Source organism: Telopea speciosissima, chromosome 4 (assembly GCF_018873765.1).
Source record: "Telopea speciosissima isolate NSW1024214 ecotype Mountain lineage chromosome 4, Tspe_v1, whole genome shotgun sequence".
NCBI lineage: Eukaryota > Viridiplantae > Streptophyta > Magnoliopsida > Proteales > Proteaceae > Telopea > Telopea speciosissima.
In genome coordinates, this window is record NC_057919.1 from 59708395 (window position 1) to 59809327 (window position 100933).

Below are 100933 nucleotides of genomic sequence, written 5' to 3' on the forward strand. Positions count from 1 at the left end.
TCGTTCCTTCTAGAAGATGAAGGTTGTAGTGACATGAGATGATCCCTCTGATTCGCTTGGACATGATAGGCTGACTTCACAGAAAAAACCCCATTCATAGATCCTCCCCAAATCAGAATCTCTTCCCTCGGTGTTAAGCTTAAGGGAATTTTCAAAATCGCTGCAATGTCGAATGCTTGAAAAACCTGGTTAAGTATATCCACCTTCCAAGTACAGGAGCTTTATAGGGAATTGGTGGCTTAGAGATGAGGAAGGGAAGGGGGTAGTGGGTCCTTCTAGAGGAATTTTGGAGGGGTAGTTTGTTTATGTGGCCACCACAGCACCGTGCACTGACTGCGGAATGCTGCACATGACAACGATTCCCTGTACATCCGTCACCAACAACAACACACCACGCAAAAGGTAGGCGCAACACTATATCACTACGTATCTGTACTATCATGTCTCACGTCACCTGCCAGGCAAGGTGGGCACTTGGGCTTTTGGTTTGGTTTTGTTGGCCTCTGTTGTGCCGCCGAATGTGCATCATCCCTCCGTCGATACTGTAGAGGATTTTAATACGTTGTGGAGCCCTAAACCCTATGCCTTTCAATTAAAGTTTTGAGGGATTTTAAAAAAAAAAAAAAAAAAAAACTTAGGGATAAAGAAATTGGAATATTCTGGTTTGGGTCATTTGAATCGATGAATCCATTTACGGAATCTATGGTTACGACAGAGTATGATTGATTCTGTGTCTATTTCTAAAATACAATTGGGGAAGTGTTCTCTTGTTATTGGTGAAACCTGATCTTAGTACAGAAAGTGTTGTGATGATTCTTCACACGTTGGAATGACAAAAAAATGCATACTTCCGCGCCTTTGGTGTTGATCCCTATAGAGCTCATCGAGAATTTCGATTGATATATATTTCGATCTATTTCGGTTCAGATTCGATCTATTACAGAGGCAGTTTTGTACCTTCAAATCTCCTAGTCCAACCTAAGAACTTGGCCTTCTACCAAACTCCTGCTCCTCATGTGTTAGATTGTGGCAATCTCCTAACAGAAGTTAAGTGCCACATTCCTTGTTTGTTTTTTTATTCTGAGGAAAAGGTACAAGTCATGGGTCATGACCCAACATTTGAGGGTTGGAACAAAAGAATAAAGGGAAGCTCTCCTAATTAGGCAAGGGAAAGAGTGGCATAGATTTTTTTGCTGGGTTGTTTTATGGTTTAATAATGGTACTTTTTCATGTCCTAAAGTCTAACTCATATCTTGTACTTCAATGAAGAGGGAACTTTCCCACTACTTTCCTAGCTTACATTAGAGTGATAATAATTTGTTTGGCTTTTTATCATTTAGATTAGCCCACCACTAAACCACTAACCCAATACCTCAACCATTACTACTAGTCTCTCTCTCTCTCTCTCTCTCTCTCTCTCTCTCTCTCATGTCCCTTCCCATTCTTTTTGGACATTACAAATGACAAATTATATTATAAACTATTTCATTATTTAGTTTAATTATATATAATGATTAAAGTTTTCACGGAGCCCTGTGGGAGGGTGGAGGAAGCACCACTAAGAGGAGATCTTTTTCCCTATATATAATGATGAAATGATTAAGTAATACTATTCTTAGTTAAACTAAACATTAGTGAGAATATATAAAAGAAAAATCTTAACTGCAACGATGCCGCAAACCTTTGGAAACTCTCAATTTGTTAATATATCTATATTAAAAATAAAGAGACAAACAATAGCAATGGATCTCCCCTTAGAAGAAAAATAAAAGGAAAAGGAGAGAAAATGAATTTTTTTTTCTAACTATTACCAATAATGAAAGTGTAGTCAACTCAAAAATGTATTGAAAATAACAATTAGAATGATTTCACTTTTCAACCAATTATTTTAATGTAAATAAAAATAATAAGGCTCATGAGTTAGTAATATATTTAAAAAAATTAGTTTATTATATTTATAAATATTTTAAGTTAAGGCCAAATGTTCTTTGTGTCGAGGGCGCAGGCTACACCCTGACACATGGGGGTGAGCGAAATGATCACCTTGCCCCCCTAAGTGGCAAGCCCATGTGTTTAGGCGCAGGTTGCGCTGCGGCACAGAAAACATCAGCCCTTAAGTCAATTACACAATCATGATTTTTAAAATTCTTTTTCCTTGTGATAATAGCCTAAAGTAACAATCTATACTCAAAAACTTTCCCTCTCCTCTTTACCTTTACCAGAAATGATATTACACAGTTGTCATAAAGATTTGGACTTGTCAGGTAGCAAGATTCGTAGATGTTCTATATGAAAATGAAACATGAAATGAGTTCCTCTTTTTTCTTTAGATATCAAATTTGTTTTTGTCCATAATATAATAATCTGTGCCAACATGGTTTAAATCTTCCGCGGATAAAATTATTATAAAGAATGATTAATGTTCCACTAAGATCATATATAGTTTGAAGTGTACGTTGGTAAAAAATAGGCAAATTAGGCCAATGTCAGGATCACATTTACACAAAATAATAATGTTTTAAGTCTTCTTCTTCTTCTTCTTCCTTTTCTCTTTCCATATTTTGATAACAAAATATCAAGAAAAACTGAAACTTAATCACATTGAGATAAAAGGAAAATGAAACAATGAGAGATTGGTGCCTTATGGTGGACATGTGAGATCAAATCCATATAGCTTTCAGTTTTATTATTTGAGAAAGGTGAGCTCAACCTTCTTGGTTTGTCATGTGAGAAAGAAATGACAACGCCAAACTTTATGTTACCTCTTTTTTGTTTGGGTGCTAAGCTTTTAATGCAACTTGATTATTCTTTTTTCGGTTCTTATCTCAATCATAAAAAAATATTCTTTTTGAGTGGTAATAACTTGATTTAAGTTGTTACTAGGTATGTACAAATTGCAAACCACAACTGTGGCAAGGAAGAGCCATGACCCAATATGGGAAACCTTCATTTTTCTCATGAGTCACATAGCCAAAGTGGAAAAACAAAAAATATATATATATATATATATATATATATATTGTACATAGGTAACATAGGTAGTTAAGGCGTCAATCTATTTAAAGTTCATAATTAAGAATTACATTGTAAAAACTTAATCTTTTGTCTTATATGCATTACATAGAATGATGACATCTCATTGTAATCAATTTTTTAAGGTAAAATAAAAAACAAACTCGAAAGACCCATATTGAAAATTTCACTTTCAAGTCTTACAGGAAGAGTTTAGTGTTGACGATGACACATGTATAGGATGTCGACTCCAGATTCCATCCAGTTGTTGAAAAGCTAGTAGCTAAGTTGCTCTCAACTCGTGAGAGAGTTTCTTTCATGGCAAAAGTTTAGTAAAGGTCAGCTTTTGCTCCCACTAAAAAAAGCTTAGTAAGAGAAACTCTCACTCTTCAATACATGTGGCTAATCTCTAGAAGCTTGACTTGTCCTTTTATGCTTTAATGAAATAATTAAGTGGATGATGGACAATTTATATACTCAACTCAACTGTCCTGTTCACCCACGGTTTTTGGTTTCTTGTAGCAAATTGAAGAGAGTTACGTACACAAATTGTCATTTTATTGGTCCACCAAAGCTTCAATCGATTGCAAATAAAAGAAAAGGGAGAGAAGTAAAATTAGTTTAAAAAAAGATAAAAAAAATTGTAATCATGATTGTATAACTACCTTAATATTTTACTAAAATGATAATCATATTTTTCAAATGGAATCTTTATTTTTCTTCTTAAGAGCAAAGAACTTGACTGTAAAATGAAGTAAATTTAATAATCAGATTAAAATATTTTGAAATCATGATTTGATAGTTGAATCATTGGATACATCTTAGAAGAAAAATAAAAGGGAAAAAGAACGAAAAGGAAGTTTTTCTAACTATTACCAACTCAAAAAATGTATTGAAAATAACAATTAGAATGATTTCACTTTTCAACAAATTATTTAAATTTAAATAAAATAGTAAGCTCATGAGTTAGGAATATATTTGAAAAAAAATTAATTTATTATATTTATAAATATTTCAAGTTAATTACACAATCATGATTTCTTATTATTATTATTTTTTTGTTAAAATAATTTTACTACCCTTTATTAATTTTTTTTACACTTGTGAGAAGCGTTTAGAATAATAATCTATACTCAAAAACTTTCCCCCTCCTATTTACCCCCACCAGAAACGATGTTACATAGTTGTCACAATTTTATGCCTATCTGATGGTTAAAGTAGCAACCCTGTACATAACTTTGGCCATAAGATTTGGACTAATCAAAATTCTTGGATGTTCTATATGCATGTAACATGAAATGAGCTCCTTTGTTCTCTAGATATCAAATTTGTTTCCGTTCAATTTGTGACACAACATGGTTTAAATCTTCTAAGGACAAAATTTTTCTAAAGAATGATTAAGGTTTCACTAATAGCCATATATGATTTGAAGTGGTGGTACAAAAAAAATAAATTAGGCTCAAGTCAGGATCACATTTACACAAAATAATAAGGTGTTTTAAGCTTTCTTCCTTTTCTCTTTCAATCTTTAGATATAGAAAAATCTCAAGAAAAAATTGGAACCTACACCAAATTGAGTTAAAAGGAAAATGAAACAATGAGAGATTGGTGCCTTGTAGTGGATATATGAAATCGGATATACATAGCTTTCAGTTTTAGATGAAGTGAATCTTGTTTGTTTGTCATGTTAGAATGACAATGACAAAGCCAAATTTTATAGTACCTGTTTTTTTGGGTGCTATGCTTTTTATGCATCTTGATCATTCTTTTTTGGGGTTCTATCCAAAAAAAAATAAAATATTAATTCATTTAGATTGGTAATAATTTGATTTAAGTTGTGATTAGGTAAGTATAAACTGCAAACCATAAAGGTGGCAATGAAAAGCCATTACCTAACATGAAAAACGTTCTCAATAGTCATAGCTAAATTGTAAAATCAAAATACATATATACCGTAAGGGTTGATGTTCTTTGTGCCGCAGCGCAGCCTGTGCCCATACACATAGATCTGTCATTCAGGGGGGTAGGGTGTTCATTTTGCCCACCCCCATGTGTCTGGGAGCAGTCTGTGCCTCCGGCACAGAAAACATTCTCTCATATTGCAAATAGGTAACATAAGTAGCAAAGATGTCAACTTATTTGAAAATCGTAAAAATTATATTGCAATAATTTTTTTTTGTCTTATGTGTATCGCATAGGATGATGACATCTCATTGTAATCATTTTGTAAAGTAAAATAAAAAATAAACTCGAAAGGTTCATATTGAAAGATTTCACTTTCAAATCTTAATGGAGGGAGTTGAGCGTTGACAATAACACGTGAATAGGATGTCGGCCTAGATTCCATACAATTTGTTAGAAGTTAATTGCTAAGTTGCTTTTGACTCGTGAGAGTGTTTCTTTCATGACAAAAGCTTAGTAAATATCAATTTTCACCCCAAAAAAAAACAGAAAAAAACTAAGGAAAAGAAACCCTCACTCTCTAATTCATGTGGCCAATCACTAAGAAGCTTGACTTGTCCTTTTATGCTTTAATAAGATAAGTTGATTATTGGCAATTTGTATACTCAACCCAACTCAATTCAACTCTGCTGTTCACCCACGGCTTAAGGTTTGTTTTAACAACTCGAGAACAAGTACGTACACAAATTGTCGTTTTATTAGTCCCACCAAGGCTCCACGATTACAAATAAAAGAAAAGGAAGAGAATAACGGTGACCTTAGATTTGTGTGTGAATCCTTTGTTATGGTTGAACTTTCCCGTCAATTTAAGAGAAAACAAGTATAAAACAAGTATATAGTTTCATAAATAGGCACAACATGTATGGGGTCTTTCCTTCTGTTTTTTTAACTATCCACAGCTACTTTCTGAAGTTTGTCGATTTTCTGAATAGATTTTCACATATAATTTAAAATTGAACAAGAATAAATGATGATATGGAAAATATGTCTGACAAATTTGAATGCAAATCAAATATTGTCACTCAGTAGATATGACTCATAAAGTGCCGAAACCTAGTGTGCACCCTCCTCTTTTCTATGAACAAAGGTTGTTAATTCATGCATCCTTTTTAATGAGTTTGGCTCAGGTCTTCGTACGAGGATGGTCCTTGGGAACTAAGCACCACCCATGTGGTATCGTTTCAATATAAATTATCATTCTTATTCTCTCTTTTCTCCCATACATTTTCATTATATTCGCGTCATTCTTCTTAAGGTATGTATGATTGGCAGGGAAAAAAAACATAGAAGTGAAACTTAGTATTCATTTTTCTTTTCTATTCAATTTTTGTTAATAAAAAATAGGGGCACTGTTCTCTGTGTTGCAGCGCAGGCTGCGCCTAGACACATGGGGGTAGGCATAATGACCACCCTACCCCCTGAGTGGTAGATCCATGTGCCTGGGCGCAGCTTGCATTGCGGCACAAAGAACATTCTCCCTAAAAAATAACTTCCATTTTAGGAACCCCCCCCAACATAGAATCCCTTACCTAAGAATTTGTGTGTTAGAGATAGGTAAACTTTATCCTCCATTTTATGATCAAAGGTAGGACAAAACCTTCAAAGGTAGAAATACTAGGAATATGCTTTGAGTTACCTAATTAATTTGGTTTGAATGAAATTGGAAGTATATAGAATAGATTTTATGTTTTTTTGGGGTAAAATATAGAATAGAATAGTTACTAGGAATATGCTTTTAGTGTACACGTGCTCTCCTCTTTCTGAAAGTTTGGACGGTGTAGAATTAATTAGGCAATCAAAAAAAGTGTGGACCATCCATCTCTCTCGCTCTCAAGTCTCAAAGTGAAACAAGGAATTAAACATATGGTGTGGAGACTGTCCATCACAGTCATCAATAATTTAAGGTGGACAAAAAATCTTTTGGAATTCTTGGTGGGTTCCCATCAAAACCCAAGAGTTAGCCATTGCTCATTATTGGTCGAAAAGTTCGGTAAATATAAACAACAACAACAATAAAACAATCCAGTCATATCTTGATTAAATGAGGTCGGCTATATGGATTAGGGATGTAAACGAGTCGGATTCAGTTCGGATAGTGCTAAATTTGTATCTACATTCGATTAGTTTTTGGACAGATTTGGATACTGTTAAATGAATACGGACACAGATATGGAACGAATATTTTATCTATTTACATGTAAATATAGCTTTTCGGATAGCTATAGTCTATCCGTATGCGCATCCGTTTAGCTTTCCAATGGATTCGGATAGTGTTAAACGAAAACAGACACGAATATAGAAACGGATTTCGGCTATTCATTTACACCCTTAATATGGATCCTTTCAAAACAATATAGGAAAAAATTGAGACAGTCTTTTCTGCCTTGTTCTATGTAAGATGCACGAAAGTAGGGACAGCTCAGAAGTAGAGGATCCAGATCCGATCCTCACCAAGAAAGGAATAAAAGAGTGATGCAGAATAGAAAAAAAAAAAAAAAGAAATAAAAAATGAAAGTAATAGGAAAAAAGATACCCAATAAGATTTACACGTGTAAGTGTAAATCCCATGACTTATCATGTGAGGGATGGGAGAGAGAATCCCCATTCTCAAATCATGGGAATCTTTTTGTTTAGATTCCTTCGGAATACGAATCTTCCATCAATTGTTTTATTTGAAAGAAAGAGAGAGCATTGACTCATATATCAACATACTAAAAAAAATTGAATTTATCACATTCAATAACATGCTTTAAGGGCTTTAAGAAAAACAGACATGCCATTTTCTATATAAAATCTCTTCATGGTGAAAGTTTCCTATATAGAATCTTGAGGGCTTGGCGTATGATCTGTTTTGCGGGTCATAATCTGACCCGTTGAACTGCCCATACACACTATGAGTTCTATGAAGCTATGAATTCATATAGTGTTGATTCATATCAGCCCTTGATCATTTAGGGACCGTCAAATTTAGAGTAGCTTAAATTTGGTAATTCATCAAAACCTTTCCCTGCCTAAGGATTTTCTTTTGCACTTGCTCTATTGTGACCAAGGGGTCTCGGATTTGAGTTTTTGAAACAACTTCTTCGTGAAATAGGGTTAAGGTTGCATATATTATGACTCTCTCTAGACCTTGCACTGACGGGAACCTTATAGTTGACCGAGTTGACTATATCGACGGAAGCCAAACGATCCTGCCAACTTGGACGGCTGATGTGGATTTTGTCAATGTGGGCCATTTCCTTCTGTAGCACTAAAGATGAACAACTCACCTACTCTCTCCCCTTCACCCATAAAAGTAAGTGGGGTTGACCGTCAACACGCGCTCCAAGATTAAAAAAAAACAGACAAAACTTTTCTCCCTGCCTACTTTGACTGTGACTGTGACTGACATATGATACATCCATTCAAAACAAAACAAGAAAAGAATAAAGAAAATATTAATCAGAGAGAATATTCTTATATCAGATCCCTCCCTATATAAGGTGGAGAAAAGATGCATTGTTTCTATTTTAGCCATCACTTTTTACTTTATATGGATGCTTCGGAATAATGCTCTTTTAGGAATATTAAGCCCAATCCTCATGCTATTGTACGGTTAGTTTACAAGTGGTCGTCTGAATTAAATATTTGGGAGAGAGAGAAATGTTGCTTGGTCGCATAACCCTGTTATGCTAATGTGGACACCAACTAGAGCGCTTGTTCAGACATCCAACATTGGAGGGGGGAGGGAGGCAAAGGGAAGGGTCATTTTGCTACATCCTGTGTTTGGGCATAGGGGCACACAACCAAGCAATGTTCTTTTTCCCGTCCCCCAACTTGGTGTTCAAAATCATTCAGTTTGAATAATGAATGTGTAGGACCATCACAAGAATCGAAGATTCCTAGAATGTTTCGGAGATGCAACAAACAAGAGAGTATGGGTGGATAAATTTAACAATCTAAACGAAGTGAGTAGAAAGATGGTGACTTGTTTTTTTTTATGGAACAAAGGAGGGATGGCCTTGGGAACTGTTTAATTTACTCTTAGATATGTCTTTTTTCTCTTTTTTTTAAAGATAAAAGTCGTTTGATCCTATAAATATACTGAAACAAAGTAGGAATGTCATCTTTGTTGCTCATGTAAGAGCAACACGATCTCGCATAATTAGGCTCTCAGAATCAGTTGTGGACTATGTTTGTAATTTTTTTTCAACAATTTAACAAAAAAAGAAAATAATCACTTTTTTTTTTGGTAAAAGAAATTCTATTGATTGAAGCGTGAAAAAAAAAATAATCACAATGACCTTGAACGACTGGGATCTCAACCGGTCAATGGGTCCCATCCAATGACCTTGACAAGTCTAGATCACTTACCCATATGCTTCTTCATATATTAAAAGATGGTCTGTTTTACGCTGAGAGGCGGACTTTTAAGGCCAGTTCAAGGCCCATAAAGTTTGATTGGACCGGTGAGCAGCCCAATCCAACAACTTGGCCGTCGGTCTATTCTCCTTGGAGGCATTTGCCCAATGAGGGATCAAGAACGTCTCCAGGGAGCAGGGAACACTCAGGGTGCTGCCAGCCGTTGGACTGTATCGCACACATCCCTAGGCATGCACCGAGATGTGTGCAGCACAACTCAACCGCTGGTTGCCCCCTGTGTAGACACCTCCTTGGAGGCGAGCTAAATTGCCCAATGAGGCATCCGATGGCTAGACAGCTTGGCACACATCCCGATGCATGCCAAACTAACCGTCGGATGCTCATTGGGCACTCATTGGACTGGCGCGTTCAAAGAGAGGAGTCAGATCCAACAACCTAAAAGGTGGGTTGGCTTAACTCTGCCAAAACCTACTGCTTACGTCGCTGCAGCTATTTGCAGCTAACATTGGGAGATGGAGTTTTAAAGCTGAGGGAAAACAAGCAATTGTAGAAGACAATCCTTTGCCTGTTATGTTTGACCCTTTATAGGTAGCTCAAGTTCCTCTCCAAAGTTCAAACAGGGAATGGTTTTCTATTTTACTTGGATTCTTAGGAATGATGTTCTGTTTCGAACCAAAAAGGCCTAGTCCATATCAGACTCTGAAACTGATATATAAGTGGATGGGCGTGTGTAATGCATCTGTTGCAGTCCTTTAGGAGTTTCAGAGATTAACAGAAGAGATTATGAATCTTATAACATGTGATAGGTAGTTTTGAATCTTCCTCAGGCAGTGCTGGTGGGTTTCAATACTGATATGAAGCCTTTCATCTATGAGGAGCTGATCTAACTTGGTCCAAAGCTCTATATAAATTGCAGACTTAATTATTTCACATGGAAAGTCAGATAAAGGCTGAAATTTCGAGCATAGGTAAGCTTTCTTTTGCTTAAGAAGTCCTTCACGACAAGGGTGTACTTGGAAGAACAACCCCCCCGGGGTGGTGCGAACACAATGAATCACCTGAGTTGGAACGGTCAGTGTTAGGGGGATTAAGTCCCCTTAAACTCTTCATATATTAGGGACCTTGATTAAAAAATTAAACATGTTTTACAAAAATTGGAAGTAACCCAAGAATAGTCAACATTGAAATTATTAAAATATCCCTGATAAGTCTCCAAGCCAGAAAGGCAGTCAAACAATACAGATGTTGACCAATATTTTGGATTAGGTTTTCAAAATATGGTTTACCCAAAAGCGAGTTCTGGTGCAAGTGTTTCTATTTACCAAAGTTCAACTGAAGCAATGACAAGAGCTAAACACAAGCTTTCATAGTCTTTGCACATTAGAATTAGATGGGTCCAATTCCAATGAGGAAAGGATAAAGCATAAGCTGTAAGTGCACCTGGTGGGTGCCTGATTCTATGAGATGAGAAGCTGGCCTTGCCTTATTCAAAATCTTTCAAGCAAACATGGGTACTATATGATGTATAACAATGCTTCTAAGCTACATCTTAGTTACAATTGAATGAAAAGTCAGGGAATAAAAGATATCAGGTATCAGGAAACACCATGTGACCTCCTACCCTTCTGATTGCATACCCCTGAGCACCCGCAAGATGGCGAGGAACAAATTGAGGATATCCAGATAGAGTACTGCAGAAGCCCATATGTACTCGTCGTAAGTGAAGCGCTTTATCAAGTTGTCTGTGTCATAAACTAGATACCCTGAGAAAATCATGGCACCAATGGCACCATAAATTGCAACTGATGTTGGCCCAAGTGGGAAGAACATCTGCTTCATAAGAGACAAAGCAAAACAAAAAACAGAGGGTCCAAGTTAGATTTTTATCTTCACATGATAGTGCCAATGAGAATTCTAGTGAAATACGATTCCAAACATGCTTGTTGGACATCCAACAAGATAAAATATTTGCAAACATACAAACATGCATGTGGGTAAGGAAGCATGAAGAGACTAAGAGAGGACTAAAAAAGTCTAGTTGACCTGGATGAAGCCTGTAAGCATGAGGACAATGAGGGAGGAAAACAAGATTGGTCCAAGATAGCTGAAATCTTTGCCCTTCCTTGAAGCCCAGAATGTGTACCCGGTCAAGGAACAAACCACAGCTGAGGTTAAAATTAATGCTTCAAGTACAATTTTTCCTGCAAATTTTCGGCAATCATAAATAAGTAATGTAGATGAAGACCATTATGAATGCCAGAAACTAGTCAAATGCCACCGGGTTCCCAGTTCTGTTCTTTAAGTGCTTCGATCAGAAGCGATAGCTTACAAAGATCACCAACCAGGAGGAGTAAAGATAACTAACCTTCCGTATTTGCACAGACTACCCCTACAGTGATACTCAGGGATGCAGTGAACAGCCCCAGAAATACAAAGTTCAATGGATGCTTCTGGTGATACATGTACAATGGCCACATAACTGCACAGTAAAATTCAGGGTCTGTGAGTAAGATATAGCTGAAAATAAGACATAAACTGCGTCAAATAAGTCCTGCAACATCTGTCAGCTCAAATAGATGAACGAGTGTGATGCAGGACAATCTTGGACTTGGCCGACCCAACTGGTGTACTACATTGGACCGACCCAAACCCAGTTGAACCAGGTCCAGTTTGAGTATTTGGATCTAGTAGGATTTTTAGGAAGTTTATTTTATTTGGGAAATTATTATGTAATCTTTTATTTTAAGGTGGTTGTTAGACATATAGGGAAATTTCCAATTTGAGTTTTATTGAGTTTCTATTTTAGTTAGCCTGGTTTTAGTAAGTAATTAGGAGTTTTTATTTTTGGGTGCCTTATCTTTCTCTTTATATATTGATGTAATTCCCCATTGTTTGAGATACGCAAGAATGAATTAAAAGAAAAGTGAGTTTGTGTGTGTGTGCAATATCTCCCCCCCCCCCCCCCCTTCTTCTCCCCACCCTCTGATTTCTTCTCAGATTTCCCCTCTCCTATTCTGTCCCCCATTATCTGGTATCAAAGCCAAAGGATCCCATCTTCTTCCTTCACTTGTGATCTATTTCCCCCATTCTATTCTTGTCCCTCCCTTGTCTTTCCTATTCCCTCTTTCCTATTACAGTTCTGCAGTACAGTGAAAAAAAAATTTCCATCGATTCCCACTGCACCCGCCAGCCACTTTCTCCTACCCTCCATTTCCCCACCTTCTTCCCGCTGTGAAGCACCCATCCATTTGATTCCCACAAAAAAAAAAAATCCCACAACCCACCACCCCCATCTTGGTTCCTCCCGAACCAGAAAAAAAAAAAACAAAAAACAAAAAAAAAAGGAGAGAAAAGATCAGAGAAGGGAGGAAATTGAGAGAGAGGAAGAGATCCCTGGTTCCCGTCGGTGTCGTCGGACCCCTGCACTCTAGCTCGGTTCCGTCGTCGCCGTGGGAGTCATCGTTGATTTTGAACTCCACCACCGCTGGCTCGAAATCTTTGCGCCATTAGTTTCTCCGCTGGATTCCTGCTAAAATTCCGCTGCCAGAGGAAGACGACCCTCCTCGCCACGTCTTCAACTCCATGCGAAGGCTCTCTTCAGCCCTCTCAAACACGTCTTCCACCCTGCTGAGTGCTGAAACACGATAAGTCCTCTTTAAAGTCCTTTTTTTGTTTTTTCCCAATTTGCCCTCCCCTTTTCTTCATATTTGGGTTCATCCTTTCTTTTTGTTCTTTATTGTTCCAAGTTTGCCCCCCCATCTCTCCCGTGTCATTCAGAATTTTAGTTGAATCTCCATAATTACAAATCTGCCATCCATTTAGCAAATTTCAGTTTAATTACAATTCTGCCACTGTCCTTATAACCTTCATTGTATTTACAATTGTACTATCAATGTTCTACAAACCACCACCGAACCGAATTCGTTTAGTTACAATCCACCAGCTGCTCTATCCTATAACTGTAAAAGCGTTGCATCAAGTATTTTCTCCTCATGGATTTGTTGAAAAGATCAATATCTTTCATCAGTTTGCTATTGTTTGTCAAGCTTTTGTCCAATATCAGTCACTCCTGAGTGCCGTTTCAGCAAGGAATATTCTTCAAGGCCGTAATATTTATGATGATTGTTGTACACTGATCATCCAATTTTCATACCTAAGTGAGGTACAATTGAACTACAAACGGTCAACGGGTTTCACGAACACATCCATGCCTTCAGAATAAAAAGACAGGAGAACTATGATTGAAGCATCACCGACAGAATCACTTCTAGGAGATTCCAGTGCACTAACAGACGACTCTACTGAAGATGTCTCTGTTAAAGAGATTCAAGTCGACAAAGTTGAAGCGCCAAAAGACGAGCCGAATGGATTAACGCAAGTGGAAGAACAAATTGAAACTGGACATGATGATAGAGAAGAACAGAACGATCCGATCAAGATTGCAGCCGTGGAACCGATCAATGGTCCGATTACAGTGGCAAAACCCTGTGGTCATATTCCAATCAAAGTCATATCATTTGTTGACGACCATCGGGAGATCGTAACAGTTGATCGGGAAATGTGCGGGATCATCACCCCATCTAAGCTTTTGATCATGGAAGCTGATCAAGTGGTGCTGATCCTTTCCTTCTTTAAAACTCATTGTTGAGTTTTTCTTAACCACGGGAGAGTTGATGCAGGACAATCTTGGACCGGGCCGATCCAACTGGTGTACTACATTGGACCGACCCAAACCCAGTTGAACCAGGTCCAGTTTGAGTGTTTGGATCTAGTAGGATTTTTAGGAACTTTATTTTATTTGGGAAATTATTATGTAATTATTTTAAGGTGGTTGTTAGACTTTCCAATTTGAGTTTTATTGGGTTTCTAGTTTAGTTAGCCTAGTTTTAGTAAGTAATTAGGAGTTTTTATTTTTGGGTGCCTTTTATTTCTCTTTATATATGATGTAATTCCCCATTGTTAGAGATATGCAAGAATGAATTGAAAAAAAAGTGAGTTTGTGCGTGTGCACTCACACCCCCCCCCTTCTTCTTCTTCTCACGGCTTCTTCTTCCCCCCTCCCCCCCCCCCCTGATTTCTTCTCAGATTTCCCCTCTCCTATTCTGTCCCCCATTAGAGTGACTGCTAACCAAAATTTTACATGGGCCAGGCATGAATGGCCAGTTCATCTATTTTTCCTAAACTATCTGATTTATTGTCACTTTCTGAAATAAACAATATTACTTTAACTTAAAATGCAGAGAAAAAGAAAATTCAAGCATTTGCAATCAACATATGAAAGAAGAAATTTACTCTCTCTGGATTCTTATTTTATCTATTGGTGCTAACAAGAAGATGATAAATCAAATAGCAAAACAAAGCAGACATGGCGCTACTGTAACTACTTCACATCCTACGACCAATTCATACAAACCAGAAAGAGAGTTAGGCCAACTTGCAATTTGAACTTCCTCTTTATTGATCAAGAAACATCCTGTACTATTGATAAGGAGATCTATCCAACGAAGTCTTGCAGTTCATATGTGACTCAAATTTTAATAGTTCATGGCATAAGCATGGTAATTCTTAATTTGAACCAGACCATTGTATGTGCTTCCCGACCACAATTTGGAACGAAGAAATTCAACCCACATACACCCTCCCCTTAAGCATTTCATGGAAATCCCTCCAAGACATGTATGGGAAAATACTTAATGATTTACATGCAATATCTTCATATAAAATCATCTAAACTAGCTTTATTTTTCAGATCTTCCCTGAAATAATACTCAGGTAAAGCTTGTGCCTTAGAGAACAGGGAAAGAATCACCCAACAATTAGTGAGCCAAAGATCAGAAAAGAGCCCTTGACTTCAATAGAAATGAAAGACAAAAAGAATTACATTCTTTCCAAAATTTCTAGCTATGATGAATCTGTCAAGCAAAAATAAAGAATTAAAGGACGCAACAAACGGAAATCACAACCATCCAGAAAATTAAAAGGCCAAGAAAAAGAAAGTCAACTTCTTTATGCCGATCAGGAAGAACAAGCAACAGCAAACATTACAAAGTCATATTCCCTAAAAGCAGAGGCAAAAGCAAGTAAATACAAACCTTTAAGTACGAAAAATTAAGACCCAGAATAAATTAATTAAAGAAAAAAAAGAAAGGTTAACAACAAACATTCTTCAGATCCAAAAAAAACAACACAAAATCCAAACCCAAAAACACAATTAGCATAAAAAGTGTAGAAAAGGGGGGAAGAAGAGAATAAGGAGACATACGAATCATGGGCAAGAAGGCGAAGAACAACAATAGCCCGGGGCTTCCCTTAAGGAGTTCATTCATGGGAGTGTACAAGACGGTTGCAGAAGAGACGATCGTTGTGAGTACGATCTGGGCAGAAAGGATTCCGTATACCTTCCGTATGAATCCCCATCGAAGCTCGTTCTCTCCATAGCTCAACCCTGGGTAAAGCGTCCCCTCCTCTAAGTCTCCCTTGCTCACGCTCGTGAATCCGTACATCTCTCTCTCTCTCTCTCTCTCTCTCTCTCTCTCTCCTCTCTTCTCTCTGCAATTTTGGATTCTCCTCCCAAGAGTTGAAGAAACAAACTAGCGGAGAGGAGAAAAAGAAAAGAGATTGATATAATGATATGTGATTTCACACAAGAAGACAAAAAAGAAGTCAATAGATTGACGAAACTAACCTCTTGAGGCGGAGATATACGAAGGTGTCCATTTGAGTCATTTCACATACTCTGATGAATAATGATGAGATTCCAGGAAAAGCAAGAAGATTAATTGATCTCACACCGTTCAAAGTTCAATCATAGGGTTCTGTTTACATCACCCTCGTTGGATGGTCAAGATTAGGTGGGGTCGATTTGGGGTCCATGTGGTTTTGTGAAATCACCTTTGTTGATATTTCCAGCAATTCAACGCTGTTGTGTAGGTCACTAGGTTGGTGACAGTTCTCTTTCATTTGTTAGGAAAGTTATAATGGGTGGGGGCCACTTTCAGGTGAGACATAGCTGAGAGAGACAGCTGTTTAACATGATAATTACGTTGGATCGGGTCGCCGGACGACCTCGTCGTTAATCATGGGGTGGATATTTTAGTCATTTCAAACAAGAGAAAGATGTCCTTTTGACTCCTTAATCCAAAAAGACGAAAGAGTCCCACTCGCTGACAGGGAATGATTACTCATAATTAATGGATTGGGGCGTGTAACCGGGGTGTCAACTGGTCGGGTTCAGTCGGGTTTGATTGGGCTTACCCGGGTCTCACGGTACTTAAAGCCTACATCGTGATGAATTAAAATCTTCTGCAGTACCCGGAAGGACGGCAGTGCACATCCGACTGCACAGTAGAGACCATGTGTGCCACGTGAGCTCTGTTGTGCCGTTGGATGTGCACTGCTGGCCCACCGGGTACTGCAGAGGATCCTGGTCGCATCGTGATCTCCTGTTTAAGTATTCGGGTCAGGTCTGGTCGGGCTCGGTTGGCTAGGTCGGTCTTTGGGCTATAATCGAGTAATATAATCAGTCCTTAACCGGGTCTTAAACGGTGCAAAGTTGGGCTATGGGCCTGTTTAAATATAAACGGGCTTTAAACGGTGCAGCCCATTAAAACTAAATATTTTAATTTTATTATGAATGGATGTCTGAATTTTTACCATTGAACTGTCATTTGTTTTTACTTTTTGCCTCCTTGAGCTCAAAATATTTTGTGTTAGAATTGAATTTATACTGTTTGAAGCTATTTCTTTGCGTTGTATGCTTGTATCAAAAAGAAAAAAATGGCTCACAGAGTCATTCAGTTTCAGTGCAACCCTCAGATTTTCATCTTACTTCAAGGGCTTTCTTATGGTTAAAAAGGACTCTAGCGTCGTCTCTTCGGTGATTGGCGACATTGTTTTTGAAAATTTATAGCTGGAAACCTTTCTTCTCCCTATGTAGTTTTGTTATTGGAGATGTCTATGGAATTGCAGAATTGCTACCTATGACAAGTGTACAAAGATTGTTCCAATATTTGGGGGTTTGCTTCCAAATATTAAAAAAATATACGGCCCAGCCCAACAAAAGTTAATGTTATAAATAGATTTGGGCCAACAAATCAAATAAGGCCCAAGCCCATAGCAAAGTTTACAAGTTAAAGGGTCGGGCTAGGTCGAGTTGTAACCGGTCGGGCCTAAAATTGGTCAGTCCGGTCAGGCGCCCGACAGGCTAGGACCCTACATTGGACCGCCCGGTTAGTAAACATGTCGGGCTCAAGCCCGACACGTTTAGTAAAAGGGCCGGGCTTTAGTCAGGCGGGCTCGATCGATTCTGCCGGGCCGGGCCTGGAATTGACACCCCTACCATGCTGCTTAGACACAGGGCCGCATGCAATGACCACCTTATCCCCACCTAGGCAAGGCGCTCAGGCAGGGGTAAGGAGGTCATTGCATGTGACCCTGTGTCTATGCAGCATGGCCGTTGGGGCAGCCTGTGCCGTAGAGGATCTGGATCACAAAATTTTTGCAGTAATTTAACCTTTTGACTTTGCACATGCCTTTACTTGCTTTGAAAACAGTATGGGCTTTATTTTTTGTGGATATTTCTCACTCTACAATGTAAACTATTCTATGATTTCACATACTAGTAGGACTAGGCAACAAACGATTTCCCCTCTCACATATCTATTTCCCACAGCCAATAAGGGCCTGCATGATAACACTTCTAATTCTCTATTTCTCTACTTTTTTGTTTCTAGGAAGAAAAAAATAGTAGAAATCAGTTTGTTAACACTGGTTCATTTTTTTGTTCCTAGGAATAAATCGTGACCGAAAAGTAGCTGAGAAATAGAAAAAAATAAAAAAAGAAGCTCCAATTTGGAACTTCTCTATTCCATAAATAAAATAGAGAAATAACAGGGTGGGGGTGTTCGACCTATCTCCATGACTCTCATCTCTACCAGACACCTTTGTCGCCGCCACTGCCTCCACCACCACAACCATGATTACCACCTCCTCCACAGCCACCACCGCCACCGTCACCACCACCGCTACCATCACCACCACCACCTCTACCGCCACAACCTCCTCCACCATTGCCACCACACTACCACCACCGCCATCGCACCTTCACCATTTCCACCACCTTCACCACTACCACCACCGCCACAACTTCCTCCACCATTGCCACCGCACTGCCACCATTTCCACCACCGCCACCACCACTCCTCAACCACTGCCGCCACCACCACTGTTACCACCTCCACCACCACCATCGCCCCATCACCACCTCCACCACAGCTACCACCACTACCACCGCTACCTTCACCACCACCAACATTGCCGCCACCATCTCCTCCACCGCCACCTCCACCACCACCACCATCACCATCACCATCACCTCTATCACTGCCACCACCACCACTCCTCTACCATTGTCTCCACCACTATCGCCACCCCCACCACCGCCACCATCATCACCACCTCCTCCAGGACCACCGCTACCACCTCCACCACCTCCATCACACCACCACCACCTCCACCACCACCATCACCATCACCTCCACCACTGCCACCACCACCACTCCTATACCACTATCGCCACTGCCACCACCACCACCATCACCACCTCCTCCACCACCACCCCTACCGCCTCCACCACTGCCGTCACACCACTACCACCGCCACCTCCTCCACCACCACCATCACCATCACCTCCACCGCTGCCACCACCACCACTGCCATCACCACTACCTCCATCAAATTTTTGGATATGCAATGACATTTTTGAAAATTTATTGAAGTTCTAGAAACAAAATTTCCTACACATAACAAACGGGTTTCCGTTTCTTTTCTGGCTCAGAAATAGAAGTTACCAAACACGTTGTTTTGTCAAGAAATTTGGTCTAGTAATAGAAATAGAAAAAGATACTTCTGGAATAGAAACATGGCCCAGAAATAGAAGTGTTATCATGCATGCCCTAACACTACTCTCTCACGCTGCCACTAACACCCCCCCACTCACCTACACCCATCCCCTATGATTTTACCTCCCGCCTCTATATCCCCATTCCCTGACTCCCTCTCACAGCCATTCATAGCACAATCCAGATACTCTACGGCGTAGGCTGCCCCAACGGCCGTGTTGCGTAGACACAAGGTGTTGCATAATGACCACCTTACCCCTACCCGAGCACCTTGCTCCAGTGGGAGTAAGGCGGTCATTGCGCATCACTTTGTGTATGTGCAACACGACCGTTGGGGTAGCCTGCATCGTAGAAGATCTGGGTCCTTCACAGCCACGATTCCCCTCCTATAGTCCCATTTTTTACCCTATCACAGACAAAGCTCCCATCAACAACTCTCTTCTCCACTCCATTTTGGGCCCGTATAAACAATTCCCCCTAAACGATTATCCCTTCAACCCCACTCATCCCATCACTCATCCCATCACTCATCCTGACTATCCCAACCTCGACCACCCAATGTGTACTTTGCCGCAACCTCAGTGTTGGTAACCCACTGTGTACATGGCTCCTTTATATCTTGTTGCTTGTATCTCATTTTGAAGTAGTTTTATTTGCAATTCTTTCTTTTGTAAATTTCTGCAGAAGCATTAGGGTGGCACTTCTCTTGTATCCCTTTGTCATTTCGCATTTCCTCTTATACATATTCTATCAGGTCTCTTTTTCTTGTTATTATATGTGCTATATTGTGCCAAACTTTTCTTTCTTGCTATTTGTTTGGCGAAGTGTGTTTTAGGCTGAGAAGGTATTACTAATAGATATTTGTGGTCTCCATTGGTTTGTTGTGTTAGCTTTTGATGTTTCATCCTTCAACATATTTATTGTTTGGGAACCCATTGTCTTAAGCATAAGTGATATTGTCCAATTTTCAAGCTGATTCTCTATCTTGATTAGATATATATTTTTTTATATTTAATCCTTGGGAAATTGTATATATTTTTATATTAAATATATCTATTTTCTTATAGTGGTGCATCAGGTTAGCAGTTGACACTTTAATATAATCGACCAATCACCTTTTGCATGGATCATTTTGTTTTATGGTCTTTTTTTTTCTCTTGATCTTATGTATTTTCATCATCTTTCTTTTAGGGCGTCCCCTGTAAGCGATGCGCCGTGCCAACGCCTGAATGCAGTGATAAGTAGATAATGGCATGTGAGAGGAAATATTTTAGCCCAAAAGCATAGGATTAGATTAGCTTCTTGGAACATTGGATCCTTAATGGATAAGAGCTTGGAGTTGGTAGATGTTATGAGGAGTTGTAGGATAAATATTGCTTGTATCCAAGAGACAAGATGGAAGGATAACAAAGCTAAGATGTTAGATGATTTCAAACTTTGGCATTTCGAAAGATCATAGTAATAGAAGCAGAGTGAGCATAATTATGGACAATGACCTAAAGAATGATGTGGTAGAGGTTAAAAGAATAGGAGACAAGATTATATCCATCAAATTGGTTTTGGAGAAAGAGGTTGTTAACATTGTTTACACATACGCATCCCAAGTAAGATTGGAGGAAAGTAGGAAGTGTCAATTTTGGGAATACATGGATGATTTATTGCAGGGTTTTAGCCAGGATGAATTGATTATTATTGGAGGTGACTTAAACAGACATGTTGGGAGTGATCATAGAGGATATGAAGGTGTCCATGGCAGTTACGGGGTTGGAGAGAGGAACGAGGAGGGGACCTGAATCCTAGACTATGAGGTAGCTTATGATATTTCCATTGTAAACCTTTCTTTGAAACAAGAAAAGACCACTTAGTTATCTATAAAAGTGGGAATCATACTAGCAAAAAAACACTTCTTTTTAATATTGAAGGGTAGACAAATTGGTGTGCAGGGATTGTAAGGTTATCCTGGAGAGAGCCTAACCACCCAACATAGACTAATGATCCTGCATATGTGCCTTAGTGAGCAGAAGTGTACGAGGAGGGGACATATGTGTTGGAAATGTGTGTCCATCAAACCCGAATTATTAAATTATTTTATTTAATATTTGCATATTATTAATTGTTTGGGCTTATAAGAATGTTCCATAAGTGTTAACCTAAAACTGGTCTGAACTGGGAATGGGACTGGACATCCTGTTTATATGGTTTCCATATCGCATGTTAAGAGAAATGGTGATTTTGGTGCATGGTTATGGGTACACATCGAGAACGTGTATAGATAAGAATCTGGTACGTATATATTATATAATGCTACTGGTTGTGTAAGTGATACACGTACCTGCCACTCGATGGCCCTTTGACCTGAGAGATTCTATTTGTTGCAGTGTGGTATTATGGGTTTTAGTAAACCTATGGTTGATGTTTGTTAGGACTATAAACTGGTGCACTGGATTTGTGGTCCCGCATTGTAAACAAAGAGGATTCTCAACATGGAATCCACTGCCCATTATAGGAATATCTAGGAGAGAGAAAGTTGGTGATTGGTCGGACAAAAATCTGGATCCAGTGTTTATTCGAAATATTTTATAAATTTATTTTCAATATAAAATTAATAAATAATATATTGAATTTTGATTTCGAAGTTTACGGCTGTCCGATCGCAATCACATATTCTCTCGATCAACATATATGATGAATTGGGGATTAGTAGCATTAAAGTACATATCCTATAATTCATTATGTGATATTAGAAAAGTGTGGAAGGGCTTATGTATAATAAAAGAGTTTATTAGACACATGGCATTATATGGGAGAACAAAATATTTATGATTGAATATCTTTTTATATTATGGCAAGAGATATTATGAGAATATCTCATGAATCATAATTTAGAAAGATTGTATCTCTTTTGAGATTCTCTGTCTTCACTTTAGTAGCAAATTGGAGTTGTACAAATTAAAAGATTCACAAAACACCAAAATAGAAGATTGAATCAAGGCCAATATGGAAGGGGATTACTTGAGGTCTAAGGATTTTCAAAATTATAAAAGAGGGACAGGGAGGAGCCTCTCCACGATTTTGGTAATGCTCATTCCCCTCTCCACGTTTTTCACTCCCTCCTCTCTCTCTTGTGGTGTGTGAGTGAGTGAGAATTGAGTTTGAGAACTCAAGAGGCTTTGATGATTTTTGTGTTCTTCTAAAAGTTGCAAGGATTGAACAAGCATTCAAGTGTTGAACAAGTTTTCAATCTCTATATTTGCACAAGTTGGAAGACCTATTATCTATAGGAGGAGTTATGCTTGCGACTCTAAGGTAACCATGTATTTTGTTTTGAAATTGTTTCTTCCCTACTCTTGACCATGAACTACAAGCATTGACCCGATCCAAATTCCGCTGCTCATCGGGTTCAATTCTAACAATATATACCCTAAGATAAGGTGGTGGAGATTAAAAGGCGAGTCCCAAGGACATTTACAGATAATGTGGTCCAACAAGGAAAGAGGGACTTTGAGGGAGACACCAATGCAACGTGGAATGAGATGATGTCTTGTATTAAATCGGTTGCCAAAGAAATGCTAGGGGAAGCGAAGGGTAGTTGTTAGGCCCTTAGATAGATTTTGTGGTAGAACGGTGAGGTCCAAGTAACCATTAAGAGCAAGAAAGAGTGTTTTAAGACATGACAAAGAACTAAAGAAACAGAGGATAAAAAGAGGTATTATGATGCTAGAAATGAAGCTAGTAAGATTGTGGGGATGGTTAAGGTGAAGAAATATAAGGATCTTTATATATCAACTGATACATAAAAGAAAGAGAAATGGCTATAAGATAGCTAAGACCAGAGAAAGGAAGAGTAGAGATTTCGATCTAGTGAAATGTATCAAGGGTAATGACAGAAGACTGTTGGTAAGGGATGAGGACATTATGAAAGAATGGGATGAGTATATTTGTGACCTACTAAATGGAAATAGGTCAAGTAGAAATGACCCGGACAATTACATTATTCAACAAGACACCACACATCATAGATATGTAAGAAAGGTTAGTGTGACAGAAGTTAAGAAAGCCTTAAGAAAGATAAAAGCAGGAAAGACAATAGGCCTGGATGAGATTCCAATAGAAATGTGGAAAATCCTAGGAGGTTGTGGGGTATATTGGTTAACCAATTTGCCACAAGGAAGATGTCAGATGAATGGACGAGAAGCATTGTTGTCTTGATCTACAAAAACAAAGGTTGTATCCAATGTTGCAATAACTATAGAAACATAAAGCTAATAAGTCACACTATGAAACTTGGGAGAAGGTTATTATAGCCCGTTTGAAAAGAGAGACTCATATCTCAGTGAACCAATTTGGCTTTATGTCAGGTAGATCCACGGTAGAAATTATCTATTTATTGAGGAGGCTCATGGAAAGATAAAGAGATAGCAAGAAGGATCTCCATATGATCTTTATTGACCTGAAAAAATCATATGACCAAATCCCTAGAGATTTAATTAGACATGTTTTAGTGAAGAGAGGGGAGTCCATATTTAATTAGGCATGTTTTTTTTCAAATAAAAAAAAATCAATTGCATAGGACTGTGTTTTCCTATTGCGTTTCATATGTTGCAAGGGACTATGTTCCCCTTTGCATCTAAAAAAAAAATAAAAAATCATTTGCATAGAATTGTGTTTCCCTGTTGCATTTTATATTTTGTACAGAACTGGGTTTCCCTTTGCATTAAAAAAATCATTTGTGTATAACTGTGTTTTCCTATTGCATTTTATGTTTTGCAGAGGATTGTGTTTTCCTTTGTATCTCAAAAAATTTGCGTAGGATTGTGTCTCCTTTGCATTATCAACAATTTTGCAATCATGTGCATAGGACTGCATTTCCTGAGCCTCTGATCTCAATCTCCGTAGTACTAGCATACTACCTGATTCCAATGGTATACATGTTGGATTGCTTTTCCATTTTCATCATGGGCTTTTGTGCATGAGAATCAGACTACCGCAACAGATTTTGTACTTGAGGGCAAGAATGAGTTCGAATCCTTTTACCAGGCGTGTACCTGGTTATTTATAGCCTAGAATAATGGGTGAGGAGGTTGTGGAGAGTCTCAATTTGGTAAGAGTTCTAGTTATGGTAGGAGGTTTGGTGTGGCTTCCTTTTCGGCGAAGGTTTCCTCTTGGGGAGAGTCCTTCCTTAGTTAGGAATTAGGACACGACACTGGGCCATTGATTTGTCGGGCAAGCGATTACACTCGATGAGTTGGTGCTCAAGAATTCTCGATGTATGATTATCCAATTGTTAAGTTGGTTAAGTCGATTGATTAGGTTAGTCTGATCAGTTCTGATGTCGATCCTTCAAGGTTGGCCTGGGTGCTCTGAGGTCGACCTTATGAGATGGCCCATTGGCTTGTTCTCGGTATCGGGTATGGTCTTGGGGCTGACCATAGCAAAAACGGGAACGACAAAAAAACGGAGTCTTACGGTATGGATTTTAAACGGTAAAAAATTGCCAACGAATGGTTAAATAAAATGGTAAAAAAAAAACAAAGAAAGGTAAAAAACAAAAAAATGGACGATATAGGTTTTAAACGTTTATATTTAAAAAAAAAAATGACACTATTCTTATATAAATGGAGGTATTTTTATTTGAAATACATGCTTCTAAGTTGAAGGTGATATCATGAAAAATGTAGCCCTTCGAGTCATCTTTACGTTGGTGAAAGAATCAGGCCGATCAGAGTTCGGGAGAGAGAGAGAGATATGGTCACTTAAGTCCAAGGTCTTAAAAACCATCAAAAAAAATGGGAACGTGTTTAAAACGGGAATACATGCCATTTGCTGGTTTTTCCCATATGTTTGGGAAACATACGAGAAACGTATTTAAAATAGTAAAAAAGGGGAATACATTTAAAACTCGTTTTAAACGTGTTTGTGCTAACAGTGGGGCAGACCACACATGGTTCTAAGTATCGATATCGTATCGCCCATATCAGACGATACGTATCAATTTTGCTAGTCACCGATACCGATTCCATGCCGATACTGTATCGGTAGCACGGTACGGACAAGAGGTAAAATGATCGGAAAGCTCATTGTTCAAGGAAATTCAGGGGTAATTTTGTCTGATACAGCCGATCCAGGTCGATATCATATCGATTTTTTGATACCGTGCACTAAAACCATGGACCACACGGTTTAGCCTTGGTGAGTTTTGGAATCCGTCTTGGAGCTAATTTCAGGGTTCTGCCTCGGTGAATTCCAAGATCTATCGGCTCCGTCTTCATGAATTGCTTGCCGACCTTGGCTTGTCTAGCTTTTCCGCAGCAGACTGTGTTTGGTTGTCTACAGATAGATAGAAAAGAAAAGAAAATAATCAAGATTCTGTACGAATTTCTTGGCTTTGATATTTTATCGCCGTTTGATTGTCGTTGCGTGATGAGAAGATTCTGAGGGTTCATTTGGAATGGTCCGACTAAAAATAGAGCAACCGACTACAAATCCTATTTCTCTCTTAAACCTCTCTCCTTCTCTTATTTTCTATTTGGTTTCATTTTGGAATGTTGGGGATGTACAGGAGAGAAGTAGAGAGAATAAGGCGGGGGATTAGTTGCAGGTTTGATACGGGTAATTAAGATGACGAATAGTTATTAGGAGTGAGTTTGTGGTGTACATTTTATAGTCCATTGGATTGGCATAAGTTTTTTTCCTTTTTATAACATTTTCTTTTTGGTGAGTCATGGCGTATAGTGTGTTGGACAAGTGTGTGTCCATCAAACCCGGTTTGGTCTGGTTCAACGCGGTTCACCTTTGTATTGAACATTTATGCATTTTAGTTTAATATTGTCACATGCGATATAAACTTTTTGAGCATTATGTGTCCGTAAGTTATACTTAAAATGGTAGTCACGACTAGGGTTTGGGCTGGGCACCCTTATAATATGGTCGTCGCATTGGGTATGCCTAGAAATGTGATGTCAGGGTACGAATATGAGTGCTCACATGTTTGATGTGTGCATTGGCGAAGAATCTATTTTGTCGATTCCCTCATGTATTACTGCCAGATGTAGGAAGGGATAGACATGTGTCACCGACACTCACTGAGGGAACCCTGTCACGCAAAGTGTGATCGCATTCTTTGGTTCATCAATGACTGAGACTCAAGCGAGTCAAAGCCGGTGTTATGGGAATGCGTGAACACTTTGTGAGTGAAGGAGTTATCCAACACGGTCACCATGCCCGATTGGGGAACACCAAGATAGAGACTGCTCAGTGCATGGTCGGATCGAATCGGATCGAGATCGTTTGGAAATGGTTTTGCAAAATTTATTTTACATAAAATGATACATTATTTATAGTTATTTCAAATAAAGTGTTTTATCGAATTTTGCGGGACCCGATAGGATGCACAGACGCTCTTATATGGACATGTACTATGGATTGGGGTTTGGCAGTACATGTGTACATGCCCTAGATTCCATAATGATGGTGTTGATTAGTGGGGGGGGGTTGTTTATGATAAATTGTTATCATATAAGGAGTTATTTGGAATTTGCTAATTTAATTGGCTCTTTATTTAATTAATGGATTTGGTGCTAATTGTAATTATCCATTAATAATTAAATAAAGAATCTAATTAATACTTTCCCTATTAGATTCTGCTTCTTCACCTGTGTAGCACTTTGAGTTTAAACAGAACTGCCAGACTGAGAGATAGAGAGTCAGACTCTCACTAGGGCTCTATTAAATCTATCTAGGATTTAATTAAACCCTATTATTATAAATAGGGGACCAAAAATACGCAGAAGAAAAGCTCTCCCCGTTTTTGGAGCAGACACTCTCTCTCCTACGTTTTTGGTTTCTCTCTCTCCCTCTTGTGATCTCTCTTCTTCTTCTTGCTTCTCTCACCTGTGTTTGAGAGTTAGGGTTTGTGAAACCCTAGATCTGTGCTGAGGAGTTTGAGGGCATCTGGGATTGGCGTGTAGAACCTTGGTAGCACCATTGGAGGTTCAGATCTGTTTGCTTGGAGCGCTCATTGGAGGAAGAACCACTGTCTATTGGAGGAGCAACACTTGAGGCTCACCAGGTTAGCAGTTCTTTATTAATTCCTTTTGTTCATTAATTATTAATATTTATGGGATGCGAAAGAAACTCGAATCGATTATTTTCCGCTGCGCATTCGAGTATGGGATGGATCCCTCTTGCCATGTGATGGACTAGAGACGAGTTTCTCCGTCCCTATTGTGATAATTAATTTTATGGAATGCAATAGGGAAGGAGAAACCCTAATAGGGATGCACCAGGGTTCCCATGGGCGACCATGGGAAACCCTAAAATTAAAATGGGGCACCCATGGGACACCATGGGCTAACCCAGGGCGTGCAAAACCCTAAAGATAAATATCTTGGTCTCCCTAGGGAACCATGGTTTGATCCCTGGACCGTTGTTTAGCCAACAGTGTGGTATCAGAGCCACCTTTCCCACCCATGAATATTAGATAATTAATGATTAATATGATTATCATGAGTGGGATGCAAGTTGGAACATGGGTGGTTAGGATATGGTTGTTGTAACAACCTTCCCATGTGCACATGGGTAGTTACAAAGTTGTTAGTGTAACAACCTACCCATGTGATGATGGATTTGGTTTGTTTTATTTATTCCAATTATTGAAGCATGTATCCAATTAGGTTGTGATTACTAATTTTTATTTTAAAATTTTTTAATCATGTTCTATATGTGGGGGGGGGAGCGCACGCTGCCAAGCCTCTGTGCACGCCCTTCCCCATGAACCTACCCTTGTGCGCATCCCCTTGTGGGCTGCTGCCTGCGGGTAGCAAGCTTGCGGGCTGCGGGCCTGCAGGCTGCTGTCCGTGGGCTTTAGCCTATGGGCAGCAGGCCTGCGGCCTACAGCCCAAGGCTGCTGTCCGTGGGCCCTGTGCCTATGGGCTGCGCAGGGAGTGCCTGCAGCCTGCGCAAGTGGGCTGCATGCACCCCCCTTGTTTTCCCTCCAGTTTAACAAAAAAAAAAAAAAACAGATTTTTCAAAACAGAATTTTATTATTTTGTTTTGTTTTTGGAGGATGATGATGGGTGAAGAGATTCCCTCTTTATCCACTTGCAATTAAAATGCGATTTTAATTTTGTGTGCTTGGATGCATGATATCACATGCGATGTGGTGGTTCAATAATTGAAGGAATCCATGTTTTAATTTTTGGTTCACTTGCTTAATTGCCCATGCATGAAATTATATTATGATGTGATTATGGGAATGGCATTCTAATAAATGGATGGATTGTTTATGTATGTGATACATGGGGTTATGGGTGGATGTGATGCTTCTCTCTCTTTCTCTCTCTCCCCCTTTCTTTTTTATAAACAAATGTACTCCACTCCATGGGCAACCCAAATGGTGGGTTGGTTTCTCCGTGCGGGGTTTATTTATTATTATGGAAAGAAAAGTGTATAGAATTTTTTCTAGGTTTCCATTGTAATTTTAGAGGAGTTAGGACTCCCAGGGCATGTAGATGGTGATCCACATGTGGCGCTCAAAGCTTATGGAGATGCAAGTCACCTACTTTGAAGACGTGATCGGGCGGAGGAGATGATCGAGGCGTGGCATCCATGGCATGATAAATGCACCCAAAGTTATTAGTTTTATTTTTATTGGGAGGGTTCTTTAATTGCTTCTGATAAAAATGCCGCCATCCCATAATCACTTTTAATTAATGTTGATTAATTATGTTGTTTAAATCTATCCATGTATGTGAGAGTTAATTAATCCCTCTTTATTCACAATACATGTATGATATGGACTAGTCTTAATCGGTAGACATGTCCATGGCCTCCTATTGAAGATAAATGTAGAAAATGTGTGACATGACCCCGCATAAGCCGACAGGACATTGCCAGGACCTCTGTCACGCATTTATCTATATTTACCTCCATCTAGATACGTTAGGGTATGGATAGTGAGAGGGCACTGCGACAGTGGGCCATCTTTCATGATTCCATGATTCTAACTAATGCGATAGGTAAGAACATGACTTGGGTGTATGTCAGCCGACAGGATCTGGACATGACACCTAGGTGGCCAAAAATATTGGAAGCCCATGAGGCGGACAGCTTAGTCCACACTACCATGGTGTGTATAATGACTCCCGACAGGATAAGTTATGCATGCAAGGGTTGTAGGTATCCAATTCATCTTTTGGGTTATGAGGGAAACCCAAATCATGAAAGACCATTGATGTGTGTGTGCTCAATTTATTATTTTCAATGGTCATTAATTAGCATGTGGTTATTTACTTGTGCATGTGTAGATTAATATACTATGGCTGCCGTTAATTCCAACCTGTTAACACTCATTAGCGAATATAAACTTAATGGTACAAACTATGTCGATTGGTACCGGAGCATTAAGTTGCTCCGATCTTGAAGGATGTACATAGTTCTAGATGAACAAGTTCCTCCTCAACCCGACCCGAACGATTTTGAGGCAAATGAAGAGATGCAAGGGTTCCTCATGAGGGATTCCAAGGCATCACTCTATATCCTAGGATCGTTGAAAAAATCAGTTGTAGACTCAGTCAAGGATATACGCACTGCTGGGGGTAAAATGGATAAGCTTGCTAAATTATTCAACAGGCAGTTGACACACACATATTCTGATGCGGTGAGTCAAATCCATAACTCCAAGATGTCTCAGGGGGACTCCAGTGATGGATCATGTAATGAAAATGATCAATCTGTTTAAAAAACTGGAATCCATGGGGACTGATTTCAGCCTACGATACAAGACTAATGTGATCTTAGCGTCACTCACTTCTACCTACGCACCTTTTAGGATGTCCTACAAGATGTCCGAGAAGGAGATGGAGCTCACCGAGCTTGCTAATGCACTGGTAGAGGCTGAAGCGTCCTTGAAAAAGGACAAGGCTGAGGTCAATGCAACTGAGGTAAAGCCTTCTTCAAATGGGAAGAAGAAGAAAAAGGGAAGTAAGGGCAAGACCCTGAAAGCCAAGGGTGGGAAGTCTGGCAATAAAGGCAAAGGCAAGTGCTTCTATTGCAAGAAGGAGGGTCACTGGAAAAGAAACTGTCGTGCTTACCTGGCAACTTTGAAAGACAAGAAGCCGGATGAAATAGAGGCTGCTAAAGAAGGTACATGTGATGTTCACGTTCTTTATGAGTCTAATTTGTCTTTTGAACCGATCAATTCTTGGTTGGTGGATAGTGGATCCACTGTTCACATTTGCAATGATTTGCAGGGGTTCAAGGAGACAAGGAACCTAGAAAGAAATGAAGTGCGTTTTCGGATGGGCACTGGAGCTGAGACCATGGCGTTGGCTGTGGGAACTTTTATTTTAAATTTTAGTTCTGCTAGTTTAGTTTTAAAGGATTGCTATTATGTACCCTCTTTCAAGAGGAAGATAATTTCAATTTCAAAACTTGTTTTGGACGGATATAGTTTTTCCTTTAATTCTAAATTGATTATTCGTTTTAATAATTCCTTTGTGGCATCCGGATATATGCAAAGTGGTTTGTATTTTCTAGATTGCCCTATTAGAACGAATGTTGTTTCAAATGTTAATTTGAAACGGAAAGCAGCTCCAGTGAACTCAACATATTTGTGGCATCTAAGATTGGGTCACATTAATGTGGACCGAATCAGTAAATTGGTGAGGGATGGGTCCTTAGAGAGTCTGAGGGTGGAACCATTCCCCACCTGTGAGTCATGCCTTCAGGGCAAAATGACCAACAAATCCTTTAGCAATAAAGGTGCTAGAGCCACAGATCTGTTGGAGTTGATACACACTGACGTGTGTGGACCCATAAACATACAAGCAAGATATGGGTATGAGTACTTTATCACGTTCACCGATGATTACTCTAGATATGGTTACATATACTTGATGCGTAGGAAATCGGAAGCCTTTGATAAATTCAAAGAATTCTAAGCCGAGGTCGAAAGACAGCTCGATAAACGTATCAAGTCCTTACGATCAGATCGTGGAGGGGAGTATCTATCGGATGAGTTTAAAGAACATCTCATATCCCAAGGGATAGTTAGTCAACTAACTAATCCAGGCACACCACAACAAAATGGTGTATCTGAACGACGCAATTGGACCCTATTGGATATGGTCAGGACGATGCTCACTTATAGTGAGCTGCCTCTTTCTTTCTGGGGGTATGCTTTAGAGACGGCGATATATATCTTGAATAGGGTTCCATCTAAGTCTGTAGCCAAGACACCCTTTGAGTTGTGGAAAGGGCGAAAGCCCAGTATTCAACACCTTAGGGTATGGGGTTGCATAGCACATGTGCGAAAGCAACAGACAGACAAGTTAGAATTCAGGACTTCGAGATGTTATTTCTTAGGCTACCCCAAAGGCACGATAGGCTATTATTTCTATGACCCAGTTGACCAAAAGGTCATTGTAAGTAAACATGTCACATTTTTGGAGGAAGAAATGATGACCCAGAGGTCCGAACCAGTAGTCATAAAAGAGCTATCAGATGGCTTAGAAACATCACTTCCAGAAGTGAGACCAACTGACATACCCGCTGAAATACCAACACCTGAGGAACCTCGACGCAGTGGGAGGACTGTTAGACCACCCACCAGGCTAACTCTTCTAACCGAAGAGGAAACAGTGGAAGAGTTCCACATGGTATCGGTTGAATCGGATGATGATCCGATGACATACTCTGAGGCTCTAAAGGATGTTGATGCCACTAGGTGGCTGGAAGCAATGCGCTCTGCAATCGATTCGATGCATTCCAACAAGGTCTGGACTCTAGTCGATCCACCACTTGGCGTCAAGCCGATTGGATGTAAATGGATCTTCAAGAGGAAGAAGGGCGCAGATGGAAAGGTCAAGAGATTCAAAGCGAGACTGGTGGCAAAGGGTTATACCCAGAAAGAGGGTATAGACTATGAGGAAACCTTTTCACCAGTAGCGATGATGAAATCCATCAGGATTTTATTGGCTATCGCAGCACACTTTGATTATGAGATCTGGCAGATGGATGTGCAGACTGCATTTCTAAATGGATTCCTTCAAGAGAAAATCTACATGGAACAACCAGAGGGGTTCTCTTCCTTGGAGGAAGAAAGAAAGGTGTGCAAATTGCAGAGGTCCATTTATGGGCTGAAGCAGGCTTCCAGGAGCTGGAACATCAGGTTTGATCAATCAATCAAATCATTTGGTTTTGATCAAAACATGGATGAACCATGCGTTTACAAGAAGATCAGTGGGAGGGCAGTATGTTTTCGTGTTTTATACGTAGATGACATATTGCTGATTGGTAACGATGTAGGATTCCTTTCATCAGTAAAACAATGGTTATCCACAACGTTTTCGATGAAAGACCTTAGTGAAGCTAGCTATATCCTTGGGATCAAACTCGTAAGAGATCGCCAGAAAAGGATGCTAGGCTTGTCACAGGCTACCTATATAGACAAAGTCCTGGCCAGATTTAGTATGGAGAACTCTAAGAGGGGAAGTGTTCCCTTCAGACATGGAGTCAGTCTTTCCAGATCTCAGTGTCCTCAGTCTTAGACAGACATTGAAGAGATGAAGAGGATTCCCTATGCCTCAGCAGTAGGGAGTCTTATGTACGCCATGTTGCGCACGAGGCCGAACGTCTGCTATGCAGTAGGTATTGTGAGTCATTACGAGTTTAATGAGTGGAGGTCCCATTGTATAGAGGAGTACAAAATAGAAATCTATAGCCGATCCCTATTTTTATGAACACCTTGCATCATGTGATGCGTTTAATAAGGTGTTTGGGTAGGAAGTTCCTAACATTTCTGGAGTAGTCCCTGATCTTGTCAAGGGCCCTATTCCCCTGTTATGTGACAACAGAGGGGCCATTGCACAAGCTAAGGAGCCTAGGGCTCATCAGAGGAACAAGCATGTGCAGCGGAAGTATCACCTCATCAGAGAGATTATCCAGCAGAGTGACGTGAGTATCTCCAAAGTGGACACAACTGAAAATGTGTCTGATGCCATAACAAAGGGTTTGTCACCAGGAGTGTTTGAGAAACACATAGAGGGCATGGGTTTAAAATGTATGGGGAATTGGCTTTGATGTACAAGTGGGAGATTGTTGGACAAGTGTGTGTCCATCAAACCCGGTTCGGTCCGATTCAACCCGGTTCACCTTTGTATTGAACATTTATACATTTTAGTTTAATATTGTCACATGCGATATAAACTTTTTGAGCATTATGTGTCCGTAAGTTATACTTAAAATGGTAGTCACGACTAGGGTTTGGGCTGGGCACCCTTATCATATGGTCGTCGTATTGGGTATGCCTAGAAATGTGATGTCAGGGTACGAATACAAGTGCTCACATGTTTGATGTGTGCATTGGCGAAGAATCTACTTTGTCGATTCTCTCATGTATTACTGCCAGATGTAGGAAGGGATAGACATGTGTCACCGACACCCTGTACCTGAGGGAACCCTTCACTCGCAAAGTGTGATCGCATTCTTTGGTTCATCAATGACTGAGACTCAAGCGAGTCAAAGCCGGTGTTCTGGGAATGCGTGAACACTTTGTGAGTGAAGGAGTTATCCAACACGGTCACCACTGCCCGATTGGGGAACACCAAGATAGAGATGTCTGTGCATGGTCGGATCGAACGGATCCATGTCGTTTTGGAAATGGTTTTGCAAAATTTATTTTACATAAAATGATACATTATTTATAGTTATTTCAAATAAAGTATTTTATCGAGTTTTGCGGGACCCGATCGGATGCACAGACGCTCTTATATGGACATGTACTATGGATTGGGGTTTGGCAGTACATGTGTACATGCCCTAGATTCCATAATGATGGTGTTGATTAGTGGGGGGTTGTTTATTTTAAATTGTTATCATATAGGGAGTTATTTGGAATTTGCTAATTTAATTGGCTCTTTATTTAATTAATGGATTTGGTGCTAATTGTAATTATCCATTAATAATTAAATAAAGAATCTAATTAATACTTTCCTATTAGATTCTGCTTCTTTGTAGCACTTTGAGTTTAACAGCGCCGGAGAGAGAGAGTCGGACTCTCACTAGGGCTCTATTAAATCTATCTAGGATTTAATTAAACCTATTATTATAAATAGGGGACCAAAAATACGGAAGAAAAGCTCTCCACGTTTTGGGCGAGACACTCTCTCTCCTACGTTTTGGTTTCTCTCTCTCCCTCTTGTGATCTCTCTTCTTCTTCTTGCTTCTCTCACTGTGTTTGAGAGTTAAGGTTTGTGAAACCCTAGATCTGTGCTGAGGAGTTTGAGGGCATCTAGGATTGGCATGTAGAACCTTAGTAGCACCATTGGAGGTTCAGATCTTTTGCTTGGAGCGCTCATTGGAGGAAGAACCACTTGTCTATTGGAGGAGCAACACTTGAGGCTCACCAGGTTAGCAGTTCTTTATTAATTCCTTCTGTTCATTGATTATTAATATTTATGGGATGCGAAAGAAACTCGAATCGATTATTTTCCGCTGCGCATTCGAGTATGGGATGGATCCCTCTTGCCATGTGATGGACTAGAGACGAGTTTCTCCGTCCCTATTGTGATAATTAATTTTATGGAATGCAATAGGGAAGGAGAAACCCTAATAGGGATGCACCAGGGTTCCCATGGGCGACCATAGGAAACCCTAAAATTAAAATGGGGCACCCATGGGACACCATGGGCTAACCCAGGGTGTGCAAAACCCTAAAGATAAATATCTTGGTCTCCCTAGGGAACCATGGTTTGATCCCTGGACCGTTGTTTAGCCAACATAGTGTACGTACAATACCAGTCGATTTGCATCTAAAGCATGATTGTTTTATTAGATTTCTTTTCTTTTCTTTTCTTTTGCCAACTAAGCACAATGAAATTTGTTGTTTTGTTTTGTTTGTTTTTTTTTTTTTCTATTCAGTTCTTTACTTTTCTAGATTCTTTCCATTTTAGCGTCTTTCTTTAGGGAAAATTATCTCCTCCAGTTCCCGGCCCGGCCTAGTTCCCCAATTCCTCTAATATGGTGATGGTGGATCCCAATCAGGTAGGGGTAAGATGATCATCCCAACCCCCCTTGTTAGAAGAAATGGGGAACTGGGCCACATAGGGAACTAGAGAAGATAAAGATCTAGTGCTTGATCGGATCTTTATCACCTCCAGTTCTTTGCTCGACCCAATTCCCCAATTCCTCTATCAAGGAAGGGGGGGGGGGGAGGCTGGAATGACCATCCTACCCCTACTTGAACATTCTACTTGGGTGGGTTCCACCACCCCCTATTAGAGAAATTGGAAAACTGGGCCGGATAGGGAACTAGAAGAGATAATTTTACGTGCCGGTTCAGGCCATTGCATGAGGTCAGCGGTAACTTGGTTGAGATGATCTGTCACATGTCCCTGCCTCATTGGTTGGTGACAATTAGATTCATTATTTCCAATTCACCATATCGATACCAAATGATAAATGCCAAATGAGAGACACAGGAACAGAAAGAGATAGTCAAAGAGATGGACACAATGGCAGAACAAAACTAGCCCATTTGTTTTCTATAAAACATCACAAAAACCCATTCGATGCAATTTCCGAGGTCTGAGAGAGTCAAAATTAACATTCGGAGAATCAATCCAATATACACTCCATTGTCACAATCACATTCATATTAATTCTGTGCAATGGCTTCAATCGGCATATTTTCTTGAAGAGGACCCCCAATTTACAGGGAGGGTTCTTTAAAGAAAACTGAATCCAAAATTTATTAGATATACATCACAAAAAGAGGTAGTTACATACATACAGAGAAGTAGGAGACACACATGAAACCAAAAAAAAATAAACAGCAGAGAAGGAAGAGTAAAGTGAGCTTGATCAGAACAGAGCAGGGAAGAGGGGGTGAATGTTCACGTACATGAGCGTACGTGAACGACTCATAGCCATTCAGATGGAACATTTTCATAGAATAGATTCCATCTGAACGATTGTGAGTTGTTCACGTACGCTCACATACGTGAACATTCCCTGCACTCAGCAGGCAATCAATCAAAAAAGATGTGTGGGACTCTCATAGAGAAGTTTGAATAATTTCCTCTTCTTCCATGATTGTACTGTTAGATTAAGAGAATCCTTCTGGGTTCAAACAGTGATAAATCCTATCACTATCATGCCCATATGAAATGAAGAACATAACTCTAATGAAATAGAAGGAAAGATTGTACCTTGCACCTCAATGTGTTGATGAAGAATAATTATAATAATGCCCAACAATCTCCTCCTTAATCTGGCGTCTTAGACCAATAAACCTTGAAGGGATCTTCTGCAGTCTCCCGTTCCTCATCATGAAGACCCTTTCCTTATGAGAGAAATAGGGAAGTGAAACTAAAGTGACTCCTGGGATCCTTCTTAATAGTATTTATATTAATATTGTCCCAAAACCCTAACCCACTTCCACAATGGGTTTGGGTTGGCCCATCCCAATCAGAACCGGGTGACATGCTTGAACCAGCTCCAGTATTAGGATCCTCACCAATTGAACTGGGCTAAGTAATTAATCAAGCCCATAAAATTTCTTTGAAAATTTCTTACAATCTCCCACTTGGGCTAGATTAATTACTGAGTCCAAATCAATTGATGTGGCCATGGAATCCCTCTACCTTTATATGTCACTACTTTGATTTACTCAATAACATATCATGTTGAATAACAGCAGGAGATATACCTCAATATACAGTATACAACTTTCTGTCATCATAAACATGACACACTTGTCAAATAAATCGCTTTGAGATGTGTGACCATGAAGCTGAAACTTCATTTAGGTCCTATATCTGATTACAAAATCAGAGTGCCTTAAACAACCTTATAGGCACATACTTTGATATTAACTAATATTTGGGCAAACCGCCATAACTTTGGGTAAATATCAAACTTTGGCAAACCGCCTGTAACTTTGGCACACCACCTATAACTTTGGCAAACCTCCCATGACTTTGGCAAATCGTCTATAACTTTGGCAAACCACCAATGACTGATATATCAGATGAATGAATCAAAATAAATCACACATGTGCAAAATAAATGAGCAAGACAACACAATTATAAATAAATAACCATGCTCATATAGATGTCTAAAAAGACAAAAGTAAGGGCAGACCAATACAGTACTCCCACTAGATAAACATGTCAAAACTCAACAACATTCATACAAGTAAGGGCAGACCAATATAGGACTCCCACTAGACAAACATGTCAAAACTCAACAACACTCATACAAGAGATGCGTTTGTTGAACACTCTCACTGGCAACACCTTTGTGAAAGGATCTGCCAACAAGTTGTCAGTCTCAATGTACTCCACAATAGTCCACCTTTCACCATGAGATACTCGATCTCAATATCCTTGGAACTGCTAGAACCAAATAGCTGAGGTGTTATCACAATACAACACCATGGGTCTAGCAATGGAATCAACAACCCTCAACTCCGAGATGCAACCCCCAAGTCATATAGCTTGCTTTGCAGCCCGAAAAGGGCAATAAAACCTCAGACCTGCAAAAGGATTTTGGTCTTGTTTAAGTATCTCACGACCTTCCTAGCTGCTGTCAAATGTGCTAACCCAGGATCAAACAGAAAGCTCCCTAAAAAAAAATTGATAGCAAAAGCTACATCTGGACAAGAACAAACATGTGCATACATCAACCTCCCTATTACGGAAGTATATGGCTTGTTAGCCATGAGACTTCTCTCAATATCACTTCTAGGGCAATATCCTTTATTCAACTTGTCCCTTTACTGATGTGTACCTCACTCCCTGAACTCTGGGACATATTCACTCCCTGAACTCTGGGACATATTGAATATCTTCAGAACCCTATCAATGTATGCATGCTGGGATAGACCGAAAAAACTTTATCATTTGTTATGAGTAATCACAATCCTAAGAACATAAGTGCTCTCACCTATGTCCTTCATACTTTAAAGTTTTCTTAAAGAAAACACTTGGTCTCCAAAACACTAATAAATCACTAACTGTCAGTAAGGTGTCATCAACATACAGTACTTAGGAGATAAACCTACTCCCACTGACCTTCAGATAGATGCAGTCATCAATGGCATGACATTTTTAGTAAGGCCAATTGATGAAACATTCTGATCAAATTCCAAGTACCACTCCCTGGAAACCTGTTTCAACCCATAGATAGACTTCTTTAGTCTACACACCATGTATACCTTCTCCTCTTCTCCAAACCCTTCTGGTTGCCTCGCATAGAGTTCCTCAGCCAAATCTCAATTTAGAAAAATAGTCTTTACATCCATCTGATGTAACTCAAGGTCAAAGTGACCTACGATAGTCATTATGATTCTGAATGAATCTTTCGTCAAAACAGGAGAAAACTTTCCTTGTAGACAATGCCCTCTCTGAGTGAAACCTTTCGCTACTTGTCTAGTCTTGTAGCGTTCCACCTTCCCCTGAGAGTCAATATTGGTCTTGAAAAACTACTTTGATGCAATAGCCTTGCATCTCTTAGGAATCTCAATTAATTCTCAAACACCATTTCATTGCCCTAGCAACAACTCATCCTTAAACCCTTCCAACCATGTTGCAAAGTGTAGACATCTCACCCTCACTCTTAAGAAACTTTACACGGGTAGTCTCACCTCTCTTTGGGACTTATCTGCTTGGTTTACCAACTACAATCCTCACTCTTAACTGCGGAGTTCTGAGGGGATCCGATGCATTAGTGCTGGTATAATCACATCCAGATGGATGGGGGTTTATCTTTCCTAAAAAAAAAAGAAATTTGGTAAAACCTAATAGAAAACCTAGCCTCTCAAAGTTACGACCCCAAGACGGTGAGTTGTTTTGGGGATATCCAGAGAGAGATCGAAGGGCTATAGATTCTATGACCCAGGCTCAGGGAGTAGAATTGATGAGACTACCCGTGTAAAGTTTCTTAAGAGTGAGGGTGAGATGTCTATACTTTGTAACATGGTTGGAAGGGTTTAAGGATGAGTTGTTGTTAGTGTAGTGAAATGGTGTTTGAGAATTAATTGAGATTCCTTAGAGATGCAAGGTTGTTGCATCAAAGTAGTTTTTCAAGACCAATATTGACCCTCAGGGGAAGGTGGAATGCAACAAGACTAGACAAGTAGCGAAAGGTTTCACTCAGAGAAAACTTTCCTTGTAGACAATGCCCTCTTTGAGTGAAACCTTTTGCTACTTGTCTAGTCTTGTAGCATTCTTCCTTCCCCTGAGGGTCAATATTGGTCTTGAAAAACTACTTTGATGCAACAGCCTTGCATCTCTGAGGAATCTCAATTAATTCTCAAACACCATTTCACTGTACTAACAACAACTCATCCTTAAAGCCTTTCAACCATGTTGCAAAGTGCATACATCTTACCCTCACTCTTAAGAAACTTTACACGGATAGTCTCATCAATTCTACTCCCTGAGCTTGGGCCATAGAATCTATAACCTTCGATCTCTCTATGGATATCCCCAAAACAACTCACCATCTTGGGGTCGTAACTTTGAGAGGCTAGGTTTTCTAGCAGTCCATGGTTCAAATGGGGTCTTTTAGCTGACTTGCTTGACATTCTTTTGAGAATGTAAACGACAGTTTGAAGTGTCATACCCCAGAAATACAATCAAACAGGATATACATATCTTTGACCTAACCAAAATGTTCATTTCTTCTTTTAGTGGCCCCGTGAGATGCTATTTCATGTTCCTATAAGAACATGGCAAAAGGCCCAAGTGTTGACTAGCTTCACCACTACTTTCGTGACACTTTCAAGCACCATGGAAATAATCTTTCCTTTTGGAAGTGATCATCTTTCCCTTGATGCAGTCAACACACTTACTCAAAACCTCAAGGTCAAGGTATTTAAGAGGATAAATACTGTCTATAAAATTTATCAAACACAACCAAAACCAAAATAATAGAATCAATTAATGAAAAGAAGCCATCTTTCTTAAAATAACCTGAATACTTGTCCAAAGTTAATCTGAAAACTTAAAACAAAATCCTTTTGAATTTAGATAAAAAACTACATGCTTCAGGTAAAAATAAATAAATAAAATTAATTAAATCTGAAAAAAAAAATATTCTAATGGTTCCTATAGCTTCTACATCTACTTTTCCTTATTTCACACAAAGACATACTCTTCACGTTCACCCCTTGATCAGAAACCTAGTTCTTATCTTCCAAGTACGATGGCGAATAGTTAGGTGATTTGGGAATGTAGAACGGTGATTCTGATTTGTCCACCTCCTTAGATACAGTGTTTTCATTTGACAAGGACCTTGGAATATAATAAGGTGACTCTGGCTTATCCACATCCTCAGAGAAAGTTTTCACAATTCGACCGCACTCAGGTGGCCAATCCCTTATTGTCGATGGTCTAGGCATTTTGGACCTTTTAAAAGCCACTATATGGGTTGTCAAGATAGCTTTGTAGGCTTGTACGTTCAAGTGCATCTTCTTCTGTCCTATTTGGGGACGGTTTGCAATACGCAGGGGAGAGTCTAAGGCACAGGTATTACTGGTTTCAGTCTTGAAATTATCACCTATAACAGACTTTTCCTTCGTGGATGACATCTTGTTTGATAAAATATCTAATTAACAACTAGTATTTATCAAACAAAAAAGATGATAATAACTTAGACATTAAACCAATGTCAAATATTTTACTAGTTATAACAAAACAAACTAGCTAATAGACAAGAGTTTTAGTCATGTTCACATTCCTAATCTATGCGTATTGCAATGCAGTTGTCCTCTTCCATTCCTTATACTTTCCCCAATTAGGGTAGGAACCATAGAAGAAAATTACCCTTAATAAACATTCTTGAGTCACTACTACCCAGATAAACACATATTCTAATCTATGAGAGCATAACTTGGGTGTGATATAAACATACCAAAAGAGTAAATTAGCTAGCTCTGGATACAATACAAATCACTAGCAACATAAATCACATAAAAATCACAACCGGACTACATCTTTACCCTTTGGGGCATAAAATGTACTGGTTCTTTCATAAAATCACATTTACCATAAACAAAAAATAATTTAGCCAGTACAAGGGAAAAGAAAATACCAGCAATATAAACCATAAGAAAGTCACAATCGAACTACATCTTTACCCTTTGGGGCATAAGATGCACTGGTCATTTCTGAAAGAAATGATAATTTAGGAATCCTATCACCTTTGGGCATATAGAACCCCTAGACTACCATTCTTTCCTATGCTTGCATGTGCATGCACAATTTCTTTAAACTTAGGTAGCATCACCTTTGGGCATATACTACCAACTTTGCTGCCATGGCAGAACTGCAGAGAAACTCGACATGCCATTTGGTGGTCAACATCTCATTCCCCTATAGTTCCCATAAAGAAAAAATATGCAGCCAAACAAGTGGAATAATATACATTACATATTTCTAACGCCTTAATGAGTGCTAATGTGTATGTTATCATGCACAAATAAGAATTTGTCAATATTAAGTCCCCATAAATAACCAGAATAATGTCAGAATCGAAAATTTAAATGCGAACACGTAACCCCATAAAGGGATAAATACAAAATTTAAAAAAATGTGCCCTAAAGTTACTGTTTTAACCAACAGAGGGCACCACGAGGTAGGCCTCGAAAAAATGAAGCCACAAAGTCCCGGAACAGGCAAAACGGACTGGGCATGAGCTCACATGAGTCGGTCAAAGTTGGAGAGTGATTGTACTTTTCTTAGTCAAACTTTGGTTCAATTCTGGTTCGGCCTGGTTCAAACTGATCTGGGTGAATTGAATTGAGTAAAAGCTCAACCGGCAGGGTCGACCCATTGGGTCACAAAAGCGGGTTGGAATTTTGGATCTTGGGTCTCGGGTCAAGTTACCTTGGCCGGGTCAGGAACCTTTGATCGATCCAAAAATGGGTCGGGTTAAGTTGACCGGATCAGACTTGACCCATAAGTTAAAGGGTTTTTTTTTTTGTGTTTTTGCTTTTACCTTTTTTTAACTTTTTACTATCTTTTTACTTTGACCTTTTAAACTTTTAAAACTTTGGAAATCCGTTTTCAAATGTTTGACTTACCTTTTTTGTCTTTTTTAAACAAAAGTAATAAGAAGAAGGTATATTCCTTCTTCTTCTCCAAACTTCAAAATACCCATTAACACATGATGCTGTGGTTTTCAAAAAGGAACAAACAAATCCGCTACTTGCGGCAACGATTCTGGAAGTGCGCCCAGTCTGCCGGCAGCAACCGCTAGCACTCTCCCGAAAAATCCTCCCTACTCTGCTGAAATCCATAAGAAATAACCCCTTTTTTTTAAAAGAAATTTAAAACTGTGGTAAAAACGGCGACTATGGGCTGCTATGCAGTCCACCGCTGGCAAGGCCACCGCCCTAGGAGTGCTCGCCGGACTCTGACGACACCACCAGTCTTCAAATGCTTGAAAGCCCTCTCCTGACCGGCTGAAAATCCATCCTCTTTTGCGGTTTTGTTTGTTTTTTTTGAACCCTTCTTCTATCTCAACCAGAAAGGGAGTATTAATTCGGATGTAGGAATATCCTTGAAGGGCCGAGACATGTTACAGTTATTCACTTGGTATCCAAATGGATTAAAATTGAACGGGGCTTACGATCCTGTGGCTAATTTTATTTTTTTTAAGGAACCTCGAACAGAAACTGTTAGAACCCACCCTAATGGGTTTTGAGATCTGCAGGCCTCTTTAGCGGCGACGACCAGGATATGACCAAAGATGCCTGGTTTTCCTGGTCAAAACCAGCGTACCCGACCCCGATTTTATTCTTTTAATTTTTCAAAAAACCTTTGCACTATCGGCCAAAAGAAATAAAAATGACGTAATCCTTTAATCCTCTTAATTATTAAAATAAACGATAAATCTGGTTTGTGCTGGCTCCCATTCTTTCTTTATTTTCAATCGAACAAACAAATCCCAATTGGGCAGCGAAAACGTATGGTTTAAAAAATTTAGGATTTTTTACAATTACCATTCCAAAAACTTTACTATCTACCATTACCCCCCTAAAAACTTTGAAACAACTGTTACCCCCCGTGCTGCATACTAATAACCAACTGGCCCCGCCGTTATAGACCTGTAACGGTGGGGGTTAGTCGTGAGGGTTTGTCATTGTCACGATTTTATTAGGACCAAAATACCCTTAGTAGTGAAATAAACCATTGTCACAGATTTGTTAGGACTAAAATGCCCTTAGTAGTGAAATAAACCCTATTTCGAAGGATATCTTCACTTTCTCTTCACTTCATCCTCTTCGCTTCATCCTCTGCGCTTCACCTGCTGCTGCAAACTAGAGGAAGAAGAAGGAGTTCGTCTCAGCCCTCTTCTCAGGCCACGATTTCTTCCACCGTATAGAGAGGTGCCACCGTTAAAGGAAAAAACGCATTTGATTGCTCTCTGAGAAGGGAAGAGAGAAGTGAAACCGGAGGAAGAAGAAGAACTTATCTCAGCCCTCTTCTCAGGCCACGATTTTAGTCCTCTCTGGTTTAACTATCTCCATCGTCTCAGGTGACATTGCAATTTCCGACGAAGTTAAGGTAATACATTCTTGTCTTCTTCTCCTTATTTTCTCTCTTCGATTAGGGCATAAAATCACAATGTCTTGCTGTACCCTTTTGATGTTTGTTGTAGATGAAATTACCCAGCCCATCTAATTAGTCTTCTACTCCCGGTATCCTTGTCCTTGTGGTATTGAGTGTTACTCTTTCTTGGAGCATTCTCTTCTCTCCTTTTTTTCCTCACTTCTTCTACATTGTTAGCACTGGTTTTCTGTATTCGGTATTGTTTCAATTTTTTACACACCGAGATGCCCCTCTACACTTGCTGTTACAGGTAATGCAGAACTTTGCAAATGATAGCATAGCCTTCAGGAAAAACAACAACAAACCATAATTACAAAGAAAAATACCAAATAGAGTGGGTCTTGACAGCATGAAACCATCAGGAGAGAAATAGTTAAGCAAAAGTTTAAGAAAAAATTGAGTTTCATGTCAGAACTGTTTTCACAAGGAAAGAGAAGAGAAAGCACAACATGGCATAGGGAGGCTGAAACATGAACACAAGGATTAAAGGAAATTCAACATACATTTTACATCAATCAACAAATGAATCAAATGGCCCTGATGCCCAGGTAAACATGAGCTGAGTAAGAAGAAATGTGTATAATGAGAGGGGGTGGGGGTTGAAATTCCCCAAAAGAAGAAAGAATTTCTGATGATCTCCAAAACTAGATAGAAAAATCCACTGTAATTACTTAGTTAAAGAAGTAACCTGAACTGGTAGACCTGCATACTTCTTGGATGTAATGTGTTTTTCTTGTGCTTTACTTTCTCTTCTTTAGTCTCTTGCCTTAGATATTGTTTATTTTCTTGTCCTCCACCAGTTACATTTTTATTTTGGTGAGATGGAACCCATTCCTTTGATATCTCATTCTGTTGAATGTACATTAATTTTGCTTCCATTCTTTGAAATACCAAGTAATAGAAGGTGAGCTTATCTATTATAGCCTTAACTGCCCATTTATGAGCAGTTGACACCTCTCCCTTAGACTTCTTAACAAGGCACATAGATTGAAAATACATGAAATACTTCTTTGTTTAAAAAGGAAATAATTAATGTATGACTTGTTCTCCTGGAATGTTTGCAGGTAAGATGTCATCTGGGAGTGTGAATAGCGGTTGTGCAAGGTGGGTGAGGTTCCAAAACATGCAATGTTATTGCCGGAGGAGATCTGCTGTGAGTATATCAGAGTCAATGGACAACCCAGATAGGCTGTATTATATTTGTTTCAACAGAGACAATGGTGGTTGCAGATTCTTCAGATGTGCAGTACCCATTGGTGAAACAAGCCAATCTGTGCATGCTAGTGATGCACCAAACAATGAAGGTGAAATAGAGCAACAGAGAAGTGAAGAGATTGGTAGTCTGAATATTAGATTGAATACTGTGGAGAAGACTGTAGCAATAATGAAGATCACAAATCAGGTAGTAATAGTTCTGATTGTATTGTACTGTATTTGGAATGTAGTGATTTAAGTCTGGGAATTTCAAAGTCATTTTGTTGAAGTCTATTTTGGTTAATCTTGGGTTGGAATCATGGATGTTTTTTAGTTTTAGGTTGTAATGATGGATGTTAATTATGGTTGAATATTGTAGTAAAATAGCATCTTGTGAACTGTTCTCTGTTATCAGAATATGTAATAAAGTAGCATCTTGTGAACTTCTTCCTGCAACCATTTTGCCGACTTTAATGTCATGAGAATCAAAAGATCAGCCCCTGATGGAAGTGCATTGTGCTAATGATTTAAAGAGGGGCTGCTTTTGAATTGAATACCAGGAGAGGACTCCTACAGCTGTTATAATTAGTTTCATTAGATAGGTTTCTATTGGGATTGTTTCTGTTTTGGTTTTATTATGCAATCTGAAATTAGAGGGTAGGTTAGGATTTAATTTCCTAGATAGATTAGGATTTTATTTGATTTTGTGAGAAGCCTTGAAAGGGTGAAAAGCCCGGGAGAGAGGGAGAGACTCAATCCAAATCTATCCTACCTTATTTTATCTTCTTCGAATTTTCTTTTTATTTTCCAATCGGCTTTGTGGGAGATCTGTATTCTGAAGTCTACTGCAATCTAAGGCTTAACTGCAGTGTTGGAATTCTGTAACCAGTCACTACAAGAAGCCGTATTGAGTTCCAATTAATTGCTGATTAAAGAACCCTCAAAATAGCGTATGTGGTTCGGTTTTCTATGGTGTTTTGCTGAGATCTCCACTGCTAGACAGTACATCGATCCTACTGTAGGATTGGTTCTTAGTTGAACTAGTTCCTACATTAGTTAGAACCCAAGAACTCAGATCATAGCCTCTGTCTGATACACTGATTATTAGAAGGATGGATAGATCAGAAAAGTTATAATCAGAATTCAAATAAAGAACTAATGTGAGGTCCTAATGTTGGCCACTTAACCACAGTAATAGGTGGGTAGCTCTCCACATTCCAAAAGCAATAATTAGTAGAAATTTGGCTTCTTTTCACCAAGAACAATCCCTTACTCCTAAAACCACCAGCTCCGACAGAATACACTCGCTCTTTGATTAAACACCAATCATTCTAACACAAAAAACCAGTAAATTCATTCAAGGCAAGCACAGATTAAAAAAAAGAGATCTATCTAACTAACCCAAAATTCCACTAATTAAAACAGAAACAGATCCCAATAGAAACCTATCTAATGAAACTAATGATTTAAAGAGGGGCTGCTTTTGAAGTGAAAATCTGCACTTTGCTATCCAATATTTTTCACAAAGATGTGAAATCTCATGTCTGCAATTCCCTCAAACACACCACAAATATATGCTTTACATGTTAGAGAGAACCCAACAAAACACATTAGGCTAAAATCTTATACTTAAGAAGAAGACAAACAATTACATGTACAGATTATAGCAAGAATAGATAGAAAATTACTTTTGATCTGCTCATCAGATCAACTCAATATTTTAGGGCATTGAATCCCTCTCTGGGTAGGTCCTTCGACCATGGTATGAAGTTGATACAAGCTGCTGATGTGAAGTAATTCATAATCACCTAACAACCTGCAATGCCCTGTTTCTGGAAATTTTCTGGCAGATTTTTCTTCTTACAATTAATCCAAATCTGTCCATATATAGATGGGCAGTACCCATATACAGGCAAGACCTTTTGCTTTGAAGGTTCCTTATCAGAAGGAACTGTAGTCTGTATTGGTCACATGTGCAGCTTCCCCTGTTTCAGTTTTGATAAATGATTATAAAGCATCCTGAATGACTCGGATTCACATGACTTCTCTTCGTCTCGAGTTCGCCCACCAATTCAAACTTCAAAAGAACAAAAAGGATCTAATTTCCAGTATCAGAAGTAAAACAATAGATCTAACAGAAAAATGTTCTCCAGGAGGGTTAAAAAAACAAGTACATAGTCTCTCTATAAAAACATGAAAATCAACAGCTCAATTCATGATTGTCCTTGAACAGCAAATAAAAAATAGCACAGAGAACCTCAAACACAGAGATTCATAAATAAAGTTACTGAAAATCAAGTCCAAAGAGCAGCATAGCAGTCAAGCCCCAAATAAGTCAAGAACCACAGTAGGAGTACATGTAAATAGTCTCTCTAAAAAAGTCACAATGAAATTACAAAGACCCATTGTACTTAAAAATGTTACAAACAACCTATGACCCTGCACCTTAATACCAGCCCAACCCCAAGACATAATTGTAAATCCGAAAGACATGGTTGCAGCATCTCATTGAAGTTGGCTCCTCAGCTCAAGATCACCTCACCATACCTACAAGTGATGAAACAAATTCCAAGTGACCAACTATACTTAAGTAAATGTTAAATGTTTGTTTTAAATAAATCAAGTTAATCAAGTTTTACACCCCATTGATAATTAGTAGGACTCATACCATTATTGTTGTGGGTTTGCTCTTCTGAATGCTATAACCTTTGCAGACTTGGCAGCCATTTTTCCCTTTACCTTCTCTTGTGCACACACAATGTCTGAAGTTGTAGTAGATTGCTGTGAGGACCTGGTTACCCTCTGTGAAGAGGTAGCATCATCATCCCTATTGTTTCTCTTTCTCTAAAAAAAGACAAGAACAAAAATATTACATTCTACATAGTTTTATCATGCAAAACTAAATATAACATTGAGTATGTTATCATGCCATAACATAGGAGCACTGCGAGAAGTGGATGGTCTCTTGTCTTTATACTTGCAAGTCCTCTTGTTATGATCAGTACCTCCACAGAGTTGACATTTGATACTCCTTGTCTTCTTCCTTGAATTGTATGGGGCTGCCTCATCTGGTTCTCTTCTCCTACTCATACGAGGTCTATCAATCCCCCTCTTTAATATTGGAGGAAGCAAGTCAGTCTCTTGTAGTGTACTAAGATCACTCATTGGGTAAATGATTTCTTGATAGGCCATTAAATATCTTTTTGTGGTGTAAGTTGGATCGCAATAGTCTTCTAAAGTTCCCCTATAATTTGGAATGCAAACTCCAGCATGTTTACAAGGTAACCCCGTTGCTACCCACACCCCACACTCACAAGTTGACTCAGTCATGCTAACAACATATCTTAGGCCAGATCCATCTTGTATCTCAAACAGCTCCCTACCTGCTAAAATGGGTACATAGTGCCTCATACCCTTCTGTACTGCCTCCAGTTTCTCACAAATTGTTGGAGTCAGCCTTGTGACACTAGTTAAGCCACTCTCATACCTTTTATGTAACATTTTCATCATCTTCACTCTAAGACCATCCACCAAAGTAAGGATAGGCTTACTCCTCAAGGGTCCTACCCAATGATTGAATGACTCAGTACAGTTGTTGGTGATGTGGTCACTTTTGGCTCTATGATCAAAAGCATGTATTGCCCACTTCGGTACTGGTGTCTTCATCAACCAATCATAGACCCCTTCATTATCTTCTTTCATTTCATTCATAGTCTTTTGGAATCCATAGGCATTTTATGATTTGCATGCAACCCAGAACTGACTCCTCAGTTGAATGCCACTACCCCGTCGTGACTTAAAGTTATTGTATAGGTGTCTGCAACAATGCCTATGGTGTGCCTCAGGGAATAATTTTACAATAGCTTCAATAAGACCCTATATATGAAAAGAATATTCACTAGTCATAAAATCACAAATATAATGTCAATGATATTAGTCATACCTTCTGTTTATCTGTTATAAATGTATATGGAAGTCCAGTAGGTGTGACTAGACCTATGGCATCATGTAAGCAACTGAGAAAGAATAACCAACTGTCAGTGGATTCATTCTCAAGCACACCGTAAGCAACTGGATACATGCCATTGTTTCCATCCAATGAAACAGCAAATACAAGAACTCCACCATTTATTCTCTTCAAATGACATCCATCAAGGCCCAAGAATGGTCTGCATCCCTTCAAAAAACCTTGAACACAAGCATTAAAACATACAAACAAACGCCTGAACTGACAATCTACTCTATATTCATCTCTGAATAATTCACTCTCAACCAGTCCATGTTGGAATCCATTATGATATTCTATTGCTACTTGATTCCCAACATTTGCTCTCATTATCATATCTGCATAACTTTCTAGTCTCCTAAATGATTTTCTATGACTTGAACTATCTTCCCCTAGGGTAATCCATTTAGCCCTATACAATTGTATATTGTAGGTGTCCAATGAATACTGATCACTCAACAGTTGTTCCATGATTTTCAGACTCATATCTGGGTCCGATCTAATTTTGGACCCAATCTTTCCTGCTATCCAACGTGCACTTACTTCCTTATTTCTAACCAATTTCATACATGTGTGAGTGGGAGTAAATGCCTTGATAGCAAATGTAATGCCATCTTTTAAACATGAAGCATATATCTTCCATGGACACCTTTTTCCTACACAAATTACACTCACCTTTTTGCTCTCATTTTTTATCTTCAATGTTTTAAAACATTCTTGCACTTCATAATCCTTCAGAACTTCTCTAAAGTGCTGCCCATTCCTGAACAATTATCTAACTGCCAAATGGATCCTATTGCTTGGATCTCTCACTATATCAGACTGAGTGTCATAATCCTCTTCCTCACCATTTGATCCCTCTTTATTGTTCTCTTCCTCTTCTGCATCACTTCCAAATTCTTTATAGTCTTCATCACAACTCTCTGAACTGTCACTTAAATCATCAGATTCTCCAGCTACATAATCAAAATCTGATGTGTCATTGTTCACTTCCTATTCCTCACCCTCAAGTACCCTGCTAGCTGATGGATTGGTTGGATCAGGTGATGAAATGATTGCATCATTACTTCCCAACTCTATAGTGGTAGTAGTAGTTGTAGTAGATCTCTCAATACTAGCACTCCTACACCTACTAGACATACCAACTTCAGTAAAAGCAACCCCACTATCATGCATAACTGCAGAACTCCTATTGTCAAATGTGACTCAGTTATGAGATGCATTAGTTGACCCAAGAACAACAGTCCGACTGCTATTATGCATCAGAATAGCACCACCCTTCTGAACATTCATGTCACCATCCCTTTGAATATTTCTGAAACCATCCCTTTGAGGATTACTGAGGCCACCCCTTCTTATATTAGCTTTTGTCCTAGTACTTATAGACATATCAGTAAGTGGAACAGCTGGAAATGGTGCTCCAATCTCTGGTCTATTTCTTGCAGTATCACCCACAAACTTGACATGGTGTCCTTTGATGGTAACATTATCAGTGTTGTTACCAACTTGGACATTGTAGACATACATGTGGATACAATCCACCTGAGTACCAAGCATGTCTACCATTTCCATCACATCTTTATCTGTCTTCACTACCATATCTTTCATCTTGTCAACTGTCAACTATTTGACATTAAAGTCCACAGATCTCCCTTTGGGAACAGTACTCAAAAGTGAGTTATATATGTCAGATATCATATCTAGGTAACCATATCGTTCAACATCAATAATCTTTGTAAATGTGCCTTAAAGATAGTGGTACTGTACTTCAGTCGTTGTCATCTTGAAGATTAGAGACTGTTTGGCTGCATGGTATATGGATTTTATAGAAAAGTGGGAGAAGCAACAATTAATCACATTAGTCAAGAACAGTCATTAAAATTCAAATTTGACAAATTACATCCAAGTATCAATATTATTTGATAAACTTCTCAACTAAAGAAACAAATACAAGATTATCCATTAAGTCAGGTACAAATTTATATAAAGTTCTTCACAACACTAAATGGAAAAGAAGGGAAGACGTCAGGGCCATTTATAAGTCACACGAATGGTATATTCAGTCTGTGGTAATGTAGGACAGATTTGATTATTGAGCGTAATTGCATTTGAGATCCAAATCTGGATTTTGAGATTGCATTACATATTCTTAAAGACCATGGAACAGCCTTACTGAAGGCCCTGTTGGCATTTTCCTGACCCAATAATTACATGATGAGAAAAATGCATCTTTCTACAAACTATAAGATGCATCAGCATAAGAGAAAGACTAAGAGAAAAAAAGAGAGCATTTATCTACTTACAAAGCACACAATCTATGCACACTCATGTAGTCCAATGTGTAAATTATCATACTAGTAATCAAGTTGCAGACTTCCTCTCAAGATCACATACATGATTCCAGGGAGACTTAATAGACAAACAAAGCAACAATCCTAAACACAACAAAATGCAACATTCAGAAAATTTATCATTACAATTATCTCTTATCATTACTGTGTTAAACACACAGTAATCTTCCAATCATTCTTAGTCATGTCCCCAAAGAGAATCAACAACTGGATTAGCTTCTATTTTCATTTCTATAATTCCAATAACCTGTAGTGCAACAAGGAAAGTAAAATTCCCCTCCCCCAATGGGAACTTGGTGGAAGATGAAAGGGAAACAAGTGTTATAAAAAAGAGTTGCAAGTAATACTTGCATATTTGGGTGCAACCAAAGAAGCTAGAAGAAAAAGGAAAAGAGTAAGCAAGTCCTAATCACGCAGCCACATCAAACTCCAAATAAATTTCATTCATTCCATTCCAAATGAGAATCATTGGCTTACATGCTGTAATATAGAATCAAACAAAAGAAGTCCTAATCCTATCCTAAAACTGAAAACAAAAGTTAAAATCTCAACTCCTACGGTATCCAAGTTTCTAATTGCAATTACAAAATAACTAATCTATCTCCTACAATTCTATCAACAAGAATATAATAATAAAATTAAATTTACAAAAATCTCTAATTAATCCATCGTGTAACTGCATCTCTTATCTTCTTATTTCAGTTCAATTAAAATTTTAGGGTAGTTCCTTCTTGCGCACCACTTTTTTTTTTTATTTCTGATTTAGTTCATTCAAGTTTAATAGTCTTGTTGCTGTTCTGTTTTAAACATCATCTAGTTTTTGTTATGGTTATGATCTTTAATCACTGATTTGTTGAAGTTAAAAAATTCATGTTTTCTTGGTGTGATTTCAGGTTTCGTAGCTGAGATCAAACTCTTCTAGAAATCTCAGATTCTGGTTCTGTTTTAAGATCTATTTTCTGACTTCATTTGCAGATCAGATCTTAGGAATGGAAGCAACCAGTCGGCGACAATTCATTGAAAAATCTATATTTGCAGTAACATAAATACATAATAACTTAGGCGCTGTGGGCCATCTGCAATCTAGTGATTCACACCCACTAACCGAACAAAGGTCCCAAAAGAATGGAAAATCAAAGTGACAGAACATTAAAGTTATCCATTGAACCATTCTCATCATCCTGGGTTCCTTTTCAAGTCCAACTTCTATTCGATTAGCTCACCTTGAATAGAGGCTATTAAATTGGGGTTTACAAAACAGATCAAGACTACTTCCAAACAAAGCAACAGCGAGACTTCTACAGGGTAACAGATCACCTCAATTGACAGTAAATCTTTTCAAAAAATTCAAAACGAATTGAAATTTCAGTTGAAAAACCTTAGTTCTTAGCGAGTTTGAGCCGAAAAATATACCTTTGTCCTTGCTCGCTTCTCTCTTCCCTTCTCAGAGAGCAATCAACTGTGTTTTTTCCTTCTGTCCTACTCCGAGAGCTTTAACGGTGGCACCTCTCTATCCTTTTATACTCCTGAAGAAATCGTGGCCTAAGAAGAGGGCTGAGACGAACTCCTTCTTCTTCCTCTGGTTTGCAGCAGTAGGTGAAGCGCAGAGGATGAAGCGAAGAGGATGAAGTGAAGAGAAAGTGAAGATATCCTTCGAAATAGGGTTTATTTCACTACTAAGGGCATTTTAGTCCTAACAAATTTATGACAATGGTTTATTTCACTACTAAGGATATATTTTGGTCCTAATAAAATCGTGACAATGGAAAACCATCATGACTAACCCCCACTGTTACAGGTCTGTAACGGCGGGGGCCAGTTGGTTATTAGTATGCAGAATGGGGGGTAACAGTTGTTTCAAAGTTTTTTTTTTGGGGGGGGGGGGGATAATGGTAGATAGTAAAGTTTTTGGGCTGGTAATTGTAAAAAACCCAAAAATTTATTGGTGTAAAAACTCCATTGTTGATTCGAAATCATGTGGGAAGGCTCTGATACCACTGTTAGATTAAGATAATCCCTCTGGGTTTAAACAGTGATAAATCCTATCATTATCATGCCCATATGAAATCAAGAACACAACTCTAATGAAATAGAAAGAGAGATTGTACCTTGCACCTCAGTGTGTCGATGAAGAATAATTATAATAATGCCCAACGATCTCCTCCTTAATCTGGTGTCTTAGACTAATAAACCTTGAAGGGATCTTCTTCAGTCTCCCGTTCCTCACCGTGAAGACCCTTTCCTTGTGGGAGAAATAGGGAATTGAAACTAACGTGACTGCATGGACCCTTCTTAATAGTATTTATACTAATACTGTCCCAAAACCCTAACCCACTTCCACAATGGGTTTGGGCTGGTCCATCCCAATCAGAACCGGGTGACATGCTTGAATAAGCTCAAGTATTAGGATCCCCACAAATTGAACTGGGCCAAGTAATTAATCAAGCCCATTAAATTTCTTTGGAAATTTCTTACATGTACTGCCTTCTGTCCACCATTCTTTCTCACTGACGATGACAAGTAACCCTTCTGGCTTTTGTATGTGGAGAGGATCCTTCTTTAACTTAAGACAATTTCTGACAACCACTTCTTTTATAAGGGGACAATGCAAAATGATGTTATTGATGCACACATCAGTTAGTGTTGGTAGATCTTCTAGATATATTCTTGTCAGTCTTGGAAATGGTGAGATGACTTCTTCCATCAATCATAAGGAAATGGAAAAAAATGTTAAATTGGTCAAGTTGGAGAACTCACTCACATTAATCATGGAGTCATAGTTACTACTACTAGTAAACCCATTTTCATCATCTTCAACATTGATCACTTTCCATTTTTCACCTTCTTTCCCAAATAATAATAAACCAATAAATAAAGAAACAAAAAAATGTTGGGCTTTCTTAATTTTTTGGGTAAAGCATGTGGGCTTTCTAGAGCTAGGCCCAATTGTTTAATAAAGAGGGATTTAACAGATACTTCTCCAAAAAGTTGTAAAAGGAAAAAAAGACTCCTCCTATACCGAGACAAAAAGGATTTTTGTTGTATGACTTGTATCAGAAGAGTCTTAGTACATCTAGGACTCTATAGGTATATTTCGTTTTGTCTCTCAAAATTTAAATCGGTTAGCAATTAACTTGGAAAGATCTTAATTAATTCACTAACTAAGATTACTATTCTCAATTGGAGTGAGAGTGTAACTTACGGTCCTCCTTATATAGCTATTCCCCTTAGAGAGGTATCTGTTTTGAGTTTTACAGAGAGAATTTTAAGAAGGTGCTACAATGGACGTGGTTAATAGATTTTGGTTTTTAGTTCTTTTTATGATCTTCACAGCAATGTTCATTGGTTCTTCATCTGCATTTTCAATTCCAATTGAAATACCTTCAGGTCCTGAAAGCCTTGCCTTCGATTGTGAAGGTCGTGGACCTTATGCTGGTGTTTCTGATGGTCGAGTCTTGAGATGGGAAGGTGTTGAGGATGGTTGGATGCAATTCTCTGTCTCTTCAATTTACAGGTAATTCCCTTAAACTATATATATATACTCTGATTAATATAGCTCGTGGGTTCTAGTAAGATAACCGGTAGTTGTAGATTTCTTCATCCAACTCCATCTCCTCGTCCTCGTCAGGGAGAGATTGTTTTGTTTTGTTTGATCTTGTCGATTACATTGTCCTCAATTAATAGATGGGCAAATTTTGATTGAGGTACCCGATGGGTGCATTGGGTGGTAAAGGAACTAATGAACCATCCAAAAAACCTTATTTTTTCAAGGAATTAAGTAATGGGTTTATGGATTTTCACTTTCGTTTCACTGGCATTATGGTTTCTAGTAGCCAGTGTGGAAAGGTCTCTTCCCCCTTTCTTTTTTTTAGTAGATAAGTGGGGCCCATCATTGCTTATACCCGACTCAATGCATGTTCTTTTCTCAGATCTTTTGCCTTCGTTTTTGGAATGGTGATTTTGGAGCCAACAAGAAACTTCATTTGATTGGTAATTCATCCCAAATCTGGTGGCTTACGGCTTTGTAAGGCTTCGACTCACAATAAAGCTCTCATTTTTAAATTGGGATGACGTCTCTTAAGCGAAGACACTTCCCTGTGGGTCAGAACTTTTAAAGCTAAATACTATCCCAGTACATCCTTGTTATGGACCCTATGGTATTATCAAAAAGAGGGTCTTGGGCTTGGAACAACATTGTCTCAGTCATTCCCATTCTGACATTTGTTTTCTTCTCTGATTGTTGACGTGCAGTGGGGATACTTTACTCCATTGTTAATCAAACAACTAAAAAATTGTGAGAATGATGAGGAAAGGGCTTTGGAACATGTGGAAATAAGATCCACTCCAGAGTACTCCCATCACTGTTTAAGTAGAGCAGTAGCTGCTAGCAACCAAAGCTCAGTGATGCAATCTAACAAGCCACATGTGTCTGTCACAATAATATTTTCGATCACCGTTGGACGTTAACCCAAACATTCTCAACAAAGTGATAATAGCTATTTGATTAGGCCCACCAGCTCTAGTACAAGCCACTGCATTTATGTTCCTTAGTTGCAAACTGCAGTGCTTTGCCTCCTTATTTAGTTGGTGGCCAGAAATAAGATCCACTCCAGAGTTTGATTCAGCTACAGCAGCTCAGAATGACTAATTCTTTGTTCACTATAAATGTTAAACCCGTGCCCAAAAAAAATACGGGCTAATTTAAATTTTTGGATATAGATCCGGAACTCAATGGATCCTGGGTTTTTGCCCACTAGCAACCTGTGGTGCACCGACCCGGTGCTCATTTTTTTTAAAGGGAATCTCCGGTAATATCATACCTATCAATCCAGAGGCAACTACCAGACCTGTGTTGCTGTTCCATACACCAGTTGATGAGCAATTTAAGGAACAACCCCTGCTTAACCAAACCAGGATTAAATTCAATTTTAAAATTTTAAACATGGTTTAATGGCCGCAAATTATACGAGGACAATGCCCTAGGCATGGCACAGGCTTGAATGGGACCCAAATGCAAAAACAACAGGGTTTTACCTACTGGTCCATTCCTACTGGTCTATTGGATCAATCAGTTGGATCGACCAGTACTGCTGTACTGCACCGAATGCATCTCAGATGCATGGGGCCTAGTGTTTCGCACCCTGGATCACCTCCCCATACCTAGAATGACTTGTGGGGATGTTACCCTAACAATGTGATCAGGTGGAGCCCACTTTGAGACCATTTGCATTGGAGAATGGGTTTGAAGAATGCATTCCCCATAGAAACAGCTTTAACCAAACAAGCCTTAAGGCAAGCCTGTATATATAAGCCAACACAAATAGAAACCCCTCTTATTTCTTTCGTTGGAGAGAAGGAAGAGAGAAAGAGAAGAAGAAGAAGAAGGAGGAGGAGAAGGCTTGGGACCCTTTTGAGCTTGGATCCTTCAAGGTAAACTCTAACCCAACAACTCCATGCTGTTTACCTACTTTTTTCATGGCTGCAACCATGCTGTAGTCTGTAGATCTTGCTGTACAGCCATTTTTCCATAATTTCTGTGATAGGAGTCATGTCTTACTAGCCTTAGATACTAGGATTCTTACATGCATGCATGAATCTACTAAGGTTGACCTGTTATCTACTTTTCTCATGATTTATACATGCTGTAACTGACATTAACAGCTTGTATAATTGATTCTCATGCCCATTTCTAGTCTTGAATGGTCCATAAAGGTGTAGGAGCCTCAATACCTAAATGCATGATGAATCCATGGCCTTGTTTCCTGAAACAGAGCTATTACAGAACTGATAAAGACCACTCTTTATGTTTAAAAACCTGTTGATCCTGTGTATAAGCCATACATGCTTGCATAGGTATCCAAACCCCCAAGAACCCCATGCATGTTTGATTTTTCACCATACATATGTTGATTGTCATGCATGGAACCCTACTATAACTTTTGATCATCCATGCATGCTCCTGATCTGTAGATCTATGCCAAAACAGCTTTATCTTCTGAATTTTTTGAGCTGCTCATGTAGTGGTCGATTGGATCAACCACTGTGAATCAACCACTGTAGGAAATTAAGACCTGTGTTACCCCTGACTTACCTCTTGGTCTGTGATGCCCTGCATAGGGTCCTACATGAAATCCCAGCTAAAAATAATGCACTGTACCTCTGTTTAGAGCCAATCTGACATCCCTAGGACGGGTTTTGGGCAACCAAACTCATATTTGGCATGGAAGCATAACCCAAATCACTGATGGAACTACTGTAGTACCATCTAAAACCCCTGGTGTGAACCCTTTCCAATTCTGTGACTGAAACCCCCACTGGTCCATTGCTACTGGTCCATTGGATGGACCAGTACCAATCAACCACTGCTGGGAACCTAACCCAGTGTTGTCTCGGACCTACCCCAAGGTCTGAAACACCCTTTTTAGAACCATTAGTATAAACCCCAATGCAAAACATATCATTCCAGCTCTGTTCCTACACTTGGAGCAATGGGTTGATTACCACTGGCCCATTGGATAGACTAGTCCAATCAACCAGTGCAAACCACGAATGAAGAACATAACCTTAACCCCTGAAATTACTTAAAATAGTACCTAGGCACCCATGTGGATCTAAACACACAAATTCTTTCTTATTTTGGCCACTGCAGCTCTACTGGTCCATTGCCACTGGCCCATTGGATAAACCAGTGCCAATCGACCATTGCTGCTGTCATGGCAGTTTTGAGTCCTGCTTTGGTTTAGAAGCTAGACTAAGGTTACTCCTAGTCTCTTAGGGTAATTTAATGTGTATAAATATGAAATTCTAATTTATTTACCATAGGTTTTAACTATTTTCCTGACGACACACATCAAGGTGCTTTTGAGGACCGACAGTCCTTCGAGTAAGTGGAGCATAGCCAAGGTGAGTGGAATTACACCATACGTGTAGGTGTAACATAACTAATGAGTTATGATAACAATAACAAATTTACTTTTCTGTTTTTATATTTATATTCTCATGTTCCTATGAATTGTTAATGGAATGCTTGCATATAAATTGTTAGCCTAAAAAGAAATGAGGCCTATGGTAGCCCGTAGAATGGGATGTGGTTGACACCACCCGACTCATATGATATCATTAAAACTATTAGTCTAGATGCTGTAGCCGGCTTGGAAATGAGGCTAGTGGTGACCCGTAGAATGGGATGCGAGGCACCACCCGACTCATACGATGTCATATAGAATGCATATGGCTAGGTAATCATCACCAGTGCTACGAACCCTTGCCAACAGGGGTTTAGGTGTTGGATAACACAAAAGTGTGAAGCCAATGTCCTGAAGGGCATTGCTCGGTCAGTTGACTCATCGGGTCACTAGGACAGGTGATGTCTGTTGGCCCATCAGTTAATAGGGCTGGTGGTAGCATAGTTGTAACCTAGAGGGCCGATCGGGTTGACCTTGGGAAGAGATGTTAGAGCCAATTGGTCTTCTCCGACAACTTGATGGGTGTATAGCAGGAAGGGGTTAAAAGCCCGCACCAGGGATACATGTATTGGAGATTATAGTAGCACTAACCCGCCTTAGTTGTTATGTTAGGTGGCTAATAAATAAAATGAACTACACCTCATGTAGGACTCATTTGGTTGTGCTTGCATGTGCATGCATGGTTTATATTTCATTCACGGGCTCGGTGGGGCTCACACTCTTGTATATTTTCTTTTAGGTGATTTTGCAGGTACTGGTTTGCCAATGGACGATGAAGCTGTTGATGGACTGTAGATTTTCCTCATGTTGTTGATCTACGAAGATTTTGTTATTATTTGAATTTCTCTTTTTCAGGAAGTGTAATTACCTTGACAATGTACCTTTTGTACATAAATGGATATGTATATGATATAACATAGGTACTTGAGATTTTACTGTAATTAATATAATCTATCTTTTGGGTAGTTTTTCTTTTATCTTCCGTGGCACTCTGATATTCATTTATTATTTTTTACCCTCATTGTGTTGTTTGTGACATGTCAATACTACTTCTGCATCCTTGGGGATTGGTGGATGTGGTTCGACATCCAGGTCACCCGCCCGATCCTCCCAGGGGGTGGTTTGGGGTGTGACAATAAATGCTTTTTTCACATGCACCTCTAGCTTTTGTTGTTTTGACCAATTGTCGGATTATAATGGTGCTGGAGTTGTTCTTTGTCAATTTTTTATTCTAGTTTTATCTAATATTTAACTTACAAATTCTCTTTTTGTTTTTTTTTTTTCTTCATTCAGGTTGAGTAACTTGTGTGATGGTTTTAATAATCCACGATTACCACTACCGATTGGAACCCTATTATAGAAGGTCATTGGGATTGGAGTTCAATAACATCACATGCGAGTTATATATAGCAAACTCCATGTTTGGCTTTTTGGCGGTGGGACCTAAAGATGGATTTGCAACTCAACTTGCCATTGATGTTAACGGTGTTCCCTTTTTATTTGCTAATGGATTGGACATCGACCAAAACACTGGGATTATTTAGTTCACAGATAGTAGCACTAGATTTCATAGAAGGCAACAAATTTATCTTCTGTTCACCTCCTATAACTATTATTATAATGATTTCTTCTCCCCTCCTCCCCTAATTCTTAACTCCTTTATTGTTATGAAATTAATATATAATAACATTTTTGTTCATTATGTGCATTTTGCAGTGAATATGCAGCTATAATCCTTAGTGGGGACCTGACAGGGAGGCTATTAAAATATGACCCAAGCACAAGAATCGTGACAGTGTTGCTTGGGGGCGTTGCATTCCCAAATGGAGTCGCTGTAAGTCATGATATCACATTTGTCCATGTCACTGAGATGACTATCGGTAGAGTCCTAAGATACTAACTTAAAGGTCCCAAAGCTAAAACCAAAGATGTCTTCATCCAACTCCCAGGACAACCAAACAACATCAAAAGGAATGCGAGAGAAGAATTTTGGGTGGCACTGAACCCTTTTCAAGGAGGACCACGTTTCATGCCACTCCCAAAAATTCTGTCCATCATGCATTCTCAAGCCATGAAGTTAGATGAAAATGGGATGGTTATGGAGGTGTTTGCGCATAATGATGGAAGCAGATTGGAGGCTACCAGTGAAGCACAAGAAAAGGATGAAAATTTATAGATTGGTTCTATTGTTTCTTCTAATGTTATTGTTTTTAGGCCTTAGAATGTAGCTTTAGTAATCTATGGCTTTTGAGTTTTGGAATGAAAGTTACACTTTTACTAATAGCTTCAGTTTAGTAGTAAATTAAATCTATGGCTTTTGAGTTTTGAATTATAACTTTAGTTTAGTAGTAAATGTTGTCTAATTTGGTTAGTAGACATTATTTCTTTCCTTATTCCAGTTGCTATGTATAATTATCAGAATTTTCCCAATACATGCTCTTTATTTTCAATTTGCTGTTTCATTACTTTATCCCATGTCAAAAGCAAATTACATAGGGTCTTTTTGTTATCATTTTTACTTTTGTTGTTCTAATACAAAAACATTTTTTGTGGGTGTTTGGTATTATTTATGGATCCTATTTTATATTTAAAACAAATCAAAATAATAGAAAAACCATAATAAGGTCAAGACCCATTTATCTATTATGGCCTAAAATTGTTTTTTGGACATTTATGCTGACACTTAAATGAGCATGGCTAAAAAGCCCCCAAATTGAAGGGCGAAATAGTCATTTACGTTTGTTTTAGAAACCCCTCTTTTCTTTTTCTCCGGCGCATCGCACCTAAAACCAGCCATCGCTAATTTTTAAAAACTACAAAACAATTTTCATGACGATGGTAAGATCTGTCAAAGACGAGTCGATAGAGCGGGAGTTCCTCCTTCTTCTCCCATGCATCGCATCTAGGACCAGCCATCAAACAAGTATACAACTCTCTTGGGCGATGGTAAGATAGATTTGTTAGAGACGAGTCGTCAGAGTGGGAGTTTGTAGCTTGGAGAGTTGATTGGTTGAGGGAGTTTCTCCATTGCAGACTCGGAAGACAGAAACGTGGAAGATTGAACAAAAAAGGCAAGAATATTCAAACATGAAGGGGTGGTGGTCTTTTAATTGTCTACTCCAGAATAAAGAGATGGATAATCTTTGCTGACCAGATGTAGGAGAACGACAACTTACTGGCTATCGGTAGGCATACATAACGGTTTGATTGAGCACAAAGATGTTCAAGATTTGATGTTTGTAACAAGGTGTGTCATGTACTCACTAATTTCCACTTTATTTTGTCCTCATTTTATGACAGTCACTACTGCTTCAAGCATCTGTTTTATGCATTCCACCATGTACCCCATATTCCTCTGCAGGAAAAAAAAACACTTCATTTTATAAAGGAGAATTATAACAAATTAACCAAAAGACTTGAGGTGAGTTTTTTTTCAAGTTCCGTTATGTTCATATCTTGAGTTTATTAGCCATGAATATTGGAACAACGATATGTCATTGATGGTACCAGTCATTGCCATTGCCATTGGCAGTGTAGCTTTAGCCTGTGATACCCCTGCATCTTCCCAACTTTAAAGGAAAAAAAAACAAAAGCTGTACCAAAAATACTCTGTTATGGTTTTGGGAACGAATTGAGATGAAAGATGGGTGAAAGGGGAACCACTACTTAAACCATATATGGGCTTTGGACCCATTTCTTCAAAAATGTTATATAAACTATTTATCTATTGTTTACCAAACCATTTTTAATTTTTGATCAAAATTGGTTTGATAAAAATCACATACTTATTAAAAAAAAAAGGGCCATTTTAATTTTGTAGTTCCACAATCACATCGACCACCCAACTTTAATCTTTAATTGCAATACAACAAACAATAGGACAGAAAATTTGTAAGAACAGATTTTTGCTGGTAAATATATGCACAATACACAATATAGACTCAACCAAAAATCTCATCCAGAAAGTTGATTGATAGTAGAAACTAGAGAACTTAAATTATTTAAGTTCTTAATTAGAATAACGGATAATGCTCATCTGGATCACCATGCTAGAATCAATACTACCACGAGACATGCCAAAAAGGCCATACCTAGTGCACAAGGCTCCCGAATTTAGTAGGGTTTGGGGAGGGTCAAATGTATGCAACCTTACCTCTGTTTACAATGAGGCTGTTTCCAGGACTTGAACCCATGACCAAGAGTTCAGCAAGTGAGCACTTGACCAACGCGCCAAGCACGACCTTCCCCATTTCTAACAATAGTTCAAGTTTAATGTTGAGATATGTGCTAATTTTTTTTTATATCATTTGTCATACAAGATTCATAACCCAATTTTGGCATCATTATGAACTATTGAGAAAATGTGTCAATGCCTTGTGAGTATAATTATCATACATGGATAAGGCTTTAACAACATTGTTTGAGGAGAAACTCATTTCACACAACAGGTTGTAAGAATTAACAAATAATTCACAAACTTGAAAACAATACACATAATTTATTCAAACAATATCAGACAAACACATATTTTAGTGAAATTGCAAAAGGTTTGTTGTGTAGTTATAGGTCATCTGAATGTGCTCAGTGGGTGATGAAGCTTCCAAACTTGGGTTCTCTCAAGTATGACTTTTGGCTGGTGCTTGGGGTAATGAAGCCTCCACACTTGGATTCGTTCAAGGTTCGACCTTGTTGTTGAGATTGGACCGAGTGCCCCTTTGTTCACCTCGATGAGAACACTTGTCGGGGAGACCCCTGGAAAGTAACACTCTAGCTGTACATGTTCCATGCCCTAATTTTTTCAAGGGTGCTTGTAGAAGAGGGAATATGTATGAATATGCTTATGGGGTTTTTGACTGACAACTTCATCCAGCTGGAGAACACTCGATGAGAATAGTCGTCGGAGAGAACCCTAGAAGTAACACTACAACTGTGTTCCATGCCCTAATTTTCACAAGGGTGCTTGTAGAGGAGGGGATATGTGTGAATATGCTTATGGGGTTTTTTGAGTACGTGATGGCTTCATCCTGCACAATATAGAAATCATCTATGCAAGGATGGAACTAATTGCATACGACGGGTCTGCTTCTTCACCCACACACCTGAAGAGCTCCACCCCTAGTAAGGGTGTCAATCGGTTTGGTTCCAGAGAGTGTTGTTGTGATTCAGAATCGAACCAAGAACCGAACCGATTCTAAAATTCAATACTCAAACCGAACCTACTCGGTTTCATTTCTTATTCGTTTCGAAATTCGGTTCTATTAGGTTCTTACACAATTTAGTTCCAATTCCTCTACTCAGTCCATCTACTATAATATACATACTATAATATTATAGTATAATATATTAGTATTATAAAATCGAATACGAGCATTAGTAATATATACTATAAAATATTAGTATTATAATGTATTAATATACTATAATATATTAGTATTATAAAATAGTAACATACTTGTAGGCACTAAAATTTTGTCACCACCCTTAGCGATGATGACAATAGGACACAGATGAAAGGAATCTCACCCAAGCCTAGAGGAGCCCATGAAAATCCTTGAAAAACCAGTGAAAACCAATAAAATAACCAGAAAAAGCCCATTAAAAGCCCATTTTAAGGGGTTTGGGGCACCCCTCAATTGCGACATCGTGGGCTTTAAGCCCTTGCGACGTGGAAAAACCGCGACGCTGCGTAGAGGGGGGGACTACAGTCTCATGTCAGTTGGATGACCTCATCTGCGGCGCTGCGAAAATCAAGGAACAAAAGAGAGGGAAGAGGGCCCAGCTCCGCGATTTGTGAGTTTTGAGAGTGTTTTCTCTCCCCCTTTCTGATCCTTTGCGTCTTGAAGATCATTCTCACCATGGGTAGATCCATTGATTACCCCGCTTGGGGAATGATTCTATCGATTGTGTTCCCTACACTGCCAGCGTAGTTATTATTTTGTCTGCATACAGATAACAAAACCCCCAAGATAGCCGTTATTCTGTCCACAATCAATTCTTGATCCATGTATCACCAAGTGAGTTGAGTAAGAAGGGTGATGATCTGACTCCACCTGAGTCATGGGACGACAGATACTCCGAGGTTCATTGCATTTTTGGCTTAGAGGTATAATTGTCATACTTCATTTTATCACAATGTAGTCCTTCAATTCTCGTTGTTGTAGTGTATATAGTAGTTAAATGTCCTTTCATTTTCTTTCTATATAAGTAGATTCAAGCATAATATATGTTTGTTAATTAATTGTGTTGTATAGTTTTGATAACCTTTATAGTCTCATATGATAACATGAAAATACCATAAGGAGAGAATATTTGACATTAAGCATCTAAATTAGAAAGATCGGTTTAACCGGGCGAGATGGGGTGTTAATACCTTCTCATCCTCGTAACCTGACCCCTTAACCATGCTCTGACCATACCATTTGGAATCATGTGACTTTATCCGTTCACTTAGATAAAGTCACACCCATTGGGTCCTAGGCCCTAATCCTAGGTGGTGACTCCATCTATTATAATTTGTTAAGCATGACCCCCACCCCTATATGTCAAACAAGACTGATTTTTATATCTCATTGTCGCCAAAAAGGGCCACATAAAGCAACGGATCCCGCCCGTAAGGCGATTAAACCCGCATCTGGAGGCCGTGGTACCTACAATGGCGACTCCACTAGGGAATCTTTTATCAGTCAAACTTTCGATACTAGATGCTACCATTAAATGCAAGAATATTCTCTCTGATTAGGATTGTGGTAACATGTGTGACTAACCCTTTTTGTACTATACTAACTGCATCATGCATAATGGTTGAAGTGAAAGTAGGAGACGAGGGTACTCCTTGTCATGCCTTTACCCCCGGGGAGGTAAAGCACGTCATACTAAGTACTATGAGATCGGATGACAGCCACTTCCCACATCACATTTGCACACACACGGCATGGGAACACAATTACCCCTGTGGTTAGTCGTTGGACCCCATGTGTAGTCATATTCAGGGTGAAGCCACAACCCTTGATATTTACTGTACATGTTTAGAATCATAAGCGAAGATGATCACTGATGTGCTGTGGGGAACGTTAGATACTCAAAAAAGGCATTAGTTTGATCATTCTGAGACTGACTGATCTACTTCCCAAGTATATCAATAGAATCAAGTAACGATAACTCGTTGAAAATGATAGGTATATCGATTCCGTCAAGGGAGACCTTTTCTGTCCTATCAACTTCCCTATAGCATGCATCATATAGGAAAATATACCATATACGACTAGGACATGCCACAAACTAACTTAGTAAGTTGTTTGAGGATCAGAGTCAAAATTCTCAATGATATATCCTAACTTAACATGGGATGCCTATCAAGTAGGAACTCCACAGTCCCTCGATTGTCCCTCGGAATGGGTATGTCTCTAAGATAACATATTATTCGTTTTCCAAGATACATTATTTAAAAACGATATACCAATGGAACCCTACATGTCCCGCGATAAAAGGCATTATGTATTAATACATGATGCTTAGGCTCAATGGATTGTGCCTTTCGTTTTCTCCTAATTGCGACTTCATCGATTTCAACCAGACTTTGACATGAATTATTGGTTGAAGATAGTGAAAAGCAATGGCTCAAAGAGAAGGGTGGTTCTGATAGGCAAAATGACTTTCTATACTTTGTGAACCCAACAGTAGATAAGATAAGGGGGGGGGGGGGATGAGAGAATGGGGGTAGGTGGTGGTAGTGGAGAGGGGATGGTGGTATATGTAAGGGGAAGGAGCAAGTGGTTGTAGCAGGAGTGGAAGCGGTGGGAGAGGTGGAAGTGGATGCATAAGCGCGGATGTGAAGGTGGCCAGGAGTGGGGTTGAGAGGGTAAAATTGGAAATATATTCGGTTTGGAATAGGACTAAGTTCACAAAGAACCTCAAATGTTACTTTTAAAACTTGAGTTACCTCCAAAGTACTTTAATCAAATATTGGGCACCTCATATTTAATTTACCTCCCCCCAAAAAAAGGAAATTATCAACGCCACCCCTTCAGGTTTGCCAATTTTAAGGCACCCACAAGAATTATTGAATATCAACTATTATCCAGATTTTAACGGGATTAACCTATGGAATACGATTTACTAAATTACCCTCTAAAGCTAGGTTTTAAAGAGGTTAGGTCCATCGCATCCCTTACTCCTCCTGATTCTAAATTACCTTCTAAAGCTAGGTTTTAAAGAGGTTCTCTAGACGATCTAGGGTTTCAAGAACCTGAACAGCCGCTTGATGTCATTTACGGGTGAAACAGGACCGGGTTGGGCCGAGTTTTTTAAAACCCCAGCCCCACCCTAAGTCCTCTTAGCTCAGCTCAAGCCCAACTCGGCCCTAGGTCGGGATGAGATATCTTAGCTCAGGCCAAACCCTGTCGGGCTCAGTCCAGCCTAGCCCAGCCCAGCCCGACCTTGATTGGGTTGGGCTAGGCCGAGTTGGGCCTGATTTTTGCCAACTGTTGGGTTGGCCCTGATTGACCCTATTTTTGCGACCCTAACTGACCTCTCTTTTTATTTTATTTTTTTTTTCCATTTGCTTCGTCTTATGCATTAAAAAAAATGAGAAACATGTGATTGGGTATTGATTTGTTTAATTAGGTGACTATTAGATTTTCTTTGGGTTAAAAAATTTAATTCAATCTTAAAATTTTAAATACTTTCGTTTAATAGATAATTAAACTTTTTTTTTCTAAACCAATAGATAATTAGATACTAAACAAAAATTGTAATATGTAAACATTAAATTGTAAAGCATAACCGAATACAAGGCCGGGCTGGGGTAGGCTCAGCCCGAGGCCTCAACCCTGGCCACCCAGATCCTAATCTCGAGCCTCAAAATTCCAACCCTAACCCGCCCTCAGGGTTGAAAATCCAGCCTAGGCCCTGTTTGGGCTCAGGGCGGGATCGGGCCGACATACCAAACTTACACCCCTAATGTCGTTGCTCCTTCCTCATCCAACGAACCTGTCATTCTCACCATTGACCTCAAAGGCAAAACCATAAAATATTATAAGCTACTAACAGATCTGTAATTTAGCCCATGCATACAGTTGGAGAACTTGTATAAATAGCATTACATATTACCATAGATTGAGGGGCAAATGAAGTAATTTCACATCAGGCTTTTTATCTCTCTATAATAAGGGTAGGAAGGGAAATTCCTTCACTCAAGGAAGAGAGAGAATCTCTTCACCTCTATTGTTCATTGTCCAAAATACTCTTTCTCCAGTCTAATCATAGTGTCTTATATATTGGGTGGATGAAAAGATTCTCTTCCCACCATAGGTGAACAGAAACTCTTCAATCCGATTAATTCTTAACAAATTAGGTTCGAAAACAAAAATGAAAACCTGTGACAACTATGAGCACCCAAATGAAGGAATCCTCATTGTTATTTTGCCTTGGGGTACCTTAGTTATATAATAAAATTAATTACAAAACAAGTAAATTTGATGTTGTTTTACGCATATTAATTATTCTTATTTCATAATTATCTAGGAAACTCTGGCCCATTTTATTAAAACCATAGAGGACAACAAGAAGATTATAGTATTAGACCACAAAGTGGAGTAAGACCAACATTTAGAGCACTGGTCAAGTGCAGATAAATGAGCTACTAATAAAATGAACATAGAAAGCCATGATTACCACTACCTTTCTCATGGTTAGGGTTTGTTAAAGAAGCTATATTAATTGGAAGATACACAAGAAAGATGGGCTATTTATACAAGTTCACACTTCACTATAGTAACCAGTAATTTTCTTCTTTTAGTGGTGTGGCACATGTTCAAGTAATGTTTAGACACATGTCCGCTGTAATCTTGTTGAGATGATCTGCCACATGTCCCTGTCTCATTGGTTGGTGACAATTAGATTCATCATTTCCAATTCACCGTAGTGATACCAAATGCTAGATGCCAAATGAGAGAGACTGGAACAGAAAGAAACAGTCAAAGAGATGGACACAATCGGCATATTCTCATGAAGAGGCCACCCAAATTACAGGGAGGGTTCTTTAAGGAAAACTGAATCCAAAATTTATTAGATATACATCACAAAATGAGGTACTTACATACATACATACACAGAAGAAAAAGGAAAAAAAAAAAAAAAAGAGAGATGGTGAAGTGAAGTGAAGTGAGCTCGATCAGAACAGAGCAGGGAATCAATCAAAAAAGACGTATGCATGGGACTCTCAAAGAGAAGCTTGAATAATTTCTTCTTCTTCCATGACTGTACTACAGCCTTCTGTCCACCATTCTTTCCTACTGACGATGACGAGTAACCCATCTGGGTTTCGTACATGGAGAGGATCTTTCTTTAACTTCGGACAATTTCTGACAAGCACTTCTCTTATAAGGGGACAATACAAGATGATATCATTGGTGCACACATCAGTTAGTGTTGGTAGTTCTTCTAGATATATTCTTGTCAGTCTTGGAAACGGTGAGATGACTTCTTCCAGCTTCTCTGCTTCAACTAGTATTTCGATTCTCTCACAATCGGTGACTAGAATTTGCTCCAAATTGTTGAACACGCATCGCATTTCCTTGGTGAAGATCTTCTTCAAGCTATTGCATTGCACTATTACTATCTCAAATAATTGACCAAAGCAATTAAGTGGTGAAAGACTACTCAGTTTTGGCAATCTTATCAACCATAACCTCTCAAAAGAATTTTGGTTATGGTACACCTTCTCTGCTCCATCCAACACATCCTCCATGTTTTCACAGTTTATTAATGTAGTTCTTCCACCACCAATGCACATACCTGTCACACCCTTGCAATCCTCAATATATATGTCTTGTAGATTTTGGGATTCACTGAGACCTTGTAGAACATCTTGTTTTATGACTCTGCAACCGGTCATATCCAAATTCATAATCTTATTGGCCAAAGGTTTTGAACCAATCAGAAATTATGATATTTTGGAAGGAAATGGAAAGAGATGTTAAATTGGTCAAGTTGGACAACTCCCCCACATCAATCATATTGATCATGGAGTCACAGTTACTACTACTAGTAGACCCATGTTCATCATCTTCAACATTGATCACTTTCCATTTTATTTTAAATGCTCCATACAGTCTCAAATCCTCTAGTTTGTGCAAACAAGAAATTACCCCTGGTGGAATAGAAACTTTGGAATTTTGCACATCCAAGTATCTTAAATTACTTAAACCTCCCACACATTCAATTCCAATGATTTGCTGGTCTAACATTTCACAATAACACAAATCTAAAACTTCTAGCCATCGGAACATTCCCAGTTTGGGCAATGCTCTCAAACTTCGACACCACCTTAACCTAAGAACCCGAAGATTCACCAAACATGACAAGGAATCTGGGAGATATTCCAATGTCAGTGTGTAAGAAAGATCAAATACTCTTAAGATTAACCATGTGTTGCAAGAAATTTGGCTCTGGAATAACAGTGCAGATCCTATTATTCCTGAATTGGAAAGTGGATAGTTTTTGGCACATCTCTTCCAACTTCGGCAACTCCTTAATTTGCGTATCTATTAGAGATACCCATGTTGCATCGACCCACTCATGAGCCTGTGGTGCCTTTTTAACTGATCCACCAGTTCTTATCACAAACTTGCTGAGGTTACTCCCATCAGAGTACTCTAAAGAAGCAATCCAAAGTGCGAGTTCTCGCATCATATCATGCATCCTTACCCAATTTTTTTCCTCTCCATCTTCCAACATGCAAGCAATTTTCAAACTTCCAAGCAGAGCCTCACCTTTATTCCTAGCATCTGTTAGACTACCCAATCTATCTTCTAATCCCTCTCCAAAGCAGTAATTTAATATCTCATATTCGCTTATGATATGGTCTTCGGGGAAGCAAGCACAATAAAGAAATAGACTCTTAAGCATATTATTCTCCAATATATCAAAACTGAACTTTAAAGGAACCAGCACTTCTTTTATCATACCTCGGAGATCTGTGGCTGATACCTTCATTTCCCTTACAGCATTAGCCCACTCCCTGACTCCATGTCGATTCACCATTGCACGAGCAACAGTGACGATTGCAAGGGGAAGACCATCACACCTTTCAACAATTTGTTCAGCAAGACGTTTTAGATCATCAACAGCAACATGTTCACCAGCTTTCTTAACGAAGAACATCCACGACTCCTCATCAGTTAATGGCTTCACTTTTATTTTTTTACTTGCACCCATATCAGTGCAAGTATCTTGATTTCGACTGATTACAAGAATCTTGCTCTCTTTATCATTTGGAAGTTGAGGGATTCCGACATTCTCGAGCTTTAATTCGCACCACACATCATCCAAAATTAGAAGAAATTTCTTCTTACTTAAGGCTTCGTACAATGCATCAGAGTCGCTATTATCTGGTAATCCAAGACGCTTACCGATACTAGTTTGAATACTTGGTATGTTGGGAGTGGCAGATACTCTGATCATTATCACGATCTCAAAACAAGAATTTTTTTTGAAGTGATTATTTAATTGTTTGACCAGAGTTGTTTTACCCACTCCCCCCATACCGTATACTCCAATGATACCAATGTGAGGATCAAGTATGCAATCAAGCATCTCCCGCAACGTGCATTGAGTTGATGGCTGGTTCTCGATTATTGCCTCGGTTTGCATATCTATCACAGACTTTGGAGAAGGTGGCCTTGCGACATCAAATTTTATGTTTTCCAACCGATCAAGAACTTTTTTCTTAAGATCTACAGACTTCTTGCTCAACTTGTAGAGTGACCAGCAATTTACACACCAACCCGCTGCACACTTTCGTTGATCATACTTCTCTTCTATATCACCGGTTTCCTCTTCGATTTTTCGAACGGCGTCGAACCAATCCTTTGCTACTTCATCCTCAGCTTGTCCAGCGTTTTCTGCTGCTTTTAAGATGTGTAGCTTACTTTTCTTTGTTGCCTTAAAGACAATCAACCTCGATTCGCAGGTGCTTGACATTGTCTGAGGAGTTTGTCAAGTACTTTATCTGTTGAACAAGAGGATTAATCAAATAAATATCGATAATATTTGCTAAGTCCCCAACATTGAAACTCATGATAGGATAGGATGGAAGTTAAAGTGGAAAAAGAATAAAAGCAACTGGGAATTGCAAGAAGATCTGAGTTTTCACCCCCAAAAAAAAAAAAAAAAAAGGAGATCTGAATCAAAATATTTTTTTTTTTTTTTTTTTAGTCTTTTGGAGATAATAGGGAATAGATTAAAGCTAAAATGAGCTAAACGAATCAAAATGCAGAGATGCTGTAGAAATGGAAGGATAGGGAGAAAGTCAATGAAAAACAGCAGGAGAATAATAGAAAGAACCAACGAGATGAAGAAACTAAAGAAGGATTTTCTTAATTATAGAAACTGAGTACTTTGTAGATGGCCAAGGCTGTATTTATAGTGTTATTTTTTAGGGCAATTTATATTTTTGTTTGTTTTTTTGGATAGTAAAAAGGCAAACTTACATGAATAAGCAAAATTGAGTTTCAGTTTACAAAACTATCTACTCGGGGTCGGGTTGGGGTTTTAAAAGGCTCGGCCCAACCCGACCCTTTTACAACCCTAATCTATGTCAACTCTCCCATGTGTGTATTTCTCTCTCTCTCTCTCTCTCCTTTTTATGTGAAAAGACATCCATGCCCATTGTTTTGAGAAGGAGTGGTATACACAAAGAGTGTTGGTGTAGGCTGCGCTCTAAGACAAAGAGGGAAAATTATCTCCTCCATTTGCCTACCCGGCCCAATTCCCCAGTTTCTCTAATAGGGGGGTGGTGGTCATCCCAGTCCCTCCCCCCTTTGTTAGAGGAACTGGGGAACTGGGCCGGGCAGAGAACTGGATGGGATAAAGATCCGACAGAGAACCACTTACTTCCCTTGGATATATAAAAATTACGAAAGGCTTCTCTAAACAAGTGGCACAAAAACACACCAATGAAAACTATCCATACATAAAAGGGCAACGAAGTCATTTCACACGAGAAAGAGACCTAGAGTAATAGAGATGGATGCGGGATGTTGGTGTACCCTCAACGGTTGGCTTATAAAACTTTTTACATAACACGGATTAACAACTTGATAAAGGCAGGCATAGATCGACTAGAGTCGTAGACCCAGTCGAAAATCTAATGATCGTATAAGACAAGTACTGGAACGTTGGATTCTCTTTAAAAAATCGGATAACTCTATCATCTTGATTCGAATAAGCCACCCAACATGTGAAAGAATAAAAAGATGTCACTACCCTTGTTTTACGATTGGGTTCTTAAGTGCGGTGTACTGGACTAGGATGAAAATCCGGTGATTGAAAGGAAGAGAGAAGTGAGGTAAAAATGTCAAAAAAAAAATAAAATTTGCACTCATAGAGGAGAAGTACCATTTTGATTAGTTTTGCAATAACCATTCTTATTCTAGGTAATTTAGTAAATCAAATGATTGAATAGGTAGCTCTGTAATTTTGGATAATCTAATAATTTTCTACTGTTTTTTTAACTCATCCGTTAAGGTCATTAATCTAATAATAAAAGACTTCACAAGTCATTCTTTTCTAATCAAAAGTGAATCGAGTCGATTGTCTCACAAAAATAAATTCATATATGGCTGCGATTAATGACCCGCAAACCCTTTCTTCTTCCACCTCTACCGACACAATTTCTTTTGACCACGGCTCTAGTATGCTAATGGGACCCACGTCCATCCATTTCCACCTTAGTCCATCTCCCTTCCCCTCCTTTTTAAACCTAACCTTTTTCAACACTTGGCTCGATGTCCACATTTTCACTCCACCCACTCCCCCTCCATTTTCTTTACTTTCACTATCATCTCAGTTTACAATCCATACACCAAACTTTTTACTGCCATTTGGGGACCATGCCACAAGCACAATGGTCTCCCCATACCTTTGGTTCTCGTAAGCAAAAGAACAGCAACTCTCTGCTTCCAATTACGTTGGCTGAAAAGCATTCAGTCCCACACAAGGTTCGTAACCCCGGGAAAGGTACTGCTCCCTTTTCATCTGATGAGGCATAAAACACCCCACCTATTAGAGGCTGCCACGTGGCCGACCCGACCTCAGTCCGAGAACCGAGTGGGCCGAGCAGGAAATGGGGTCGACCCCATATCCGATAAGTCACCTTACAAAGCCTGGTTTGAGCGAGCTGGCCGGTAGCTGAGGCCGAGATTATACGAGTCAGCCAGACTCCTATCCGACCTCATGGCCGAGATCGACCTCCTCCCGGGCCGACCTCCATTGCCGACCCCACGGGCCGACCTCGTAGGCCGAGCCCTCCTCCATGGAGGCACTCATAGCACCCCACCGGGGATCTCCGAACACGCCAAAGACATCCCGAGAATCACGGGATAAGGACCGAGCCACGATCCCAGCCGCAACACGGAATCACACTCTACATGGACTCTTACCTTAATAAGAGTCCGACCAAAAATAACTCTCCACTCCGCTCTACGCGAGAGAACCTTCCGAAAGAAGGACTCCTGCCATACTAGGACTCTCCCGGCCGTCTCATCTCCTCCTTACTCTATAAATACCGGTATGGAGCTCTATTCGACATCCGGCTTTTTAATCGCGATTCTGCTGTCGCGTTGAAGACCTGACTTGAGCATCGGAGAGTCCTAGGCCGAGCCACACCGGCCCTCTCGCGCTCATTGTTTGGTTTTTGCAGGTTCATCCACGGGCGAACCAACTACCGGAGGTTTTCACACGCAACATCATCCACCACTGTTGGAAATCCTCATCTCTCAAGGTTCAACCACACCCTTCATGGATTTGTTCTTGGATGGCACAAACCCCCTGGGAATCTTGGTACCCACCTCCTATCTGTATGGGATAAATACCACATCCGTAGAACCCTTGCCCTTACTAATGGGACCTTTGAAGTGTCCTTCGCATAGGCTATGGATGTTTCTGCAGTCTTTGAAAAATCACCGTGGTGGTTCAACAATTTCCTATTACATATTTATCTGAAAAACCCCTCAAATGATATCACCCAACCGAACAAAAATTCTGTACCACTTTGGATCCAAGTTTTTTTTTTTTTTTTTTGCTAAAGATCAGCAAAGGAATGGAAATAAAAAAAGAAAAAAAGATACACAGGAACAAGTCCAGGCATACCCGGACAGATACAAGCACAATGAAGGGGCAATAGCACCCTACCCACACCACCACTCACTAAGCCAAATCAGCTAACAAAATCTATACGTACACCACCCCAAAGCATCATCTAACAACCGCCCATTTAAAGAGGGGGGAAGGATAGAGTTCCAATAAGTAGTAGAAGTATTCTTTGCCGAGGATTTGGCCAAGAGATCCGCTACATGATTAGCCTCGCGGAAACAATGACTAATCTTCCAATCAATTGAGTTCAAGAAGGGCCGGGTCGCGAGCCACATCTGACGCACCTGCCAGGGGATGAGACCACCTTTAAAAGCCATCCAGACCGCCGCAAAATTGCACGCAATCCACAGTCGAGAGACACCCTTCTCCATGGCCAGGCGAATCCCATACAGAATAGCCCAAAATTCTACCAAAAAATTTGAGGAAATCCCCAAAAAGATGCCAAACGCCCCAATGGGAACCGCCTTATCATCTCGCAAAATACCTCCAGCTCCAGCCCTGCCTGGATTGCCCAAGGAGCGCCCGTCCGAGTTCAACTTAACCCAACCTTCCGGTGGTCTACACCACCACACTTCCCTAACCACTTGAGCTGGCCGAGAAATAATGGGAATTTGGAGCACACGAGCACAGATCAAGTCCTGTTGGTTAAAGGCTGGCCTTTTGAAAGAAGGCAAAATGTCCTTGATGGAATTTAGAAGAGCATGGAAAGAGGCAGCCCTAGACCTCTCCCTAGCCTCAAACACTCTGTCATTTCGCTCCCCCCAGATTAAGAATGGGATCAGAACCACCCCAACAAACCAAACACTAGGCAACGACACCACCTTAGCTTTTAAGCCCCACCACAAAACAAGCTCCTCAAAGGACAACACAACCGGCCAATGCATACCAAAAAATCCCAAGAAAAACTTCCATAGAGACACTGCGAACTCACAGCTTAAAAATAAATGTGAAAGAGATTCAAAATCACTACGACAAAGAGCACACCTGGAAGCAAGATAAAACCCCTTCAAACGCAGCGCCTCCTCAGTAGGGATTTTACGAAGCAACAATCTCCAAGCAAAAATAGAATGACGAGGGAGTAGGGCTGGATTCCAAACCACCTTTCCCCAAGAGACGCAGGGGTGCTTGAGCGTAAAGACTCCCACGTCGAATTAGAAGCACAAATACCCGAGAGGGAAGGGCCCTAACAACATTCATCAGCCACATTGCAGGTGGGCAGGGGCACCTTATGGATGTCGTCAAACAGTCTCTTAAGGGAGGCAGATTGGACTTGAGGAAAAGACCATGCAGAGTCCTTAATAAAATCTGAGATTTTAGCCTGCTTGCCTTCAAACCAACTCTGTGGCAGCCCTGAAGCCTCAGCAATTGAAGAGCACCCAAACCAATGGTCATTCCAAAAATTAATCAAGGTCCCATCACCAACAACCCATCTCTTATTGCGCTGCAACACCGACCAAACTCTCCTGATCCCCGGCAGAATGGAAGAGGGAGAGGAAAGGGTTTTAAGCCTCCCAAAACCATCAACAAACCGGCTACGCAAGAAATTACTAACCAGGTTATTCCCATGCTTTATAGACCACGTTAATTTGCAGAGGAGAGCAGCAAATTAACCCGCCTTCAGCTTTTGGTCTGCAAACCAGATCCCACTTAGACACCACCAGCTTCCTCGATTCAATGTCGCCAGACCAGATGAAATTACGGATCCATTTCTCCATAATTGAGATCAGCGAAGAAGGCCACCAATAAACTGAGAAGTTGTGGATAGGTATGCTCAGCATGACTGATTTCACAAGCTCCACCCGACCTACCAAAGAAAGGAGCTTCCCCTTCCACCCTGCAAGCCTGCTTTTGAATTTATCAACTAGAGGGAGGACCATAGCCGAAGTAACCCTCCCTTTGAAGATTTCCACCCCTAGGTATTTCATGGGGAGAGAGCAAAGAGGAACTGACAGCACCTATGAAATTCTGCGCTTTCTCGAAGGGGTGATAGCACCACAAAACAGTTTGCTTTTTTCAAGATTCATCTTCTGGCCAGAGAAGTTTTGATAATTTTCAAGAAAATCCTTCAATGCCCGAACATACATGAGGGAACCATTACAGAAGATAAAAACATCATCAGCAAACAAGAGGAAAACAGGCGTTTGTACCTCCCTAGGGCCTTTCAGGGGCAGAATCTGCTGCATTTCCACCAATCTTTTCAAGCCTCTACACAACACCTCCTCGGCAAGAATGAAAAGAAGAGGGGAGAGGGGGTCACCCTGACGTAGACCCCTTTCCACCCCAAAGAAGCTAACAGGCCCACCATTCACCAAAACCAAGATACGAGTGGAGGAAAGGAGCTGCTGCAACCAGGCCACCCAGCGCTCACTAAAGCCAAATTTTCTCAAGACTTTGAATAGAAAATCCCAAGAGAGGGATTCATAGGCTTTGGAGATGTCTAACTTCAGCCCAATGCCGCCACCTCTCACTGATTTGTGCATTAAATTCGCTAACTCCGACGCCAGGCAGATATTAGAAAAAATCACTTTGCCTTTCTGAAATGCTCCTTGCTCCTCTAAGATCAGGCGGGGCAGCAGATCCCTAAGCCTATTAACTAGAATCTTCGAGATGATTTTACAGATAAAGTTGCCCATGCAAATAGGATGAAATTTCTCCAAAGAAACAACCCCCTCCACCTTAGGAATTAAGGAAATAAAGCAATTATTCACTCCTTCAGGGATAATACCTTCTTTGAAGAAGCTAGTGACCACTCGGCAGACATCCACCTCATTGATATCCCAATAATGCCTAAAGAAGGCCCCCTGGAAGCCATCAGGGCTAGGTGAGCTTTCCGGTTTGAGGTCCCACATAGCCTTCTTAATTTCACTGGACTCTGGCACAACATCCAACACCAAAAGATCACTATCACCAATCAGGGAGCGAATCACATTTAGCAGCTCCAAGTGCTCCTCAAGGGGGACAGCCCTATGGAAATTTTCAAAGAAGCCGGAAATTAGATTCGCTACCTCCCCCGGATCCGACACCCACGCACCCTCCTCATTCTTAATGCCATGAATCTGCGCCTGGGATCTCTTGATCAAGGTAGAGAGGTGGAAAATTTTTGAGTTACGATCCCCTTCTTTCAGCCACTTAATTCTCGATTTTTCCCTCCACAATTTTTCACAATTCTTCAGGGCATTCAAATAGGCCGTCTTAGAATCCGCCTCCATACCAAACAGGACATCATTCACCCCAATGGATTCCAAAGCCTCCTGAGTGTCCTTAAGCACCACCTTGACCTCTTTGAGTTCTGAGTCAAAGTTTGGGAACTCCCCTCGGGCCCAAGACCAAAGCACAGGCTTCAAGCATTTGAGCTTCTGACTAAAGGTATACATGGGAGTGCCTCTAATTGGAAGAGCCTAAGATTGCTTGACCACCTCCAAGAAGTTCGGGCTTTCAGTCCAAAATTTGTGAAACCTGAAAGGGACATTTTTTGACCTTCCCAGCTGACCAGAAGAGATGAGAAATGGAGAATGATCAGACGCCACCCTCTAAAGTACTAATTGGCCACAAGTTTGGAACACATCCAACCACCTAGCATTGCAAAGACCATGGTCCAAGATAGCATCCACCGTGCCTCTTCTCCTATTATTTGACCAAGTGAATTTATTACCTGTTGATTTAATGGACAAGAGAGAACACGAATCAATCATACCACCGAACTCTAGGGTCGACCCCAAAGAGAAAGAACCCGGGCCACGTTTCTCACTAGAAAGCAAAGTGGCATTGAAATCCCCAACTACTAACCACGGCAACCCTAGCACATTCAAGGCCGTCAACTCCATCCAGAGATTTCTGTGAATTGCTCTAAAACAGCTCGCATGCACCACCGAAACAACTGCCTTGCCCCTATTCCAGTTCAAGGATATAGAAATCTGCTGATCAGACGACGAGAGAACACTAGGCTTCTGGATACCTAGTTTCCAAACCACCCACAAGTTAGGAACAACCCCCACCCGATCATTAGATATCAAATCAGCCACATAACCCAATTTATTAATGAAGAAGAGAACTGGGAATTTACTCAACTCCACCCCCAGCTCCGCAACACACACTACCTCCGGACTGTGGTTCTTAATCAGAGACGCCAAGGCCACATGGCTTGCCTTCTTCCTAATCCCCTTAATGTTCCAATAAAGGACCTTCATTGAAAACTAGAGTTTTTGGATGCTAAGCGGTCAGACCGCTTCCTCAGGTTCGGATCCCCCTCAGTGGGCCTCTTATTTTTTCATTGCTTGTGATGCCCCTGGGCACCCTCCTCTGCTGCTACTGCACTCTTATCTACCTCCGCAACCTCTACTTCATGGCGATGCCCCGAAGCATGAATAACTAGTCTGCCATCAATGAGTATCGAATCAGCGATCGTATCCACCACATGCGGCTCACCCACCGGAAGAACCACCTCTAAATTCCCTTCACCCAATGGGATCTCGGTTGTCTCATGCCCAAAAGAGGAGACCATACGGGTAGGAGGACCTGTCGGACCATCCATATTAACTTCATTAACTAACCCACCAACCAGCCTAGTGGAGCGTCCACGACTCACAGCACTTGACTGGGATAGGAAACTTTAGTTGCCGAGCTGGCCAGAACTTCCCAAATTATTATTACGACCCTCTTCCTCCAATAAATCCTGAGATTGCTCTCCATGCAATACCAGCGCCAAGTTACTTTCCATATTTACTGGATCTTCTGGCTGAAATTTCATACCCAGACTAGTACCTTCCAAACCTGTATCACCACCCTCTCCAGCCGGAAAACCCTCTCTAACCACCAAGGAGCCACCGCCACTAGGGATCAAGCCACCCCCAGTGTTGGTCACTTCGACATGCCCCCCCACAGGCAAATAAGGACGCGGCTGCGCACCCCTTCTCAGACTGATCTCACTTCCAGAGTGAGATGAGTGAGGCCTTGACGCAGCTCCGAGACCATCCATGTCACCACCCACTGCAGAAGCATCACCACCTTGCTTAGCAACTTTGTCTGCCTGCGCAATCCGGGCCTTGCAAACAGTGATAGCATGGCCTACCCTCTTATAGAACCCGCAATGCAGCAGGTTATCTTCATAAACAATAGGTTGTTTAAACTAGAACCCCACTGACGAGCCTGGATGCCGCCTCTCCACCATAATCTCGTCCAGTCGGGGAGCCGAGAGATCAAGATCAACCAACACCCTAGCAAACTGACCAACCGAACCTTCCCTGGTTCTCTTATCTAGAGCAACCGGGGAGCCCAAGGCTTTGGCAAGCGACAAAAGGATCTCGGGATGCCAGTACTCAAAGGGAAGATTGGGGAACCAAACCCAAACAAACTTTCGTGTGAGTTGGTTATTATTCACGTTGAAGTCTGGACACCATCGTTGAAATCGAATAACCTAGTTTGCTACCCTTATGGGACTCCTCCGCCACATCAAAGACATATCCGATTCCAGCGAGAACAGAAAGATCACGAATCCTCTTCCAATAGGGGTCATCTCTACCGAGCCTTTGAGCGACCACGAGTCCCTAATAGCTCTCCTCAGTTGAGGAAGGGGAACCTGTTGTAGATTCAATCTCCCAATCAAGGCATTCTTGAACTTCTTGACCAGTGCTTTGTAAGTTCCTTGAGGGATCTTTACACGCGTTATCCCTCCCTCATGGATCGGAGACGAAAATCCATCCACATCTGGGAGCGGTGTATTCCCCACCGCCTCCGCAAAAGACTTACCTCTCCCCTTCTGTGGCTGCATCGGCATGTGCCCAACCGTGCACACACCTAACTGAACATCAGCCAAAGCAGCGGCCCTACCACCATCTTGACCCATGTCATCATCATCCTCCGCATCCTCAAACAGTTCCTTTTTCGATTGAAACACAGTCGCCAGTCGCCCACTCGTCATCCTCTTTTATTCTACCTCTTATTCCTATCTATCTCAAGTTCTTGACCATTTTGGATCCAAGTAATCTCAGTACCCACTCAGTGCTTTTCAAGGGAAGCTATACATAGGCCATTAATGCTATCGGCACCCCATCTCAATCGACCTACGTTGGGAACAACTTAGTCTCCCACCTTTCTCATGCAGGGTTAAAATACTCTTCCCTGTGAGTCGACCCATCACCCATTATGCAAACTTTTCTGAGCCTGATGGTTGTATCCATAACATTCAGATTAAATTTTAAATCCATGTTTTCTACTTCTGCTGTGGCCTTCTCACCCACAGCCTCTCTGACTGCCCTGGTAATGCCGCATCCTTTCGCAACCCCAAATCTGCTGAAGATCTCAAAGTTATAATGATGTTCCCGGACTACCCCGATGCCAAAATCATGGGTGTCACCACTAACTCACTTCCTTATTTTGAGCCTATAGACGATTCTACTGCTAGCAGTGCATCCCCCCCCACTCCCCATGCTGATGGAAAACCCTGGTTCAGTTATAACATCTACCACTGGCAGGCCACTCGCACCCCAGGAGATAATAAATTCATCAACTCATGACCACATGACCCACACGGATGATTGCCCCCACAGTGCATCATTGACTCATAATGAGGCTGAAGAAATATGCAACAAGTCCCTGACCCTCTTTGACCCACCCAAGGAAGAGACCAATCTACCCATGCTTGAAGAAGGAGAAATCTCTGCTTCACCGGATCTCATAAACCTTGAAGGAATTTAGTCTGATGCCTTGTGTCATGAAATCCAACGATGCTTGGACCCACTGCCTAGTCTCACTTCATCCCCCCTCTTGTCAAACCCCAACCACATCCCCCACTAGGGACCCACCCTCTCTACCTTGGAGATTGATCTTTATGATACTACACAAAATTGGCAATTCCTTCGAAACCCAAACCTTGACCCCCCTGATTTCTTATTTATACCGACCCCACCCACCAACCCTACTCCCAACCCTATGCCCAACCCCAACACAATACCCACACCTCCTAATAATGTAAACATTTCTCTCCCACCACCCATCATACCACCCCAACCCAACCCTTCCTACAACCCTACCCCAATCTACCCACCACCACCCACTTCTATATATCCAACACACCCCTACTACCCTCTGCCACCTATATATTTTGATCCATCCCCCAACCATCTCTCTTATCTCTCTTATTTATACCCACCACCACATCACTTCAACCTCAACTTCTCTAACCCACCCCCAACACCCGTCTCTTGCACTGAACCCCAACCCAACCCAATTTCTAACACCAAACCCCTGAGGAAAAGGAAAACAACAAAACTGAGGGTCCCTTCTTGGGCCAAACAGATCAAAAACCTCCAGCGACTAAAAAAGTGGTGGGACTCTCTCCCCTTAAAAGACTTATATTGCATGGCAGAAAGCACCAATCCTCTTGGGGCACATGGCCCAGATCTGGCACATCTTAACACTGCTGAGGGGGCAATCTGAATCTTCATCATCAAGGATAGGTAAAAGAAAGAGGAAAGAGCCATAGGTAGAAGACAAAAGAACCTCTGAACTTGACATCCTTCAGAAACTCTCAGCCAACCTTATCCACCATTCAAAAATCCCTGGAATCCTACCTACTCAGTTGAAGAACCTGGTGAGTGAGCTGCGACTTGAAGTTGAGCACCATACATCTTCTCAAAAGAAGAACCATTCGCATTGGAGAAGATCTTGGAACTAGCATCAACCGCAGGGAGCCAGACATAACTAAAGAGCCGATAACACATTGCCCTGACCACTAGTCTTGGTTTGATTTCTTATCTGTTTTCTTTATCCTTATGTTAGCATACTATTTCCATATTTTCAAGTACGCCAACAGATTTACTTGTTTTGATCCTTCTTTTTAGCTTAAAAAATGTTAATACTTAGTTGGAATGTCAGAGGTCTGAAAAGGAAAATCACCAGACGCTCTCTAGGCTATCATGTTTTCAATTATAATCCTAGTATAATCCTTTTGTGCGAAACTAAAATGACAACCCCAACCTTCAAGTCTCTACCTGGAGCTTGTAAATTCTATTCTACCCTTGCCTTTGATGAAGGATTGGGTTCGAGGGGGTTTAGCGGTGGACTTTGGGTGTTGGGGAAACCAAACCTGTCAACCCAAAGTGTTGAATGTTTCGACAGATTCATCTGCATCACCATCACTGATGCGCACCAATCCACAACCTGGTGCCTGGTATGCCTTTACTCACCACCAAGACCCTCTGAGAGGCTGACCTTTTGGGCTACACTACAATCCCGACTATCCTCTTTAACTATGCCTTTTCTCCTAATTGGGGACTTTAATGAACTTCTTGAACCTAAGAACAAATTTGGGGGCAGGGAGGTACCCGTGAACAGTGCCTCCTCTGATGTGTTGGCCCACCTTCTTAACTCCCTTGAGCTCGAGGAAATTTGCCCATCTGGTTCGTGGTTCACCTGGTCCAATAAATAAAAACCACCAAAGACCATCCTCGAACACCTGGATAGATACATTGCCTCCAATGATTGGCTCACAACTTACCCTAATGCTACTCTTGGTACCCTGCCCTCAACGGGCTTTGATCATAGACCCCTCACTCTTAATACTTCACCAGTATGCAGGTCTTATAGGAAGCTATTCCATTACCAAGCCGCTTGGACCAAACACCCTGACTTCCTCCCTTTCTTCAATTCAAAATGGGACCCCAACTTGTATGACAACCTACCTACCAAACTAACGGGGATGTCTTCGTTACTTAAACAATTGAATAACCAAATCTTCAACAGGATCCCGGCTCTTAAAAAATTCTCTTATCAATTCCATTTAATCCCTGGAATCGGCTATCCCTACTACTGAATCGATAACCCTGCTGGCTGAAGAAGAAGCTAAACTCAATACTTTACTTGAGGCCGAAGAAATTTTTTGGATGCAAAAATCGAGACTCTCCTATGTGGCTGATGGGGATCGAAATACCAAAATTTACCACTCTGCTGCTAAAGCAAACATCCGATCCAATAACTCAATCTTCCTCCTAACGGACTCCGGTGAAAAAATAACTGATCCACCTTTACTAGCTTATAAATTTGCAGGCTATTTCCAACAAATCTATTCTTCCATCAACCCACTTGACCTGGATTTTATCTCCTCCCTATTCAACCCCTGTATCTCCCAAACTCAGGCTCAATACCTTACCTCTACACCCTCTGAAGAGGAAATCTGAACTGCTGTCTTTAGCATTGGGGCATTCAAATCCCCAGGGGCGGATGGATTCCCTGCCTACTTCTATCAATTCCACTGGGATACAATCAAGAATGATGTGTTCAAATTGAATCATGACTTCTTTAAATCCCAATACCTCCCCCCAGGCATCAACCACACCCTCATTACCCTCATCCCAAAAAAACTTAATGCTTGCTCTGTGGAAGATTTTCGGCTTATCAGCCTTTGCAATGTCTCCTACAAGATCATCACCAAAATTCTAGCTCTCCGCCTAAAACTACTACTCGACTCCTTCATCTCACCCCATCAATCTGCCTTCGTCAAAGGAAGACAAATTAGCAACAACATCATCATCGCCCATGAAATTTTCAATTACTTGAAAAAGAAAAAGAAAGGAGCCACAGGGTACATCACCCTAAAGCTAGACATGTCTAAGGCTTATGACAACTGAATGAGGTCTCGTCAGAGCGATCTTTATTTTCCTCGGGTTTCCAGAACACTGGTGTGACCTCATTTGCAAACTGCTAAACTGCACCTTCTCATTCAAAATCCAGGGTAGTTGCTTCAATAATTTTGACCCTTCTAGGGGACTTTGACAGGGATGCCCCCTAAGCCCTTATCTTTTTATCACGGTAATGGAATGCTTTTCCAGACTCATTCAGACCTACAGTGAGCTATATATGTTCAAAGGCATAAAAAATGCCAAAGGTGCACCTAAGATCACGCACCTATTCTTTGCTGATGATACTCTATTATTCTGTTGATCCACTCCTGAAGATATCTCCACCCTCCAATCCATCATTGCACTGTTTGAGGACCTATCTGGCCAACAAATCAACTTGGTTAAGAGTAGCGTGTACTTTAGTAGTAACATCCCTAGGACCCAAAGGACAGCCATCAAAAACTAGCTGGGGATCAGGGACATGGATTTAAATGCAAAATACTTGGGAACACCACTACTCCCAACGAACTCCAAAACCTCGAGTCTCCAGTACATAGTCTCTAGGGTGCGCTCTAAACTCACTTGCTGGCGTAGCCATCTACTCTCACAGGCAGGCAAAACCATTCTCATCAAATTAGTTCTCAACTCCATCCCATCCTTTATGATGTCTTGCTTCCCCTTCCCTTACACAATCTGTAACCAATTGGACTCAATAAATGCAAAATTTTGGAAAGGAAAAAGTTTGGAACATAAAAACTTATCCTTGATTTCTTGGAGATCCATTTGCTCACCTAAACAATCGGGTGGGCTAGGCCTCCATCCATCCAAAATTCACAACAAAGCCCTGTTGATGAAACTGGGGTGGAAACTCATGACTGAATCCGAACCACTTTGGGTTCAAACCCTGAAAGCAAAATATTTTCCAAACAATTCTCTCTTGGATTGCCATACCAGAACAAAGAAAAATGCATCTTGGGTATGGAAGGGCATCTGTTCCATTTTAAATGACCTGCGCCAATTTTGCTGTTGGAAGATTGGTGATGGAAAGCACACCCCTATATGGGGATCCCCTTGGATCTCAACACTACCAAACCATTACATCCCTGACTCTATCACCCCTCATCCATCTTACAATAAAGTAGCTGATCTCATCATTAACCAAACTTGGAACTAACCACTTATCTCCACAATTTTCCCGACACCCATTGCACAAGCTATCACCAACATCCCCCTACCCATCTAACCACACCCAAATTTCCTCATTACTACTCATAATAAATCTGGCAAATTCACCTTGAAATTGACAGCTCAATTCCTCAATCACCAAAACACTACTGAGCCCGACATCTGGAAAACAATTTGGAATCTCAAAACACACCCCAAATTCAAACTCTTTGCGTGGCGTGTCATTAAAAAAGGAATCCCAACAAAAATGAGAATCCAAAAGTTTTATAACTCTGATTCTCTTTGTCCACTCTGTAAACTTACCGATGAAACAAATTGGCACCTGCTTTTCTCTTGTGATTTTTCAAAACAAGTTTGGGCGGCTGGATCTATTAGAGATACCCATGTTGCATCTACCCACTCATAAGCCTGTGGTGCCTTTTTAACTGATCCACCAGTTCTTATCACGATCTTGCTGAGGTTACTACCATCAGAGTACTCTAAAGAAGGAATCCAAAGTGCAAGTTCTTGCATCATATCATGCATCCTTACCCGATCTTCTTCCTCTCCATCTTCCAACATGCAAGCAATTTTCAAACCTCCTAGCAGAGCCTCACCTTTATTCCTAGCATCTGTTGGACTACCCAATCTATCTTCTAATCCCTCTCTAAAGCAATAATTTAATATCTCATATTCACTTATGACATGGTCTTCGAGGAAGCAAGCACAATAAAGAAATAGACTCTTAAGCATATTATTCTCCAATATATCAAAACTGACCTTTAAAGGAACCAACACTTCTTTTATCATACCTTCATTTCCCTTACAACATTAGCCCACTCCCTGACTCCATGTCGATTCACCATTGCGTGAGCAACAGTGACGATTGCAAGAGGAAGACCGTCACACCTTTCAACAATTTGTTCAGCAAGACGCTTTAGATCATCAACAGCAACATGTTCACCAGCTTTCTTAACGAAAAGCATCCACGACTCCTCATCAGTTAATGGCTTCACTTTTATTTTTTCATTTGCACCCATATCAGTGCAAGTATCTTGGTTTTGACAGATTACAAGAATCTTGCTCCCTTTATCGTTTGGAAGTTGAGGGATTCCGGCATTCTCGAGTTTTAATTTGCACCACACATCATCCAAAATTAGAAGAAATTTCTTCTTACTTAGGGCTTTGCACAAAGCATTAGAATCGCTATTATCTGGTAATCCAAGACTCTTACCAATACTAGTTTGGATACTTGGTATGTTGGGAGTGGCAGATACTCTAATCATTATCACGATCTCAAAACAAGAATTTTTTTTGAAGTGATTATTTAATTGTTTGACCAGAGTGGTTTTACCCACTCCCCCCATACCGTATACTCCAATGATACCAATGTGAGGATCAAGTATGCAATCAAGCATCTCCCGCAACGTGCATTGAGTTGATGGATGGTTCTCGATTATTGCCTCGGTTTGCATATCTATCACAGACTTTGGAGAAGGTGCCCTTGCGACATCAAATTTTTTGTTTTCCAACCGACCAAGAACTTTTTTCTTAAGATCTACAGACTTCTTGCTCAACTTGTAGAGTGACCAGCAATTTACACACCAACCCGCTGCACACTTCCATTGATCATACTTCTCTTCTATATCACAGGCTTCCTCTTCGATTTTTCAAACGGCGTCGAACCAATCCTTTGCTACTTCATCCTCAGCTTGTCCAACGTTTTCTGCTGCTTTTAACATGTGTAGATTACTTTTCTTTGTTGCCGTAAAACGTTCAACCTTGATTCGCAGGTGCTTGACATTGTTAGAGGAGCTAATCAAGTACTTTATTTGTTGAACAAGAGGACTAATCAAATAAATTTCAATAATATTTGCAAAGTTCCCAACAATGAAACTCACGATAGGATAGGATATTAGAAAAACATTGGGTTTTGTCAAACCCGAATCCATCCCCATTCAAAGATCTAGAACACGATTGAATAAAAGAACAGGGAAATAAGGCGTACTTGGCACCCACGTATGTTGGCGAAGAACATATAAGAATACGCCGAAGAAAAATGGCGATCCGTTGAATAACAGTTGCGAATCCTTGAATGATCTTGGATAACCACGGTGGGGATCTTCCACAGTCTCCTGGACTCTCCCACAGAGTTCCCTTTCTTGTGGAGAAAAGAGAATAGTAACTGCAGGGACCCCTCATCATTAGTATTTATAATACTCCCCAAGTCCTAATCCACTTCCACAAATGGGTCAGGCCGGTCCTGTCCATCTCAATAAAATAGTAGCAAGCCACGTCAGCCCTTGTATTTCTTGATCCCCATCAATGATCGACCCGATAATTAATTAAGCCCACATGTCGTATTTGAAAAATACCTAACAATCTCCCACTTGGGCTAGATTAATTATAAAGTCATCATTATCAGATGTAGCCATGGAATCTCAATACAACTATAATGCTACTAAACCTTGATCCAGTTAGAAAATATATCAATGTCGAGCAACAACAGAAAATACACCTCAACATACGGCATATCACTTTCTGTCAGCTACAAACAAAGATTTACTTACTAACATGAACCGCCTTGCGATAATTTTGTACAATCAATGTCGTACACGTCTGTGATCACATAAATATTGTCATCATTCTTTGTGGGTCCTCGAACATATCATGAGCATCGTACGACTCATAGATTATCTTTGAACATCGTCATATTCGTAGGTAATCGAACGACTTGGCTTATCACTAATCGAACATTCATGGCTAGAAATAGCTGAACGACTTGGCTCATCGCCAATCGAACATCCTTAGACCAAAATGACCTTCAACACATCAAACAACATATCCATGCATGCAAGTGCTATTCATCACATAAAGCAGAAGCATTATAATTAAAACGAAACATATATCCTTCAAGCTCTCTCACTCAACAAGCATATCAAATAAAATAATGTGAATCTCCCACTAATAAAGTAGAACAAACAAATCAACAAAAGTCTGAAAACAAATATTCAAATTAAAAGTGCTTGCATAAAATATTTTACTTCAACTAAAATTTATTCCCCTTTTTTTGCCATCTTCTGCATCATTATTCTTTTCCAGCCAGGCCTTCCGTGCATTACAGTCTCTTTTCATGTGTCCCTTCTGATCACATTGGTAGCATGAAATTTCACCAACACTCCTTTCTTTATTGTATGGATGATACTTACCTTTCTTGAAAAATTTTGGATTCCCTTTCTTTGTTCCACTTCCAGACGCTCCTTTGTTCTCAGTCAGGTTCGCACTCTCAAGATTCTTCTTCTTCATGTTCCCTTCTTCTTATGCACAGATAGGTATCAGTTCTTTCATGGTCCATTTGTCCTTTTGCGCAGCGTTTGTAGATTTTATATTCGCATACGCATTTGGGAGAGATTTAAGTGCAAGGTGCATCAAAAGTTCTTCTTCTATGGGCATCCCAAGATCCTTCAACTTGTTTGCGGTGGAAGCCATCTTCAGTAAATGTTCTCTGACACTATCATTACCATCGAATACAGCCGACGTAATCTGATTCATCAGATCCCCTTTCTCAGCCTTCTGATGCACCTCAAAAACAGCCTTTATCTCATTCAGAAACTTTGTGGCAGTACTTTTCATTTCAACACTTTCACGCAGCAACTCAGGAATGGGTTTCTTCATTACTAGAATGCACTTCCAATTAGCTGTCACCCACTTTTCCATCTTAGTTTTCTCAGCATTAGTACTCGCATATGTCAGATCCACAGGTTTTGATTCTCGAAGAGCCACATCAAGCTCAAGCAGTCCCAGATTAATTTCTAGGTCCTCTACCCACCTTTTGTAATTGTTCCCAGAAAGAACAGGAATAGAAGCCAAAAGTATGGGAGAAAATTCATTCATGTAAATAAACAAAGGATATATATATGCATTCCAAGCACAACATGATTATATTAAACCAGTTAGCAAATGCAAACAATTCAAACAAACTACTAGCAAACACAAACAATGATCATCATCACATTACATTTTTGCCCCCTCAGGTTAAATGCACACGTCTTTATCACACCGCAAGTACCGCGAGATAGCAACAACTTTCAGAAATTTCCTTCCACCTTTGGGTGATAGAAAAACCCCTAGGTTATGTACTTCAATTTCATAATAATTTATTGCACTGCAAATACCGTGAGATGTCGATGACTTTCAAAAATGTTCCTCCACCTTTGGGTGATAAGAAAACCCCTAGGCCACGCTTCCCAAATTCTTTGAGTATACTATCTTTGGATGGACACACTATCTTTCCGTGAAAAGATCAATAGTTTTCAGAAATCCTAGCACCTTTGGGCATCTGGAACCCTTATACCACTATCCCTTCCAATCTATGTGCACATCACCTCATCAATCTTTGGCAACACCGCCTTTGGACTACTGTTACCTATTCCGCTGCCTTGACAGAACCATAAAAGGATTCAATGGACCACTTTGGTGGATCACCATTTTACCCTCTCATAATTCCTCAACCTGATATGCAGCAATATAAGTGGAAGTAAACACATTAAATGTCCATAATGTGTTGTGATATGCACATTCATCGTCCAAGTGGCAGTGGTCAATTCAAAATAGTCCAAATATGCTCAATGTTACATAATCATCCAAAACAGGTCCCTGAAAGTATCAAACGCGCTAAAACCAGGTACCAACAGGTTGGTCTTGAAAATAAGAATAAGACAAGACCAACCGGAGCCCAAACCGATGCTCCACGCCCATTATACCATGCATTCAAGACTATTAAAAAACAAAAAAACCACCAAAATCATGATCTTTGTTTACTCAAGATATGCCAAATTGCATATCAAAACAAAGAGCACAAAAAAATAGACACACCAGAAAAAACCGCTCCTCAAAATTCATCCAAATGAACCCACACGGGCCATTTGAAGTTTTCTGGTCATTTTCCCCTTTTTTTTTTAAGAGAAGAATCGAACCGGTTTATACCGAATTGAAGCAAACGAACCAAACCAAATCGATCCGGTTCACCCAAACCCATCGGTCCACCCAATTGGGTCCCCGAGTAAAAAATTCCGGGTAAAAAAAACGAGTCAAAATTCAGGTCTCGAGTCGGGTCACCGTTGCCTGGGTCAAAGAATCTTTGACTGAGCCTGGGTCACCTTTGACCCGGGTCGGGTCCAGCTTTGACCGGGTCAAATGTGACCTGCAAGAAAATCCGTTGACATCATCGTGATGTCAGCCCTATGATGTCATGATGACATCATTGTCGCTAACAAATATTTTTTTATTAAACATCGCCGACGAGTGGATCTCACTCGCCGCTTCGGCCGACGCTTCCGACCACCGGTGATGATGATCCACACATCGCCGCGATCGCCTCAACGAGCTATGCATCCATATAAAAATTTTAATTTTTCTCCGGTAGAAAAAATCGACAACAGCTAAAAACGTACGATTCCGCCAAATATCCGATCAAAAATCTGTTTTTCGCCGTTGAAAAATCGATTCATGTTGTTAAACAAGCAATCAATCGATTCTAGGTCTGTATGGATGGCTCTGATACCACTTGTTAGAAAAACATTGGATTTTGTTAAACCCGAATCCATTCCCATACAAAGATCTAGAACACGATTGAATAAAAGAATAGTGAAGTAACGTTTATCTGGCACCCACGTATAAGGGTGCCAAACGGTTCGGTTTCGGGTATTTGGTTCGGTTCCATGACTTGAGGGTGTGACCCAAAACCGAACCAAAAACCGAGTCGATTCTGGGACCACCAACCGAATCCGAACCTGCTCGGTTCGGTTCGGTTACGGTTCTAATTCAGTTTTCAAATACAATTCCAGTTCGGGTCTAATTCAGTTTCGGGTTACGGTTCTAATTCGGTTGCACACTTGAAGAATTGACATTAAAGAATTGAAAAGGGAAATAGAGAAAACCTAAAAAGTGGAATATGAAAAGTCATTAGGTTAGATGGTTACAAAAAATACAAAGAAAATTCATAGAGGTTTTTATTTTCCCCTATGAAGAGTGGCATATAAATTTCATTCCGTTGGATAGTTACCAAAAAAAAACAATGAAAACATAGGAACGTGGAATATTTAAAGTCATTTGGTTAGATATGGTTACCAAAAAAATTAAAAGATATATGGCTTTGGATTAAGTGGTTTATTCGGTTTGGTTTCGGTTCAGATTGACGGGTCTTGGCATGAAATCGAAACCGAATCGAATTAGAAAACCATATACCAGAATCGAAACCAAACCAAATTAATTCGGTTTTGCTCGGTTCGGTTAATTCGGCTCGGTTTTGGGTTCGATTTTCGGTTTCAGTTTGGTTTTGACACCCTTACCCACGTATGTTGACAAAGAATATATAAGAATATGCCGAAGAACAATGATGATCCATCGAATAATAGTTGCGAATCCTCGAATGATCTTGGATAACCGCGATGGGGATCTTCCACAGTCTCCTAGACTCTCCCACAGAGTTCCCTTTCTTGTGGAGAAAAGAGAAAAGAGAATAGTAACTGCTGGAACCCCTCATCATTAGTATTTATAATACTCCCCAAACCCTAACCCATTTCCACAATAGGCCAGGCCGGTCCGGTCCATCTGAATAAAATAGTAGCAAGCCACGTTAGCCCTTGTATTTCTTGATCCCCATCAATGATCGACCCGATAATTAATTAAGCCCATATGTCGTATTTGGAAAATACCTAACATAGGATGAAAATTAAAGTGGAAAAAGAATAAAAGCAACTGGGAATTGAAAGAAGATCTGAATTTTCACCAAAGAAAAAAAGGGAATGAAGATCTAAATCAAATTTTTACTTTTTTGGAGATAATAGGGAATAGATTAAAGCTAAATGAGCTAAATGAATCAAATTGCAGAGATTCTGTAGAAATGGAAAGGCAGGGAGAAAGTGAGTCAATGAAAAACAACAAGAGAATAATAGAAAGAACCAAAGAGATGAAGAAACTAAAGATGGACTTTCTTATTTATAGAAAGTGAGTAATTTCTAGATGGCCAAGGTTGTATTTATAGTGTTATTTGTTAGGGTAAATTTTTGTTTTTTTGTTTTTTTTTTGGGTAGTAAAAGGGCAAACTTAGATGATTAAGCAAAATTGAGTTTCAGTTTGCAAAACTATCTACTTGGGGTTGGGTTGGGGTTTTAAAAGGCCCAGTCCAACCCGACCCTTTTGCAGCCCTAGTCTATGGCAACTCTCCCATGTGTGTATTTCTCTCTCTCCTTTTTATGTGAAAAGACATCCAAGCCCCTTGTTTTGAGAATTGAAGGAGTGGTATACACAGAGAGTGTTGATGTAGGCCATGCTCTAAGACAAAGAGGGAAAATTATCTCCTTCATTTGCCTACCCAGCCTAAGTCCCCAATTCCTGTAATAGGAGGGTGGTGGTCATTCCAGCTCTCCCCCCCCCCCCCTTTGTTAGAAGAACTGGGGAACTGGGCCGGGCAGGGAACTGGAGGGGATAAAGATCTGACAAAGAACCACTTACTTCCCTTGGATATATAAGAATTAGGAAAGGCTTCTCTAAACAAGTGGCACAAAAACACACCAATGAAAATGATCCATACATAAAAGGGCAGCGAAGTCATTTCACACGAGAAAGAGACCTAGAGTAATAGAGCTGGATGCAGGATGTTGGTGTACCCTCAACGGTTGGCTTATACAACTTTTTACATAACACGGGTTAACAACTTGATAAAGGTAGGCGTAGTTCGACTATAGTCGTAGACCCAGTCGAAAATCTAACGATCGTATAAGACAAGTACTGGAACGTTGGATTCTCTTTAAAAGATCGGATAACTATATCATTTTGATTCGAATAAGCCACCCAACACGTGAAAGGATAAAAAGATGTCATTACCCTTGTTTTTACGATTGGGTTCTTAAGTGCGGTGTACTGGACTAGGCTGAAAATCCGGTGATTGGTAGGAAGAGGGAAGGGAGGTAAAAATGTCAAAAAATTAAAAAAAAAAATGTAATCACAGTGGAGAAGTACTATTTTGATTAGTTTTGCAATACCCATTCTTATTCTAGGTAATTTAGTAAATCAAATGATTGAATAGGTAGCTCTGTAAATCGAAACTCGAATTTGGATAATCTTATAATTTTCCCTATTTTGTAACTCATATGTGATGTGACTCGTTAAAGTCATTAATCTAATAATAAAAGACTTTCACACGTCATTCTTTTATAATCAAATGTGAATCGAATCGATAGTCTCACAAAAAAACAAATCATATATGGCTGCCATTAATGACACAAAGACCCGCAATCCTAGCCGCCCTTCCTGTAGAAATTGAAGGACAGGGAAAAAAATAATAGAAAGAACCAAAGATGAAGAAACTAAAGATAGACTTGCGAGACACTCGTACAATCGTTACGATATTCGGGTGATATAGAAGTAGCTTATTTATAGAAATGGTTACAATGCGCTACAAGATGTTCGCTCTGTAGAGGATTTTAATGCATTATATTTGACTTTCACGTAGAGTGGGATTAGAATTGCAGGTCTTTGTGTCATTAATGGTCAGCCATATATGATTTTTTTTTTTGTGAGACCATCGATTCGATTCACATTTGATTATAAAAGAATGATTTGTGAAGTCTTTTATTATTAGATTAATGACCTTAACGAGTCACATCACATATGAGTAAAAAAATAGGAAAAATTACAAGTATTGTGGCTTCTCAGTTGTCAATCATTGAGTTTTAACACACTTTTTTGTTTTTTTAATGAAATGAAGATTAATATTAAAACATAATAGTTAAATTAGCAGTCATACAACCTGAGGTTATCTGGTGTGTCTTGATTGTTTAATTATACTTACATATTGAAATAAATTTAAAGAAGATTTAATATAAAAAAAAAAAATGAAATATCTCTCAAAGGCATGGAAAATTTTTTGGGACTGTCAACCAGTTCTTTAGCTCCTTTGAATTTATCCATACAATCAATTTCCTACATTCCAATAGAAGTGTCCTTTCGACTCCTTCTTTGAGTCCTCTGAGTTCTATTTCCTATGTTGACCCTACAGTTCCACAGTTCATTAAAGATGTATATAATTCATGGTTGTGGATAATTAGGTATCCTCACCCTCCTTGTTTTGTGGTTGGGACATTTTAACTGCCATCGGTGATTATAATGTTGGTATCTATGGTATTGATGAGGCATAAAACACCTCACCTATCAGAGGCTGTCACATGACCGACCTGACCTCAGTCCGAGAACCGAATTGAGCCGAGCAGGAAACCGAGCCGACCCCATCTCTGATAAAGTCACCTGACAGAGGCAGACTCGCGCAAGCTAGTCGGTGGCTGAGGCCGAGCTCTAAGCCGAGCTCACACAGGTCAGGCATAAACCCTGGCCGAGCTGACTGCCAAGGCCAACCTCTCGGGCTGACCTCCTAGGCCGAGGTGACTGTCAAGGCTGACCGACCAGGCCGACCTCCTATGCCGACCTCCGAGGCCGAGCCCTCCTCCACAGAAGCTACCATAGCGCCCCACCGGGGATCGCGGGGCCACGTCAATACATCCCGAGAATCACGGGATAAGGATCGAGCCACGATCCCAGCGCAATACGAAATCACACTTTACATGGACTCTTACCTTAATAAGAGCCTGACCCCAAAAATAGCTCTCTACTTCGCTTTACGCGAGAGAGCCTTCCAAAAGAAGGACTCCTACCATACTAGGACTCTCCCAATCGCCTCATCTCATCCTCACTCTATAAATACCCAGGTATGGAGCACCATTCATCATCTTGCTTTTCACTACGCAGTTATGCTGTTGCACTGGTGATCTAACTTTAGCATCGGAGAGTCCTAGGCCGGAGCCACACCGGTTCTCTTGTGCTCATCACTTAGTCTTTGCAGGCTCATCCGTGGGCGAACCAAGCATCGAAGATTTCCACATGCAACAGATTTGGCGCCGTCTGTGGGAACAACATCAACAGGCCATCGTCGTTTCTACCAACTTCAAGAGCAACAATAATGGTGCACACGAGATCAGGGCAGCATGGCTCGACCTCCCGTACGGACGAGCCACAGCCCGTTGGGCAGATGAGGCGATCACCACCCCCTGAAGCCTCGCGGTAGGGGATAAACAGAAGACCCCCTCGGGTAGGCGGTGCGCAGCCCATCACGGGCACCATGATCAGTCCCATTCCCCCATCGGAGGGTGGGAATGGGGGAGGTGTGCTAGCCATAGTCACGGCTGACTGGGTACAGGCCGAGCCAAACTTGGGCGGGCTGGGCCTACCAGCGCCGCCGCCCTTACCGAAGAGTTTGGACCCCGAAGCCCCGGCAAATAATCGACAAGTTATGGACTTGCAGTTGCAGATGCTCCACACCAATGAGATGCTACGTACCTTCATGAACCAGATGGCCCAAGGCGGGCTGATGGACCAACCATTGGTTGCACCCCCTCCAGCCCCAGTCCGTGCAAAGAGAAACTTATAGCAAAATGGTGGCCGGCGTAGGGCCGAGCCTAGCCGAGCCGGGTCCTCCCACCCGTCTCATCAGAAGACTCCTCCGCGCCTTAGCAGAGGCGCTCGACGGGATGAGCAAGAGCATTACCAAAGCCCGAGAACAGGACAGGAAATCAAACCAGCAGGCTTGGTAGCGAGGAGGTTAGTATTTTCTAGACGACTCAGAGAGGACGGACAGTCGAGGAGAGTCCGAGAACAAGGGAACGAGTCGAATGAAGGATGCGCTGCGAGACAAGGAGAAGGACCTCGTCATACCCCCTGGCATCAAAGCTCGCCTACCCGAGAAGAACAACAGGGGAGCCCCCGTGGGTCAAACTTCCAGGAGGTACGAAGAACAAGGAAGGATGGTGCAGACCGAGCTTACCAGAACGACCGACCACAACGGGACGACCGAGCCTACCGACCTCGGGCTGAGGAGCCAAATGGTCGACCTAGGCCGAGCGAGCAAAACGATTTGTATCGGGTGGATGAGCCGATTGGTTGAGCACCTGAAACCGAGCTGGAGAGGCGGCTACGAGACTTGGTAGAGCAAGTGGAGGCGTTGAAGAAACAACCGACCCCGGACGCCTATTCGTTGGTCGGGTGTCACCTGTATCCTCCTGAGATCATGACCGCCCCGCTATCGATTGGGTTCAAACCTCCCCCGTTCGACAGATATGATCGGACGACCGACCCGACGGATCACATCAACTACTTTAATGCGATGATGACCATGTACGGGGGAACTGAGATCGTTTCTTGTCGAGCCTTCCCTGCATCCCTCAAAGGCGTGGCAACCTCATGGTTCTCCTGGTTACCGCCGAACTCCATAACAAGCTTCGCTCAACTATGTCGAGCCTTCGTCACGCGCTTCCAGAGTAGTATGAAACACAAGAAGACAACAGTCAACCTCCTCAGTGTGAAGCAAAGGCCTGATGAGTCGATCCAAGCTTTCGTCTCCCGCTTCAACAAGGAATCCTTAGACATCAAGGATTTGGATGAGGCCACGGCCTATACGGCTATGAGCAACGGGCTCGTCGACATGGACCTCATTAAGGACTTGGCTAGGAAGCCGACCAGAAACCTGGCCGAGCTCTTGGAGAGGTGTAATGAATTTGTAAATATGGCCAAGGTTCTCCAGGCCCGGAAGGAAAACGAAGGCTGAGCCGATAGGAAAAGGCCGACAATCGATGACCGCTGGGAAGACAAACGGCCCAGGATGGATCACCGAGTAGAGAGATCGGATCAAGCTCGGAGCCCCGATTACACCCGGCTGAATACCTCGTGCAAGGAGATTTTGATGCACATACAAGACGGTGGGTACATCCACTAGCCCCGACCTATGCAATCGGGGTCATCTCAGAATCCCAACAAATATTGTCAATTCCACAAGGACACCGGCCACGATACCGAGGATTGTTATCAGCTGAAAAGAGAAATCAAAGTGCTGATAAAAGTGGGCCACTTGAAGCGATATGTCAAAGGAGGCCGTGAAGAGCGTGGGGATCGGCAACCTGAAGAGCGCGATCAAAGAAGAGCAGAGCCGATGCCCGAAAATAGGCGAATCGAACGAGATGAAGATAAAGCCCGAGCTGAGAAGAAAGAGGACGGGTCCGGGCCGAGCAGTGACAAGGGAGCGCCCATATACATTATCCTCGGAGGGCCCAGGCAAGAGACTACTCGAAAGGCTAAGGCAAACACACGGTTCATCGGAGTTGCCGAGATGCCCACCAAGAAGCTCAAGCCAGCGGCGACGATCTCCTTCACCGAGGTCGACCTCGGAGGTATAAGTTTACCCCATGACGATGCTTTAGTGGTGCAGGTAGAAATTGCGAAGAGACCCGTCCACCGTGTATTGGTCGATATCGGGGCATCCGTGGACCTTATGTCACTAGACGCGCACAGACAATTTGGCTTCGGCGACGAAGCGCTCAAGCAGGAAGGCACCTCACTTCACGGGTTCTCGGGAGTTGCCGCGACCATCAAGGGCTCAATCGACCTGCTGGTCACAATTGGGCAAGCTCTATACCAGGCAACGATCCAGGTCAAATTCATGGTAGTACGGTCAATAGTGGCTTTCAACGCCATACTCGACAGTCCTTCATTGACCGCTCTCCAAGCCATCATCTCCCCGACGCACTTGAAGATGAAGTTGCCCACCGAGAACGGTGTCGACGAGGTCCGAGGTGACCAAAAGAAGGCGCGGGAGTGCAATGCTACTTTTGTCAAGCAAAATAAAGGCAATGTTCGAGGAATGACAATGTACGTCGAACACCTCCCCGAGGATCAGCGGGATGAGCCTAACCAGAGGAGAGGACGACCCGTGGAAGACCCAGCAAAGGGGGTCCAACTCGGATCATTACTAAATGAAGATCAAAGGAATCAGCTCAGAGCTTTCTTAAAGGCGAACGCCGATATCTTTACCTGGTCCGCTGCCGACATGTCGGGCATACCAAAGCATATAGCCTAGCACCGACTTCACGTAGATCCAAGCCGAAAACCAATTCGGCAGAAGAGAAGGAACTACGCCCTTGATCGGCAAACAACGATCAAAGAAGAGGTGGAGAAGCTTCGCCGATCAAGGTTCATCCGAGAAGAAAAATTCCCGACCTAGTTGGCTAACGTCGTCATAGTTCCCAAGCCGAACGGGAAGTGGAGAATGTGTGTCTACTACACCGACCTCAACAAGGCTTGTCCAAAAGATGAGTACCCACTACCTCGAATCGACCTCTTGATCGATGCCACGGCAGGTCACGAGATGCTGAGTTTCATGGACACGTATTCCGGCTACAACCAAATCATGATGCATGAGGAGGACGAGTCATACACGGCATTCTGAACTGACCAAGAAAATTTTTGCTACAAGGTCATGCCGTTCGGGTTGAAAAACATCGGAGCGACATACCAGCGGCTCATGAACTATATATTCTGCCAGCAGATCAGAAGAAACATGGAAGTCTACGTGGAAGACATATTAGTGAAGAGCTTAAAGGTCGAACACCACTTGGCCGACCTGGAAGAAGCCTTTGGCGTATTGAGGAAGAACCAAATGAAGTTGAACCCCACCAAATGTGCATTCGGCGTGACCTCGGGAAAGTTCCTCGGCTTCATGGTCTCTGTCAAAGGCATCGAAGCCAATCCGACAAAAATCAGGGCCATCTAAGAGATGAGCCCTCCAAGGACGATCCGAGAAGTACAGAGGCTAAACGGGCGAGTGGCGGCATTGGCACGATTCATGTCGAGATCGGGCGACAAGTGACTACCTTTCTTTAAGGCCCTCAAGAATATCCAGAACCCGAAGGACTTTATCTGGTCGGATGAATGCCAGCAAGCTTTTGAAGAGCTGAAGAAATATTTGGAGAACCCGCCTCTTCTCAGCCGACCCGAGCCAAAAGAGGAGCTTCAAGTTTACTTAGCCGCTACCCCCGTAGCGGTCAGCGCGGTGTTGATTAGGGAAGAAAGTCAAACTCAAAGACCCATATACTACATCAGCCACGTTCTTGTTGACGCCGAGACAAGATACTCTGGGTTTGAGAAAATAGCATTCGCTCTTGTTACGGCCGCAAGGAAACTAAGGCCATACTTCCAAGTTCATCTGATCGTGGTACTGACCGATCAGCCACTCAAGAAGATATTGCACAAATCTGACGTTTCGGGACGACTGGTCACCTGGGCGGTTGAGCTGAGTGAATACGATATAAGCTATCATCCGAGGACGGCGATCAAAAGGACAAGCCCTTGCCGACTTCATCACCGAATGCACAGGGCCCGACCTTGAAGTCGGGGAAGAAAAGACAGTAGAAGAGGTCGGGGCTACGGCCGACCCGACTTGGACCATGAATGTCGATGGCTCAAGCAACTCTGAAGGAAGCGGGGCCGGCCTGATCCTGGTGAGCCCCGAAGGGTTTCTGATCCAATATGCCCTGAGGTTCAAGTTTCCCGCCTCGAACAATGAGGCCGAGTATGAAGCCCTCCTAGCCGGACTTCGAGTCAGCAAAGCAATGGGCGTAAAGCGGTTGAAGGAGCGAGGAGACTCCCAACTCGTGGTCAACCAGGTCAATGGAGACTATGAGGCGAAAGACGAAAGGATGATAGCTTACCGGAGCCGAGCACGAGATCTAATTTCTGAACTTGAGCACTTTGAGATGACTCGAATACCGAGAAAAGAGAATGCCACGACTGACTCCTTGTCAAAGTTGGCCGAGGCCGACCTCCAATATCTGAGCCGATCAGTGTACATAGAAATCTTAGAGAAGCCCTCCTTACAAGAAGAAAGCGTAAAGCACATTGAAGAGGACGGGCCAACCTGATTGGACCCCATTGTCAACTACTTGGAGAATGACCTGCTCCCGGAGAACCGAGACAAAGCAAGAAAGGTCAAGATCCGAGCTGCCAAGTACACCATGATCGACGGAGTACTCTACAAAAGAGCATTCTCGGCCCCTCTTCTCCGATGCCTTGGACCGAAGGGAGCCGAGTATGCCTTGGCCAAGGTGCATGAGGGAATATGCGGGAGTCACATGGGTGGCCGAGCTCTTGCATACAAGATACTTTGGCAAGGATTCTATTGGCCAAGAATGCAAGAAGAGGCCATGAGGTATGTGAAGACGTGCGAGAAGTGCCAGCTGTTTGCACCAATCCCAAGCCGACCATCAACAAAGCTGACCTCAATGCTGAGCCCAATCCCTTTCACTTGGGAATGGATATTCTCAGGGATTTCACCCCGGCATCGGGAAATAGGAAGTACGTGGTAGTGGCGATCGATTACTTCACCAAATGGGTCAAGGTCGAGTCCCTTGCAACCATCACCGAGAAGAACATGGAGAAATTCTTTCGAGATAAGGTCATCTACTGGTTCGGACTATCGAAAGTGCTCATCACAGATAATGGCACGCAATTCAACAACCCGACCTTCTGAGAGTTCTGCGAAGACTTCTACATTGACTTTCGACCCATCTCAGTAGCTCATCCACAAGCAAATGGACAAGTAGAAGTGTCCAACCGAACATTACTCGCTGGCATTAAGAGAAGGTTAGATGAGGCCAAAGGAAGATGGGTGGAAGAGCTCCCAAGTGTCCTATGGGTATATAGGACGATAGTAAGAACACCAACCGGGGAGAGCCCTTTTCGTCTTGCTTATGGG

At 40.7% G+C, this 100933-nt stretch overlaps 4 protein-coding genes, 2 long non-coding RNA genes and 1 pseudogene across 7 annotated transcripts; 3 read left to right on the plus strand and 4 right to left on the minus strand.

Moving 5' to 3' along the window:
- Positions 1-10762: 10762 nt before the first annotated feature.
- LOC122659178 (BI1-like protein) lies at positions 10763-26340 on the minus strand. Of its 2 annotated transcripts, XM_043854318.1 has the most exons (5): positions 26336-26340; positions 15599-15867; positions 11702-11815; positions 11380-11537; positions 10763-11166 (listed from the first exon to the last, which is right to left on the minus strand). In XM_043854318.1, exons 2-5 carry the CDS (start codon positions 15837-15839, stop codon positions 10954-10956), a joined length of 726 nt encoding a protein of 241 aa, XP_043710253.1. In that variant the 5' UTR covers positions 15840-15867; positions 26336-26340; the 3' UTR covers positions 10763-10953. The 2 variants fall into 2 exon arrangements, with proteins under 2 accessions (XP_043710253.1, XP_043710252.1); XM_043854317.1 differs by lacking the exon at positions 26336-26340 and having other exon boundaries at positions 15599-15874.
- Positions 26341-44472: 18132 nt separating this feature from the next.
- LOC122660221 lies at positions 44473-51331 on the plus strand. Its single transcript, XR_006332647.1, has 3 exons — positions 44473-44747; positions 47639-47643; positions 51322-51331. It is a non-coding gene; the product is annotated as an uncharacterized LOC122660221 (long non-coding RNA).
- Positions 51332-54685: 3354 nt separating this feature from the next.
- Positions 54686-60554, plus strand: LOC122659482 (annotated as a pseudogene).
- Position 60555: 1 nt separating this feature from the next.
- LOC122660393 lies at positions 60556-60742 on the plus strand. Its single transcript, XR_006332674.1, has 2 exons — positions 60556-60658; positions 60711-60742. It is a non-coding gene; the product is annotated as an uncharacterized LOC122660393 (long non-coding RNA).
- Positions 60743-69772: 9030 nt separating this feature from the next.
- LOC122659483 (disease resistance protein RPS5-like) lies at positions 69773-71350 on the minus strand. The gene has a single exon (XM_043854587.1). It carries the CDS (start codon positions 71348-71350, stop codon positions 69773-69775), a length of 1578 nt encoding a protein of 525 aa, XP_043710522.1.
- Positions 71351-85584: 14234 nt separating this feature from the next.
- On the minus strand, positions 85585-88605 carry LOC122659485 (disease resistance protein RPS5-like). Its single transcript, XM_043854588.1, has 3 exons — positions 88509-88605; positions 86112-86911; positions 85585-86079 (listed from the first exon to the last, which is right to left on the minus strand). The coding sequence occupies exons 1-3, from the start codon at positions 88603-88605 to the stop codon at positions 85585-85587; spliced, it is 1392 nt and encodes a 463-aa protein (XP_043710523.1).
- A 12-nt stretch (positions 88606-88617) lies between these two features.
- On the minus strand, positions 88618-89193 carry LOC122659486. Its single transcript, XM_043854589.1, has one exon. It carries the CDS (start codon positions 89191-89193, stop codon positions 88618-88620), a length of 576 nt encoding a protein of 191 aa, XP_043710524.1.
- Positions 89194-100933: the final 11740 nt, after the last annotated feature.

Excerpts from the sequence above, each read along its gene's own strand:
- LOC122659486 (XM_043854589.1), bottom strand. The coding sequence starts at position 89,193 with ATGAATGAATTTTCTCCCATACTTTTGGCTTCTATTCCTGTTCTTTCT.
- LOC122659178 (XM_043854318.1), bottom strand. The coding sequence starts at position 15,839 with ATGTACGGATTCACGAGCGTGAGCAAGGGAGACTTAGAGGAGGGGACG. Across the intron at positions 11,816-15,598 it reads CGCCTTCTTGCCCATGATTC|TTATGTGGCCATTGTACATG; the intron begins GTATGTCTCCTT and ends TTTACTGTGCAG. Across the intron at positions 11,167-11,379 it reads TGCTTACAGGCTTCATCCAG|ATGTTCTTCCCACTTGGGCC; the intron begins GTCAACTAGACT and ends CTTATGAAGCAG.
- LOC122659483 (XM_043854587.1), bottom strand. The coding sequence starts at position 71,350 with ATGTCAAGCACCTGCGAATCGAGGTTGATTGTCTTTAAGGCAACAAAG.
- LOC122659485 (XM_043854588.1), bottom strand. The coding sequence starts at position 88,605 with ATGAAGAAGAAGAATCTTGAGAGTGCGAACCTGACTGAGAACAAAGGA. Across the intron at positions 86,912-88,508 it reads TCCAAAATTTTTCAAGAAAG|CGGGTTGGTGTGTAAATTGC; the intron begins GTAAGTATCATC and ends GGAAGTGTGCAG. Across the intron at positions 86,080-86,111 it reads ATGTTGTAAGGGAAATGAAG|GTCAGTTTTGATATATTGGA; the intron begins GTATGATAAAAG and ends GTTCCTTTAAAG.